This window comes from Pantherophis guttatus, chromosome 15 (assembly GCF_059756535.1).
Source record: "Pantherophis guttatus breed Tessera chromosome 15, ASM5975653v1, whole genome shotgun sequence".
Classification (NCBI taxonomy): Eukaryota; Metazoa; Chordata; class Lepidosauria; order Squamata; family Colubridae; genus Pantherophis; species Pantherophis guttatus.
In genome coordinates this window covers 2,132,501-2,247,500 of record NC_142077.1, presented here as the reverse complement: position 1 = coordinate 2,247,500, position 115,000 = coordinate 2,132,501, and the positions used below count along the sequence as shown (strand labels likewise).

At 46.4% G+C, this 115,000-nt stretch overlaps 4 protein-coding genes across 7 annotated transcripts; 2 read left to right on the top strand and 2 right to left on the bottom strand.

The window, feature by feature from the left end:
• Positions 1-4,027: 4,027 nt before the first annotated feature.
• On the bottom strand, positions 4,028-20,040 carry P3H1 (prolyl 3-hydroxylase 1). The gene is made up of 15 exons (XM_060694206.2): positions 19,516-20,040; positions 17,005-17,157; positions 15,834-16,023; positions 14,238-14,369; positions 12,774-12,913; positions 11,586-11,675; positions 10,238-10,290; positions 9,917-10,038; positions 8,889-9,016; positions 8,385-8,480; positions 7,912-8,062; positions 7,442-7,559; positions 7,062-7,137; positions 6,547-6,687; positions 4,028-5,142 (listed from the first exon to the last, which is right to left on the bottom strand). The coding sequence occupies exons 1-15, from the start codon at positions 19,954-19,956 to the stop codon at positions 5,005-5,007; spliced, it is 2,169 nt and encodes a 722-aa protein (XP_060550189.2). The 5' UTR covers positions 19,957-20,040; the 3' UTR covers positions 4,028-5,004.
• Positions 20,041-21,419: 1,379 nt separating this feature from the next.
• On the top strand, positions 21,420-28,362 carry C15H1orf50 (chromosome 15 C1orf50 homolog). The gene is made up of 4 exons (XM_034408257.3): positions 21,420-21,740; positions 23,461-23,547; positions 24,345-24,476; positions 26,893-28,362. Exons 1-4 carry the CDS (start codon positions 21,579-21,581, stop codon positions 27,076-27,078), a joined length of 567 nt encoding a protein of 188 aa, XP_034264148.3. The 5' UTR covers positions 21,420-21,578; the 3' UTR covers positions 27,079-28,362.
• Positions 28,363-29,852: 1,490 nt separating this feature from the next.
• Positions 29,853-48,798, top strand: CDC42 (cell division cycle 42). 4 transcript variants are annotated; one of them, XM_060694208.2, is made up of 6 exons: positions 29,853-30,023; positions 36,663-36,804; positions 38,612-38,684; positions 39,772-39,881; positions 40,622-40,819; positions 47,242-48,798. In XM_060694208.2, the coding sequence occupies exons 2-6, from the start codon at positions 36,700-36,702 to the stop codon at positions 47,329-47,331; spliced, it is 576 nt and encodes a 191-aa protein (XP_060550191.1). In that variant the 5' UTR covers positions 29,853-30,023; positions 36,663-36,699; the 3' UTR covers positions 47,332-48,798. The 4 variants fall into 4 exon arrangements, with proteins under 4 accessions (XP_060550191.1, XP_060550192.1, XP_060550193.1 ...); XM_060694209.2 differs by having other exon boundaries at positions 29,902-30,023; positions 45,406-47,423; XM_060694210.2 differs by having other exon boundaries at positions 29,938-30,135.
• Positions 48,799-56,578: 7,780 nt separating this feature from the next.
• Positions 56,579-81,575, bottom strand: WNT4 (Wnt family member 4). The gene is made up of 5 exons (XM_060694211.2): positions 81,255-81,575; positions 64,833-65,068; positions 58,489-58,620; positions 57,290-57,432; positions 56,579-57,207 (listed from the first exon to the last, which is right to left on the bottom strand). Exons 1-5 carry the CDS (start codon positions 81,329-81,331, stop codon positions 56,737-56,739), a joined length of 1,059 nt encoding a protein of 352 aa, XP_060550194.1. The 5' UTR covers positions 81,332-81,575; the 3' UTR covers positions 56,579-56,736.
• Between the last annotated feature and the right edge of the window lie 33,425 nt (positions 81,576-115,000).

Below are 115,000 nucleotides of genomic sequence, written 5' to 3'. Positions count from 1 at the left end.
GAGCATTTGGGTGCGCTCGGGAAGCCCCCCTGGGAGAATGGGAGCTGGACTCTTGCCAGGATGGGAGACCACCGGGAGAAGCAGAGGCAGGCGCTGAGCAGTTGGGATGAGCTCGGGAAGACCCCCCGCCCCGGGAGAATGGGAGCTGAGGAGGGTGGGGGGTGAGCGGCAGAGCAGAAAACAGGATGCGTTTGGATGCGCTCGGGAAGCCCCCCTGGGAGAATGGGAGCTGGACTCTTGCCAGGATGGGAGACCACCGAGAGAAGCAGAGGTGGGTGCTGCTGAGCAGCAGCCCGGAAAATGGGACCGTTGGGATGAGCTTGGGAAGTGCCGCCCCCCCCAACTCGGAAGAATGGGAGCTGGCTGAAGTGGGGAAAAGAGGAGCGTTTGGATGCGCTCGGGAAGCCCCCCTGGGAGAATGGGAGCTGAATTGGGTGCTGAGTGGCAGAGCAGAAAAGAGGAGCGTTTGGATGCGCTCCGGAAGCCCCTGGGAATATGGGAACTGGACTCTAGCCAGGATGGGAGACCACCAGGAGAGCCAGAAGCAGCTCGGAAAACAGGATCGTTTGGATGCACTCCGCAAGCCCCCGGGAATATGGGAGCTGAATTCTAGCCAGCATGGGAGACCACCCGGAGAGCCAGAGGTGTGCTCTCTGTGTGTGTACATGCAGTTCAACTCCTATTGTGTATATACACACACATATATATATGCGTGTGTACAATATCATACCTTAACTATACTATCATTAATACAATATTATAAATATATAATATATACTTAAGTTAGTTTTGCCATTCTGGCCTGTTCTCCAAATTTTGAGCCTTTATTTCTTGGATTGTTTGAGCAAAATGTCTTCTTGAAACCCAAAGACGCCATTTTCTTTTTTTGGACATAAAAATTGCCGAAATTGTGATTTCATCAATTCCCAGATTTTTCTCTGCACAATCCGTCTTTCCGCTTCTACGAAGCGCCTGGGTTCCTCTGAACAAACCCCCTCCCCAAGAATTGGGGGTCCAGGCTTAGGGTTAGGGTTCGCTCCCTTCTTTCTGTGGCTATCCACCACGATCCCCCCCACAAACCTGTGTTTGTTGTCTCGCAAACCAAAACAAACCACGATTGCAAGAACGAAACTTTTTCCCAACCAGGTTGGGGAAAAAATGTCACCAATCCAACGCGAAAAATATAGAATTGCACTCTGCCTGGGATGGTTGGTGGACAAAGGCATTCCTGGCCGGCACGGCCCTCCGTGTGCGCTCACATACACACACACACACACACAAAATACACATACACAAACACCCCTTCGAATTTTTTTTTTTTCGGCTTTGCTGCCAGAAAAAAAACCTGAGCTGCATGCTAATCGGGTTAACCTTTGCATTTTGGAAAGCAAGGCCAGCTTTGTGTCCGAAAATTGTGGGGGCTGCTTGCCATTTCGCCTGGAATCCGAGTGGGTTGCGTTTTTGTCAACAAAAAAGGCATTGACACACAACAGGCTGCCCGTGTGCTGCGAGAAATGTGTGTAACTTTTGCCGTTTTTTGTTTTAAAAAAAGATGGTTCGTGATTCTCCAAGAAAACCAAGTTTAAATCACGACAAGTGTCAATACAGGGCAATACGGGTAGACGTTGACTTGTAAGTTCGTTTAGTGTCCGCTCGAAGTTACGACGGCACTGAAAAAGGGAATTGGGACCATGTTTCAAATTTACGACCGGGGCGGCAATTTCCCCATGATCAAAATTCGGATGCTTGGATGCTGGTTCGTAATTACGACGGACGCAGCGTCCCAGGATCAAAATTCAGACGTTTGGCCACTGGTTCATAATTACGATGGACGCAGCGTCCCGGGGAGTCACACCGATCCCCCTTTGGCGACCTTCTGCTGATTCGCTTAACAACCGTGTTAGTAATTTTAACAACGGTTCGCTTAACAAGAAAAGTCATGAAATGAGGTCCAAACTCCCTTGAGAAACGTCTCACTTAGCGGCATCAATTTTGGGCTCTCCATTGTGGTCGTTAAGTTGAGGACTAGCTGTCGAAGCCGTCGTTCGCAACGGTCCTCCATAGCTAATGAATGATTATTAATCGATGCTGCAAATCCCTGAACATCTGGAGTATTTTTTGTTTTGTTTTTCTGGTGTTTTCAGTTGTAATGAAAGTACAAAAAAAATTACATTTTTCAGATAGGGACAAACTTCCAACGAATGGAAACATTTGCAAAAAAAGAGACTCTCAAAAAGGGAATTGAGACACTAATAACGTCCTTCTCCAATGGAACAATTATTGGACGTTATACAGGTAGTCCTCGACTTACGACAGTTCATTTAGTGACTGTTCAAAGACTTCACTTAGCGACTGTTCAACGGCAGTGGAAAAAGGGACCGTTTTTCACTTATGACCGTTGCCGTATCCCCGTGGTTGCGTGAACAAAATCCGGACGCTTGGCAACTGACTCGAAGTTATGACGGTCGCAGTGTCCCGAGGGGGTCACATGATCCGCTTTTGCGACCTTCTGAAAAGCAACGTCAATGAGGAAAGCCGGATTCACTTCACGACCGGGTGACTAATTTAAAAAACTCGCGGGGCTTCACTTAACAACGATGGCAAGAAAGGTCATAAAATGGGGAAATGCTCACTTTAACAACTGCCTCGCTTAGCAAGAGAAACCTTTTGGGGGTCCATTTTGGTAAGTCGAGGACTAAAGCCAATTTCAGCTGAACTAACTTAACCAAAGCAACGTTTCACTTAACAACCGGAGCAAGAGAACTAAAATGGGCCAAAACTCACCTCACGAATGTTTCACTTAGCAACATAAATTTGGGGCTCAATTGTGCGTGGAAATTGACAGGGAGTCCTCGACTTACGACCCATTCATTTAGCGGCCATTCGAAGTTACAGCCAGGCTGGGGGGAAAAAACGGCCATCCTCGTCCTTACGACCGTTTCAGGGGTCGGTCGCCGTTGGCAACTCCTCCCTCAACAAAGTCAATAGAGGAAGGCGGATTCATTTAACGACCAGGCGACGTCTTTCACAATGGTGGCGATCCGCTTAAGGACCGTGCCAAAGGGACTTGACGCCGGTGTATGAAGTGGGGCGAATGTGTAGGCCAGGAACGGACAGTCTCCAAGGGCCGCCCCAGCAACGCTGCCCTGCAGTAGTCTAGAGGGCTGTGAATTCCTTTGGGATTCTGGGAACTGTCACCCCCCCTACCCCCACCCCCCCAAGAGAGAGGTGGCCGTAACTGAGAAGCAGCTGACCCGTTAACGAGCCAATTAAGGTGAAATCGGGAGGCGATGAACGTGAGTTGATTGCTAATGAGAACGGTTAAATATTTCCAACTCGGGGAACGGTGTCAATGGTGCACAGCGAAGAAGGAATTTGTCGTTTTGGGTTTTTGTATTTCGAGAGGTGCGTTACCGCTTTTTTCTCCCCTCCCCTCTGCAGCTGGGGCAAACGCATGCACTAACCAGCTTTCCCTAATCCCGGTTTGTGTGGGGGGGGGGGAAAAAAAAAACAAGCCGGCATAGACAGGCTGAATTCTAAACCACGGTTTGCTAAGAGGCATTGAAGTTGTGAATGCTCTAACACTGGAAGTTTTTAAGGAAGATGTTGGATAACCATTCTATTCTATATTCTATATTCTTTTTTCTATCCTATTTTATCCAATAAAGATTGGGACTTTCCTGCCTGTTTTTTTCCTAGAGAAAATTAGATTTTTCTCTCCCCCCTTCTTTCTGCCTCGTTTCGCTCGCTCCTTTGCAAGAAAAAGCTTTCTGTCTGGTTCAATAAATTTTAAAAAGCACAATTGTTTCGCTTTTTCTTTTCTTTCTTTGTGGGTCTGTTTTCCAGGCCTAGAAATAAAACCGGCTTTTATTTTCTCAAGCATTCCAATCTTTTGATGAAGCCCACGCCTTAAATATACCTTGTCTTCCTTCCTTTAATTAAATTTTTCTTCCCTCTCCAGCCTCAAAATCGTCCGGCTTTCGGCCTCGCACACGTTACAGAATTCAAAGCAAGCCACTCACAAAGACAGGTTTGCAAAAATTGTATTTGTAAAAGCAGTCCCCGAATTACGACCCCCGCCGAGCATTTCCGTGGCTAAGCGAGACATTGGTGAAGGGAGAGTTGCGTCCCGTTTTACAGCCGTTCCCTGCCGCCGTTGTTTAAGTGAATCGGTTAGCACAGGGATGTCCTCGATTTTATGACCACAATCGAGCCCAAAATATCTGTGGTTAAGTGAGACATTTGTGAAGTGAGTTTTGTCCCGTTTTACGACCTTCCCTGCCGCCATTGTTTAAGTGAATTGCGGCAGTTAAATCAGTTAGCGCAGGTAAGTCCTCGATTTTATGACCACAATCGAGCCCAAAGTATCTTGAGACATCGGTAAGTGGATTTTGCCTCATTTTACAACATTTCTTGCCATCGTTGTTAAGTGAATCATTAGTCACATGGTTGTTAAGTGAATCCGGCTTCCTCCTTGACTTTGCTCGTCAGAAGGTCGTAAAAAAAGGGGGGGTTTACCTGACCCCGGGACAGCTGCGACCGTCATAAATACGAGTCAGTTTCCCATTGATTTTGATCCCGTGACCGCGGGGATGTTACAACGGTCGTAAGTCTGAAAAACTGTCCCTTTTTTCCAGCACCGTCGTAACTTTGAATGGTCACTAAACAAACTATCGTAAGTCGGGGACTATCGGTGATGAAGCCACGTAACAGCCTGCCTCCTGAAGTTGCGAGTTCTCCATCGCTGGAATTTTTCAAGAAAAAGATTTATCCGATGCAGTATGAAGCTGGGCGGGTTGGACTAGAGGACCTCTGAGGTCCCTTCCAACCCGATGAATTATCCAGTCATTCAAGAAACGGGAGAAAAAGGGTGAACCCCGATATCTCCTGCTTGTATTTTATAGTCACTGTTTCTAGTCCGTTTTCCGTCTTGCTCCACAAACCGATCCGTACCCCCAAATTATTACGAATTATTTCATAATCCTGTTTGAGCCAGATGTGGCTCTATAGTTCGTCTTTCTTTTCGGAAGTGTCTTGGGGGGGCTTTTCGGGTTCTTCGGGGTTCGGTCCCATTTCGGGGAGCAATTGGGTTTCTTCGGTTTTGAAAAGCATCCGAATCAGGTCATCGGCTTGGATTCTTTCCTGAGGGAAAAAGAGGGAATGAAAGAGAGAAAATGGGGCGTCCATTTTAATTAAATACAGCCTGAGGGGGGTCATTTTACAACCCGTGGACTTCAACTCCCAGAATTCCTCTGCCGGCATCCATTTTGACAGCCCCTGCGAGGTAGGCCAGGCCGAGAACCACGGAAGGCCGGGTTGACAGAAATGTTTATAAAAGTCAAATAAACTCTAAATAAATAAACTTTATAATAAACTTATAAAAGTCAAATCAACTAAATTCGTTGATGCCACTAAAGCCTAGGGCCATAAAAAAAAAAAAAAACTGAGGAGAATTTTTTTTACCTGTGGGCCATTTTGTTCTTTTTTCATTTGAAAAATCATTTTATTCAATATTTATGAAGAAACTAAAAGCCAACCCAAAGAAAAGGAACAAATGAAATAAATGAGGGAAAAAAGAAAGGCAAGAAGAAACAGAAAGGGAAAAAAAGGGGCTTTTTGGGGGGAGGGGGAGCCTTGAGCAGATTTTTGGGGTGCAGGGAGAGTCGGGGACACTGAGGACTAGCTACTTGTGACCTTCCAATAAAGAGAGGGGGAAAAAAGGTAAAGAAGAAATAGAAAAGAAAAAAAAAGGTGGGGTTTTTTTTGGAGCAAAGTTTGGGGGTGCATGGGAAGGAGGGGGGAGGAACATTGAGGACTAGTTACATGGGACCCTTCCAATGAAGACAGCAAAAAGAAAGAAAAGAAAAGAAAAGAAAAGAAAAGAAAAAAGAAAGAAAGAAAGAAAGAAAGGGGAAATATGTGGGGTTTTTTTTGCAGCCCTGAGCAAATTTTCGAAGGGCAGGCAGACATTGAGGACTAGCTACTTGAGGACTAGCTACTAACCCTAACCCTCCAATAAAGAGAGTGGGGGAAAGGTAAAGAAGAAATAGAAAAGAAAAAAACATGGGGGGGGGGGGGGTTGGAGCAAAGTTTGAGAGTGCATAGGAAGGAGGAACCAGGAACATTGAGGACTAGTTACATGGGACCCTCCCAATGAAGACAGCAAAAAAAGAAGAAAGTAAGTAAAAAATAAATAGAAAGGAAAAAAAAGTGGGGTGTTTTTTTTTTTTTTGCAGCCCTGAGCAAATTTTTGAAGAGCAGGCAGAGGAAGTTCCAAGAGACATTGAGGACTAGATCCTTGAGCTCACTTTTTTCTACAGAGGTGAATGCGTGAACTAAATATTTTTTTTAAAAAAATGTCTCTTTCAATAGTTAAAAAAAAAAAATCTCTTTTTCCTGAGCTTCACACAGCACGAAACCCGCTTCCAGTCTCCTCTGGAGCTTTCATTCCCCAAAATAAATAAATAAATAAAATCCCAATTTTGAGATGGCGGCCATTTTGACTCTTTTGGCCCGCCTCTGGGTCCGAGGAGGTGCAGCACTCACCCGTTCGCTATGGCGGGGGTCCAGGGTAAACCACAAGGCGATGGCGCATCGCTGGCCCTTCGTGACGGCTTTGACGCCGTGGGGGTTTTCCGATCCGGCCGAGAAGCCCACCGCCCGGCCGCACTGGGGCTTCACCTCTGCCTGGAGAGCAAATTGGGGTGAGGAGGGGAGAGACCCCCCCCAAAACCATTTAGTATATAATCTCCCCTTCCCAAAATCCATCAAAGCGGCCTCGGGGCTTTCTCCCAACCGATGTCAGCCTTGCGCTAAATTTCTGTGGTTAAGGAAGACGTTTGTTCTCGTTTTACGACTCTTCTTGCCGCCGTCGTTAAGCGAATCCTTGCATTTTTTTAAAAAAAATCATCGGGGTCCTTTTTTTTTCAATGCCGTGGTAACTTCGAACGGTCACTAAATGAACTCTTTGTAAGTGGAGGACTAAAAGCCGGATGCAAATAATAAATTAAAATTTATTGGCTACGCCCCATAACTAGAAATTGAGAAATTGAGAGACTTACTGTGACGGTCGTGGCATCCATCTCGGTAAAATAAAACTCCCCACCTTCGAAATCTTCGTTTAAATAAAGGATGGCGCTACAAAGCAATAAATAACTTTTATTTACTAGGAGATTAAACCCCGAGGAACAAAAAAATAATAATAATAATCTGATTTTTTCCTTGGCTTAAGCAACCGGATCCTAAAAGGAGGAGCTTCCAAATCTTTCTGGGAAAAATCAGGTTGTTTTAATTGAGATGGTGAAAATGGACAGTGAGGAACAACAATGTAAATGGATGAAAAAGATGCTAGTCCTCAATGTTCAAGGCAGATTAAATTGATCGTGTCTTGGCTTTCTGCAGTAGGGGAAGACGGCACCTTCAGACGCCCAGCCAAACTCACCTGTAATCCCGAAAGGTGTACGCCGGGGGCTCCTTGACACACACCATGGCCTCGGCGTTGAGAATGCAGTTGTCGACGTGCACGGGGTGGCTGGGATCCATTCGGTCCCCCTGTTTATCTAGGAGAGAGAGAGGGGCAGATCCCTTTTGATCTCCTCCCCCCAGTTCAATTTGGTCTTCCCTTCCCCAAGTCGGGGCATCCTGGGAGTTACAAATCCCACCCACCCAACTGGAGGAAGTCCAAATTAAACCCTGTTGGGTTAAAAAACAAAACAGAACCTGAAAACGCAGCAAGTTTCTAGTCCTCATGGCGAGCTTGGAATTCTGAGATGAGCGAGGAAAAAACTTGTGGGGGGGATTCTTAACCCCTTTCTACTCTCTCTCAGCCTCAACCTGCCGGCCTTTGTGTCTTCCAGGTTTAAAATCAATGGTCTCCACACCCCCATGCCCCCCCGTTGTCCACCTGCTTACCTGCAATGGCCGTCCGGCACACCAGGTGAGAATAGGAGAAATGCAGAGGGACGTCGAGGCGGAAATAAGACTCCATCACGTGGCGGACTTTCTCCGTGGCGTTGTAGTACAGGTACGCGCTCGGCATGGGGACTCGGCCTTCCTGCCCCAGCTGCGGGCGAGACCCACACGGAGGAGAAGAAACCCACGGTCACCCCCAAATTCGAGACCACGATCTCCCACCGTTCGACGACGAAGGGGTTTTAGAAATCAATTTAAAAAACCACTGAGAATATATATATATATTTTAAAAAAAGAAGCTGCCTTCCACGAGCTTTGGATTTGTCTTTCGAAAGGCTAGTCCTCATGAAGTCTCCAGCTTTGGACAAAGGGGTTGGTCTAGAAGACCTCGACGGACCCTCCCAGCGTTTCTTTGATTCCGCAGCTTCCCAAATCCCAGATCTTTTGCTCTTTTTTGGGGGGCAGGTGTTTACCTTGAGGGCTTTCAGGACAGTCACCCCTAAAAAAGTCTCGCTTGGTGTGTGGGGTGAGGTTTGGCCCCTATAACCGTCCCCTGCGGAAGCCGCTGCCTGCAATTCAAAGAGGATTAAATTAAAATAAGGACACCGATCAAATTCGTTCCGGTTTCTTGGCATGATTGAGAAAAGTTCTAATATTTAACTTAAAAAGTTAAAGTTCTAATATTTCACCGCTAATCGTATTTTTATGATTTGGCTCTTGGTGCAGGGAAGAGAAGGCAAATGCTGCCATCTAGTGGTCGAAACAAACTGCCATAGGTTGTATGGGGAAGTCAGTCCTCAAACATACGACGGCAATTGAGCCCAGAAACTTAAGACATTTGCTAACTGAGGGTTTTTTTGGTCCCTCACTCGCTCACCGAACCACGAAACGTGGTTTCCCGAAGCAAAGTGGGAGCTCTACACAATTTATTAGTGTAATCTGGGCAGGTATCACAAAGCCCATGTTGCTTTACTCACATTTGTTAGGGTTTGCAAAGTCCGGCACTCTTCTTCGGATAGGACTCCGTCTACCACCACGCGCTGAGACCCATTCAGGGTTTTGGAGTTCATGGTAACCCTGAGCCCATCGTACAACAACGGGCCCCCTGCAGATTGGCGGGAAAGAAATCCTCGCGTTACGACGGGTTCACTTAGCGACACATTCCGAAGTGACAACGGCCCTGAAAAAAAGGGACTGAGGAACGTTTTTTCCGCACGTACGACTGTCGACGCCTCCCCCCCCCTCCACGGTTGTGTGAAAGAAATTCCCGACAGTTGGCAATTGGTTCACACTTATGACCGTTGTGGTGTGATTCCCCATTTTTGTGACCTTCCGACAGATTCGCTTCAACGACCGTGTTGCTAAACTTAAAAGTCAATGGGGGGAAGCCGGGTTTGCTTAAAGGAGCGTGGCAAAAGAGATCGTGCAATCAGGCCCGAATCGCTTAGCAACCGACAATGGGAGTCCCAGTCTTGATGATGGTCGTAGCTCGAGGATTAGCGGTCTGCCTTCCAGTGGCTTTTTTTGGATTTAGCAGGAAGGCTTCGGCATCTCCTTACCTGAATAATAATCTGGTTCTACCATTAATCGTTCGAAATAACAATAGCCCTGAAAAAATGGGACTTAGGATCATTTTCCACACTTACGACCGTTGCAGGATCCCCGTGGCCACGGGATCAAAATTCAGGACGCTTGGCAACCGATTCATATTTATGACGGTTGCAGTCACGCTATCCCCTTTGGCGACCAAAAGTCAAGGGGAAAAACAGATTTACTTAATAACCATGGGACTAACTTAACAACTGCTGTGCTTCACTCTACAACCGGGGGAAGAAACGTCGTAAAAAAGGGGCAGGATTCCTTGAACCGCTGTCTCGCTCAGCAGCGGGAATTTGGGGCTCAACGCTGGTCATAAGTCAAGAACTAGCTGCATTTCCCTGATTTTTTTTTTCCCCACCTTCGTGCGTCTTCCGAGACATTCAGATCCCAATTTTTGAGAGCTCACCTTCCCGTACGAATTTATTCATGTCGGAAGATTCTTTGGTCTTCTCCTCCACCAGATTCTCGATCTCCTTCATGAGATTACCGATCTCCTCTGAGATCCGGGCGGCCGTCTCACGTTCAACCCTGCAGAGACGCAGAAGGCAGGATCGTCATTCTGCGAGGGAGGGATTTTTTTCCCCCTGCAATTCAGGTATATATATTTTTTCCTGCAATTCCAAAGAAATTTATTCTGTCCGACTCGTTTCTATTTTAGCTACGTTATTTGCTGTGATTTTTAATCCTGGATTAGTCCTCGATTTATAGCGATTCCTTTATGTCTTACTTTTGTTTTTCCTGAAGCCTCTTGGGAATCACGTCTTCCGGAGTCCACGTGTCCTTCAAAACAAGAGAAGGACGGTAAAAAAAAAAAATAGCCACACCATTCTGGTCCAATGTTCCTCAACTATGACAGCTTTAAAGATGGGTGGACTTCAATTCCCAGAATTCCCCAGCTAGCATACTTTAAGTTGGATGGACTTCAATTCCCAGAATCCCCCAGCCAGCAGGCTTTAAGATGCATGGACTTCAATTCCCAGAATTCCCCAGCTAGCATACTTTAAGTTGGGTGTACTTCATTTCCCAGAATCCCCCAGCCAGCAGGCTTTAAGACGCTTCAATGGATTTTAAATTTTGATATGGATTTTAAATTGATACATTTTAAACTATGGGCCAAATTTAATTATTTTAAATCTATTTTTAATCGCACTTTATGTATAAATGTTTTATTTTGGCTGTTCACCGCCCTGAGTCCGAAAGGAGAAGGGCGGTATAGAAATTTGAATAATAAATAAATAAATAAATAAATAAATAAATAAATAAATAAATAAATTCCCAGAATTCCCCAGCTAGCATACTTTAAGTTGGGTGGACTTCAATTCCCAGAATCCCCCAGCCAGCAGGCTTTAAGATATATGGACTTCAAGTCCCAGAATTCCCCAACCAGCATGCTTTAAGATATATGGACTTCAATTCCCAGAATTCCCCAGCTAGCATGCTTTAAGTTGGGTGGACTTAAATTCCCAGACTCCCCCAGCCAGCAGGCTTTAAGATATATGGACTTCAAGTCCCAGAATTCCCCAACCAGCATGCTTTAAGATATATGGACTTCAATTCCCAGAATTCCCCAACCAGCATGCTTTAAGATATATGGACTTCAAGTCCCAGAATTCCCCAACCAGCATGCTTTAAGATATATGGACTTCAATTCCCAGAATTCCCCAGCTAGCATGCTTTAAGTTGGGTGGACTTAAATTCCCAGACTCCCCCAGCCAGCAGGCTTTAAGATATATGGACTTCAAGTCCCAGAATTCCCCAACCAGCATGCTTTAAGATATATGGACTTCAAGTCCCGGAATTCCCCAACCAGCAGGCTTTAAGATATATGGACTTCAATTCCCAGAATCCCCCAGCCAGCATGCAATGCTGGGACCCGTCTTAAAGCCTAAATTTGAACCTTAGCATTTTCTCAAAATTGTTCTGCTTTGCTTTGAATTTCAAGTTCAACCTTGTGGGTCTTAAGCCACTATCAAAAATTACTATTTCAGGGCACAGCACAACAACACAAACACAATCACAAAGAAATGCACACAACCCTCTTAAATCCGTCTATCCTATTTTCAGATTTTGCTTACCGGGTCGATGAAAGGAATGCCAAAGGTGTCATAGGCAAAATAGAGCAATTCCTTCTCTAAAAGACTCCGCCGGTGATACATCTGGACTTTCTACAGCGGGGGGAAAAATGCAAGAAAAATGCTCAAAATTCGAGAAACGAGATCAGATCAATTCATTTACCTAACGGGATGTCCAAAACGGTGATTTTTTTTTTTTTTTAACAACCTTGGCCCCTTTAAGACATCTGGACTTCAATTCCCAGAATGCTTTGCTGGCTGGGGAATTCTGGGAGTTGGAAGTCCAGACGTGTTAAAGGGGCCAAAGTTGAAAAACACTAGTCCAGAATGTCGCACAAAACTTGGTGGAGCTTTAAAAAAAAAACAAACACACACACACACACACACACAGAATCATCTCAAATCTTTTGATTCGGCAGGCTTTGCAAGGCTCTAGCCCTCATCGTCAGTTATGTTGCTGGCTACATTGAGAACTCAAGTTATATAAATTCCTCTTCCGACCGCAAGTTATAAAGGGGACCTGGCAAGGGGACGGAATGAGGCTTGCTGTCATAATTTTATAGCATAAAATAAATGATATAATAATATTGTTTTTTTTTTTTATATCAAGCTACGGAGATTCAGAGTTTGGCTTATTCTGGACAATAGGTTTAGGGCCTATTTCTGTTTGGAGAAAAGTACATTTTTTTTTTCCCAAGTACATTTGGATTTCAGCGGGCTGGACTAAATGATCTCCAGGGTCCCTTCCGACCTTACCATCCTATGCCTCAATCTGGATTCCTGCCCTGAGCACAGGGCTGGATTAAATAATCTCCCAACAAGGTTCCCTCTAATCTTATCTTCTTCTAGAACCCAACACTTCAATTTGATATCCCTGCCCCTGGGCACAGGGGCTGGACTAGATGGTCTCCCAGGTTCCCGTCCCCCCCCACCAACCTTATCATCCTATGCTTCAGTTTGGATTCTTCTCCTCCTCCTCAACACGGGGGCTGGTCTAGATGATCTCTGGGTACCCTTTCCACATTTTACACGAAAAAGTAACGGCGTATTTCGGGGCCCGCCGAGACCCGTGGCCAGATCTCTCTTCCAATGTGTGTGTGTGGGGGGGACCCTCTTCCTCCTGCTAAGACCCCCCCCTTTTTTTCAAGTCTGGGGGTGGGTAAGTGAGTGGGTAGTGGGGAGAAATCTTGCCTCTCGGGGCCTGATGCGCTCGGCCAGGTTCTCCCCCAACATGGCCGCGTAATAAGCCTCGTTCTGCTTCATCACGTTGTCGTTCGGGAAAAAGAGCAGATAAGTTTTCGCGCATTCGACCGCCTTCCCGTAGTGGCCACCTGTGACGGGATGGAAGGAGAGACTGGAAATATATCGAAATAACCACGATAATCATCAGAACTGCCCTATATACGCAGCTCTCAGGTCCTCGGTTAGGAGACGAAAAGCTTTTAACCTCCCCAGGAGGTGAATCGAAAGGAAGATTAAATATATAATAACGACATAATAATATATATATATATATTCAGATGTTAAGATTCATTTAACGACTTGGGGCAAGAAAGGTTTTAAAATGGGGCAAAAGTCACTGGACAACTGTCTCGCTTAGTGACAGAAATTTCGGGCTCAACTGTGGTCATAAATAGAAATAGAAGGGAAGGGAAGGGAAGGGAATAGAGTAGAGTAGAGTAGAATAGAATAGAATAGAATAGAATAGAATAGAATAGAATAGAATAGAATAGAATAGAATAGAAGATAGGATAGGATAGGATAGGATAGGATAGGATAGGATATAGAATAGAATAGAATATAGGATAGGATAGGATAGGATAGGATAGGATATAGAATAGAATAGAATAGAATAGAATAGAATAGAATAGAGGATAGGATAGGACAGGACAGGACAGGACAGGACAGGACAGGACAGGACAGGACAGAACAGAACAGAACAGAACAGAACAGAACAGAATAGAATAGAAGATAGGATAGGATAGGATAGGATAGGATAGGATAGGATATAGAATAGAATAGAATAGAATATAGGATAGGATAGGATAGGATAGGATATAGAATAGAATAGAATAGAATAGAATAGAATAGAATAGAATAGAATAGAATAGAATAGAGGATAGGATAGGATAGGATAGGATAGGACAGGACAGGACAGGACAGGACAGGACAGGACAGGACAGGACAGGACAGGACAGGACAGGACAGGACAGAACAGAACAGAATTGAATTGAATAGAGGATAGGATAGGATAGGAAATAGAACAGAACAGAACAGAACAGAACAGAACAGAACAGAACAGAACAGAACAGAATAGAATAGAATAGAACAGAACAGAATAGAATAGGAGAAAATAGGAATAGAATAGGATAGAAAATAGAACAGAATAGAACAGAACAGAACAGAACAGAACAGAACAGAACAGAACAGAACAGAATAGAATAGAATCAAGGACTGTCTATATTCTTGTTTCTCCAGCAACTCTGGAGATCATCCCAAATATTTCATTGAAATGACCTCTGCGGGAAAGAAACCAACATATCCCGAAAGTCAGTTTAAAGGCAGCCAACTTCCCCGAGAGCCCCCTGGAAGACAAAGCGGGGTGCAATTAACGGGATCCCCTCCCTCCCTCCCTCCCTCCCCAGCCCCACGTACTGTTGTAATAAGCGAACTGCAGGTAGTTGAAATGAGACGGAAGGAAATCTTCGTTGGGTTTCTCCTGCCCGGCTTCCTGCGCCAACTCGGTCACGCATCCTTGCTTGCAGCTCAGCACTTGGGTGTAATGATCTGCCCCCCAAGAAGATCCGAGAAAAAGAGGGATTATTCACAGGAAGCCATAGCGATCGAGGGTTCGGGCATCGTTCGAAGACAGAGGAGCGTTTTCCCGACTTTAAGACGGGTGGACTTCAACTCCCAGAATTCCCCAGCCAGCATTGGTGGACTTTGACTTCCTGGAATCCCAAGTGAGGCTATTTGGACTTCACTTCCCAGAATTCCCCAGCCAGCAGCACGTGTCAACTTCAGTTCCCAGAATTCCCGAGCTAGCACACATTGGATTTCGACTCCCAGAATTCCCCAGCCAGCATCTCTGGATTTCAACTTCCTGAAATGCCTATTTTGACTTCAACTCCCAGAATTCCCCAGCCAGCAGCACATGTCAACTTCAACTCCCAGAATTCCCTAGCTAGCACCTATGGATTTTGACTCCCAGAATTCCCGAGCTAGCACACATTGGATTTCGACTCCCAGAATTCCCCAGCCAGCATGTCTGGATTTCAATTTCCTGAAATGCCTATTTTGACTTCAACTCCCAGAATTCCCTAGCTAGCACATAATGGATTTCGACTCCCAGAATTCCCAGCCCGTATGTCTGGATTTCAACTTCCTGGAACCCCAGGTATTTTGACTTCACTTCCCAGAATTCCCCAGCCAGCAGCACGTGTGAACTTCAACTCCCAGAATTCCCTAGCTAGCACATAATGGATTTCGACTCCCAGAATTCCCCAGCCAGCATGTCTGGATTTCAACTTCCTGGAATCCCAAGTATTTTGACTTCAGTTCCCAGAATAACTTCAACTCCCAGAATCCCCCAGACCAGCATGGCTGAACTTCAAGCCCCAGAATTCCCTAGCTAGCACATACAGGTAATTCCTTGACGTACAACAGTTGGTTTGGTGAGCAAATTTCTCACTTAGCAACGTAAATGCTCCGCTTAATTGTGGTCGTACGTCGAGGACTAGCTGTATGGACTTCAGCTCCCAGAATTCCCTAGCCAACAATCTATGGGTTTCATTTTCTGGTTGACTTCCAATGTCATTTCTCCTTTTTTTATGGATTTTGGAGGTTTCATATGCTGCCCAGAATCCAGAATCCGCTCGTAATCAATTTAAATGAATAAATTAAATCCCAGAATTCCTTAGTCACAAGTCCTCAACTCCCAGAATTCCCCAGCGGCGTATACCTCTCCTCACCCTTTCCATACGAGGCCCTGTTTTCATTTCCAGTTAGAAAAGCATCTTTGTTTTCAAATATTAAAACACCAAGACCAGGAAAGACTTCTAATGGAATGAGCTAAAGAGAACCTCCCTATCCAGGAGCAGAATATCTGAAAACCAGTTTTTCTAAACCTTTGCGGGCTGGACCGAGTCAGGCAATCCCAGATACATTGTCTTCTTCTCCCACCGGGGGTCCCACGGCTTCCCGCCGAGCCTTATGGGATTTGTTGTCCCCACTCTTTCCAAAGCAACTCACCGATAAACGCTTCATAGAAATCGGCGTTGTAGTCGAGGTAGTTGTAACCATCGTGGTTGTACGGCTCTTCGCAGAGGGCCCGGCACTTGATGTCAGCTGCCCAGTACTCTTCCAGCGCCTTCTCCAGGTGCAAAATGGCTGCCTGAGGATTCTCCTCCGTGTAGTAACTCACACCCAGGTGGAAATCTTGCTAGAGAGAGAGAGAATCGGAGAAGACAGCATTAAACTCCAGAAAGCAAAACCGAATCATCTTAGCATCTCCAACTATTAATTATAAGTAGTCCTGGACTTACGTCCATCGTCGAGACCGTCGCTAGGCAGTACGGTTGTTAAGAGAGCCACTCCTTCTTGCCATAGTCGTTAAGCAAATTCAGCTATATTTATCAGATTGCAAATGGTGATCATTTAATCTCCGGGATATTGCGACCGTCGCAAACACAGGAAGCCTTCAATTTACAACTGCAGCTGAGGCCAACATTTATGTTGTTAAGCGAGACATTTGTTAGGTGAGTTTTGGCTTTTTTGGGGGGGCCACCGTTGTTAAGTGAATCACGTCAGTCGTTAAGTAAGCAACACGATGTCGTCCTGGGGGGTCACGCAATCCGCTTTTGAGACCTTCCAACAACCAAAGTCAACAGGGAAGCCCGATTCACTTAACAACCAGTGATTCGCTTAACGGCTGTGGCGAGGAAGGTCGTAAAACGGATCAACGCTCACTTAACGACTGTCTCGCCTAGCAACAGACATTTCGGGCTCAACGGTGGTCGTGACAACCGTCTTTGCGCTTCCGAAACATAACATACATGTATACATATGTGCATGTTTATATGTCTGTGTGCGTATCTATTATACGGTGCACATATTTATAAGTTGCAAAACAACGCAAAATCGCTTAGGTGAGATGGGCGGTGTTGCAGCAATTTAATAAATGTTATTAAATACAATAAAACATTTGATTCGAGGTCACAAAAGGCTTAAATTGGATAAAGGCAGGCCTTTTTTGATTTTCTTTCTTGCTTTTTTAAGTTTCTCGTTTATTTTATCATTTTGCACATTCTTTTTCTCTCTTTGGCTGCAGTTGCTTTAATTTAAGCAATTACTTTAATTTAAAAAAAGAGAGAGATTAAAAAAAAAAAAACCGGTATATTAAATTGTGACGCTTCCTCCTTACCATGTGGGGCTTAGCCTCCAAATCGACAAAATCGGAATCTTTGACTCCAACCATCATCTGATAATAAGCCAGGTTTTGCCGCATCTCGGCGTGGTCCGGATTGGCCGAGAAGAAGGTTTGGGCAGCTGCCACTGCCTTGTTCAGCTTGTTCACCTGAAGAAGAAGAAAAATTCAGATTTTTGGGGGAGGCCCACCCCAAAAACGTAGCCCTGGCATCTTTGGAAAAAGTGCCACTGCATTTGGATTAAATTAGAGAGCGAGAAAGAGAGAGAGAAAGAGAGAAGGAGGGAGAGAGTGAGAAAGAGAGAAAGAAAAAAAGAGGGAGGGAGAGAGAAAGGGAAAGTGGGAGGGAGAGAAAGAAAGAGAAAGAGAGAGTGAGAAAGAAAGAGAGAGAAAGAAACAAAGGGAGAGAGGGAGGGAGAAAAGGAGAGAGAACAGAAATGAAAGAAAAGGAAGACAAGAGAAAGTTGAGGAAGGAATAAGGGGGAGAGAAGAAGGGAAGGTAGAGAGAAGAATAGAAAATGGAAAAAGGAGAGAGTGAGAAAAAAGGAATGAATGACCACAAAGAAAAGAAAAGAGGAAGCTGAAGAAGGGATGAGGGGGAGTGGAGGAGAAGGGAAGGTAGAGAAGGATAGAAAATGGAAAGAGAGGGGGAAAAGAGAAAAGAAAGAAAAGAAGTCTTCTGGAGACTCTCCTGAGTCTTCGGAGAGGGGCGGCATATAAATTGAATTAATTAAATTAAAGAAAAGAGAGAGGAGGAAGGGATGAGGGGGAGAGGAGGAAACTGGAAGGTAGAGGAGGATAGAAAATGGAAAAAAGGAGGATAGAAAGTGAGTGAGAAAAAAAACGGAATGAATGACCGGAAAGGAAAGAGGAAGCTGAAGAAGGGATAAGGGGGAGAGGAAGAGACTGGAAAGTAGAGAAGGATAGGAAACGGAAAGAGAGAGAAAGAAAAAAAAAAGGAAAGGAAGAAATGAAAAGAGGAAGCTGAAGAAGGGATAAGGAGGTGACCGGAAGATAGAGGAGAGAAGGAGAGAAAACGGAAAAAGGAAGAGAAAAAGAGAGCGGGGGGGGGGGGGAAAGAAACAAAAAAGAGAAAGTGGAAAAAAAGGAAGAGGAGGGGGGAGCCTGATCTGAAAACTTTCCATTTTCCACTTTGGGCATCGACAGCGCCCCCTCCCCAAAATCAGCCAAGGCCCAGAAAGCGGGGGGAAGGCCCAACAATCCCCCCACCACCAGAGAAACTCGAGCCCACTCCCCACATCTTCCACCCTTCTTTAATCTCCCCCCCACTTCACATCCCAGCATCTTCGCTAAAAGCCATGCACGACACCCAGGGGGAAAGTGGGGGCAAAGCCCCCCGCCCCATATTTCTTTTCCACCCCGCGCTCCTCTCTTCCGAGCGGGCCAAGGCAGGCAGGCGGCGCCGAGACCCCGCGGAGAGAAGGCGCAAGCAGACGTGGCACACGGAGGGGGGGGGGAGGAGAGCTGAGCGGGCGGGGCTCCGACGACCCCCCCACCCCTCTAAAGTTCCCCCTTCCCCCCTTTTTTCCCCGATGGCGTGCTAGGGATGGCGAGCAAGCCCCTTCCCCAATTTTGATGGGCACCGCGGTAAAGAGGGAGGAAAGAGGCAAAAGATGCCAGGGGGGCAGCAGAAGGCGGTGCCAAGTGAGGGGAGGGGGCACATTGGAGGGGGGGAAGCCTCCCCAGCCCCCCCCCACCCAAATTCCCCCCCCTCCTTCCCCGATTGCAATTTGAATGGCGGGGGGAGCACAGCAGTAGAAGAAAGAGAGGGAGGGAAGAGGAAAAAACATGCCAAGGTGCCCACTTTGGTGCCAACCGAGGGGGGCATCTTAGGGGTGGGCGAACCCCCAAATTTCCCCCCCTTCCCCGATTGTTATTTGGATGCCAAGGGGGCACAACAGTAGAGGAAAAAGACGTGGGGAGGGGAGAGGGAAACCATGGCAAGGGGGCAGACGGCGGTGCCAACCGAGGAAAGGGGGCACTTTGGGGGGGCAGAGAGACCCTCCCCAGCCCACCCACTCCCCCAAATTTCCCCCCCCTTCCCCGATTGCGATTTGGATGCCAAGGGGGCACAACAGTAGAGGAAAGAGACGCGAGGAGGGGAGAGGGAAACCTTGCCAAGGGTGCCAACCGAGGTGGGGCACATTGGGGGGGGAGAGAGACCCTACCCAATCCATCCACCCCCCCCAAATTTCCCCCCTCCCCATTCCCCGATTGCGGTAAGAGGAAAGAGGCGCGGGGAGGGAAGAGGGAAAAAGATGCCAAGGGGGCAGCAGAAGGCGGTGCCAACCGAGGAGGAGGGGGCACATTGCGGGGGGTAGAGAGACCCTCCCCAGCTCACCCACCTCCCCAAATTCCCCCCCACCCATTTCCCCGATTGCGGCTTGGATGGCCCAGCAGTAGAGGAAAAAAAGGCGCAAAGGATGCTCAGGTGCCCACTTTGGTGCCATCCAAGGGGGGGGGGCGATCCTCAACTCGCCCACCCACCTTGAAATAGGCCACTTGGAGGTAGTTGTAAGGGCTGCGCTTGCGGAACTCCAGCTCCACCTCCTCGCCCAGCTGGTAGCGAGACGGGCCGGCCGGCAGGCAGCGGCGCAGGCAGGCTGCGCGGCGCAGGAGCTGCTGGAAGAAGCGCAGGTCGCCCAACGGGCGGGCATGCTCCTGCGCGGGATCCTGGGCCGTGTGGTTGGCCGCGCAGCCCGAGCGGCAGCCGGCCAGGCGTTCCCGGTGCGCGGCCCTTGCCCGCAGCGCCCGCTCCATCTGTAGGATCACGCCGGGCCAGTCCTCGCGGTTGTACGCCTCCACCCCGGCCGCTAGCAACTCGTCGGCCGGACGGAGCTGCTCCGATGACGCCGACCCCGGCGGGCGCGATCCATCGGCGGGGCTCAGGATCGCGCGCAGGAGCAGCGCAAGCAGCAAACGCAGCATCTTCGCAGATGAGAATGCCCGGGCTGGCAGGCTGGAACCCCGCCCCACTAAAGGCCACGCCCATTCTCCGGCCACGCCCCCTCTCGCTCTGAGCACCACGTGGCGAGGGGAACCTCCGCTCTCTCTCTCTCTCTCTCTCACGGGTGGACTACAATTCCCAGAATTCCACAGGCAGCCATGCTGGCATGGGGGGATTCTGGGAGTTGTAGTCCACCCGTCTTAAAGGGGCTGCAATGTTTTAAAACTTGGTGGGAGGATCCTAATCGAGTTTTCTCTATCTTAAGTCTGCTCAACACTGTCTAACTAGTTACTAAGTCTGCATTATTAAATATTAATAAATCTTCTCATCGTTCCTATCACCCATCTCCTCCCGCTTACGACTGCGTGACTGTAACCTTATTGCTGGGACCCTTACGATTTATATTGACCGTTTCCTAATATGATTTGATTGCTGATTTGTATCCTACGACTATCATTAAGTGTTGTACCTTAGGATTCTTGACGAACGTATCTTTTCTTTTATGTACAATAGGATAGAATAGTGGATAGAATAGAATAGAATAATAAAATATAGAAAGAAGTGTAGAGTAGAGTAGAGTAGAGTAGAGTAGAATAGAATAGAATAGAATAGAATAGAATAATGGAAAATAGGAATAGAATAGAATAATAAAATATAGAAAGAAGAGAAGTGTAGAATAGAATAGAATAGAATAATAAAATATAGAAAGAAGTGTAGAGTAGAATAGAATAGAATAGAATAGGAAGTAGAGTGGACAGAATAGAATAGAATAGAATAATGGAAAATAGCAATAGAATAGAATAGAATAGAATAGAATAGAATAATGGAAAATAGGAATGGAATAGAATAGAATAGAATAGAATAATAAAATATAGAAAGAAGAGAAGTGTAGAGTAGAATAGAATAGAATAGGAAGTAGAGTGAATAGAATAGAATAGAATAGAACAGAGAAGAGAGTAGAAGAGAAGAGAAGAGGAAAGAAAGAGAAAGAGAATGAGGAGGAGAGACTAAGAAGAGTAGAGTAGAGCAGAATAATAGAATAGAATAGAACAGAATAGAATAGAATTCTTTATTGATCAAGTGTGATTGGACACACAAGGAATTTATAGGATATAATAGAAGAACAGAGTTGGAAGGGACCTTGGAGGTCTTCTAGTCCAACCCCCCAAGGATAACTGTCTGTTTAATTTTCCTATATTTAATATATTTAGCTTTCACGTTTTTTTGTTTTTTTTTGCTGATAACTCCTTTAAATACATTCTTAGACCTTACAAAAAGTTTTACATTTAACACACTGGGATGCTTTTCATGCCAAGAGTCTCCCTATTCTCCCTTTATACTAACTCTATTCTTCGTCTACCTCTACCCCTTTATTATCTCTATACTCTCGCTATGACGCATGCGCTCTCGCCTCGCCTTTTCTCCCTCACCTCATTGGGCCAGATGCCCCGCGGGCTCCTCCTCCTCCCAGAACGCATCTCTTTGCTCATCCGTCCAATGAAAAGCCGCCTCCCATCCTTCCGCCCCGCCCTCTAACCGACACGCGAGGGCAGGCCCTCCAATAGGAAAGTCGAGTGGGCGTGGCCTATGCCGCCCTCCCAGCATGGCGGCCAGAGAAGGGGGGGATTTCGCCGCCGTTCCGGTTCCTCCGCCGGTGAGCTCGGCGTTGGTCGGGCGGGGGGTTCCCGAGGGTCTCCAGCTGACCCCCGCGGCTCGAAAGTCGCAGCCGTCGGACCTGGTGGCTTTAGCCGAGCAAGTGGTGAAGGTGAGCGAGAGTGCCTCTGGGCATGTGCAGAGTGCCAAGGGATCTCAGCCCCCGGGTGTGTCCAGAATGACCCCAAGGGGCACCTAGCCTCTTAGGAACAAGGAATTCCAACGATAGGAGTCTATTATTTGGGGTTAATGAAGAAAAAAAAATCCTAATTTTACGAATATAATATAGGAGAGCCCCCCCCGGGTGCTGGGTTGCCGTTTTACATGTTAGGTTTTGTATTTATATATTAGTTGTTTGCATCATCATTATCATTATTATTATTTTATTCATTAAACATGAAACTCAACCGGACATTTAAAAATGCATCACAACTATCATTGTTTGGCCCTGATGGTTGATACGGGTTGTTGTCAGCATCCCAGGTATTAACCAAGTACATCATCATCATCATCATCATCATTATTATCTTCATTAAACATGAAACTCAGTCAACTGAACATTCAAAAATGCATCACAAATACCATTGACTGGTGCTAATGGTTGATACAGGTTGCTGCCAGCGTCCTAGGTCTCAACCAAGTACCTTAAGATGATGATATTATTATTATTATTATTATTATTATTATTATTATTATTATTATTTACTTTATTCATTAAACATGAAACTCAAGTCAACTGGACATTCAAGAAATGCATCACAAATACCATTGACTGGTGCTGATGGTGGTTGTAACAGTAACAGAGTTGGAAGGGACCTTGGAGGTCATCTAGTCCAACCCTCTGCTCACGCAGGAGACCCTCTACTAGGGATTCGAACCGCCGAACTGCCGATTCACAGTCTGGGGGGCTGGTAAATATAAGTCCTAACCAAGGACCTAAGAGTTGTTAAGGTAACGTCTGAATAGGTATCTAGGGAGTTCCTAGTAATGTGGTCTTTTGCTTATTAGGTATCTAGGGAGTTCCTAGTAAGGTGGTTTTTTGCTTATTATTATTATTATTATTAGTAGTAGTAGTAGTAGTAGTAGTAGTAGTAGTAGTAGTATGTATAGTCAAGGCGATGGTTTTCCCAGTTGCAATGGATGGCTGTGAAAGTTGGACCATAAGGAAGGCTGAGGGCCAAAGAATGGAGGCCTTTGAACTCTGGTGCTGGAGAAGACTCCTGCGAGATCCCTTGGACCGCAAGGCCATCCAACCGGTCAGTCCTAGAGGAGATCAACCCTGACTGCTTTTTAGAAGGCCAGATCCTGAGGATGAAACTCAAATCCTTTGGCCACCAGGAAGGAGAAGAGACGAATGCTGGAAACGATGGAGGGCAAAAGAAGAAGGAGACGGCAGAGAAGGAGGTGGCCGGATGGAGTCACCGAAGCAGTCGGCGTGAGCTTCAATGGACTCCAGAGGATGGTAGAGGACAGGAAGGCCTGGAGGAATGTGGTCCATGGGGTCGCGATGGGTCGGACACGACTTCGCATCTAACAACAACAACAATTAGTAGTATTTGTATTGTTATTGATTTAATCTTCAATTCGATTCACAGTCTGGGACTTAACAGTTTAAGTCCTAACCAAGGACCTACGAGCTGTTCAGGTAACGTCTGAGTATATAGGCATTATATTATTATTAAAGATTTAATCTTCAATTCGATTCACAGTCTGGGATTGGTTAAAAGCAATAGGAAGTCCTAACCAAGAACCTAAGAACTGTTGTTGTCATTAATTTATTTTGTATGCCATCCCGAGTTGCTGTTTCAGAAGCCGGCTTTTTGTCTCCCCAGGCGGATGAGTTTGTCCGAGCGAACGCCTGCAACCGGTTAACCGTCATTGCAGAACAAATCCGATATTTGCAAGAACAAGCCAGGAAGGTAATAGTGGGCACGACCCCAAAGCAGAATTATCAAGATCTTTTTTTTTTTTTTTTAAATCCTGGGGAAATTCTGGGACTTGAAGTCCATCGGTTGGGAAACATTCTTGTAATTCCACGCGCGGTCTCCATAATTTAATTTTAACGGAAGGACCAAACAAAGGCTTAGGAGAACAGAAGGGGTTTGATCTCCGCTATATGGTTGAGTTTCAACTATTCACTTAGTGACTGTCTGAAGTTACAAGGACACTGAAAAAAAAAAGACTTTAGCATGACAGCAAAAAATATCCGATGGACAGTGGATTCACTGAATGACAGTTGCAAAAAAAGTTTTTAAAATAAGGTGACCTGCTTAACAACTGGCATGACTTAAAGCCATCATTCTGGGCTCAATTGCAGTCACAAGTCGAGGACTGCCTGTATACTGGTCTTTAGACTGTGACCATAAAGATTTGATTCGGTTTGGTTGATTTGGGGGGAGGGGGGATTATACCCTATGGAAGGAAGTCTGCAGGATCAAGAGAGGATCAAATAAACATAATCGAAATTTCACTGCCGTTATGAATCGGTTGCACAGCGTCTGCATTTTGACCACTTGACAGTGGGGGATGCGTCAATGGTCATAAGTGTGAAAAAAGGCCCTAACTCATTTTTTTCCAAGTGCCGTTATGACTTTGGTCACTAAATGAATCGTCATGATTCAAGGACCGCCAGTAACCCAAGATTATAAATTGATATTTCATTGGGACTCGGGTCTATTTTTATGCAGCAAGTATGTCCTTGTTTTCTAACTTGTAGGTTCTGGAGGACGCTAAAAGAGACGCCGACCTTCACCACGTGGCCTGTAATTTTGTGAAGAAACCTGGAAATACTTATTACCTGTACAGGAGGGAAAGCGGCCAGCGTTATTTCTCCTTGCTTTCCCCAAAGGTATTTGTAACCTGAAAAAAACGGGGGTGATAAACCCAATGTCAACTCGCAAAGCATCCCTGGCCTGCTCTCGAGTTGCCATAGGCGAGGGGGATGGGAAACCAACAAAGTAGCACGGCAGCCAAAAACAGAAGCACATTCCAGACAGATCTCTCTCAAGGCTGTCTCCCAGGGTTACCCACAGCGGTGGGAGGGGAGTGATCTCTACAACCCGCGAAATTGCTCCATTGGCGAATGTGATTGATGACAGACCCTGGGGGGAGTGGGGAAACGGAGCAATTTCACGGGTTGTAGAGATCACTCCCCTCCAGCTTCTTTGGGTAACCCTGGGAGACAGCCTTGAGAGAGATATGTCTGGAATGTGCTTTTGTTTTTGGCTGCCGTGCTGCTTCGCCGTTTTCTCATCCCCCTTGCCTATGGCAACTTGAGAGCAGGCCAGGGATGCTTTGCGAGATGACACCGTGGTCACTTGATCAACTGACTCGCATTTATGACGGTTGCAGTGTCCCGGTTTAAGGTAATCCTCTTTTCCCACTTGACGAGCAAAAGCTGGGTTCACTTAACAACCGTGTTACTGCGGTGATTCGCTTAACACGTGTGGCGAGAAAAAGTCGTAAAATGGGGCAAACTCCCTTGAATTTCAATCATGTGACCGTGGGGATGCTACGACGGTCATAAGCGTGAGAAAAATCAAGTCAATTTTTTTTCAGTGCTGTTCTAACTTTGAACACTCATTCAACAAACGGTTGCAAGTCAGGAATTACCTGTATAAGAAAAGGAAGGGGGGGAAAAAAGCTACATTTAGAAGAACAGGAACTATATACTTAAGACAGTCTGAAAAAAAGGAAGAGAAAAGAGACAATTGATATGCAGAAAAGAGAAATTACTGCCTCTTAGGCAGAACAAAAGTTCTTCCTATAAACACAGAATTCTGTGCCTGGAACAGAAATAATTAGTTCATATTTACTATACTATCATATTACAATGAACAGTGAAAGATTTAATCGTTTCTTCTGAATAAATGACAGATGAAATAGAATACTTCCCGGTCTTTTCTTACGAGTAAAATTAAAAATTTCTTCCTCCTTGTTGTTTATTTTTTTCCCAGGCCTTAGGATAAAGTGAATAGCAGTTCTGTGGTTAATTACATTTTAAAGCTCATTTCTTGCATTTGTGTCTCTGTGTGTGTTTTTAATCGTAGTGTAGGCTGTGTCCCCCCAGCGACATAGAATTGGGTGGTCTTATAAATGTCTTAAATAAATAAATAGCAGTGGTGTAAATACTCTTCCGTTTATAACAGTCGATGGCAGTGAGATTTAGACTTACGTTTATTGATCCCTGGAATAAACGGATTGTGTTATTTTTGAGCCAACGAACCCAATTTCACTGCAGAGTACACAAATCCTCTTCAGAAAAAAAAAAGAACTAAAAGCAAATTTATTTTATACGCTTCTAACTTTTAACAGCTGCAGCGATCCGCTTAACAACGCAAAGGTGGCGAGAAAAACGGGCAAAACTCTCTTTAACTGTCTGGTTGGGCAAGGAAAATGTTGGGGTCCATCGTGTTTGTAAGAAACGGACCCCCAAAATTGTCACAAACCTGTATCCTTGAGCTGTCTACGGTCTACTGCTCCTTCAAAAACCAACTTTGACATCCGTCAAGGGTGACCAGACAAGACTATAGCTTGTCCAAGCTTTGTCAGAAACCTCTCAGCACCTGGTTATGTTTTCCCAGGGGTTCACAACTGTTGTGGCCTGCCAGCGGATCTGGCAGCAGATTCGGACAGTGAGGAGGTTGGGGAGGAACATGGGCCAGTCCTGGAGCCTGGGGAGGGCTCTGATGAGGGCTCTGCGTCAGAGGCAGAGAGGGGGCCAGGGCCGTATGACAGGTATCAGCTGCCTTCGGAGTCAGACATCAGTGAGGCAGAGGAACAACTGGAGCCTTTTCCCAGTGTGTGCATGCGCAGAGCTGCTAGGAAAAGGGAACAGCTAAAGAACAAGGGGCGACTCAGGAGTAAAGCCACAGGTGGACGATGAATGGCCCCTCCCAGAGGGAATAAAAGAAGAGCAAAAGGAGAGTGGAGTTTGCAGGAGACAATTAGTTCATTCCTGCATTCTTGCCAATGAAAGATATCGGCCTGGCCACTCTCCAAGCCTGATAAAGGTCGGTAATTGTGAACTATCTTGAAAGACTGTGGGAGAGGAAAGACTTTGCTGGAGAGGAATTCACTGTAAATTAAATAAAAGGGGTTTATCGGGATGAGGACTCTGCTTCGTGCCTGGGGAAGCCTAGATCAGAACAATGGCTATCTTTCAGTCCCATTCCTTTTTCCTGGAGAATTGAGAAAAGCGGGCTTCGCACACTGTTCTTTTCGAGGGACGCTGCTTAACGCGCTCCTTTCTCCCTTCCATCTAGGAGTGGGGAGCTAACTGCCCCAGCGAGTTCCTCGCTGCCTACAGACTGCAACACGACCTCTCCTGGACCCCTTCGGACGAGGCGGAGAAACGGGACACCGAACTCAACGTCTTGGAGAAGCTGCTGGACCAACAAGCCGTTTTGGCCCCTTGCAGCGAGCCCAATTTTCGCGGCCTTACGATGTGACGGCGGTTTTGTTTCTTTCCCCCGCCACGAAATTAAGGAGACGCCCGGTTCTCCTCTTCGCAAACCGTTCTCTCTCCTGGCTGCTTTTGAAAAATGAAAGGAGGGGGGGGCAGAACGACTGGAGAACAACTTCCTCTTTGATACCCATTTGGAAACTTTTTGCTGATTTTTTTTTTTTTTAAATCGGGCGGATTCCAGTTTTCCATCTTTGCGGTTTTAGCCGTTTAGCGATCGGACGGCGGCCCGAGAAAGTCATTTTAGCCTCATTCCGTGTCACCTCCTGCAAGGGACAGTCCAAATTAAGGCAGCCTCTCCTTTTTTCCCCCCAAGCTGGGAATCCTCTTGCTCTTCAGCAGAGAAGGTACGAAGAGGTGGCAGGAGCCTTGGAGGTCATCTAGTCCCACCCCGTTCCCAGGGATAAGATCCACCACGACAAATGTGACTGAACTCCATGGGATAACAACGCACCATTAATTATATGTTTTGCCTTCCCAATGGAGAAGATTTATTTATTTATAGAATGAAAATTTCCTCCCCGCCTCATTTTCTCAATAACTCTGTGAGGTAGTTTGGACTGAAAGAAAACCAGAGTTCTTTTTTTTTTAAATCAGAAGAAGGAGATTTAACTAATAGTTTTATTTAGCTGGGAGTTCCATGACATTGAAGATAAAATTCTCTACCTACAACAGATTTATGAAGAATGTTTAACACGGGGAATTTTGAGTGTCCGGTATGAGGCAACAGTTCTTGGTCCTAACAGTTTGGATATTTAAATTTTTTTTTTAAGAACCTAAAAATGAACAGAAACTAGTTGAAACAGAACAAAGAAAGAAGAAAAGAGAAGGGAAAAAGTAAACACAAACATGCATCGAGAAACAATAAAGAAACGCAAAGAAATTTCCGATTACAGCAAACATAATTACAAAATGATCTTGCTTCAGGATTACAAAAAAGGCTCCCTTTTCCCCCATTTTATTCCCCCTAATCATCAAAACCAGGAGTGTTGTCTTTTTTTTTTTTCTCGTTTCATGCAAAATGAAATGATTTTGGGCCTGTCCCCTATCTCTCTCCACCTACCAGAGCGGTTGTCGTCGTGGGGAAAATAGGAGGAGGAGGAGGAAGGACGGCCAGATACGTTCGCTGCCTTGAATTATTTATAACAATAATGGAATTAAAAAAAGCCTAATAAAAATAAAAATGTCACAACTTTTGAGCATCCCTAATGTCTGGAAATTGAAAGTGGAAAAATTGGACACACCCTATAAATAAATAAATGTGTCTGTATATGTATATGTGTAATTTATATGTATGTATGTATGTGTATATATATATATATATGTATATATATGTATGTGTGTATATATGTATATGTATATATAGGGACGCGGTGGCTAAGACACTGAGCTTCTCGATTGAAAGGTCGGCAGTTCAGCGGTTCGAATCCCGAGTGCCGTGTAACGGGGTGAGCTCCCGTTACTTGTCCCAGCTTCTGCCAACCTAGCAGTTTGAAAGCAGGTAAAAACAAATGCAAGTAGAAAAATAGGGACTACCTTTGGTGGGAAGGGAACAGCGTTCCGTGCGCCTTTGGTGTTGAGTCATGCCGGCCACATGACCACGGAGACGTCTTCGGACAGCGCTGGCTCTTCGGCTTTGAAACGGAGATGAGCACCGCCCCCTAGAGCCGGGAACGACTAGCACATAGGCGCGAGGGGAACCTTTACCTTTATCATCTATCTATCCATCCATCCATCTATCTTATCTATCTTATCCCTCCCTCCCTCTATCCATCTATCTATCATCTATCTAATCTCTATCTATACCGGTATGTATGTATATAGTATATAATATATAATACCGTTTCCCCCAAAATAAGACATTTCCCTGATAATAAGCCCAATCGGGCTTTTGAGCGCATGGCAATAAGGCCAAGCGCTTATTTCAGGGTTCAAAAAAATATAAGATGGGGTCTTATTTTCAGGGAAACACGGTATATACCCAGAGCCCTGTATGTATGTATGCCAGCCTTTGTGTATCATACATGTGAATATATATATATATATATATATATATGTATATATGTATATATGTATATATGTATATATGTGTATATATATATATATATATATATGTATGTATGTATATGTATATGTATATGTATATGTATATATGTATATATATATGTATACATATATGCAGGTATATGTACATATATGTATGCATGTGTGTATATATGTATACATAGAAATAAAACTATTATCTGTGTGTATACATACACATGCATATTTATCATCCATCTATATATACCCGCACCCCATATATATATGTATATGTATATATGTATATGTATATATGTGTATATATATGTATATGTATGTATGTGTGTGTGTGTATATATATATATATATATATATATATATATATATATATATATATATATAAGACATGTATATATGTAAGAAGACATGTATGTATATGTGTGTATGTGTATATATGTGTGTGTGTATGTATGTATGTATGTATGTATATAGTGGCATCCATGTATATACACTATCTCGTATGTATACATGCAGGCACATATCTGTCCATAAAACATGGATAGCCACACAGGCATACATGCAGATACACTACTAGCCTATGTGTACATATAGACACACAGAAAACAGCCTATGTGCGTGCTCGTGCGCATGCGTGTACACATACGGGCCTCTCCCGCCTCCGTCTGCTTAAGCCAGAGAGCAGAGCTGGGGGGGGGCGGAAGGCGGGGCCTCCTCATTGGGCGGGGCCTCCCCTCCCGAGCGTCCCCCTCCCTCTCCCCCCCGCGACGTCGCCCTCAAAACCCCGCCTCTGCAGGGACGCGGTGACGTCAGCGCGCCCGCCCGCCCTTGCTGCCCAGGCGAGGAGACCCCGCAGCGAGCTGCCAACGCCCGGCGGAGCAGCGCTGTGAGGTAAAAAAAAGGCAACGGCAACGGCGGGATTTCTCGGCCCGGTCGGCGGCGGCGGAGGGAGGGAAGGAAGGAAGGAAGGAAAGAAAAAGAAAAGAGGGCGAAGGCCCCTGCGGTGCGTCTCCGGACTGAGGGGAGGGGAGGAGGGGGGGGTTCGCCCTCCCTCCCTCCCTCCTTCCGTCGCCTCAGCCTTTGTGGGGGAGGGGAGCTCGGCCCTTTCCTGAGGGGGGGGAAGGGGGAAGGGGGGGGGAGGGGCGCGTTTACCGGAAGGGGGAGGGGGGACGCCGGGCTCCTGTCTATGTGGGGGGAGGAAGGGGGAACGGACGGACGGACTACAACGCCCATCCTTCCCCCCCCCGGGGGGGGCCTGGCGGGGGATGATGGGAGCTGGGATACCGCCGCCGGGGAAGCGTTTTTAACACAGCGCGAGCGGATGGGACGGGTGAGGGGGGGCTTTGCTGCCCTTTCCCTTCCCCTCACAGCGGGGCGGCCGGGGAGCATGGGCGTTGGAGTCCCAGGAACGGGGGGGGACCACCTCTGAGTGTGTGTGTGTGTGTGTGTGTCTCCCGAGTGGCCGAGGAGACGCCCTCCAAGCTGGGGTCTGAGGGAGGGAGGGAGGGGGGGTCTGTTTGTCCCGTCCCCTCCCCCCCTTTCCTCCCCTCCCTTCCCTCCCCTCCCTCAACCCGACCGCTCCAGGAAGGGGGCGAAGAGGCCCGGAAGACCATAGAGAGCCGGGCCGCGGGAGGGATCGGCCTCTTCCGGTGTTGGGTGAGGGGAGGATAAAAAAAAGGGGGGGGAGAATAAGGGGAGGGGTCCTCGTCCTCCCAATTGCTTTCCCCAGCGTTGCTGGCGGAGGAAGGGGCAGCTGGGAAGAGAGGTCCTTTCCTTTCCTTCTTCCATTCCTTCTCCTGTATTCCTTCCCTTCCCTCCCATTCTTTCTTTCTTTCCCTCCCTCCCCCTCCCTCTCTCCATTGCTCCTCCTCCCCATTCCTTCCTTTCTTCTCTCCCTGCCATTCTTCCTCCTCCCCATTCTTTATTTCTTTCCTTTCCTCCTCCTTTCCTTTTTATTTTTCTCCTTCCTTCCCCCTCTTCTTTCCTCGTCTCTTCTCCTTCCCTTCCTTCCTTCCTTCCTCTCCCCTCTTCCTTCCCCTTCTTTCTTTCCTTCCTTCCTCATCTCTTCTCCTTTCCTTCTCCTTTCCTTTTTCTCCCCCTCCTCCTTCCTTCTTCCTTCCTCATCTCCTTTCCTTCCTCTCCCCCTCTTCCTTCTCCTTCCTTCCTTCCTTCCTTCTTCATCTCTTCTCCTTTCCTTCCTCTCCCCCTCTTCCTTCTCCTTCTACATCTCTTCTCCTTTCCTTCCTCTCCCTCTCCCCCTCTTCCTTCTCCTTCCTTCCTTCTTCATCTCTTCTCCTTTCCTTCCTCTCCTCCTCTTCCTTCTCCTTTCCTTCCTCTCCCCCTCTTCCTTCTCCTTCCTTCCTTCCTTCTTCCTTCCTCATCTCATCTCCTTTCCTTCCTCTCCCCTTCTTCCTTCTTCCTTCCTTCCTTCCTTCCTCATCTCTTCTCCTTTCCTTCCTCTCCCTCTTCCTTCTCCTTCCTTCCTCATCTCTTCTCCTTTCCTTCCTCTCCCCCTCTTCCTTCTTCCTTCCTTCCTTCCTCATCTCTTCTCCTTTCCTTCCTCTCCCTCTCTCCCTCTTCCTTCTCCTTCCTTCCTTCCTTCTTCCTTCCTCATCTCTTCTCCTTTCCTTCCTCTCCCCCTCTTCCTTCCTCTCCCACCTCCCCTCCCTCCCTCCCTTCTTTCTTTCCTTCCTCCCTCCCTGTCTCCTTCCTTTTCCAATTTTCTGAGATTCTATGATTTTAATTCGCCTTAAAACAATTAAGGCTAGCTGAGGAGTTCTGGGAGTTGAAGTCCAGAAGAAGACCTCCAAGGTCCCTTCCAGACGGAAAACTGGCCACCAATGCTTGGAAAGATGGGGCTGGTTGAGGATGTTTAGGAAAGGGGGCAGGTTGGGGGATTTCACCCATTTCTGCTGGGCTGCACCCTGGGGCCACAGGCAACTCACCTCAAAGTCTCCCCATTAAAATCTCAACAGGTTTAAACATGCACAAAGTGCTGGGAATCTGGTTCAGGAATCTCTTGCATTGACTGAGAATGTTAGTCATGAGGGTTTTTTGCACTGGGGCAATTAATTAAAACTCCAATTAATTTAGACTGGAAATAGCCTGACCAGTACAGTACTGTAGGTATGTTGTAGATACCCAAAATGTAATGCCCTACCTCAGCGGTCTCTCTAAACTTGGCAATTTTAAGACTTATGGACTTCAACTCCCAGCCAGTCATGCAGCCAAATCCACATGTCTTAAAAGTTGCTAAGTTTGGAGACCCCCAGGTCTGATGGGAGATCCCTGACTGGTACTTTTGACATATTTTCTTTTTATCTGGATGGCAGTGGGCAAAATGGCAGCATTTGAGTTACTGGTGGGAAGTTTTGCTCCTTTTCCCCATGCAAATTTACCTCTGGGAGATCTCACTACTGTAAAGGAGGCTTCTGCAGCTTTTGAACCCCAGTGTCTCAAGGATGGGTGTGTAGCGTTGAATTTCATAGGTTAAGAAAGGCAGGATTATAACATGTCATCACTAACTTGAATATCTTGCATGATATTTTCCAAGATCAGAAGTAAAGGGATTATAAAAGCTAGTTAGACCATCTCTGATTTAAATAGCACTATATGCTACATTAGGGAAGATTTTCCCCCCCATTTTAATCCAATAGAATTTGTTTTCTTGGTCTAGGATAAAGAATAACTAATGTCTTTAATTTAGACATAATTCAGCATAAATACAGATTATACAGTTATATATCAGTAACTGGTATTTAAGCAAGCAGTTATGGGAATCATAAAAGTGGATTCTCTTATATAATGATATAGTGAGTGTTGAATCAGAGCATTTTTTAAACAATTAGTTTTTCTACATATTCCAATGGAGATTGGCTCACCTGTAATGTGGAAATGATAGTCCTTTAATGATTGCTTAGATGTATATAATATTTGTAGAGAGCAGTCTCCTTGGTACTCTTTGTGAATGAACTCAGTATATAATATGTCTCATAATACTCTGTCTGATACTTTGTTTAGGTCAATATTTTGCATTTACATTTTATTTTCAATCTAAAATTGTGTCCCCTGAGTAATACTTGGGAATTTGGACATTCTGAAAAAAGTTATTGTGGAAGCTTGCCTTGTCTTGAGTTAAACTACTATTCTTTGTAGATTGAATTTGAAGAAGTTCTCTGTATAACATAAAGTTTTAAGTCTTGTTTTTAAGCTGCAAAGTTCTGCTAATGTAGAAAAAAACCTGTGAATTAGGAAGTCCCCATTTTGTAGGCCATTTGTTCTGGGAATGCAGAAGAATCTCCCCATTTCAGGATGATAAGAAAGAGTTTCTGTGTTCCTTGACATACGAAGCACTCCAGATGTGCTACACCACCCGTGCTTAGGTTTTATTACCTATCCAGATGGATGGGGTGGGGTGGGGTGAGGTGGGCTGGGCTGAATTGGGTGAAGGAAAAAGATAGGGAGAGGTTTCGAAGGTAAGCCTGGCCTGAGATGGCATTGGGAGCCCTTCATGTTATCTTGGCTGATTTGAATGCTGACCTCAGATAGGCGAAGGAGCTGGTGGCCTTGAGTGCCTGCAGAGTTTCTGCTTGTCTGTCCCAGCCCATTTTTTGCCTGGTTGTGAGACAGACAGGAGAGCCTATATAATAACTTGAGGGATTGCAAATCGACTTTTGTTTGTGGTTGCTTACGCTTTAAAATTTCCTTTTTGCATGCGCTTGCACAGAAAGCTGGAAAATTTCTGGCCATCGGTTTGTGTTGGAAGATCAGTTGATTAGTCCTCGGTCATCATATTCCTTTGTGTTGATTGGTCTCTGATTGGTCATTTTGACAATGCCACTTAGGTATTCCCCGTGTTTTGGAAAAATGTGTTCAAACATGTCATAATTTCAGGGGTTGTTAAACTTCTGTTCAGAATATGCAGTAAATAGTTCTTCAGTCCCAGCATAAATGCCAAGAAATGGATAGCAATAATTAAATTTGCTAATCTTATGGTATTTGGCAGTTACTGGGATTGTACATATGCTAAGAATTAGCTATCACTTCATACCGGATGTAGGATGTCCAATCTCTACCATATTGTATGTTATATATATGTATGTATGTATGTATGTATGTATTGTATGTTTGTGGAGAAAGCAGCCTTATAATTTCAAGATTAGCTTCCTTAAAGTGGCTTTTGTAATTGACTGATGGGATATTTGTCAATGCTGACAATGTTCCAGTGGTCCTCCAGATGTTTTCAGATTGCACCCAAGGCACCTATTACTCTTGGTACTATCTTTGCTTTCTTTTGCCACAGTTGTTCTTCTGTTTGCAGATATTTATTATTTTATGACTTTCTCCAGTTCTTCCTCTTCTATTCTTCTGTCTCCAGACATTGTCCACAATCCAGATATATATTTTTTTGTCTTTCTTATCAATGGTTGTTACATCTGGGGTGTTATGGAGCAGGTGGGTTGTCTAGAGCACCGGTCACCCACTGGTGGTCCGTGAGAAAATTTTGGTGGTCCACAGAAAAATTATTTGCATGTTTTTATATTGTACTAAATCAGGGGTCCTCAAACTACGGCCTCTGGGCCAGATACGTGCAATGAACATTTGTGTTGCTGCAGTGAGTCTCACCCTTCAGGGTCTTTTTGTGTGGGTCGGAGGGGGGCAGAAATTCCAGCTCAGGGTCTGCTTCGGCCACCTGGTGTGGGGCTTTGGGCGAAGGGCCGGAGGGCCTCGTTCCAGTGGGACTGCATCATGGCCTGGGACTGGCTGACCATCTCAGCCTGCTGAGCCTCAAGGCACCAATACCTGGCCTTGCACTCCCGCAGGTCTTCCCTCTGCTTGGAAAGCCTATGCATGTAGTCCTCAGTGAGGTGCTTCTGCTGAGCCTCCTTCTCAGCTAGATCCAATTTGAACTGAGCTGATTTGCCAGCTCTTTCTCATGGTGGCTGCTTAGCTCCAACAGGGCTAAGGGCTTGCTGTTGGGGCCCTAAGAAGCCCAGGCAGGCAGGCGAGGAGTGGCTGCGAGGGGAAGGGTGAGTAGAGGTGTCCCTCGACGTGAGTGACATCAAATTGGCCACGCCTACCCAGTCACATGACCACCTAGCCATGCCCAGCCAGCCGGTCAGTAGGCAGATCATATTAGTGGTCCGCGGGATTTAAAATTAGGAATTTAGTGGTCCCTGTAGTCCGAAAGGTTGGTGTGGTGCAGTATAAGTTACTCATTTTTATTTAGACTCTTGGGAAAAAACATTTTCCATTTTAGTGAAATGTAACAAATGTGAGTGAAAAATAATCAGAAGTGTATAAAATAGATGTTGTACCTCAGTGGAGAGTAAAGTTTGTGTACGAACACACAGACCAGGTTTACTGTGGCTGCATAACAGGCCTTCTGCAGAAGAAAACAATTATATATTCTCCGGAGAGGTTTCTTGATGAGACTCTAATAAGTCTTAACAAGCTTTTATTATGGTTATTATTTACTCCAATTCCCTAAAACCCTACATCAACAGTCCCCGGTACTTTTGCAGCTCTGCTTCCTTCTTGGCTGGCCCCTTGATGTTGAGAGAAACATGAAAAGAAAGCAAAGTTCAGTGATACAGAGGAACACTCCCACTAATAGGAGGGGCTGTTACTTGGTATAAATCTCTGCTGTAAAAATAATTCAGCTCTACATTTAGATGATGAACTAGCGAACTTCTAAGAACTGAGTTTCTTAGAAAGGTTGCTATTGAGGGAATAGGACCATGCACATGTATGAACGTTGAAGATTTCATCAGAAAAATAAGAAAACTGCTTTTGATTTTCACAACCACCCCAAAAAACTGGAATGACCTGTAGCAGAATTCAAAATTGCCCAAGGATTTTAGTGTTGGTAGATTTCAGCACCTTGAAAATGCATGTTCTCTGGTGTGATGCACAAATGATAGAAATAAGCTGGGATGCGATTGTTACCTCCGAGTGCCTACTTGCAAAACAGGAAGGAAAGTTCTTGTGGTTAAAACCAAATTTCTAACTTTGGCATGAAGTTTAGTGCCAGTATGAATAATAAAAGTTTTACATTGTGCTGCACGACGTGTAATGTTAATGTAAGGCCTTAAGTTGCACGACGCAACCTCTTGTTTCATATTCCTGCTTTATAGAAAAACCTGTACAGGATGTGTTATGCAAATGCTGGCATTTTCTGTTTGGGGGAAGAAAGAGCTTCAGCTTCTTAGTCATGGCCTTTTCACCAATGTTTCTACCACCCAGGATCCCTTGAGAACAGCAAATTTTTGGTGGGATTTCCTGGAACCTTCCTTTTAGGGAACATAACTGAAGTATAATTCAGAATCCTATAATCAGATAGATTATTTGGGGAAAATTGGTTTTAATTTCCCCTTCTTGCTCCCATTCTCTTTGATCTGCTTTTTGGGGGTTCTACTTACTATAGCTGAATTTCTTGAGAGGCCTATACAGAAAGTGCAATAACAATGATAACACGTTTTCTATCCTTCACATAATTAATTACCTGACTTCCTGTTTTTATTTTTCCAGATTAATTTTGGAGCTGATATAGCAACAAATTTGAACTATGCAGACAATTAAGTGTGTGGTTGTGGGAGATGGCGCTGTTGGTAAAACATGTCTTCTAATTTCTTATACAACAAATAAATTTCCCTCTGAATATGTACCAACGGTGAGTAAAAGGTGATACTTTCTCTCCCCCCCCTTTTCTTGTACAAAGTTAAAGAACAGAGAATGATGGTGCTGCTAATTAGACCTATATATATGAAATAAAACCTGTGCATGTGTTCAAAAGTGACAGTGTGATGCAACAACAGCATTTTAGTTTAAGGGCTGTTTTTTGGACTTTTTGCTTTGGGAATTGTTCGAACATTATACATTGGTGTGATAATGCAAGCTTGTGCCATCTGCCAAGCTTTCAGAAAATAAATGCCCACTGTCGAACTGCTTTATGATGAGATCAAGAAGTTATCCTGAATACAGGAAGTGAAAACTTTAGGCTGAACTTCATAGGACCAGCCCATAAATTCACCCTATGCACTGAACAGCTGAGGTGTCACAGTGGTGGTTAGTAGAAACAATGGCTAGCAGGTCTGGCAAAGCATGTGAAGGAGGTGCTTAGCAACACGGATGAGTGAGCATTAAAGGAGCCACATTCTTTTCAAGGCTTGGGTGTCTGCATTTGCACACCTAGACAATGGATTAACTGAGACTGCCAGAGGAGAATAGCCTTCAGCATATACCTGTGCAAGCAACTGGTGACAGCTTTGGTATCCTCAAGTTGGTTGTCTTCTTGCAGACATTTCATTACCAAACTAGGTAACATCATCAGTGCACCCCACAGTTCAGCCCTGAGCTACAAATATTCTCTCAGTGGGGACATCTTGCTAAATAAAATTTCAGGCCTTCCAAAGGTGGCTTAGTGCTTCCAACGGGGCTTACTTTGCTCACGCTGACATGCTTAACAAAACTTTTTAAAGTGTTTCCCCTGATTCAAATACTTAGCGGTAGTATTTAAACCTTGCTCAACCACTACTGGACACAAACTTCAGATGAATTAGATTAATAAATGGGGGCCATTTGTACTTTTTCAAATCAGCGCCCCTTCAAGATCATATGTAAATCCTGAACTCCTTTACATAAACAAAGGTAAATTAATAACTGTTTGCAGTACTTTTAACCAGCATTAATATATCTGGGTTAAACAACAGCGAAAAGGTGTGTTTATAGGCAATGATGCATCCTATGTTGTGTTTTATCGTTTTGTAATTGTTTCTAATTTCTAAATGCACCACAAAATCCTCCTCCCCCCCAAAAAAATAATAAGAATAGCTGGTGTACATATGTGAATACTAACCTTAGTACATGTCCATCTTCTTAGTTTTATAATACTGATTCAATTCAATTTTTATTCCTGCCTTTTTTTCTACGCAACTCACGGCAGTGAACATACCTAATACTCCTGCCTCCCAGTTTTCCCCACAACCACCACCTTGTGAAGTGGGTTGGGCAGAGCGAGTGAGTGAGTGACTGGTTTTCAGGCCTAAGGAAAACATAGCATTCAAGTTTCTTGGTGTTTAAACCAGCATATTCCAAGTATGTTTCGCTGCTTGGAAGATTATTTAAATCAAGATACTTAAATCTATAACAACCTTGTATTTTAAAATGCCTGCTTAGGTTCAAATGTCAGCCTGCTGGTTTCTCTTAAAAAAGAGAAGCCTTTGATTTGTAGGCGGGGAGACTTTAAAATATTGTAATTACACGTAGACTTAATTGTTTGGTTAAACATAATAGTTCTGAGTAGGGCAACTATATTAGACTGTTACTGAAACCCCCTACTGACGGCTGAGCTTGTTCTGCTGGTTTCTTACAGGTTCATATTTCTACATAAATAGTTGATTTAAGTCCCAGGTATGCTTTATATTTGGGAGATGAATGATCGATGCTGAAAGTTGTTTCTTGTCTTTTTAACTCTGCAGGTGTTCGATAACTATGCTGTAACAGTGATGATTGGCGGGGAGCCATACACCTTAGGCCTGTTCGATACTGCAGGTAAACTGCCTTTTTAACTCTGTCCATCCTTTGAGGAAGAAGGTGAAGAGGGGGGGGTTGTAGTTGCTGTAGCACAACTTGACTGTTGATAAAACTTCAATGTATAAGTATGCCGAAAACCAGAGCAATATTATATCTGCCCAAAGCAATGTAATGTAAAGAACATTACATTTCCACTTCCATTTCTTCCTTCCGCAGAGACAAGGGGAATTTCTTGAACATCCACACAAGTCCCTTTCCACCCCCTTTCCCCTTCTGTTTGTTGATTAATTTGGAAGCCTCTGTAGCAGAGGGAAGGAATAAAATGTTCCTTGGTGGATATAGCTCTTGCTTTTCTCCTTCATCCTGTATATGTTTCTCCTGTATGGTGTAGGGTCTCCTGCTTGGGTGGAGGGGGGTTTGGACTAGATGACCTCCAAGGTCCCTTCCAACTCTTCTGTTATTCTGTTATTATTATTCGGTATCCTCTTCCTTCCAGCCTTCGTATTCTATCAATGCACTTGAGTGAATCTGCCAGAATTTCTTGGTTTGGGAAATGACACACGGGATGGACTTACAGCTGTCATTTCCTGCTTTGCATATCTCAGATGGAAAGGAAATTTTTTTAGGTACAGCTTCCTCAGAAGCAAGAACCGCTTCGTGATCTGCAATATCACATTTATTTTATCAAGCGTGGCCTCGATCTTTTCCCGCAGAAAGTGGAGAATGACAGTTATCGGTGTCCGGCCTTGGAGTAAGGCTTGGGCTTTTCTCCTCACGGGTGTCAGTTTTGTTCCAGAAGTTCTCCAGCCAGCATAGCTGGCTGGAGAATTCTGGGAGTTGAAGTCCACAAGTCTTAAAGCGGCCAAGTTTGAAGACCTCTGGACTAACTTAACAACCGCAGTGATTACCTTAACAACTGTGGCCGGGAAGGTGATAAAACGGGGCAAAACTCACTTAACACGTTTCTTCTCCCTTAGCAAGGCTCAATTGTGGTCGTAAGTCGAGGACAACCCTGTATATACCTGTGTGAAATGTTCTTGCGCCCTTTCCTCCATCCCGAGACCAAGTTTCTAACATCAGTCTCTCTTATTTATTTTTTTCCCAGGACAGGAAGATTATGACCGATTACGGCCCCTCAGCTACCCACAGACAGATGTGTTTCTGGTCTGCTTCTCGGTGGTCTCGCCCTCTTCGTTTGAAAACGTTAAGGAAAAGGTGAGGGCCTTCGGGCTGCACCCATGGCCGATGCTTTTAATCTGGGGGGGGGGGTCCTTGGTGCTCTCTGAGCCTTGGTTGACATTCTTGCAGACGCTTCATTAACCAAACTAGGTAATACCATCAGACTGATAACCATAGCACTAGCAACATCCCTTAGACTTATATACTGCTTCATAGTGCTTTACAGCCCTCTCTAAGCGGTTTACAGACTCAGCATATCGCCCGGCAACAATCTGGGTCCTCATTTTACCGACTTCAGAAGGATGGAAGGCTGAGTCGACCTTGAGCCAGTCAGGATTGAACTGCTGGCAGTGGGAAGGGTTAGCCTGCAATCCTGCATTCTAACCACTGCACCATCATGTCAGAATAGAATAGGGAATAGAATAGAATAATAGAATAGAATAACAGAATAGAGAAGAATAGACTATGGAATGGAATGGAATAGAATACAGAATAGAATGGAATGGAATGGAATGGAGAGTAGAGAAAATAGAAAAGAAAAGAAAAAAGAATAGAATAGAATAGAATAGAATAGAATAGAATAGAATAGAATAGAATAGAGAATAGCAATAGCCCTTACACTTATATACTACTTCGGGGTGGGGGGGAGGTGCTCATGATATTAAACTAGTTTGACCATGAAACGCCTCACGGTAAGAGCCCAGGGTCGCTTCGTGCGGTGATTTTTTCTTTTTCTTTTAATAACCTGACCGCTGGTCACGTTTTTCTCTCTCCAGTGGGTCCCCGAAATCACTCACCATTGTCCGAAGACTCCCTTCCTGCTCGTCGGGACCCAGATTGACCTCCGAGACGACCCCTCGACGATTGAGAAGCTCGCCAAGAATAAGCAGAAGCCCATCACTCCCGAAGCCGCGGAGAAACTGGCGCGGGACTTGAAAGCTGTCAAATACGTGGAATGCTCTGCGCTCACACAAGTAAGGCCCCTCCCCCTGTTTAAATCGATGTGCGCGGGCTGTTGTTAGCGGAAGGGGAGGGGGGAATCTTCAGAGAGTGATGGGGGCTCCGGCAGGTAAGTTCCTCTTCGGTTCGGTCTGTAGCTGTCTCCAGAAATTCTCAACGTAGAAAATGCCGCGAATCTCTTGGAACAGTTTTGCACGAGGTGCTAAAAAAAACCCAACGAATTGGATGGCGTAAAGCAAACGAAGACGGCGTCACCATTAATTAACCATCACGGCACTCCAAAGAGCAAATCCCAACCCTTCGCATTTAATTTCCCATTGATTTGAAACCCTTAATTGCACACGGAGCCGTGTCGCAATATCCTTTGTATGATAAATCGGATAATTGCAAAAGGCAGCAGGAGGAGGAGGAGGAGGAGGAGCCGGTCGAAACGAGCGAGTTAGGCTTGTTGGGCGACTCAGAATCTCTGTCGGGCTCACCCTGAAAAGTTCTTTTTTTTTTTAACTCGGATGTTACGATTTTTTGCGGTCTGTGGATGCAGATAGAAAGACATTTTTAATGGATGATGTTTATATAGAGTTTGTTGCCTGATAATGGTGCTTAGGGATGATAATGGTGATTAGGGATAGCTCGGGGCAGGGAGGGAGATGATGGCATTGTGTGGCAAACGAATTTGATGGTTTGGCAGAAAGGAGCTAAATTACCCGAGTTTCAAAGTGTGTCTCTTTTACAAAATGCAGCATCAGAACTGCGAGATGTTGTCAGATATTGAGCACCTCCCGGGAGTTATGGAAGAGCCAAAGGATTGTATTAATACACAGTTTTTTGTGTTTTTTTTTAATATAAAATTTTTTTTAAACAAAGAGTAAAAACATTGGACATAGTGTGACCATCCCGGTCTTATATGTTATTTTTAACATAACAATTATAATTACTATTTAACATACGTTATTATTTTGTTCTTATATGCATATCCCTTGTCCTCATTTACATATTTGTCTTAAATATTTTCCAGCATCCATATTTTACAAGCCCTAATTCTTTTTTGTTCCAACTCCTTTTCTCCTTTCCAACCATTGGTACACTTTGTTCCAAATTTTATAGTATTCTACACAGTTATTAATATTAGGTATTAATACACAGTTTTGAATGACAGCCCTCGGAGTTCTCCCCCAGCGTCAAAAGGGGTGGGAGGGTGGGGAGTAAATTACAGCTAGTCCTCGACATACGACCTCAGTTGAGTTCCAGACTTCTGTGGTTAGGTGAATTTTGCCCCATTTAACGAACTTTCTTGCCACCGTTCTTAAGTGAATCACTGCAGTTATTAAGTTAGTCACACGGTCGTGCATTGACTCTGCTTGTCAGAAGGGGGTCGCATGAATCATAAATATGAGTTGCCAAGCATCTGAATTTTGATCACATGTCCATGGGGATGCCCTAACAGTCATAAGTGTGAAAAACGGTCCTAAGTCACTTTTAAGTGAGCTGTTGTAAGTTGAGGACTACCGGTAACTGAAATCTTACCTGAACCGCATTAAAGTGTCAGGGAGGGAAAGTTTTGGAAGTATTTTTTTTCCCAAGGGGGATGGAGATAGGAAATGTTTCTCCCCTCCTTAAAACAATATTTTTGAGGGCGAGGTTGGCATTCTGGAGTGCAAAGCTTTAAACAAACAACAGAAATCGAGGTTCATACAGAGAAACTTAATTCTTGCCCTTGGTTTGGAAGGGAAAGCCTTAGCAAATGTGGTTAGCTTTTTAAAAAAGTTGTTATTGTTTTAATGAACATAAGAGGAAATAAAAAAGAAGAACATAAAACCAAACAGAAGTAAAAAAAAACAAAACCTGAGGCATGTTTGATACAAGAAGTAATTCAGTCTAGTTTTAAAATAAACTTCCAATTGTCTATTCTTCCTTCATGTCAAGTGTTGTGGCAAATTCTAATGCCATTCAACTATCCCTGCTTGTTTTCTTAAAGATAGGATCGCTTAAAAAAAAATGCCATGAATTAAATACTATTATTAATCTGTAGAATGCTTCTGCATAAAAAGGTAGATTAAAATAAATAAATGGGTATGAAGTGGGAGATGTTTAGAACTAATTATGTGTAACACCAATGAGACTGTTCAGATTTTTAATCTCCTATATAAAAAAAACTCGCTACAGGAAAAGCACTTCTAGTTTGTAGCACTCAATTTATTCTGAAACTATGCAAAGATTTGTCATAACGTCGAGATGCCGATATTAAAATGTAGCACAGTGTCAATTATAAACAATTTAGAACCAATTGCAATGCTTCTAATAGGGGATACACACACACATTGTTTCTGTAATGGAAGACCCAGTCTTATTTTTGGGGAAACACGTGTGTGTGTTTCCCCAAAAATAAGACTGGGTCTTCTATTACAGAAACAATTTCTTCTGTAATCTTAGTTCTAAGGAGAAATTTCCTGACAATTAGAACAATCAGTTGCCTCCAGAAGTTGTGAATGCTCCAACACTGGAAATTTTTAAGAAGATGTTGGATAACCATCTGTCTGAAGTGGTGTAGGGTATCCTGCCTAAGCAGTGGGTTGGACTAGAAGACCTTCAAGGTCCCTTCCAACTCTGTTATTCTAGATTTCTATTTCTATACTTTGCTCCAAAAGATGCAATAAGGCTTATTTTCTGGTTAGGTCCTATTTTGGGGGGAAATACGGTACTAAATGCATCCATCTGGCTGACAATCTTAATGGGGGCTTATTTTGGGGGGTAGGACTTACATTACAAGCATCCTGAAAAATCATCCTAGGACTTATTTTCTGGCTGGGTCTTATTTTCGGGGGAAACGAGAGAGAGAGATATGAATAGATAAATGATGATAGATATATAGAGAGATAAATGAATAGATAAATGATGATAGATAGATAGATAGATAGATAGATAGATAGATAGATAGATAGATAGATAGATATAGAAATATCTTGTACGTAAACAGGAAACCTGATTCAATTGCTTGTTTCATGTCAGATGAGCTTCCTGGGAGAAATTGGTTAGTCCTGAAACCCAAAATTTTCGTATATATTTTTCCTGACACACCTAGCCTTTTGGAGAGCGTTTCCATAAATACAGGCACACACACCTGAGCTATATTTGAAAGTTTTTTGTGGAGACCGTTGCACTAGGGAAGAGAAAAGCTTTATGAATAATACAGTTCATAGAAAATCCTCAGCTTGTGCTGGTAGATAATTTCGTTATCTCTCAGTAGATTTAAGACAGGTTCAGTTTTGTGCCAAGGGTTCCACTTGGCTACGGTGCTGGTGCTGGTTTCTTTTCTTAGAAAACAATCTGTTGCTGCAGATCAGGACTTCGCGTGCTGATGTGACTATTGCAGACAGATGGAGGGCATTTTATCTGCAATTTCCCCCCCCCTCCTGTCTGCCTTATCGCTTGGAGCTGACCGAGAATCCCACAGGTTAAATTTCTCGTGCTGGAACTGCCCAAGCTGCCATAGTTTTCCCTCCCCCCCCCTCAAAAAATGGGGAGGGAGCTGTCTAAACACGAATGTAATTCGTTTCCTGTTGGAAGTATTAACAGGTTTCTTGGTAGCAAATCCACGTCCAGTTGCATGGGAACAGCTGCTGGAAAGTTGATGCCTTTCTCTAATTTTACTCTGCCTGTGGCAGGCTGAAATATTAAAACCAGTAGGGCAGATTATTTATTCATCCGTCGTATTTGTGTAGCCTCCCATCTCATGAGAAGCTAACTCTGGAGGGGCGGGTGTGGGCTGAGAGTACTAAGCGAAGAATTGGAAACGGCCACCCTTTGACGGTCGGTTCATCCTCTCCAGAGAATTTTGCTAACCAATCTGCGTGGCAAATGTGGGTTAACTGCTTTCTCTTTTTCACGCTTTGTAGTCAAAAACCTGGTTAGTTTCTACCGAGGGCACAGAGCTGGCCGGTTGTAACTCTGGTTAAGAAACCATCATGTGGTTTGCAGAGCAATGCTCCTCGTATCATAAGTGCTTGTGAGTCGAATGGGCCTGGATATTCGGAGCCTCCTCCTACACACCAAAAAATCAGGTTGTTTTCTCCCCCTCTGTGAATGTGCGAAGACATCCGATGTCACGTTTAAATAAAGACCTTATCATCATTATCATCTTTTAACGACCCCATAATCCCTTGCGGAGTGGAGTTTGGCCAACCGAACAGAGCTAGCAGAGTGTTGAATGGCCGGATGCCCTTCTTCTCGCCAGTGCGGAGTTTTGTTCGGCAGATCGATTTCTCATTGTGCCCAGAGAGAGAGAGAGAAATATCTGCCTCTCCCTAGGATCGAACTCACAAGCCCCCTCTAGGCCACCACACCCACTCCTTAAGTAAAGACTTTTTATTTATACGAAAACTGGTGTTCAGGTAGAACCTTTTCGCTCCGCTTGCCTCTCCTTTCCTCCTCCAAAGATCTACTTTGTGCCAAAAGTAAATCTGCTTTCACCGAACACCTTTGTTTCCTGAATGCTCTTTTGTACCTGCTTGTGTGTGTGTGTGTGTGTGTGTGTGTGTGTCTATCTCTCTCTAACCCTCTAACCAGGCTGCTATCTTTTTCTCCTCCCCCTCTGTCTTTATAGAGAGGTCTGAAGAATGTATTTGATGAGGCTATCCTAGCTGCTCTCGAACCCCCGGAAACTCAACCCAAGCGGAAATGCTGTATATTCTAAACTGTTTCCTCTTTTTTTTTTTTTTTCTTCTTCTTTTCCTTTCCTCCTTTTCTTGTCGCTGCTTCTTCTCTCTCCTCGCTGTAGAAAGTTGGCTGGAAAACAACTACACCGCCAACACCCACCACCAATAAAACAAACCCTGAACGAAAGAAGCCGTCTCTCTTTACTCAATGTCTTTAGAGCAAACTCTGTATTAGCTTTTGAGGGTCGGGAAGGGATTAGAAACTGCTTTTTTAAAAAAATAAATAAATCGGGCCGCGGCTGCGGGAAACGTGAAAGTAGAACCCGTTAAAATGTGTTTTAGGGTTGCTGGCTCTTTTAATAGCTATATGAGTAGGTTGCTCAAGGGATGCCGTGGTAGTTTTGCTTAGAATAACAATAATAATAATAAAAACCGGGGAGGAATAATTGAATGAGAAATTGGTAGGATTTTTATATCTGAATGAAAAGGACTGTACAATCTTATTTCTCTTCCTCCCTCCCTCCCTCCCTTCTTCCTCTCCTATTCTCTTTTCTCTCTCAAATTGTATTTGCATGATGATTGTATCTGACATGCTGATCTGCAAGTAATACTAAAATGGTTTTTCTCTTTCTCTCTCTCTCTCTCTTTCTCTCTGTGCAGTGGGTTTTTGCTATACTTTTTGGCTGTTTGTGGTGTCGTGCAGTGTTTGTTGGGGTTCTGAGGGGTGTGTGTGGATGTTTTGGGGCACGGGCTCCTCCTGACGATGGCCGACATCTGTTTTCTGGTGACATTGGTGATAAAAATCACTTTTGATTCCTTCTTAAAGCTTGCACTGTAAACATGTAAAAGCTGTTTTAAAAAAAGAAAAAAGGGGGAAGGAAAAAAAAATATATATACTTTTTTTTTTTTGACCTCTGTTGTCCAAAGGGGAAGGAAACGGATCTCCAATTGTAGTACCCTGAACATTTCAAAATTAAAAAAAAACGAGCTGTTTGTATACATTGCCTGATGAAGCATTATTCCGGTTTGCTTTCATTTGCTTCAGTTTTTTAACATCTTAGCGCTCCAACCTTGTTTTGTTTTCTCATACGCTGGACCGGTTTTGATTACCACCTCACTATTTCTCTGAATCCTCCTTTGCTGCTTCAGTAAACCGGTGCGATCAAGGCGCCGGAGCAAACTTTGCGGGAAATATAAAAGCCCTTATTTCTGGGCTTGCTTCTGATCTAACCTGGTTGAGAACTTTTCCCTGGAACTCCTCAAAACTTTTCTCCTTCCTTTTTCAAACCCCGGAGGTGTATAAACAAACACACATTGCTTCTCAAATGTGAAGTGTGATATCAGAACACACTTGCTTTTATTCCTCCATACACTCCCTGTACAATCGGCGAGTGTCAGCTTCACGCTCTCTCTCTCTCTTTTTCTCTCTCTTTCTCTCTCTCTCCAAGATTTCCAAACTTGGGGGTCCTAACTAAGGCCTACTTTTCTTGCCTTTTTTAAGCCTTCAGGGGCCGCTTTTGCATTTTGCTGCTTTCCCAATAACGCCAGCTGCGTCCCAGGCCATTAAATCCATAGATCACCCTTGCTAGGAATATTGCTTCACAGCAACCGAGTCCCCCGTTTTCCTCACGAACTCGGCTTTTAATTTTGTCTTTGTTGGTTTCTTTAATTTTCTTTCTTTTTTTTTCAATTTAATTTAATTTTTAAAATAAAACTTATTTAAATTATGCTTTGGATAACCCAGACAAATGAGACCTCCCCTGTTCTCTTTGCCCCTTTTTCAGAAAGGCCTAAAGAATGTATTTGACGAAGCAATATTGGCCGCCCTGGAGCCCCCGGAACCGAAGAAGGGCCGCAGGTGTGCGCTGCTATGAACGTCCGGTCTCTTCGCGGCCCCTCCTGCCAAGCCTGGTGTTGATGTCATACTAAAAGCAATGTTGAAATCAAAACTAAAGATTTTCCAATATTTTCATTTTTTTTTTTTTTGCAATAATGACAAAAAAACCAACGCCGTGCGCCCCATTTTTTTCCCATCACTCGCTCCCCGTCTCGAGAGGCAAACTATGCCTTTCTTCCTCCCAGTGCCCTTACAGTTAGACTAATTCTTTTTTTTTTTTTAAATATAGAGTAAGGTATCCCGACCCCGATTAGTAACTAGGGGTTGTTGTTTTTTTTTGGTTTGTTTGTTTACTGTTAAAATTTTGTTTGTTTGTTTTCGAGATTCAGGCATGCTTAATGTTTTTTTTGGGGGGGGGTGTCCCTCCCCTAAACAGACTAATTCTCAAGTCTCTAGCCTCCCAAGACCCATCCTGCTAGGCTGGCCGTGACTTTCGGAGTCTTGTGTATTATTTTGCAGCCAGCGAAAGGGGTGTGTGGGTGAGCAGGTTTCGATCCTTGGAGGCAGTGGGGGCAGCTTCCGCAAACGAGAGAGACCGTCCCAAAACTGGGGTGCTCCTTTTGAAGGGAGGTGTCAGCTCACCCTCCCAGAAGCTGCATCTCCTCTGAAGTTGCCTTTGGTTCTCTCGTTTTTTTTCTCCCCCCCCCCCTCCGTTCTTCCTCCAGGCAGGTCGGGGAAACCTCGGCCCTCCCCTGCCAAAAACTCAACAAGTTAGCCCCCACATCGTTGGGGAGGGGCTGTCCCTTTGGCCAAAAGCTTTTTTTTCTCTCTCTCTGTGCGCGTTGGAGTGTGTTTTGGGGAAAAATCCCACCTATTTTTTGCCAATTGCTGACGTTTTTGGGGTGTGTTAGTCTTTTTCTTTTTTTTGGTTAAATTTCAAGGGGAACCCTCCCCCCCAAAACCTGTCAACATATAGGAGGTATTTAAAAGAAAGAGAAAAGAGCCTCTTTTTTTTTGTTTTTTAAAGGCCACTGGGGGTCTCCTTCACTCCCCATTTCCCCTTTCCCCCTCCTCTTGGTAAGCAGCAATATTAGGCATACATTCAAAGTTCCCTCTGCCCCCCCAGCTGCCTTCGGATGTTTGAGACTTGGAGCCTAAGGAACTCACGGTGGGTTTTTCATCGAAAGGAGACCCAGAGGAGAAGGTATTTTCGGCAGGGTGTGGCGAGGGCTGGTTAAGACGGTGCGATCAAACCAGGCGCCACCCTCGGCCTCCCGGTGGGTGAGGAGGATCTCTTTTAACCCCACTGTTCAATGGGGATCTTCCCAAAGTATACTCTGGCTTGAATAACTTCAAATCTACCCAGATTCTAATTTCTTGTAGACTCGTTAGTGTTGGAACTGATGGCTATTATTATTCCCCCCCCCTCTCCATGTCTGAGTTCTTTGTATATGCATTTTTTTTTCTCTCTCCAGATGTATTAAACATAAAAGTATCTTCACAAGCCCGGCTAAGCATAATTTCTTCTTCCTAACCCTTTTCCTTCACTGGCACCCCAAGTGGGGTTTTTTTTTTTTCTTTGCGCCTTTAAAATAAGCCCAATATCTATTTAAAAATTGTCTTCGGCTGCAAGGGACTCCGGATTTTTCCCCTCCCTCCCCTCTTGGTTCCTTCAGATCTCTGATTCCCTCTCTGCTGACTGGGGGTGGGTGGGCTTCTTAGCTCCGTTGTCACGTTGTGCAAGCGATTGTGTGTGCGGTCACCACAGTGCTGAAGGACCCCCCCCCTAATGTGATGTGAACCCTAACTTTGGAAACATTGGGACTTTTCCAAAGAAGGAATTCCCCCCTCCCCATGAATCCCCAATTCCTGGTTTAAAGGCATTAAACCCCAAAAAATGGACATGATAGCTTTCCTTTGCAAAACACACAAGGTGTGTGATTCCCGTTGTTGGGTCACTGACAACACAACCTCCATTCCAGGTTGATGCCAGGTGCCGACATTGACTTCCGTTTTCTTGGGCAGCGTTGAGAAAGTGGTTTGCTTTGCTTTTCTCTTATTTTGGTTTCTCCCCCCCTCCCCCCCAAATTGGCTTTGCTTGTCAGAAAGTCTCAAAAGGGGGAATCGCTTGAGCCCAGGACGCTGCGACCGTCATAAATACGAGTCAGCTTGCCAACCGTCCGAATGCGGGATGCTGCAACGGCCATTAGGGTGAAAAAATGATCCCAAAGTATCTCTCTCTTTTCCCCCCATCCCCGCCCCCAGTGCCGTTGTTAACTTCGGTCACTAAATGAACGGTTCTAAATTGAGGATTACCTGTACGAAGAGAGATTGCACACAGGCACACGGTGAAAAAGTGCTCCTGATGTACCCACTTCCTCATTTTGTTCAGAAGGCAAGATTGGCCAACTGCTTCCTTTACACAAGCTGTGCTTTTTCGCTTTTTTTTTTAAAAAAAAGTAACTTCCTTTTCTCTAGCTCAGTTTTATTTTCTTTTATTTTATTTTTTGAAAAGTCGGAACCTGGATGGCAAAGCTGCACTTTTGAAAAAGAATCACTAGGTGGCGAAGCAGAGTTGACTTAGCCAGTTCATTCTCCATTCCACACCGACCCCCCCACTCACCCGTCACCCCCCGCCTTCCCCCCCCCAAAAAAAATTATGTTGTGGACTATGTAATTTCAGGGGAGGTCCGGCTGCATCTACTGTAGAAACCTCCGACTCTCGTAGTTTATATTTCCAGCATCTTTCCGTAACGGTGCTGGCTGCGTCCCCAGGACCGGCTGCCAAGTTGTTTACATCCGTGCTCTAAACGCATCAACAAGAGGTTTTGTGGAAAGACCCACGACAGCTGGGCCCTGGTGTGCGGGGAACCAGATTCTGCCAAGGGGAAATTCACTGGTGGTGGTGGGGTGGGTAAGGCTGCTGTTCTCGCAGAATGCCGTGTGGCCCTTGAGATGATAGGGGCCCCATCTATCCATCCATCCCTCCATCCATCCTTCCTATATCTTCTATATCTACTATCATCCCCATCTATCATCTACCTGTCTCTTGTCAACTATGCATCATCTGTATCTATCAGTCAATGTATCTGTCCTCTATTATCTGTCTGTCTACCCCCATCTATTTTCCTTCTGTCTGTCCCCATCTATTCCTTCCTTTTCTATCTCATCTATATCTATTCATCCACCCAACCCACCTACCTGTTCATTTTCCTTCCTTCCTTATCTATCTATCCATCCATCCACCTACCTATTCATTTTCCTTCCTTCCTTCCTTCCTTCTCTATCATCTATCCATCCATCCACCCACCCACCCACCTATCCATTTTCCTTTCTTCCTTCTCTGTCTATCCATCCATCCCCATCTATCCATTTCTTCCTTCTTTCCTTCTCTATCCACTTCTCCTTCCTTTCTTCCTTCTCTATCCATCCATCCACCTATTCATTTTCCTTCCTTCCTTCCTCATCTATCCATCCATCCATCCACCCACCCATCCATCCATTTTATCTATCCATCCATCCCCATCTATCCATTTCTCCTTCCTTCCTTCCTTCCTTCCTTCCTCTGTCCATCCCTCCATCCCCTATAAGCCCTTATAAACAGAAGAACCACCGACACTGACATGCCCTAAACTCTGCTGAAAACTTTACCCAGCTTGGATATAACGAAACGTTCGGAGACCAACCCACAAACCCGGAGAAGGAGCCTCCACCCTACACCTTTTGAGGCTACAGATAATTGGCCACCATTGCAAAAACGAACGCTTTTGTTCTGCGTCGCCAAACCCGGAGGAAAAACCCCCGGGCACCCTTCAGATTCCCTAAGATGTACCCATTCTACAGAGGGCAACTTTCCCCCTCGGTGGATTTGCCTCTCCTTGACCCGGAGAGAGTCTTTTGACGCTTTTCGCCAGTGATTTACACCCAAGGTGTTTAAATAGGCGCCCTTGGAAGGAGAAAAGAGAGTCTCGCTTGTGCTTGCAAACAAACCTTCCTTCGTTTTATTTATTTACACTTCTGCCTCTGAAATGCCTCCTTTTGAGACGCAGGGCATTCTTGGCTGTTGATTTCTCCCTGTCCTAACTTCTTCCGTGGCTCCTTCCTCCTCCTCCTCCTGTTGTTTCAGCTGTAGGAAGGGAAGCAGAACTGACCACGTGGGCTGTGAGCTTCTGGCCACGCCGGAGATGCCGTTTTGCGGGATATTTTATATCTCCTTCCACACAGCGTTGCTTGGAATCGGACCATGCTTTGCTCTGCCCTCTCCCGAATTTGGATGGAGGGGGGGGGGAGTTTCTCAACCGCATAGAAAAGATGCCCCTTCTCCTCATTTCTTCTTTCTTGACCCCTCTGGACTTCCCAACACAACGAGTCCTTCTGTCCGATCGGCTCCCGGCTCTTCACCTGACGAAGCCCTCCCTGTTATTTATATTGCTTTTGGCAAGGTGACGCTGCCTGGAGATGCCGAGTGGGAAACACGGTGTTTATTTTGGACCGGACGGCGGGAGGGAAAATGAGTTGAACCCCCCCTGCCTGCTAAGACCGAGAAAAAAACACCTGTACACCTTCCTCTGGGATTGGAATCGAGCCCAAGAGCAAGAGCCGCCCTTAAGACTTATATACCGCTTCAGGGTGCTTTTACAGCCCCCTCTAAAGCAGTTTACACAGAGTCGGCCTCTTGGGTCCTCCTTTTAACCAACACGGAACGCTGAGTCAACCTTGAGCCCCGGTCAGGATCGAACTCCGGGCTCTAGGCAGAGTTGACAAAATTGCAAAATACTGCATTCTAACCACTGCGCCACCATGGCAGGATAGGATACAGAATAGAATAGAGCTGTGATGGTGAACCTACGGCACGCATGTCAAGAGGCGGCACGCAGACCCCTCTCCGTGGACACGCGTGCCGTCGCCAGCTGGTTTTCGTGGGTGCCTGGAAACAACCCGAAAAATGGCCTGTTTTTGGGGCCGTTTTCCGGAGCACTGGCGCCCGTGAAAACCAGCTGGCACATGCCTTTTTTGGGGTTGTTTTTCAGGCCACTTTTGGGTCCAAAACGGCTGGAAAACAGGCATGCACCAGCTGGTCTTCGCGGGCGCTGAAGCGCCAGAAAAACGACCAAAAAGCAGGCTGTTTTCAGGCCAAAAATGGCCTATTTTTTGGCTGTTTTGGGGGCCGTTTTTCAGTGCTCCAGCGCCAGCGAAGACCAGTTGACACATGCCTGTTTTTTGGCCTGAAAATAGTTTGGAAAAAAGGTGAAAAAAATATGCATGCGCCAGGTGGTTTTCATGGGCGCCAGAGTGCCAGAAAATGCCCAAAAGACGGGGCATTTTTGGGGGCACATGCATTCCGGTTTGGGCACTCGGTGCTGAAAAGGTTTGCCATCACTGGAATAGAGGATAGAATAGAATAAGAAAGACTGGAATGGAATAAAATTGGAATGGAATAGAATATGGAATGGAATAGAATATATATAATAGAATATATAGAATATTGAATGGAATAGAAGATAGGATAGGATAGAAATAGAATATGGAAAGAGAACAGAGGACTGGAATAGAATAGAACATGGAAATAGAATATAGAACAGAACGCAGAAAATACGCAGAATAGAACCGAAACAGAATGCAGAAGTTGTAAATGCTCCAACACTGGAGGCTTTTAAGAAGAGATTGGACAGCCATTGGTCTGGAGGTCTCCTGCTCCAGAGCAGGGGGTTGGACTAGAAGACCTCCAAGGTCCCTTCCGACTCTCCCCCCCTCCCCCGGAGGCCCTTCCAGGAGTCCAGCATCATCTTCCTGCCCCCGTCTTCTGATCTTCTGCTTCTTCCCCGGCTGGAAGGAGCCTTAAGCGGGCTCAAAAGAGCTATGTGCATTTTTTCCCCCCATTTTTAATTTATATTTTCCCCTCTGGGTGTCTCTTTTTTTTTTTCCTCTCCATGTTTTGCCAACATTCGCAGCCTTGTGCGTTGCTCGTAAGGGGAAGTTTCCCTCCTTCACCCCGAAATCAAAGATAGCGCCCTCCGCCCTTTCAAGATGTCTTGCTTTTCCACCAGGACTTTTTTCACAGCTCCATGGAAGGGCCGCCAGAACCGAGCGAAACACACACAGCCCCCCAAAAAAAACCACACTGGAGGCTTTTAGCGTTTTGTGTTTTCACGGTGAACCCCCAAAGACAAGACAGACACAACATGTTTTGTCCTGCTCTTCCATTGTTGCCCGTTGCTATTCTCGCCAGCAGCCAAAAATAGCGGTGGATTTATCGTCCCCATTTAAAGCCCGCTGATCTGGTTGCCCTCCCAAAGATCCTGAGGCAATGAATTCCACAGGTTAACCAATGAGACTCTTGGTTTAAAAAAACAAAACAAAAAACCTCCTTTGCTTTGGCTGGGATCTCGTGGTATTAAATCCCTGGGAGTTTATAGAAAGCTGGTAGTCTTGTGCTTCATTTTATAACTTTTTTTTTTCTTTCTCTACCCCTCCTTCCTTCCCTCTACCCCATTCTTTCTTTCCTTTTTTTCTCTCCCCTTCCCTTCCTTACTTTCCTATACTTTTTTTTCTCTCCCCTCCTTCCTTCCTTCTCTACCCCATTCTTTCTTCTTTCTCTTCCCTTCTCGTCCTTCCTTCCCTTTTCTTCTTTCTTTCTCCCCCTTTTTTCTTTTTTTCCCCTTTTTTTCTCTCCCCTCCTTCCCTCTTTCTTTCTCTCCTTCTTTTTCCTCTCCCCTTCCCTTCCTTCCCTATACTTTTTTCTTTTTCTCCCCTCCTTCCTTCCTTCTTTCTCTACCCCATTCTCTTCCCTTCTCGTCCTTCCTTCCTTCCATTTTTCTTCTTTCTCCCTTTTTCTCTCCCTTTCTTCTCCCTTTTTTCTCTCCCCTCCTTCCCTCCTTCTTTCTCTACCCCATTTTTTTTCTCTTCCCTTCTCGTCCTTCCTTTCTTCCCTTTTTTTCTTCTTTCTCTTTTTCTCTCCCCCTTTTTTCTCTCCCTTCTCCCTTTTTTCTCTTCCCTCCTTCTTTCTCTACCCCATTCTTTCTTTTCTTCTTTCTTTTTCTTTCTCCCCCTTTCTTTTTTTTTTCTCTCTCTCTCCCTTCCTTTCTCCGCTTTTATTTTTGACTTTTAACGCTCCTCCCATTCTTAACCTCCGATTAGAGCTTTCTCCATGATTTCAATTCACAGCCACAGGGAATTAAAAACAAGACACGCCACTTTAAAAAAATAAAAAATTTGAGTCAAGACTATGGACCTACTGCAACCAGTTGCACAGTATATATATATATATTTTAAACGCTGGAGAAAAAAAAAAAAGATTCAAACACGAGGGCCAAACGACCACGTGTGGCTTGGAAAAACAGAGATCCGAGATCTCGCCCCGATCCAACATCCAAAGTCTCTCTCCGTGTGTATGTGTGTAATAACTGTGTTGCAAAGGAAACATACAAGGGAAGTGGTCAAATCTGGCTTGCTCTCTTCCTCCTCAGCCAATGGAGAAACTCAGCACAGTGACAGCTAAAAGCACATTTTGCAAAAATAAAAATAAAAATAAAAAAAACCCAGAGCAATCCGAAACTGTGGCTTTTTCCACAACAGCCCGTGAGCAATTAGAGCTCAGGATTGCGTAGTGGCTAGTTTTGGCTGTGATACTTGTCGCTGAAACGTTTAAAAGGGCAGCCCCTGCCTCCCCCCAGCCCAAAATTTCTTTCTCCATTGAGTGTTGGCAATAGCAGAGAGACCCAATGAGAGGCAGAGCCATGGGGCAAAAGATAGGGGTAACCCCTCTCCCCGGCACGCAGCTCAGCCTCCACGGTTGAGTGGCCAAAAAAAGGCTCCAGCTGGACCTCATCTCCAGCATCTTCCTGTGGACCCCCCCTCCCATCACTCCCACGTCCCATGAAGGCTGTGGCAAGAAAACCGGCAGCCTCGGATGCTGCCCCCCTCCCTGCCTGCCTGCCCCCTAACCTCTCCCCTCCCGTGGGGCCCTCCGAGGAGGAAAAACCCACCATAATAAAAAAGCCAACGATTATGAACGTCGGTGGTCTCAAACGTGAAGAAGGGACGTATCTCTCGTCTAACGAAAGAGAAGGATTAAAGGGGGGGGTGGGCTTGACGTGATAAGCAGCGTCCCAATATTGGAGGGGCTGCCCCGAAGAAGAGAGGGGCGACCTGTTCTCCAAAGCACCAGAAGGCCCGGACAAAGAGCAACGGATGGGAACTTAACGGAGGAGAGAAGCAACCTGGAAATGAAGAGAAATTTCCTGACGGGGAGAACAATTCACCAATGGAACAGCTTGCCACCAGAAGTTGTGGGCGCTCCATTACTGGAGGTTTTGAAGAAGAGACGAGACAACCATTTGTGGATAGGATAGGAATAGAATAGAATAGAATAGAATAGAATAGAATAGAATAGAATAGAATAGAATAGAATAGAATAGAATAGAATAGAATAGAATAAGGAATGGAATGGAATGGAATAGGAGAGAATAGAATAGAATAGAGAATAGGAGAGGATAGAAAAGAATAGGGAATAAAAATGAACTAGAATAGAATAGAAATAGAATAGAAAAAAGAAAAGAAAAAATGGAATAGAAATAGAATAGAATAGGAGAGAATAGAATAGGAGAGAATGGAATGGAATCGAATAAGAGAAGGAATGGAATGGGAGAATAGAATAGAATAAAATAGAATAGAGAATAAAAATGGACTAGAATAGAATAGAAATAGAAATAGAATAAAAAAGAAAAAGAAGGAAAAATGGAATAGAAATAGAATAGAATAACAGAGTTGGAAGGGACTTTGGAGGTCTTCTAGTCCAACCCCCTGCTCAGGCAGGAAACCCTATAAAGGTAGTCCTTGACTTGCAACCATTCCTTTAGTGACCGTTACAACGGCATTGCAAAAAGTGACGCGGGACTGTTGCTTCACACTTACAACCTTTGCAGCATTCCCCGCGGCGACGTGACTAAAATTCAGCCTCTTGGCCACCGACTCGTATTTTGGACGGTTGCGGCGTTCCCTTGGGGGGGGGAGTGTGGTGTCAGGCTATTCCCCACTTTTGGGTGGTCTTCAGACGAGCCACGTCAAGTGAAGGATCCGGCTTCCCCTTAACCCCACTGCCGTGATTCGTTTAATGACGGTAGCAGAGAAGCTCATAAAACGGGGCCCAACGAAAGGTCTCCCTCAAGGAAAGAAACCCGGGGAGGGGGGGGCGGGTTCCGTCGTCAAAAGACGAGCCTGCGTACGGTAACGATTCCCCTCTCCTACCCACCCCCTCCGCTCTCCAAATTACAATCGCGATCGGAAACTTTTAAATATTTTTCTTTTTTTGTTTTTTTAAAAAAAAAAAGATAAATCAGTTTGTGAATCAGTTCGGGGGGGGGGATCCCGAGAAAACTTATTTCCCACGAGGTCCTTCGCCCTGGCTGGCCTTCCCCCCCCCTTCCCCCCCCCCCCGGGCAAGTCACCGACACGTGTGCACTTCCACCACTCGGTGGCACTGTTTACACTTCACAAAACAGCACCAGTGGAATTTGCAACTGCACCTCTCCACCACGTCCACTTCCTCCGTGTGGAAGCCCCGGCCGCAGCACATCAGCTCGCAGCCGTCGATGGCCTTGGACGTCTTGTTGCAAGACCTCCCGTGGGTACCCAGCACGCCGTTCCGGAGATCGTGGTCGCAAAAATCAGGGCTGGGCTCCAGGTACACCAAGTCCTCGTCCGTGTGCGGCTTGAACTGGGAGTTCTTAGGGACTAGCACCTTGGTGGAGGAGCCGACCTTGCGCTGTTCCACCTCGGTGGCCCCGTCGAACTTCTCCTTCAGCACGTTGCCCACTTTGCGGAAAGGGGGCATGGCTTTCCAGCACGTCTTGACCTCGCACGAGCCCGACACGCCGTGGCACTTGCATTCCACCCTCATGTGGTTCAGGATGGCCTGGGAAAAAAAGCCAATACACAAAAGCTATCTTTTAAGAAGTCATTGCCGGAAGGATAACCAAGCCCATGGTGCTGTTTACCTTCCGCCCGGCTTCGTTATTATGGAGGTTCATGAGGGCTCGGTTGGAAGAGGCCCCTTTGCTCCTCTCTCGGACGTCCACGAAGGACTGGGAGAAAGCCACGCCGTAAGCGATGTTGTCGGAGCAGCCTGACCACTGGAAGCCTGGAAGGAGAGCGAAAGAGAAAGGGGGGAAAAAAAAAGAAAGGAATATTCCTATCGGTAGAAGAGAATATTTGCAGCTCAGGGTTGAAATTGAGGGGTCCTTGGTTCTCTCTGAGGTTGGGTTTTTTTTTCCTGCAGATGTTTCATGACCCAACTAGGGAACATCATCAGTGCTAGAAGGGAGTGGGGTTTGCAGAGAGAAAGGAGGAGGAGGGGGAGGAGGAAAGGGGAAGGAAGAGGAGGAGGGAGAGAGGAGGAGGAGGAGGAGAAGGAAAGGGGAAGGAGGAGGAGGAGGGAGAGAGGAGGAGGAGGAGGAAGAGGAAAGGGGAGGGAGGAGGAGGAGGGAGAGAGAGGAGGAGGAGGAGAAGGAAAGGGGAAGAAGGAGGAGGACTGGGGGTCCTTGGTGCTCTTATGAGCTTGGTTGTTTTCTTTAAGACATCTCATGACCCAAATAGGAAACATCATCAGTGCTAGAAGGGAGTTTGAGTTGAGAGAGAGAGAAAGAGAGAAAGAGAGAAAGAGAGGGAGGAAAGGGGAAGGAGGAGGGCTTGTGGGGTCCTTGGTGCTGTCTGAGCTTAGTGGTTTTCTTTCTTTTAATTTTTTTCCCTTTCCCCCTTTTTAAAACGTTAATTTTAATTCGTTCTTTTAACTTATTGGGGTGTTTTTAAATCTGTCTTCGGCCAAATTGTTTTAATTCGGTTTTATTCAGTTTTAAATTCTGTATTTGTGTGTTTTTATCCTGTGGCTGTTCACCGCCCTGAGTCCTTCTCAGGGAGTAGGGCGGTATACAAATCAAACCAAACTAAACTAAGACATCTCATGACCCAAGTAGGGAACATCATCAGTGCTAGAAGGAAGGGGGTTTGAGGAGGAAGGAAAAGAAAGAAGGAAGGGGAAGGGGCGAAGGAGGAGGTTTGCGGGGTCCTTGGCTCTCTCTGAGCTTGGAGGTTTCCTTCCAGACGTTTCATGACCCAACTAGGGAACCTCATCAGTGCTGGAAGAGAGGGAGGGTTTGGAAAGGGGAGGAGGATGAGGAGGAGAAGTGGAGATGCTTACCTTGAGGGCTGACTCCCTGGACCGTGTGATCGCAACCGCATTTCTCCAGCTCTCCGCTGCTGCACGCCCTGGTCACGGCGAAGGCGACGCCAGCGGAGGAGATGGCGTAGACGAAGGCCGCTTCTCGTGTCCCTGGCAGAGCCCCCCAACCCCAAAAAAAGAAAGAGACCCCCATGATATACATTGTGCTCGTACCTTCTGCTAGATCAGAAAACTGGTTTTTCTCAAGGGGGGTCGGTGGGGAGAATGCAGCCCATTCTAGAAAAAAAGAGCTGGAAGGGACCTGGGAGGTCATCTAGTCCAACCCCCCGCTCTGCTTAGGCAGGAAACCCCACACCCCTTCAGACAAAGGGTTATCTATCTTCTTATCTCCGTCCCCGTTTGAACCGCTGCCAAGAAACTTCAGGCAAAAAAATGAAAACTTTTCAAAAACTAAATACGATGGTCAAGTTAGCAGTCCTCATGAGGGAAAAAACCAAACAAACCTCAAAGTATCTATATCATTGGAAGTCCTTTACGCACTTCTTGCAAGAGATGGAGAGGGGAAAGGGGGGGGGGGAAAGAAAGACAAATTTTTGATATGGATTTGATGAGTCTTAAAAAATTTTTTAAAGGCGGGAAATAGAATATTTATTTCCCCTTTTCTTTGGGAGGGAAAAACGGATAATTTTATTTACAGTCTCAAACTTAAGAATTGAAAGTCAGAGCTCTTTATATCCTCAGAAGCAGTCGGAAATCAGTTTTTTTTTTGGCGCAGTCCTCGAGTTACGACCACAATGGAGCCCCACATTTCTGCCGCTAAGCGAGACACTTGTTCAGTGAGCTTTGTCCCATTCTACAACCTTTTTTATTTATTTTTTTTGGGGCCACAACGGTTAAGCGAATCGATGCAGCGGTTCAGTTAGTAACCCGGTCATTAAATGAATCTGACTTCCCCCGTTGACTTTGCTTGTCAGGAGGTCGCAAAAGGGGGAATCCCACGACCCCCACCCCCACCCCCCAGATTCTGCCACCGTCATAAATACGAGTTGGTTGCCAAGCCTCTGAATTTTGATCACGCGGGGAATGCTGCAGTGGTCGTAAGTGTGAGAATCCATCGTAAGTCACTATTTCCATTTCCGTTGTAACTTTGAGTGGTCACAAAGCAAACTGCCGTAAGCCAAGGACGGCCTGTGTATCTGTATGTATGTATCTGTGGGTGTGTATGGAAGGAAGGAAGGAAGAAAGAAAAAGAGAAAGAGAAAGAAAGAGAAAGCTGCCCTGAGTCTCCGGAGAAAGGCGGCATATAAATTGAACTAATTAAATTAAATTAAATTAAAAGAGAAAAAGAGAGAGAAGGAGAAAGAGAAAGAAAAAGAAGAAAAGAAAGACATGTTTCTTTCTTTTTCTTTCTCCCTCCCTCCCTTTTTCCTTCCTTCCCTCCCTTTTCCTTTTCTTTCTTTCCTTTCTTTCTTTCTCTCTCCTTCCTTCCTTTTCTCTCTTTCCTTTCTTCCTTCTTTCTCCCCTTCCTTCCTTCCTTTCTCTCTCCTTTCCTTTCTTTCTCTCTTCTTCCTTCCTTCTTTTTCTCCCTCGCTCTCTCCTTCCTTCCTTCCTTCCTTCCTTTCTCTTTCTTTCTTTCTTTCTTTCTTTCTTTCTTTCTTTCTTTCTTTCTTTCTTTCTTTCTTTCTTTCTTCTTCCTTTCCTTCCTTCTTTCTCTTTCGACTCTTAATGTCATTTTTTTTTTTTATGTGCCTGCTTTGGAAAAATAAAATTATTTGGAAAAAAAAAAACAACCCTAAACTTTCACGACAGACACCGGATTAAAATTTTGTCCTTCTCCCATCCGGTGGCTAAACGGAAGGCATCGTGACCTCCTCGTTTGAAAGACTCTTCGTCTTACTACACACTTTATTTGTTCAAAACCTCTCCGTGTGTGTGTGTGTCTGTGTGTTTTTTTTAAAAAAAACTCTTGGTCCCAAAAAAAGGATGCCTAGATGTGGTCGGCAGCCTGGCATGAATGGGAGCAGTTTGGGAGTGGGGGGGGGAGGGGTTAGTCAAACAGAAACGTGTCTCTTAGGGTCAAACTCGTGGCCAGGGGGTGGTGGGTCCGGCCAAACACCACACCCCCCCCCCCCAACAGTTCCCTCGGCTGTAATTCTGCGGACGTCGCTAAAAGAGGAGGAAGAACCCAACGGAACTGGACAGGAGCCTCTTCTCTCCTTGGGACATGAACTCTGTTGCCTCCAAGCTCTTGGGGAGGAAAAAAAAAAACCCCCGATGGCAACCACACTAAAAGTTCTCCAGATGTTCTCCAGCTTTTTGTTGGGAAGACGTCATCCGCTGCCTCCCTCCTCCTTCCGTCCTTACGACGATTGCAACGGGGGTTAAACTGTGGAAGGGGCAAACGCTGGGAACACCCTCGAGGAAAAGTGGGTTTGGCCCACCCCTATAGCAGCAAGCTACTCCATCCCACCCCTCAAATCTCCTCTCTTACCCAACTTGGGCAAGAAGAAAACCCCCAAAAGGACACATAAAGACTGGGTGAAACCAAGCTTAAGAGCAGTAATTGTGAGAAGGATCTTGGAGTCTTAGTGGACCACCAGTTAAATATGAGCCAAAAAAAAAAGCCAATGCAATCCTAAATTGCATTAACAGAAGGATACAATGAAGATCGAGGGAGGTCCTAATACCGCTCTATAAAGCCCTTAGTAAGGCCACACCTAGAGTCCTGCATCCAGTTTTGGCCACCACACTATAAAAAAAGAGGTGGAGACTCTAGAAAAAGTGCAGAGAAGAGCAACCAAGAGGATGAGGGGACTGGAGGCTCAAAGATACGACGAACGGTTGCAGGAACTGGGCACGGCTAGTCTAGTGAAGAGAAGGACCAGGGGAGACAGGAGAGCATCTTCCAATATTGGAGGGGCTGCCCCAGAGAGGAGGAAGGGGGTCAAGCTATTCTCCAAATCAAAAGGAAGGAAGGAGGGAGGGAGGGAGGGAAGGAAGGAAGGAAGGAAGGAAAGAAAGAAAGAAAAAAGGAAAGAGGAAGGAAGGTGGAAGGGAGCGAAAGAAAGAAAGACAGATAGAAAAAGAAAGAAAGACAGACAGACAGATAGACAGACATCTGAATGAACCATAGATGGACAGAAGACATGGCTAGTCTAGTGAAGAGAAGGACCAGGGGAGACAGAAGAGCATCTTCCAATATTGGAGGGGCTGCCCCAGAGAGGAGGAAGGGGGTCAAGCTATTTTCCAAAGCAAAAGGAAGGAGGGAGGGAGGGAGGGAGGGAGGGAAGGAAGGAAGGAAGGAAGGAAGGAAAGAAAAAAGGAAAGAGGAAGGAAGGTGGAAGGGAGGGAAAGAAAGAAAGACAGACAGAAAAAGAAAGAAAGAAAGAAAGAAAGAAAGAAAGAAAGAAAGACATCTGAATGAACCATTGATGGCTAGTCTAGTGAAGAGAAGGACCAGGGGAGACAGGAGAGCATCTTCCAATATTGGAGGGGCTGCCCCAGAGAGGAGGAAGGGGGTCAAGCTATTCTCCAAAGCAAAAGGAAGGAAGGAAGGAGGGAGGGAAGGAAGGAAGGAAGGAAAGAGGAAGGAAGGTGGAAGGGAAGGAAAGAAAGAAAGACAGAAAAAGAAAGAAAGAAAGGAAAGAAAGAAAAAGAAAGAAAGACAGACAGACAGACAGACATCTGAATGAACCATCGATGGACAGAAGACATGGCTAGTCTAGGGAAGAGAAGGACCAGGGGAGACAGGAGAGCATCTTCCAATATTTATGGGGCTGCCCCAGAGAGGAGGAAGGGGGTCAAGCTATTTTCCAAGGCCAGACAAAGAATCATGGATGGAGACTGACCACGGAGAGATTCAACCCGGAAATGAGGAATTTTCTGACCGCGAGAACCATCAACCGATGGAACAGAAGTTGCCTTCAGAAGTTATGGGAGCTTCATCCCTGGAGGCCTTCAAGAGACTGGATTGCCCTCTTGTCAAAAATGATATAGGGCCTCCTTCTCAGGTGGACTAGATGACCTCCAAGGTCCCTTCCGATTCCGTTCATCTCCTACCCTGGGAGAAACGGACCGCAACGATTCGTCCTTCAAGCCCATTTCCCCCACTCCCTCTGGAGAAGCCGAAGTGCCCTTCTAAAGAGAGAGGGAGGTCTGTTTCCCCCCCCCACCGCCCAGCCACTCCCTCGCGATGCCAGCGGGCGGGTGGGTCAAGCCGAAGGAGAGGGAACATTGGTTTCAGCGGGTTCTGCCATTAAACCTTGCGACATGACATCCCGTTCCTGCCAAGGGCGGTTGGGACGGCCCCATGACAGAGGCTTCTGTCTCGCTGCCCTTCGCTTCAACTCCCTCGCCCATCCTCCCCCCCCTCCTCCTCCTCCTCCAAATGCAGGACAGAGATGACCCCCCCTTTGGGAGAGAGGAGAGGTTTGGAAAAAAAGAAAAAAAAAGAATTCCAAACTTGGGCACTTTTGGCTCCGGGCAGGATTTCCAATCTGGAGAAGCCAGATTGCACGACCTTTTGAATTAATTGTGGTTAATGACAGGCTAAAAAAAACGGAGCCGGTTTTGCTCTGCGGCCGCACGCCCGAAAAAGAGAGACCGAGAGCTTCATTCCTTGGTATTTTTGGTATTTCCAGGGCACAGATCTCCAGGCAGCGTCCCCCCCTCCCTCCCTCCCTCCTTCTCTCCCCTCCCTGAAGACAAGCAAGAGAAAGTTAAATAAGAAGCTAAAGTGGCGGGGGGGGGGGGGCTTTGAAAAGGATGAGGGCTCGCTTCCTTGGTTAAAACGGCAGGGCAGATTTAATTCCAGCCATCAACAAATGCAGAAGAAGCTGCAATCTTTTGGGGAGAAGACTTTCTACCCAATCTCGCCCCTTTTCCTGACTTTCGTTCCCCCCTCTGCTGCAAATTCCCTGAAAATCTGTCCGTAAGGTGCAGCTGCGAAGAAACTCCCTTGCCAAGACAAAACAAAACAAAACAAAAGTATTTGAACATTAGAAGCAGGGGCGATAAAAAGGAATTTATGTCTCCATCATGTTTGGCAGCTCTGGGCCAAAACTCTTGTTTTATTGCCGGCTCTGGTGAAGCGACTAGGAAGGCTGAATTATTAAATGAAAGCTGTGCAGAGGAGGAAGAGGAGAAGGAAGGAAGGAAGGAAGGAAGGAAGGAGAAGGAGGGTTGGAAGACAGAGGAGAAGGGGGAGAAGGTAAGGATGGAGGAAGAAAAGGGAGAAGGGTTGGAAGAGGAGAAGGTGGAGAAGGAGAGGATGGAGAAAAAGGAGTGATGGAGGAGGAGGAAGGAAGGAGAGTTGGAAGATAGGATAAGATGAGGATGGAGGAAGAAGGGAGAAGGAGGGTTGGAAAAGGAGAAGGTGGAGGAGAGGATGGAGAAGAGGGAGTGATGGAGGAGGAGGAGGAGGAGGAGGAGGAGGAAGAGAAGGAAGGAGGAGGGTTGGAAGAGGAGACGGTGGAGGAGAGGATGGTGAAGGAGTGATGAAGGAGAAGGAAGGAAGAAGAGTTGGAAGACAGGATAAGATGAGGATGGAGGAAGAAGGGAGAAGGAGGGTTGGAAGAGGAGAAGGTGGAGGAGAGGATGGAGAAGAGGGAGTGATGGAGGAGGACAAGGAAGGAAGGAGGAGAGATGGAGTCGGAGGGTTGGAAGACAGAGGAGGAGGAGGAAGAGAAGGAAGGAGGAGGGTTGGAAGAGGAGATGGTGGAGGATGGAGAAAAAGGAGTGATGGAGGAGAAGTAAGGAAGGAGAGCTGGAAGACAGGAGAAGGTGAGGATGGAGGAAGAAAAGGTAAAAGGAGGGTTGGAAGAGGAGAAGATGGAGGATGGAGAAAAAGGAGTGATGGAGGAGAAGGAAGGAAGGAAGGAGAGTTGGAAGACAGGATACAGCGAGGATGGAGGAAGAAGAGAAGGAGGGTTGGAAGAGGAGAAGGTGGAGGAGAGGATGGAGAAGAAGGAGTGATGAAGGAGAAAAGGAAGAAGGAGAGTTGGAAGAGGAGAAGATGGATGAGGAAGAGAAGAAGAAAGGAGGAGGCCTGGAAGACAGGAGAGGATGGAGAAGAAGGAGTGATGGAGTAGAAGGAAAGGAGAGATTTAGAAGGACAGGAGAAGATGGAGGAGAAGGAAGAAGAAGGAGGGTTGGAAGACACAGAAGATGATGATGGAATGATGGAGGAGAAGAAGAAGAACTGAGAGCTGTAATAGCTAGTGTTCCTCAACCACGGTGACTTCAAAACGCATGGACTCACAGCATTCCCCACACGGTCAAAAGCCCCCTCCTCTGCCTCCCTCCCTCCCTCCCCACCAACCTCCCCCACCCCCGCCCCTCCCAGGCCGGGGACCCCACCATACCTTGCGTGACCACCTTGCCAAATACCGGCAGGCTCTCCAAGGTGGAGCAGTTCCACCGGCGGTTACGGAACTGGAACTGGCACTCCTCGATGGCCAGCTGGGCTCCCCGGCGCACGGCGTCCATGACCTCCAGGTTCCTCTTGCACATCTGGACTTGGCGCTGGATGAGGCCCTTCAGCTTCTCGCAGGTCTCCTCCTCGGAGATGCTGCCCACCGAAGAGAGCTTGGCCAAGTACCTGCGAGGGAAGAGGAGACAACCGGTCGGAAACATCACTTGGGTATCCCGAGGTGAAAAGGAGGCCGTTGGGGGAGTCTCCAGGCAGAAGGACCCCAACCAGAGGGAGCTGACCTCATCCTCTGCTTCATAAACCCAAAGACCCTGGCGTGGCAATTGCCAAGAGGTGCCCCCGCCGTTGCTGAAGATTTGGGGAGAAAAGGCCGAACAACATCGTTGGAAGGGACCTTGGAGGTTTTCTAGTCCACCCCGCTGCTCAAAACGGAGAACCCTAGAGCATTTCAGACAAATTTACTGTCCAGTTCCTTCTTGAAAACCTCCAAGAGCCTTGGTGGTGCAGCGGACTAAAGCGCTGTTAAGTAACACCAGCTGCCTGCAATTACTGCGAGTTCGAATCTCACCAGGCTCAAGGTTGACTCAGCCTTCCATCCTTCCGAGGTAGGTAAAATGAGGACCCGGATTGTGGGGGCAATAAGATGACTTTGTATAAAAAAGAACACCGCTTAAGGGGTCCCAAAAAGCCCTACTAAGCAGGTATATACAAAAGTATGAAGGCTATTGCTTAACGCATTGTAAGCCGCCCTGAGTCTCCGGAGAAAGGACGGCATATAAATCGAACTCATAAATAAATAAACAATAAATAAATAAGGATGGAGCACCCACAACTTCTGAAGGGAAGCTGTTCCATTCATCCATCCATCCATCCGCTGTCTGTCATGCATCTCATCTATCTCAGAATCATAGAATCCTAGGGCTGGAAGGGTCCTCAGAGGCCATCTAATCCAACCCCCTGTTCAGGCAGAAGACTGTACCACTATAACATTTATTTTTTAATTTTTTAATTTGATTTATATGCCGCTCTTCTCCGGAGACTCAGGGCGGCTTACAATGTGCTCAGCAATAGCCTTCGTACTTTTTGTATATTTATACAAAGTCAGCTTATTGCCCCCACAAACTGGGTCCTCAATTTACCTCCCTTAGAAAGGATGGAAGGCTGAGTCAACCTTGGCCTTGGAGAGATTCGAACCAGCAGTAATTGCAGGCAGCTGTTCTTAATAACAGGGTGTATTAGACCACTGTACTACCAAAGCTCTTGGTACCATTTATCCATCCATTCCATTCCATCCATCCATTCCTTCCTCTCTGCCTCCCTCCCTCTGTCATGAATCCTATATCCATCCATCCATCCATCCATCCATCCATCCATCCATCCGCCTGTCTGTCATGCATCTCATCTATCTCAGAATCATAGAATTTTAGGGCTCCCATCTCTGTTATTCTATATTCTATTCTATGCTGCTTAACCTGGACATATCCAGCCTGTTCCCACATAAACCCCTCGTTTCAGGGTGCTGGTCTCCTCTCCACCCCCCCCTCTCCCCAGGATAAGCCCCCTCCCCAAACCTGTCCTGCAGCCTGTGGGCTTCCCCAGCTCCCAACAGCTGTCCTTTGTCTGGGAGACGGATGGGGCTGGCCCTGTCACGTCTTGAGGAGGCTCACTGTATCCCAGGGCCGTTCGGGGAGAAGCCAAAGCCGTAGAGATCGGGCCAAAATCAGCAGGAGGAGGACAGCGGCTGCCAGGAACCTCCCTCGGCCTGGGCAGCCGTTGTGATCACCAGAGGCTCCCTCGAAACCACTTCCCTCCCGAAGGCCAGGATGAGATGCTTGTATTTTTTATTATTTTTTTTTCCCTCCCCGCTCCTGGCTGCTCCCCGCTGCCTCCTTCTGCACGGGACTCAGTCCGGCTGCAGCTGCAGAGGATGAGAGGCTGCTGGGGACCAGCACACCGGGTTGAAACTCCCAGAGTCACGGAATCGCCAGGCGGGAAGGGACGGAGAATAATTAACGGAGTCGGAAAGGGACCTCGGAGGTCTTCTAGTCCAGCCCTCTGCTCGAGCAGGAGACCCTAGACCTGTGGCACGCGGAGCCATATCGGTGGGCACGCGAGCTCAGCTCTGGCGTGCATGCGCACGCCGGCCAGCTGATTTTCGGGCCTTTTGGGCCTACCAGAAGTCAGGAAAAAGGCTGTTTCCGGCCTCCGGAAGGCCTCCGGTGCGGGTGGGGAAGGCCATCTTCATCCTCCCCAGCCTCCTAGAAAGGCTCTGGAGCCTGGGGAGAGTGAAAAACGGGCCGTCCATGAGACCGGAAGTTGGCAAACAGGCCTTTTCTGGCCTCCGGAGGGCCTTCAGTGGAGCGGGGAAGGCGGTTTTCATCCTCCCCAGCCTCCTAGAAAGGCTCTGGTGCCTGGGGAGGGCTAAAAACGGTCCTACCTTGCCATCACATGCCAGAAGTCGGGGGAGTGCAAAGGGGGGGGGTTGCGTGCGCATGTGTGGGGGGTGGGTCGCATAGAATTGTGGGTGTGGGCACACGCAGGAACCGGAAGGGACCTCGGAGGTCTTCTAGTCCAACCCCCTGCTCAAAAGCAGGAGACCCTAGACCATTTCAATCAATCAATCAATCAATCAGAACAGAGGTGGAAGGGACCTCGGAGGTCTTCTAGTCCAACCCTATCCGTTGTCATGCACCCTTCGCGAGGGACGACCAGATGGCCCACAGGACAGGAGCGTTGGGGGGGGAGAAGGGGGGAGGCTGCCATTTTGGCCGCGCCAGCGGTCAAAACCTCCGGGAGAGTTCCCACATATTTTTTTTTCTTTCTTTCTTTCTTTCTTTCTTTCTTTCTTTCTTTCTTTCTTTCTTTCTTTCTTTCTTTCTTTCTTTCTCTTTCTTCTTTCTTTCCAGCCGATGGAAGCATCAAAGGAGAGAGGCAGAGGCCCGTCTGCAGAACTCCTCCTTTCAAATCCTTCCAAACAGATGCTCCCGATAAAAAAAGAGCTTTTCCCCCAAACAAAATTCTTATTACTGTTGGTTGGGGAGGATCAAAATGAAGATTAACGTGTTGTTTCAACGATAAAGGAAGGCCCGCTGCTGTCCTCCAGGCTCGAGAGGGAGGAGGGGGAGGAAGAAGGAAAAAGGAAAAAAAGGGGAAAAAAAAGAAGAAGAAAAAAAACCAACTTTCCCAGATGTCCTCCTCTTGCGGCTCAGCAGAGGTTCGTGAAAAAAAAGGGCCACCCACTCCCGTTTCCAAGCCATCCTGTTTAAGAAATCACAGGAGGTTTTTTTTTTAAAGAAGAGACTGGACAGTCCCTTGTCTGAAATGGTCTAGGGTCTCTCCTGCTTGAGCAGGGGGTTGGACTAGAAGACCTCCAGGGTCCCTTCCCACTCTGTCATTCTTAAGACTCCTATGGCCTCACCCCTGAGCTTCAACCCTGAGCTTCAGATACCTTCTTCTAGTCATTCTGCTCCTTCTTCGCCCATCTCCTGCCTTTTACGTATGGGTCAAAGGTGACTGGTAGTAGGGAAGTTTGCTAACCAGCTGCCAATTCAATAAATACTTCACGTAGGTAGCAGCAGGTAGATAAAGAGGTGGAAGTAGAAGTAGAACTAGATTTGAGAGAGAGAGAGAGAGAGTGTGTTTCTGTGCGAGTGTGTGTGTGTATGAGTGTGTGTGAGTGTGTAAGAGAGTGAGTGTGAGCATGTGAAAGTGTAAGTGTGTGTGTAAGAGTGTGAGTGTGAGTGCATGTGAAAGAGTGTGTAAGAGTGTGAGTGAGTGTGTGTAAAAGTGAGTGTATGAGTGTGAGTGTGAGCATGTGAAAGTGCATGAGTGTGAGAGTGTATGTGTGACTGTGAGAGAGTGAGTGTGTGCATGAGTGAGAGTGTGTAAGAGTGAGTGTGAGCATGTGAAAGAGTGAGTGAGTGTGAGAGCGTATGTGTGACTGTGACTGGTGTGTGTGTGTTTGAGTGTGTGTGAGAGTGAGTGTGTGCATGTGAGTGTGAGTGTGAGTGTGTAAGAGTGTATGAGTGTGAGCATGTGAAAGTGTGTGTGAGTGTGAGAGTGTGTATGTGTGATTGTGTGACTGTGTGTGTTTGAATGTGTGTGTGAGTGTGTGTGAGAGTGAGTGTGTGCATGTGAAAGAGCGTGTGAGTGTGTGTATGTGTGACTGTGATTGTGTGTTTGAGTGTGTGTGTAAGGGAGTGTGAGTGTATGAGTGTGAAGAGTGAGCATGTGAAAGTGTGTGTGAATGTGAGAGTGTGTATGTGTGTGTGTGTGACTGTGTGTGTGTGTGTGTTTGAGTGTGAGAGCGAGAGAGCAAGAGAGAGAGGGAGAGAGAGAGAGAGAGCGAGAGAGAGAAGGAGGAGGAGGCAACACCTGCCTGGAATTCAGGGAAGGCAATCTGCAAGGACCTGCCAGTCCCAACACGCCTGCTGAGTTTTCCAGCCCTTTTAACATTATGACAGATTCTCTTTCCTTTTTTCTTTTTTCAAAAAAAAGACTCCCAACACCTCTTGACAAAAGAAAGGAAAGAAAACCAGCCGTTTCACCTGGGCGGGATCAACCCCGGGAGAATTTCCCAGCTGTAGGAAAAGGCCGGCTGGTGGGCATCATAACCCCTGGCTCCCCCCCAAAAATAGAGAGGGTATCAAGATGTTATTTGTTGCAGGGGACCGATGCCCACAGAGGTCTTCTAGTCCAACCCCCTGCTCAATTAAGAGACCCTGTACCATTCCGGACAAATGGCTGCCCAGCCTCTTCTTAAAAACTTCTGGGACCGAGTTGTTCCACCCTGATTCAATTGTGAGAAAATTCCTCTTTCATTCCAGGTTGCTTCTCTCCTCCATGAGTTTCCACCCGTTGCTTCCTCTCCTGCCTTCCGGGGCTTTGGAGAATAGGTTGCCCTCCCCCCCCCCGCCTCCTCTTTGGGGCAGCCCCTCAAATACTGGAACCCTGCTATCATCTCCCCACACCCCCTTTTAATCCTTCTTTTCACTAGACTAGACATACCTAGTTCCCCTCAACTATTCCTTGTATAATTTAAGCCGCCGGATCTCTTGACTATCTCAGCTGCTTTTCTCTGCACTCTTTCTAGGGTCTCCAGATCCTTTTTTTGCACGCTTGAAACAGGAATAGAATAGAATAGAATAGAATAGAATAGAATAGAATAGAATAGAATAGAATAGAATAGAATAGAATAGAATAGAATAGAAAACATGGAATGGAATGGAATAATTTAGAATAGAATAAGGAAAGAATAGAATGGAATAAGGAATGGAATAAGGAATGGAATGGAATGGAATAGAATAGAAGAATAGAATAGAATAGAATAGAATAGAATAGAATAGAATAGAATAGAATAGAATAGAATAGAATATTGCTGAGCACATTGTAAGCCGCCCTGAGTCTTCGGAGAAGGGCGGCATATAAATCAAATTAAAAAAAAAAAAAAAATAGAATAGAAATAGAGAATGGAATGGAATGGAATAGAATAGAATAGAATAGAATAGAATAGGAATGCAGGATAGGATAGGATAGAATTGAATTGAATTGAACAACAACAGTACAAAGAATAGAACAGCAACATAAAATACATAATGATAGGATAGGATAGAATAGAATAAGGAAAGGATAGAATAGAATAGAATATCAGAATAAAATATATAAGGATAGGATAGAATTGAATTGAACAGAACAGAACAACAGAACAGAACAAAGAATAGAATACATAATAGGATAGGATAGGATAACGAAAGAATAGAATAGAATAGAATAGAATAGAATAGAATAGAATAGAATAGAATAGAATAGAATAGAATAGAATAACGAGTCGGAAGGGACCTTGGAGGTCTTCTAGTCCAACCCCCTGCTCGGGCAGGAAACCCTGTATCCCTCCCCCCCCCCTATGCTTACAAACCCATTCTCGGTCTGTAAGCCCGTCCCCCGGCTCCCTTCCACCAAATATCCTGCCTTCTTTCCTCCTGGGGAGTTGGAGGCCGCCGAGATGGCACCACAATCACAAACTTGGGTAGGAGGTCAAGCCGAGCCTTGGCCGCAGTTCCCAGGGCCCAAAAAGCGGTTTGAATGCCGGGCCCTGGTCCAACCTCAGCCCCCCCCCCGGTGTGGGAGGGGGGATTGTTCTCCGCCTCCCATAGCCGTCTTTTTAACCATCAGGCTCCATCCATCACACAAATTGTGTAGCTGGTTTCTCACACAGGGTGACTTTTTTTTTTAACCGAGCGACACCCCCCCACCCCACCCTAAGGGGCTGCTTAGGACCCTCTTCGGACCCCCGTGAAAAGATTTACCCAGCGTAAATCTTTATCCCAAGTTACTACAACTCGGATCGCAGGATGTTTCCCCCCCCCCTCGATACGCTCGGATTACTCATTTACAAATCCCAGCCAGAAAGATGGACAAAAAAAATCTCTTTTTTTTTCCTTTTCTTTTTGGCTCTGGGGTCTTTCTCTCCTACCCTTGGCCTCAACTCAAGAGACAATCGGGAAAGGACAGAAAACCCAAGTCCTTGACTTTACAACTAGCGACCGTTTCAAAGTTACAACGGCACTGGGGGAAGAAGAAAAAAAAAAGGAAGTGATTTAGGATCATTTTTCACACTTACGACTTTTGGGGGCATCCAAATTCAGATCCTTGGCAACCCCGACTCATTATTTACGCTACGGTTGCGGCGTCCCCCGGGGGGGTGTCCCGCGTTCCCCCCCCCTTTTGCGAGATTCGCTTAACAACCGGTGTTAATAACTTCACGAGCTGCAGGGGTTCGCTTAACAACGGCGGCACAAGGAAAGTCGTAAAATGGGGCGGAACTTGCTTCACAAATGTCTCACTTGATTACGTATCATGTTGTTGTTATTATTATTATTGTATTTTTACCAGCAGACACGGGAAGAGGACAAACGAATAGGCTTATAATGTTCAGCCGTTTTAACATACTATCATTTTAAGATTGGAGAATTTATATTAAAAGTGAATGATGTTGTAAAATTTGAAGGTTGGCAGCCCAGAGATATTTCAACCCAGACGACACACAGTTGAAGGAAAGATGGAAGGTTTGCATTTTGAAAAAAAAAATAAATAAATAAAAAACTTTTAAAAAGAAACAAGCGTCTCACTTTAGCGGCGTAAATTTGGGGCTCCATTGCAGTCGTAAATTGAGAACTACCTGCATTATTTAGTCTAAGCTACCGGGGTCCCTTCTCATGTTTCCTTCTCCTTTCACTTTAGAAAGAGTTCTTATGGATGGCTTGACCACTAAATTTTCCAGTGGGGCGTGCAAAAAATATTTTGGATTTGAAAAGATACAAAAATCCGCCAGGAATGCCCCGTTTGGGACTCGAACGACCCGTTAGCAAGCCTTAAAAACTCCTGAATTCTAACAACTTTCCGTTTTGGCTCCAACCTGCATATATAGAATAGAATAGAATAGAATAGAATAGAATAGAATAGAATAGAATAGAATAGAATAGAATAGAATAGAATAGAATAGAATAGAATAGAATATTGGAATGATAGCATAGAACAGAATGGAAGGGAAGGGAAGGGAATAGGAGAGGAGAGGAGAGAAGAAGAGGAAAGGAGAGGAGAAGAGAAGAATATAATAGTATAGAAGAATAGAGTAGAGTAGAGTAGAATAGAATAGAATAGAATAAAATAGAATAAAATAGAATATTGGAATGAATAGCATAGCATAGAATGGAAGGGAAGGGAAGAGGAGAGGAGAGGAGAGGAGAGAAGAAGAGAGGAGAGGAGAGAAGAAGAGGAGAGGAGAGGAGAAGAGAAGAATATAATAGTATAGAAGAATTAGAGTAGAGTAGAGTAGAGTAGAATAGAATAGAATAGGAATAGAGAATGGAATGGAATGGAATGGAATGGAATGGAATGGAATGGAATGGAATGGAATGGAATAGAATAGAATAGAATAGAATAGAATAGAATAGAATAGAATAGAATAGAATAGAATAGAATAGAATAGAATAGAATAGAACAGAACAGAACAGAACAGAACAGAACAGAACAACAGAGTTGGAAGGGACCTTGGAGGTCTTCTAGTCCAACCCCCTGCTTAGGCAGGAAACCCTACACCACTTCAGACAAATGGTTATCCAACCTCTTCTTAAAAACTTCTAGTGTTGGAGCATTCGCAACTTCTGGAGGCAAGTTGTCCCATGGATTAATTGTTCTAACTGTGATTTATTGAATATGATTTATTCCCACCGATACACCTGAGGAAATGATGAGAAAAAAATGTTAAGAAATCTCGCTCCAGAATGACAATCCATTGCTGGAGATGGGGTGCTATCTAAGGCAGTTTTTTTCAAGTTTTTGGCCACTTGGGACGATGGGTGGACTTCAACTCCCAGAATTCCCCAGCCATCTGGCTGGGGAATTCTGGGAGCTTAAGTCCACCCATCGTCCCAAGTGGCCAAAACTTGAAAAAAACTGTACCTTCCTTTCTTCTCCATTCTCAATCCTGCTCCTCAAACCGTCATCTTATTCCTTCTTAGTTTTTGTTGTTGTTGTTTTTTCTTGGTCACTAAGTTGCTTTAAACGTCAAAAAGAGAAAATAAAACTAGATACAATTATTTTAGTTCCTTCTTAGTCACTGAATCCTAAACAAACTCAACTTTGACTTCTACAAAGTCCCTCGGACTTTGGTGATTTTGACTGGAAAAAAAAAAAGAAGAAGAAGAAGAAAAAGGGCATTTCCCCAAATTACTATCCAGCAATCTCTTTCCTCTAAAGACTGTTTTTAGCATTCAAGAAATGGAAAGGGACCTCGGGAGGTCTTCTAGTCCAACCCCCTGCCTAAAGGGAGGAGTGCTTATACCATCCCGGTCAAACGGTTGTCCAATCTTTTCTTGAAAACCTCCAAGCGATGATGTACTTACAATAAAGTTGCAGGGCATCCTCAATTTACAACCCCAAAATTTTACGTCGTTGAGTGAGACGTTTGCGAAGGGAGTTTTGCCCCGTTTTACGACTTTACCTTGCCACGTTTGTTAAGCGAAATCACTGCAGCTGTTAAGTTAGTCCCCTGGTTGTTAAGTAGGTCGCAAAAGCAGAGCACGGGGACACACCGCCACCGTCACAAATACGAGTCAGTGGCCAAGCGTCGGAATTTTAATCACACGACCCTGGGGATGGCGGCAACGGTCGTAAATACGAGTCGGTGGCCAAGCGTCCAAATTTTTGATCACCTGACCCTGGGGAAACGCTACAACGGTCGTAAGCGTGAAACAGCGCTTTTTTTTTTCCTCCAGGGCCGTTGTAACTTTGAACGGTCTCTAAACAAACTGTCGTAAGTAACTTTTCATATTTTTGTGTATATTTGTTGATTTTAACAGTTGCTTGGTCTTGTTGTTGTTGTGAGCTGCCCTGAGTCCTTGGAGATAGGGTGGCATACAAATGTAATAAATAAATAAATAAATAAATAAATAAATAAATAAATAAATAAATAAATAAAGAAAGAAAGAAAGAAAGAAAGAAAGAAAGAAAGAAAGAAAGAAGAGCATCGCCTGTAGTTTTTTTATTATTATTACTATTTTATTTTATTTTATATTATTTTATTATTTTTTATTATTTTATTATTTTATTATTTTATTATTTTATTATTTTATTTTATTTTATTTTATTTTATTTTATTTTATTATTTTATTAAAAATGCAGCTGCGGTTAATATGCAACACGGGCTGCAGAAAGTTTTCCTGGCTGTTTTTGATTTTATTTTGATTTTATTTTTATTTTTTTGCAAAGTTGCAAAGGACATGAGTCCCGACAAGCTAGCCGTGGGGAGGGAGGGGAGGGAAAGAGAAAGAGAGAGAGAGAGAGAGAGAAATACACATATACACCAAACACTGTCTTGTGTTATTGTGAAACACTTTGGGAGAGCTTAACCGCTAATCCGGGCAGGTTTTCTGTTTAAAAGTATATATATATATATATTTTCATCTTCCATCAACTGCCTAAAGGAGAAAAGAACACATTCGTCACCAGGGTAAAAAAAAACTGGGTGGAACAGCTCCCACACCTGGGCACACAGGCCCGACAACACACTCACACTGCCACGGAACCCCCCCCCCAGCAGATGCAAGCTGGGTAGTGACACATAATCCCCCCTCCCCCAAAAAAGTCAAGATTTCTCCCCCCACCCACCCACTTTCCAAAAAGAAAAAAAAAAAGAAAATTCTACAGGACAAGACAAGAGCCCAGAGAGTGGAACTGCTCCAAGGATTTAATATCTCTTGGAAAAAAATAATAATAATCTCCATTTTCTTCAAAATCCCCCCCCCCACCCGGCATTTTCTCATCTCGAGGTCAAAAGAACCAAAATGGGGACTGGGGGGGTAGCGGGGAATGCAACCGTCCCTATACGGGTAAATCTACCAATGCTGACCCCCGACACCCCCCCCCGTCGCTGAAAATCTCGTTTGTCCAACTTCCGAAACCCCTGGCATCTCGAGGAGCAACCGGAAAAACGGCGAGACCGGGCCTGAGACCTCAAAAACCACCGAGAGTTGGAAGAAATCGCGTTCGGCCCAGTTCAAATCCCACAATCGCAATGGGAGGATTGTGGTTCCGCCAAAGCAGCTGGATTTACACAACATGCAACAAGAAGGGGGGTGAGTGGGAACCACTTCTGTTTATTCATTATCGCTTTTTCTCTAAGGCAGGGGTCTCCAAAGTTGGCCACTTTAAGATTTGTGAACTTCCAACTCCCAGAATTAAGACTTACGGACTTCCAGAATTAAGACTTGTGGATTTCAACTCTCGGAATTAAGACTTGTGGACTTCCAATTTCCAGAATTAAGACTTGTGAACTTCCAATTCCCAGAATTAAGATTTATGGATTTCAACTTCCAGAATTAAGACTTGTGAACTTCCAATTCTCAAAATTAAGACTTGTGGACGTCCAACTTCCAGAATTAAGACTAATGGATTTCAACTCCCAGAATTAAGATTTATGGATTTCAACTCCCAGAATTAAGATTTATGGATTTCAACTTCCAGAATTAAGATTTATGGATTTCAACTTCCAGAATTAAGATTTATGGATTTCAACTTCCAGAATTAAGACTTGTGAACGTCCAACTTCCAGAATTAAGACTTGTGGACGTCCAACTTCCAGAATTAAGACTAATGGATTTCAACTCCCAGAATTAAGATTTATGAATTTCAACTCCCAGAATTAAGACTAATGGATTTCAACTCCCAGAATTAAGATTTATGAATTTCAACTCCCAGAATTAAGATTTATGGATTTCAACTCCCAGAATTAAGACTTGTGGACTTCCACTCCCAGAATTCTGCTGGCTGGGGAATTCTGGGAATTGAAGTCCAGACGTCTTAAAGCAGATAAGTTTGGAAACCCCTGCTCTAAAGAATTCAGGTCCAATTTTTTTTAAAAAATGGGGTCCATGTATTTTATTCCAAGGATAATCCTGTCGGAACCCTCAATGTGCTTTAGCACTCAGCCTGTTGGGCGTTATCTGCCTTTATGTCTTGCCCCCCGCCAAAAAAACCCCCACTAATAAACCAACGACCTCTCTCAGGCCCAGAGTGCTTCACAGGGACTAGGACCTTGAGGCTACTTTGAAATTTGCAGCTTCGACCACAGATTCCTGGTTAAGCCAGCGATGCGGTTTATTCTCAAATGCGTTGTCCGGAGGGAATGCAGAGAGACAGCCAATAAGACCATACTAGAGCCCACCCACCCACCCCAGAAAATTCCCGCGTCCCCCCACCCCAGATGTTTTAAGGTGCCAGGCGTTTACTGCAAAAGACCAGGAAGAATTTCCACACAACGCTCAACAACGGTTCCAACGGCTCGCCTCAATTTCCCCTGAACCAGTTCCCAGCTCCGCATCCGGGTCACGATTTAAGATGCAAATATTTACCTCCCTTTTTATGATAGTTGTTAATCGTGCTCGTTGCCGGAGGAAGGAAGGGGGAAAAAAAATCAAGGCGGGTTACAAATTGGGCCGGCGCCAAAATGGAGGCGACGAAGGTTGGGGAATGGGTGGGTGGGTGGGTGGGAGCCCACCTTATCCGCGGCAGCAAAAGTGGCCCGTTGTGGACGAGGGCCCACGATGCCCACTCCCGCCGCGGGGGATTTTTATCGGTAGCTTTGCAACGTACGAGTTTGGCTTTCGGGATTAAAACCCAAGACAATTTCCGCGGTTAAAGTGAGACATTTGCTAAGCGAGGTTTGGCTTCGTTTTACGACCTTTCTCGCCCCGGTTGTTAAGTGAATCAAGTCAAGTCACACGGTGGTTCAGCGTTGACTCGGCTCATCAGAAGGTCGCGAAAGGGGACTGTGTGACACCCTCCCCCCCGGGGGACACCACGACTGTCGTAACTGTGAGTCAGTGGTCAGAACGTTAAGTCACGTGACTGTCGGGACGCTGCAACGGTCGTTAAGTATGAACCACGGTCCTACGTCAGTTTTTTTCAGAGTCATTGTAACTTTGAACGGACACTAAACGGAACTGTTGTTAAGTCAAGGACTATCTGTAGATCAAAACCCACTTCAATAGTAACCAGCAGCAATTTATAATCCCTGCCCAAAGAGATCTTCACAACTTCTAGTTCTCTGTCCTGTTTAAAGCAATAAGTTGCATTTCCCCCCTCAAATGTCTTATTATTTCAGTCTTGCAAAGAGACCAAAAAGAAGAGAAGGTCCGTGCCTTCTTCTTTCCTTTTCTCCTTTAATATTTCTTTTCTTTTCCCTCCGGCTCTTCTTAGTGTTCCATTACTTTTTATTCATTTCTCTTTGAATTTTATACTTTGAAAAACATATATATATATACCAAATTTATATTTCGCTGATAAAGAAAAAAAGGGAGACTAATAATATTTCAAGCTACTTAGCTCTCATCAGCTAGCCAAGTTTGAATCCGAGTAAGGGTATGGCTAGCTGATGAGAGGTAAATAACTTGAAATAGATCTATACTAGTCTCCCTTTATTACTTTATCAGCGAAATATAAATTTGATATATATATATATATATATATATATATATATATATATATATCTTCTTTCTTTACTAATATACCTGGAACTCGTATTTTTAGAATAGTTTGTAATATATATATATATATTTATATATATAATAATTCTGCAATCCGCCCAGCTTCCTACTCAGATAGATAGATAGAAAGATAGAAGAAGAGAGAGAGAAGATAGACAGATATGAAGATAGGAGATAGAAGATAGATAGATAGATATGAAGAAGAGAGACAGAAGAAGAGAGACAGAAGAAGATAGATGGATGATAGATAGATAGATAGATAGATAGATAGATAGATAGATAGATAGAAGACGACAGAGAAGGAAGGAAGGAAGATATTTTAGTACTTGGGAACTTAAGGGAGCACAAAATGAGGATGCAGCCAGGCTGGGAGAATTATGATCTGTTTATTGTGCATAAAATATCCAGAAAAAATGGATGTCCAGAGCAGGTGGGCCCCAAACTTTTCCAACCCAAGGCCTCCGTTTTACCGGTCTCGGGGGCTTTGCAAAAATCACCCTTAGCATCCTGATCTCCAGTTCTCGGTTCAGTCGTGAGAAGGAAAAAAGAAAGAAACAAAAAAGTGTGTGTGTGTGGGGAGAAATAATAAATAAATGGAAATAAACTCACACATTTTTTTTTTTTACAAAACCGTCCCTTCGGTTGGCTTGAAAGAAAAGAGGCTGGTCATTTCAAGCCTCTTATCGTGCGGGGAATGATAACTCGCTAAAAGTGGGTTTATTGTTTACCCAGAATAAAAGGTTTGCCCAGGAAAGCTGGATTACAAACCTTTAAACGGGCGAACGGAGGAGATAAGTTGGATCAACATTCGAATCGTGGCAGTAACCTGGAAACTAACATTTATTCCCCCAGCCTGGCTGCATCCTGGTTTTGTGCTCCCTTAAGTTTCCATATACCAAAATATCTTCCTTCCTTCCTTCACTCTGTCTCCTTCTATCTATCTATCTATCTATCTATCTATCTATCTATCTATCTATCATCTAATCTATCTAGCTTTTTATTTATCTTTCTGTGTATATGTCTCTTTTAATATTTCTGTCTTTCTGTCTGTCTGCCTATCTATCTATCTATCTATCTATCTATCTATCTATCTATCATCTAATCTATCTAGCTTTTTATTTATCTTTCTGTGTATATGTCTCTTTTAATATTTCTGTCTTTCTGTCTGTCTGTCTGTCTGCCTATCTATCTATCTATCTATCTATCTATCTATCATCTCTCTCTCTGTCTCTCGTCTATATCATCTATCTATCTATCATCTCTGTGTCTCTATCGTCTATATCTATCTATCTATCTATCTATCTATCTATCTATCTATCTATCATCTCTCTCTGTCTCTCTTTGTCTATCGTCTATATCATCTATCTATCATCTCTCTTTGTCTCTCTATCGTCTATATCATTATCTATCTATCTATCTATCCATATCTATCTATCTATCTATCTATCTATCTATCTATCTATCTATCTATCTATCATCTCTCTGTCTCTCTGTCTATTGTCTATATCATCTATTATCTATTTATCTATCATCTCTCTCTGTGTCTCTCTCTGTCTATATCATCTATCATCTATCTATCTATCATCTCTCTGTCTCTCTCTCTGTCTATATCATCTATCATCTATCTATCTATCATCTCTCTCTCTGTCTCTCTCTCTATTGTCTATATCATCTATCTATCTATCTATCATCTCTCTGTCTCTCTCTCTGTCTATCGTCTATATCATCTATCTATCTATCTATCTATCTATCTATCTATCTATCTATCTATCTATCATCTACCTACCTACCATCAATTTCTCATCTATCTCATTGTCTGTCTATTCACAACAGTGCTGCTAGGTAGGCCAGCCCAGTTCCCAGTCTCCCAAATCCCCCTAGAAAACCCAAGCAAAGCTTTGGACCGAGGGCCGAATTTTTTTTATTCTTCTTCTTTTTTTTTTTGCTTTATTTGTAACATTTATCGGCCGGCCCGCCTGCCTTACCTCGAGGTAACTCCGGGAGGCTTCCCACGCTCAAAGATGCAAACTACATAAACTTAAAACAACAAAAACTCCCTTTTTACCACCCTGGCTGTCACCCCGTCTTTCGGCGTAAGAAAATGTGAAAAGACTCCAGCGCAATTCAACATCCCCAACGTCGCGGGGACACAGAAGAGCCCCCGGTCCGTTCGGGTCTCCCCCCCCCCCGCTGAATGCATATCTCTCCGTGGCCCCCCTCCCCAAAATTGAATGCACCGCCTTCCTGCCTTTCAGGACAGCCGGCAAGCCAAGGACCTCTGAGCTTACAAAGAACGCTGGTGCAACCGGTCCTCTGAGCGTGCACAGAGTCCTGCTACAACCGCTCCCAGCCGGCCCTCTGAGGGTGCACACAGCGCTGCTGCAGCCGGTCCTCTGAACATGCCCAAAGCGCTAACGTAGCCGGTCCTCTGAGCATGAACAGAGCGCCCGTGTAGCCAGTCCTCCGAGCATGCACAGATCGCTAGGGCAGCCGCTCCTCCGACCATGTACAGAGCGCCGCTGCAGCCAGGCCTCTGAACATGCACAGAGCGCCGGTGCAACCAATCCTTTGAGCGTGCACCGATCGCCGGTGCTCTCCGAGCATGGACAGAGCGCTAGTGCAGCCGGTCCTCCCAACATGCACAGAGCGCCGGTCCAGCCGGTCCTCCGAGCATGAACGGTGCAGCCTGTCCTCTGAGCATGCACAGAGCGCCGGTGCAGCCTCTCCTCCGAGCATCCACAGAGTCGGTGCAGCAGGTCCTCTGAACATGCACAGAGCGCCGGTACAACCAATCCTCCGAGCGTGCACGGATCGCCGGTCCTCCGAGTATGCACAGAGAGTCGGTGTAGCCAGTCCTCTGAACATGCACAGAGCGCCGGTGCAACCAAGCCTCTGAGCGTGCAAGGATCGCCGGTGCAGTCGCTCCTCCGAGCATGCACAGAGAACTGGTGCAGCCGGTCCTCCGAGCATGCACAGAGCGCCGGTGCGGCCGCTCCTCCTAGCATGCACGGTGCAGCCGTTCCTCCGAGGATACACAGAGCGCCGGTGCAACCCGTCCTCCGAGCGTGCACGGTGCGGCCGCTCCTCTGAGCATGCACAGAGCGCCGGTGGCAGCCGGCCCTCTGCGCGTACACAGAGCGCCGGAGGCGATCTCCCCTCCTTTCCCCTCCCCTGCCTGCTTTTCCTCTCCCCTCCCCAGCCCCCCCAACCTCACCCCCGTGTCGGATCCGCGCGGGCGGCCAGGTAAGGCGAGCCGTGGCCGGCGCACCTGCCCTCTCCCTCCCTCCCTCCCTCCCTCCCTCCCTACTCACAGCCAGTTGCTGGCGTTGGCCGAGGAGGCGGCGAGGATGAGCAGCGGCAGCGAGCGCAGGAGGCAGCGCGGGCTCATCCTGCAGCGGGGCTGGCGGGCTGCGGAGGAAGGAAGCCCGGCCCGGCCCGGCCCTCCGCCCGGGGAGCCTCAGGTGCCGCCGCCGCCGCCGCCCGCTCGGCCAGCCGGCCGGGGCAGCAGCACCAGCAGCAACCGCAGCGGCGGCGGCAGGAGCGGAGCCGGACTGTCAGCGCGGCCGGGCGCTCCCCGGGATGCGAGCGGCCGGGCGGGCGGACGGGAGGGGCGCGGCCCCAGGGGGCGGCTCTCGGGGCGGGACGGGGACACCCCCGAGGCGGAGCGCCTCGCCCCACCGCCCCGGACGCCCACACGCGCCGACCAGCCCGGCCACGACGCGCCTCTGGCCGCAGGCTCGGGCAGAAGCCAGCTGGAAGGGCTCTCCGAGGTCTTCTAGACTGACCCCCTGCTCGAGGGGGAGACCCTCCGCCCCTCCAGACGGATCTATGGGGAATTGAAGGGCGCAAGGCGTATAAAGTTGCCAGGTTGAGAGGTCCCTAAAAAACAGTTGGAAGGGGTCTCTGAGGTCTTCTAGACTGATCCCCTGCTGGAGCTGGAGACCCTCCACCTTTCCAGACAGATGGCTGAGGAAATCTGGGAACTAAAGTCCAGACGGATCTATGGGGAATTGAAGGGCACAAGGCGTATAAAGTTGCCAGGTCGGGAGGTCCCTCAATAGAGTTGGAAGGGGTCTCCGAGGTCTTCTAGACTGACCCCCTGCTGGAGCTGGAGACCCTCCACCTTTCCAGACAGATGGCTGAGGAAATCTGGGAACTAAAGTCCAGACGGATCTATGGGGAATTGAAGGGCACAAGGCGTATAAAGTTGCCAGGTCGGGAGGTCCCTCAATAGAGTTGGAAGGGGTCTCCGAGGTCTTCTAGACTGACCCCCTGCTCGAGGGGGAGACCCTCCGCCCTTCCAGACAGATGGCTGAGGAAATCTGGGAACTAAAGTCCAGACGGATCGATGGGGAATTGAAGGGCACAAGGCGTATAAAGTTGCCAGGTTGGGAGGTCCCTCAATACAGTTGGAAGGGGTCTCCGAGGTCTTCTAGACTGACCCCCTGCTGGAGCTGGAGACCCTCCGCCCTTCCAGACAGATGGCTGAGGAAATCTGGGAACTAAAGTCCAGACGGATCTATGGGGAATTGAAGGGCACAAGGCGTAGAGTTGCCAGGTTGGGAGGTCCCTCAATACAGTTGGAAGGGGTCTCCGAGGTCTTCTAGACTGACCCCCTGCTCGAGAGGGAGACCCTCCGCCCCTCCAGATGGATCTATGGGGAATTGAAGGGCGCAAGGCGTATTTAAGTTGCCAGGTTGGGAGGTCCCTCAATACAGTTGGAAGGGGTCTCCGAGGTCTTCTAGACTGACCCCCTGCTCGAGCGGGAGACCCTCCGCCCTTCCAGACAGATGGCTGAGGAAATCTGGGAACTAAAGTCCAGACGGATCTATGGGGAATTGAAGGGCGCAAGGCGTATAAAGTTGCCAGGTTGGGAGATCCCTCAATAGAGTTGGAAGGGGTCTCCGAGGTCTTCTAGACTGACCCCCTGCTCGAGAGGGAGACCCTCCGCCCTTCCACACAGATGGCTGAGGAAATCTGGGAACTAAAGTCCAGACAGATCTATGGGGAATTGAAGGGCAGAAGGCATAAAGTTGCCAAGCTGGGAGGTCCCTCAATACAGTTGGAAGGGGTCTCCGAGGTCTTCTAGACTGACCCCCCCTACTCGAGCGGGAGACCCTCCGCCCTTCCAGACGGATCTATGGGGAATTGAAAGGCGCAAGGCGTATAAAGTTGCCAGGTTGGGAGACCCCTGTAGTTGAACATGGACTCCTAGGCTTGGAGGGGGTCTCCGAGGTCTTCTAGACTGACCCCCTGCTGGAGCTGGAGACCCTCCGCCCTTCCAGACAGATGGCTGAGAGGAAATCTGGGAACTAAAGTCCAGACGGATCTACCCATCCCAACCTGGCATTAAGTTGCCAGGTTGGGACGTCCCTTAATAGAGTTGGAAGGGGTCTCCGAGGTCTTCTAGACTGACCCCCTGCTCGAGCGGGAGATTCCTCCGCCTTCCATGGGGAATTGAAAGGCACAAGGCGTATAAAGTTGCCGGGTTGGGAGTTCCCCTGTAGTTGAACATAGACTCCTAGGCTTGGAGGGGGTCTCCGAGGTCTTGTAGACTGACCCCCTGCTCGAGTAGGAGACCCTCCGCCCTTCCAGCTTCTATTCTAGAATCCGAATAGTTCCTCAACCTCTTTTTATTTTTGATATTGCGGTGACCAAAACTGGGCCTTAAAAGTCGCCCATCTTCCAGTGGCTTGTGAAACTCTCTTCTGATAGGAATAAATAATATTGCGCTAAGTTGTAAAGGCGACTTACGTGCCATGAGAATTATATATATATATATAAAAAAAGCCAGCTCTGGCTTGGCTTTGAGAAAAGGGTGAGTAATGGCAAGGAGACGCAGGCGTGGCTCCAGAATTAACGGGGAGACACCTATAAGCCGGGCAGAGCCGAAAAGCCCAACGAGAGAGACTCGAACCGCAGACAGGCCTTGACCTGCTCTTGCCTTTCTCTTTCTCCGGCATTTGTCCTCACCGCGACGGCTCCCTGCGCCGGTTGAAATCCCCAGGCAGGAGTAAAGCCGGAGTTGCGTCTGAGACCGAAAAGCTGGCCTGCCTCGCCCAGAAAGGAGAATTGTGGTTCAGCTGCAGTGGGTTGCCTTTTGTAATAGCTGCTGAAAAGGCTTCTACCCTTCCCTTCCCTTCCCCTCCTCTTCTTCCTTTCCTTTCCTTTCCTTTCCTTTCCTTTCCTTTCTCTCTCCCTTTCCTTTCCTTTCCTTTCCTTTCCTTCCTTCCTTCCTCCCTCCCTTCCTTCTTTCCACCCTTCTTTCCTTTCCTTCCCTTCCTCCCTCCTTTCCTTCCTTCCCTTCCACTCCTCTTCCTTCCCTCACCTTCCTTCCTTCTTCCTCCTCTTCCTTCCTTCCGTTCCTCCCTCCCTTCTTTCCTTCCTTCCTTCCCTTCCCCTCCTCTTCCTCCCTTCCTTTCCTTTCCTTTCCTTTCCTATCCTATCCTATCCTACCCTTTCCTTTCCATTCTCTTCCTTTCCTTTCCTTTCTTTCCCTCTTCATCCTTTCCTTCCCTTCCCTCTTCTTCCTTTCCTTTCCCTTCCCCTCCTCTTCTTTCCTTTCCCTTCCTTTCCTTCCCTTCCCTTCCATTCCCTTCTCTCTCCCTCTCCTCCCTCCCTCCCTTCTTTCCTTCCTTTCCATTCCCTTCCATTCCCTGCCCTTCGATCTCCCTCTCCTTCCTCCCTCCCTCCCTCCCTTCTTTCCTTCCTTTCCATTCCCTTCATTTCCCTTCCCTTCTCTCTCCCTATCCTTTCTTCCTCCCTTCTTTCCTTCCTTTCCATTCTCTTCCCTTCCCTTCTCTCTCCCTCTCCTTCCTCCCTTCTTTCCTTCCTTTCCCTTCCCTTTTCTCTCCCTCTCCTTCCTCCCTCCCTCCCTCCCTTCTTTCCTTCCTTTCCCTTCCCTTCTCTCCCTCCCTCCCTCCCTTCTTTCCTTCCTTTCCATTCCCTTCCTTTCCCTTTCCTTCTCTCTCCCTCTCCTCTCTTCCTCCCTTCCTCCCTTCTTTCCTTCCTTTCCATTCTCTTCCCTTCCCTTCCCTCTCCCTCTCCTTCCTCCCTTCTTTCCTTCCTTTCCATTCCCTTCTCCATCCCTCCCTCTCCTCCCTCCTTCCCTTCCCTTCCTATCCCCAGGATGATCCTTGTGTGTCTCTCTCTTCCACACCCCCCCCACCCTCCTTGCCTCCCACCCCCCCTTCATTCATCCCTCCCACCCCTATCATTCTATTTTCTATTATAACCTGGGGGGGGGAAAGTCCCTTAAGAGACCTTCTCTTGGTCCCTTCCAGCTCTATTCTGATCGATTGGATACGGGGCAACCCGGGAGTCCATTTCCATGGCCCTCTCTCAACTTTTGCATCATATAATATTTAAAAAAAGAGATTTAAGGCTCTAGAAAAAGTGCAGAGAAAAGCATCAAAAGATGATCAAAGGCCCTATGAAGAACAGCTGCAAGATTTGGGTTTGGCCAGTCTATAAAGAAAAGGAGGAGTAGATGGGATATAGGATAGCAGTCTTCCAGTATTTGAGGGGCTGCCCCAAAGAAGGGGGGGGGTTTCCACCTATTCTCCAAAGCCCCGGAAGGCAGGACAAGAAGCAACGGATGGAAACTCATCCAGGAGAGAAGCAACTTAGAACCAAGGAGAAATTTTCTAACCGTGAAGACAATTAACCAGCGGAACAACTTGCCACCAGAAGTTGTGAATGCTCCAACGCTGGAAGCTTTTTTTTTTTTTTATTGCAAAAGTTTTACAATTACATTTTCACCCCATTTTCCCCCCCCCAACCCACCCCACACTCCCCACCCTAACCCCCCCAAACGCCCCCTAACCCTCCCCCCCTGACTTCCACAGAGTATAATCCCGTCAAAATCCCCTTTTTATAAAACGTGAACCCCTCAAACCCCCTTATAATTTTCTATCTTCACAAAATTCATACATTTCTATTTTTATATAATACTTTCAATGAAAAGCTATTGGATACTTCCTAATTTGAGATTTGTTCTGCACATAATCTATCCATTTTTTTCCCACTCCCATTCATAAGTCTCTTGTGAGCGATCTTTCAAATATGCTGAAATCTTCGCCATCTCCGCAAAACTGGCCATCTTCAAAGTCCATTCTTCGATAGTGGGCAAAGCTTCATTTTTCCAATATTTACCTATCAATAATCTCGCTGCTGTTATACTGGAAGTTTTTTTTTTAAAGGAGAGATCAGGCAACCCATTTGTCTGGAAGGTTGGACTAGAAGACCTCCGAGGCTCCCTCCAGCTCTGCCTTTCCGTATGAAAGTGCCTCTTGCTTGAGTCGGGGTTGGACTAGAAGACCTCCAGGGTCCCTTCCGACTCTTATTATTCTGGATTCTGTCTCTTCTTTGCCTCCCCCTCTGGATTCTCTCCAGAGCTATTCTGGGACCCTTCCCTAACGCCAATGTGTTTATGAACCCAATAAACAACGGCGGCCTTAATCCCGGCAGCAGACGGGACCGAGATTAAGCCGGGTTGCAAAAGTTCTTGCCGGCGTGCGTGTGGCTTGTGTTTTTCGAACACGAGTAATTGGTTTATTCCTGAGGTAACTATATAAATAGCGAAAGGGGAAACGCTTCCTGTTCCAAAGCAAATAATGGAACTGCCAGCCGGTTGGCATCTGGCCACCGAACGGCAAAAAGGACAGCCACGCATCAGGGTGCAGCTATGTGCAGCCACCGGGCCTCCTCCTCCTCCTCGCGAGAGCCGTCAGGCCGGCTGAAATAACTTGGCCCTTTCCCTGGAACTCCCTTCTCAAATGGGGGGGGGGGCTTTCAATCAGAAGAGAGCCGGAAGGGACCTTAGAGGTCTTCTAGTCCAACCCCCCTGCTCAATCAGGAGACCCTAGGCCGTTTCAACCAACCATACAATCAGAATAGCCTTGGAAGGGACCTTAGAGGTCTTCTAGTCCAACCCCCCTGCTCAATCAGGAGACCCTAGGCCGTTTCAACCAACCAATCAGTCAGAATAGCCTTGGAAGGGACCTTGGAGGTCTTCTAGTCCAACCCCCCTGCTCAATCAGGAGACCCTAGGCCGTTTCATATCAACCAATCAGTCAGAATAGCCTTGGAAGGGACCTTAGAGGTCTTCTAGTCCAACCCCCCTGCTCAATCAGGAGACCCTAGGCCGTTTCAACCAACCAATCAGTCAGAATAGCCTTGGAAGGGACCTTAGAGGTCTTCTAGTCCAACCCCCCTGCTCAATCAGGAGACCCTAGGCCGTTTCAACCAACCAATCAGTCAGAATAGCCTTGGAAGGGACCTTAGAGGTCTTCTAGTCCAACCCCCCTGCTCAATCGGGAGACCCTAGGCCGTTTCAATCAACCAATCAGTCAGAATAGCCTTGGAAGGGACCTTAGAGGTCTTCTAGTCCAACCCCCCTGCTCAATCAGGAGACCCTAGGCCGTTTCAACCAACCATACAATCAGAATAGCCTTGGAAGGGACCTTGGAGGTCTTCTAGTCCAACCCCCCTGCTCAATCAGGAGACCCTAGGCCGTTTCAATCAACCAATCAGTCAGAATAGCCTTGGAAGGGACCTTAGAGGTCTTCTAGTCCAACCCCCCTGCTCAATCAGGAGACCCTAGGCCGTTTCAACCAACCAATCAGTCAGAATAGCCTTGGAAGGGACCTTGGAGGTCTTCTAGTCCAACCCCCCTGCTCAATCAGGAGACCCTAGGCCGTTTCAACCAACCATACAATCAGAATAGCCTTGGAAGGGACCTTAGAGGTCTTCTAGTCCAACCCCCCTGCTCAATCAGGAGACCCTAGGCCATTTCATATCAACCAATCAGTCAGAATAGCCTTGGAAGGGACCTTAGAGGTCTTCTAGTCCAACCCCCCTGCTCAATCAGGAGACCCTAGGCCATTTCATATCAACCAATCAGTCAGAATAGCCTTGGAAGGGACCTTAGAGGTCTTCTAGTCCAACCCCCTGCTCGGGCAGGAGGACCATTTCAGAGGTGGCTGTCCAGTCTTTTCTTAAAAAACCTTAAACCTTAAAAGTCTTAAAAACCTCCAGTGATGAAGCACCCCACGACTTCTGGTGGCAAGGAGTTCCACTGGTTCATTGTCCTCAACGGTCAGGAAATTCTTCCTTAGTTCTAGGTTGCTTCTCTGCTTGGTGAGTTTCCATCCGTTGCTTCTTGTCCTGTCCTCAGGTGCTTTGGAGAATAGCTTGACTCCCTCTTCTTTGGGGGCAGCCCCTGAGATATCGGAAGACTGCTCTCATGTCCCCCCCTAGTCCTTCTTTTCATTAAACTAGACACCCCCAATTCCAGCAACCGTTCTTCATATGTTTTATCCTCCTGTCCACTAATCATCTTTGTCGCTCTTCTCTACGCAGGGGGTCAGACTAGAAGACCTCCAAGGTCCCTTCCGACTCCGTGATTCTGTTTCCATCACCCCCCCCTCTCCTCCTCCTGCAAGAGACCAGGATGCTCCCCATTCCCCCTTCCCCAAATTTTTCATTAACTCCAATTCCCACCCACCCACCCCTCGTCACATTTTTCATTAACCCCTGATCCTCCCCTCCCCAAATTCTTTTTTTCATAAACTCCAGTAGAGTCGCTCAGTTTTTTTTTTCCCTCCCCCCCCCCCCGAAAGCTAGATTGGTTTTGGAATTAATGATTTTTTTTTTTTCTTCTCTTGCTGACCAAGCTGGGAAGTCTTCAACCCTCATCAACAATCATTAACCGGGGCACGGAAAGATTTGGGCTGCGCCCGGCTTCGTAAACTCACATTTTTTCCCCCCTGCTTTCTTCCTTCCTTCCATGTCCCGTCGGCTTTTAATATCTTGAAAAGGTCTGTTCGCTCTGGATTTTTTTTTTCCTGCTTTTCCCGCCCCCCAGAAATGCAAAACGATGCCCGTAATATCTATCTGGCTCGTAGCACTAGGACCGATTCTTATTTTATTCATATTTATATTCTTATTTTTTTTATTTATTTACGCCTTTTTCCTCTGTACAGTTTTTAACTTCTACGACTGTAACTCACCCAGGGTGAGATAGGCGGCGAATAATTTTTACCGAGGAATAAATTCTACAGACAAAAATAACACTCAAGGCAGGGTAGCCCTCGACGTACGGCAGGAATGGAGCCCCAGATGTCGGTTGTTAAGTGAGACATTTGTTAAACGAGCCTTGCCCCATTTTACGAATTTTCTCGCTGCGTTTGCTAAGCGAATTCCCCGCCGTTGTGAAATTAGCAACACCGTTGTTAAGTGAATCTTGACTTCACGGGGGGGGGGGGGAATCACATGACCCCAGTGCAACTGTCATAAGTACATGCCAGTTGCCAAGCTTTTGAATTTTGATCACGTGACACCGGGGAATGCCGCAACGGTCGTAATTGTGAAAAACGTAAATTTTTCATCGGTCGCTTTTTTTTCAGTGTCCTAACCACAAACGCTCACGAAACAAATGATTGTAAATCAAGGATCGTCTCTATAATGATTTACCAGCAATATTATTTAAAATGATCACCGACACTAACCAAATCTCCGCGTTTCTCGTTTTTAAACATCGCCAAAGGTTTTCCCCCTCTTCATTTCTGGGAAATCTGTGCACCTCCCTGAAATCTTTTTCTCGTAAAAAAAGTTTAGCAGAAAGGTTCGAATCTATCTTGAAGCTTCAAATTGTCTTTTTTTTGTTGTTTTAGTTTTTTTTAATGTACAATTCCAGCCTAGCCTACCCAATTTTGTTTTGTAAGCATTTTTCTTCTCTTAACACAACACACTTTTGTTTAGTCTTTCCGAGAACACAGAGATCCTTGGGCCGACTTTTACCCCCAAATACCAATTTTTAAACGTTTTGCACGTTGCAGGATTGTGCATTTAGGACGATTAATCAGACTTCCCACGATGCAGGACCGTTTGCATCCAGTGCAGGCAAAATATTTCTTTAAAGAAGGAAAATGCATACATTCCTCTTTTTTTCCCCCCCGTATATATATTTTTTTCCTTTTCTTTGCCTCGTCGGGCGCCTCTCCTCAACTCCGACTTAGCCGAGACGATTTTCCGAGGAAATTTCTGAATTGAACAATGTTTTTTTTTTTTTCTGTTTGCATTATTTGCTGAACTAGTTAAAAAAAAAAAGGATAAGTAAAACCGAAGAAGTAAAATAAAAAAATCGGCAAATGTTTTGTGCTGGGAACGGTGAAAATGTCGTATTGATTTTTAAAAATTGATTATTTATTTATTTATTTATTGGTTCGATTTATATGCTGCCCTTTTCCGGAGACTCAGGGCGGCTTACAATGCGTTAAGCAATATGTAGAATTATGTAGAATAGAATGGAGAAGAGAAGAGAAGAGAAGAAAAAATAGAAGAAAAAAAGGAGAGAAGAGGAGAAAAGAGAATAGAAGATAGAATGGAATGGAATGGAATGGAATGGAATAGAATAGAATAGAATAGAATAGAATAGAATAGAATAGAATAGAATAGAATAGACAGAGTTTGAAGGGACCTTGGAGGTCATCTAGTCCAGCCCCCTGCTTAGGCAGGAAACCCTTTGCCATTTGTCTGGAAATGTATATATATATATATATTCTCTTGATTTTTATTCTGCTGAAACTGCCTAGACTCATGCTGGCCAATTCCTAGTTAGTCAATTGCTCACGCTGGTTAATTGCATCTTAATCCATTGACACGTTAAAAGTCGATTTGCACGTTGGACCATCGCACATTTAAGTTAATTTCATTTTTAACACCGTCTGGAGTTTCTGGCGAGAAATAGGCATGGGGGTTTCGGCGCCGAGGGCAGGGCCCCGATTCCCACGTTAAAAGGCCACGCTGCCGTAACCAGATTCCTGCCCCCGAGAAGGTGAACTGGACTAGATGACCTCCAAAGTCCCTTCTGGGATGCTACGCCTTCGTTCTAGATCTGTCTGCGCATTCAGTTACACGAAAGAGAGCCAAGGACTGAGTTACACAAACACCTCCTCCGTCCCTCGTTGGTTTCACCGGGCATCGCGGTTTCCCTGTTCCGTAAACCGTGGTTTGCAAACCATCGCGTAGCCAGCTTCGCACAACAACATGGACTTCCTTCCCACCAAAAGTGTGAACGCAGCTGTATGTTTTCAACCCAAGTTGCTCCGTCCCTTAATGCTCGCTGTCGTTTTGAGCCTCTCTCGGTTTTTTTTGACTCTGCGGGAGAAACGGAAAAAGAAGACCAAAGCAAATATATTTCTGCCGAAAACAAGCAAGCAAAACAACTTTTCGCACAGACGCAGGCACCCCTGCGGGGCTGGCTGTTGATGTCAGACAAATTGCAAACACAACACATTTTGCTAGCTCGGATCCCGCTCTGTTGTCCCGTCCACCCCCCCCCCCACGACTCCCCACCTCCGTGGGTTGGGCCACGGGCCACGCTCGGATTTCTGCAGGGAAACGTCCCCCGCCAGCTGAAAAATTCGACCTTGGTGGGATCCGCCATTTGTGCCTAACTCCCCTTTTTTCCCCCCCAAGTGCCATTGTATCCTTGAAGGGTCATTAAATGAACTGTCGTAAGTCGAGGATTACTTAGAATGTGGGTGTATAGACACAGTTTTGTATTTACTTCTTTTGTCGTGGTCATGTACTGTATATTGGAGGAGGTGGTGATCCCTCTGAGAGTGTATGCCACGAAATTTCATTTTAATGTATGCCGATTAGTACAATGAAGTTATCTATTCTATTCTATTCTATTCTATTCTATTCTATTCTATTCTATTCTATTCTATTCTATTCTATTCTATATTTTTTATTCTATTCCTATTCTATATTTTATATTCTATTTTATATTCTATTCTGTTTTTTATATTCTATTCTTTCTACATTCTATTCTACGTTCTACTCTATTCTATATTTTATATTTTATATTCTATTCTATTTTTATATTCTATTCCCTATTCTGTATTTTATATTCTATTCTATATTTTATATTCTATTCTATTCTTTCTACATTCTATTCTATATTTTATATTCTGTTCTATATTTTACATTCTATTCGATATTTTATATTCTATTTTATATTCTATAATCTGTTCTATATTTTATATTCTATTCTATATTCTCCTCTCTTTTATATTCTATTCTATATTTTATATTCTCTTCTATATGTTATATTCAATTCTATGTTCTATTCTATTCTATATTTTATATTCTCTTCTATATGTTATATTCAATTCTATGTTCTATTCTATTCTATATTTTATATTCTATTCTATATTTTCTATTCTATTTTTTCTACATTCTATTCTATATTTTCTATTCTATATTTTATGTTCTGTTCTATTCTATTCTATTCTATTCTATTCTATTCTATTCTATTCTATTCTATTCTATTCTATTCTATTCTTATTCCTATTCCTATTCCTATTCCTATTCCTATTCCTATTCCTATTCCTATTCCTATTCTATATTTTATATTCAATTTTACATTTTATATTCAATTCTATATTTTATATTCTATTCTAGTTTCGATTCGATTCTGTATACCTATACCTACCTGTATATCATTCTTCAAAAGGCCCGTTGCCGACCACGAAGGGCAGCGGGATTTGCGAGCACCCCGTTACTTGGGAGCAGCACCCTGCGGCGTGCCGCAGGTCGTTCCCCCCCACCCCACAATGCCCAGAGACCCCCGATTCAGGTCCCCATGGGGTCTTTCCAACACAATTCGGAACCCTGTGCCTGGGACCCTCGGGGTGGGGGTGGGGGTGGGAAGCCATGGGAGGGGTGGGGGGGTGTCCCCCCCTCCCTCCCTCCCTCCGGCCTGTCCCGTCTCCTCATCTTCCCTGTCGGATTAACCGGGATCTCTTCTCGCAACTGCAGGGTTGAAAAAGGAACTCGGGAGCTTCCCAGACAACACAACAATAATCTATTTTCGGCCGGGCTGCATAAAACCTTCCCGGCCTGGAAAATGTGACACGCGCCCCCCCCGATTGCCTTTTGTATGGGCTCATCCCCCCCCCCGAAAAACTCTTAATTAACGGCCTGTCCTGTAACGAAGAAGTCCATTAATAAAAAGAATAATTATGCAGAAGGATTAGGCGGGTTTATAGCGGGAGCCGGGGTGGGGGGGAACAGGTGGCGGGTAGAATGTTCGTCCGTCTCGCCGGATGGACGAGCCGAAAGGCCAGTTCCCTCCGTGACTGGCCCAAGGGGATAATCTGACGGACGGACAGACGGACAGATGGGGGGTCCTGTCCTTTGATGCCACACACACACACACACACACAGAGACACACAAACCAACCACGTCTAAGCCGTGCCCTTCCTACGCTGGCTTGACTTTGGGACAATGCAATTGTCGTAACACGATTTCCCCCCCCCTTTTTCTGCAAGAAAGTGCCAACCCCCCCCCCCAACTCCCGGAAGGACTATCTGTAAAGGCAATCCTCGACTTACGACAGTTCGCTTAGTGAACGGTTCGAAGTTTACAACGGCACTGGGAAAAAGGGGCTTTTTTTTTTTTTTTCACACTTAACGACCGTTGCGGCTTTCCCCGTGACTATGTGATTTACATTCAGATGCTCGATGACTGACCCGTACTTTCGATGGTCTCAAATGTCGGGGCAAACCTCACTTCAGGAATGTCTCCCTTTAGCCATCAGAGGGAAATCGGGAGAGTTGGAAGGGAACCTCAGAGGTCATCAAGTCTGACCCCAAGTGTTGGAAAGACACCATGAATTGGGGGTCTCTGCGCCGTTCCTCTGGTGTTTCCCAACCTTGTTAAACTTTCCGACATGGGGGGGGGACTCCAAAATCCCAGAATCCTCCAGCCGGTCACGTGATCAAAATTCAGACGCTTGGCAAGTGACTCGTACTTATGACGGTCTCTTGCGGTTCCCCCGTTGGCGACCTTCCAACCGGCGAAGTCAACGGGGGAAGCCAGGTCCGCTCAACAACTGGGCGACTAACTTATCGACGGCAGGGATTCCTCCTGCCGACGGTTGGATAGAAAAAGTTGTAAAAGCGGGGCCAAAATTCACGGCCGTCTCGCTTAACAACCGGAACCGGCTCCCTTGTAGTCGTAAGTCGAGGACCACTTGTCAATCAGGACGGGAAAACCTCCAATAAGTCACTTAACGAACGTGTCGCTCGGCAACAAAAGAAAGTTTGGCTCCCTTGTGGTCGTAAATCGAGGACCGCCTTATAGATAAGGAGGGGCAAACTTTCCATAAATCGACATTTAACCGACGTCTCGCTTAGCAACTGATATTTTCAGCTCCTTTGGCAGAGGGGGGGGGGAGGCGTCCTAATTCGAAGGCCCACCCGCATCAATAGTCCTCATTCAACGGCTGAGTTTGTGCCGCCAAACTTCGGACTTAACTCGGGTTAAAGGCCTTAAAATTTTAATTTAATTTCGAGAAGGAATCTTTCCCTTTTGCAACCTCTCCGCGGATTCGTACAAGCCGAGATGATCCGGCCTCCTAGTTTCATACAAGCTCAGGAAACGGGTGTGAATTCCGATCCCGGCGTGCCAGTCAGTCCGAAAAAGCCAGCGCCGCGGCAGAAATTTGTAATTCTATCTAGCTGGAATGTAGTATTTCCAGCTTTCGGGCTGCACTTGGGCAAAAAGACAGCGCGAGGATGCTGTATACCTGGGCCTAGCCCCGCCCCCTCCTCTTTCTGGCTCCGCCCACCGAACCCCACCTAGCGCTCTCTCTCTCTCTCTGCCAGCTTGGGAGGATGTGAGACTGAACCTGTTTGTAGGCTCAGTCCCAAGGGTGGGGTCCTGGCTTCTGAATTTAATTTGAATTTAATTCTAGGTTGTTTTTTTTTGGTGGGGGCGGAGAAGAGCTCTCAAACGTTCTCAGGAAGCCGCAGCCGGGCAGTCCTCGACTTACGACCGATTCATTTAGTGACCACGGCAGCGAAGAAAAAGGGACTTCTCGCTGGTTCTCGCGCGTAACGACCGTCTCAGCACCCCCCCCCAGGGTTACGTGATACAAGGAACGAGAGAGAGAGAGAGAAAGAGAAAAAAAAATCACACTCTGGGGAATCCTCAACTTACGACGGTCCATTTAGTGACCGAAGTTACCCCGGCACTGAAGAAAAAGAGACTTTTTCGCCTGTCCTCACGCGTAACGACCGTCTCAGGATGCCCAGGGTTACGTGATCCAAAGAACGGAGAGAAAAAAAAATCATATTCCAGGGAATCCTCGACTTATGATGGTTCATTTAGTGACGGAAGTTACAACGGCACTGAAGAAAAGGGGACTTCTCGCCGGTCCTCGCGCATAACGACCGTCTCAGGACGTGATCCAAAGAACGAAGCGTGGGGGTGAAATCGTCATCCAGGGAGTCCTCAACTTATGACGGTTCACTTAGCAACCATTCAAAGTTAGAACGGGACTGAAAAAAATTTACTTCTGACCGGTCTTCGCGCGTTACAACCGTCTCGGCATCCCCGGGGTCACGTGATCAAAATTTGAGAGCTTCTATTTACGACGGTTGCAAGATCACGTGGTCGCTAAAGGCAACTTGGGGAATGCTGGATGGGGAACCGGCGACGTGCTGGCTGGAGGATTCTGGGATTTGGAGTCCGTCTGCCCGTCCCCCGTCGTAAAGTTTGACAAGGTTGGGAAACACCGGAGGAACGGTGTAGCGAATCCCGCAGTGTGCACGGGGTCAGACTTGATGACCTCTGAGGTCCCTTCCAACTCTCCCGATTTCCCTCCGATCGCTAAGGGAGACATTCCTTAAGGGAGCTCAATTTTTTTTGCTTTGTTTTTTTTTTAATTTTAAATCAGCTTTTGAGAGACCACCGAATAATATTATTATTATTATTCTCATTTTTTATTTTTATTTTATTTTTATTTTTTTGTTTCAAATAAGCTTTTGAGAGACCACCGAACCGGTCGTCGAAATTCCAACGTCTGCCAGCCCTTTTATTATTATTATTATCATTATTATTCTCATTTTTTTATTTTTTATTTTTGTTTTGCAGACAAAATTAAACTCCGCAGCCCAAACTTTTCTCTTTTCTTCCATCCTCCCACAAACTCTGGCCTTGATCTCTTTGCCAAAGGAAGCAACGCAACAGCTGGTTGTCAGCGAGCAGCGATGAGTCAAATGTTGGCGCTGTGTTTGCGTTTGTGCGAACAAGCAATGGCCCCACGGCTAGGAGCAGAGTCGAAGAGAAGCCCGGGGGATCTTGGAAAGGAGAGGGGCCCTGAAGGTCCTCTAGTCCAACCCCGCACGAGCCAGGAGTCTTCATGCCATCCACTTGCTTGTCGAGAACTTCCAACGATTTAAACTGACTTTGATTGTTCTCAAAGTCAGGAAATTTCCTCTTTATTTCTGGGTTGGGGCTTCTGCCCCATCGTTTCTTATCCTGCCCTCGGATGCTTTTCGGAGCCCTTCTTCTTATGGGGCAGCCCTTCAAGGATTGGAAGACGGGGAGGAAGGAAGGACGAAAAGGGAGGAAGGAAGGGATGGAGGGATGGAGGAAGGAAGGAAGGAAGAAGTGGGAGGGAGGGAGGAAGGAAGGAAGAAGAAAGGGAAGGAAGGGTATGGAAGAAGAAAAGGAAGAGGGGAAGGGAGGGCCAAAATTATGGGCTCATCTCAGACAAACTAGGATTATAAACTCATCTCAGACAAACCAGGATTATGGGCTTATCTCAGATCAGCCAGGATTATGGGCTCATCTCGCACAAATCAGGATTATGTGTTTATCTGGGACCAGCCAGGATTATGGGCTCATCTTGGACTAACCAAAATTATGGGCTTATCTCGGACTAGCCAAAATTATGGGCTCGTCTCAGACCAGCCAGGATTATGGGTTCATCCCAGACAAACCAGGATTATGGACTCATCTCGGACTAGCCAAAATTATGGGCTCATCTCAAACTAGCCAAAATTATGGGCTCGTCTCAGACAAACCAGGATTATGGGCTCATCTCAGATCAGCCAGGATTATGGACTCATCTCGGACTAGCCAAAATTATGGGCTCATCTCGGACTAGCCAAAATTATGAGCTCATCTCAGACAAACCAGGATTATGTGTTTATCTGGGACCAGCCAGTATTATGGGCTCATCTCGGACAAATCAGGATTATGTGTTTATCTGGGACCAGCCAGGATTATGGGCTCATCCAGCTCCATCCCTCTGGTCCTCTTCTGGTCTTCAAAGGGCCTCCCAGCCTTTCCCCCCCCCAACCCTTCCTAGCGGGAGACCCTTCCTCCCCACGGAGTCGAGTCTTCTTCTGGAATGCGAAGGCCGAGAAGAGCTTTTCAAGTTCAGCCAAAAATCACAGTCGGTTGAGGTCAACCTCGGACGAAGAAATACTGCGGCCAAAGGTCCCCTCCCTCCGGTCGCAGATGACTTTGAGGGAGCATCAAAGGGACCGGCCGGCCAGCGGTGGGAGGGGGGGGGCACCAAGGCCAGGGAGCCAAACCCCACCCCTCCTCCTCAACTCAAAACAACCCCCAGACAGATGGCAGTCCGGCCTGGCCTGGCCTAGAAGCCCCCCCCCCCATCCCATCTCCTTCCTCGTCCCGCTTTCCACCATCCGACGTTCTCCAAAGGCCCAAAGAAGGCAGGAGAAGGAGCAACGGATGGAAACTCACCCAGGAGAGAGAAGCAACCTGGAATTAAGGAGAAACTTCCTGATAGCGACTGACAATTAGCCTGTGGAACGGCTGGCCACCAGAAATTGTGGGTGCTCCATCGCTGGAGGTTTTTAAAGAAGAGATTGGACATTCCGTTTGTCCGGAATGATATATAAGGCCTCGTGCTTGAGCAGGAGGTTGGACTAGAGGACCTCCAAAGTCCCTTTCAGCCCTAGGATTCTATGATTCTGAAATAGATAAGATCCATCACAGGCAGACGGAGGGAGGGAGGGATGGATGGATAGATAGAGATAGATAAGAGATAGATAGATAGATAGATAGATAGATAGATAGATAGATAGATAGATATGGATGGACAGATAGATAGATAGATAGATAGATAGATAGATAGATAGATAGATAGATATGGATGGATGGATGGACAGATAGAGAGAGAGAGAGAGAGAGATGGATGGACAGAGAGATAGATAGATAGATATGGATGGATGGATGGATGGACAGATAGAGAGAGAGAGAGATGGATGGACAGATAGAGATAGATGATAGATAAATAGATAGATAGATAGATAGATAGATAGAGATGGATGGACAGATAGAGATAGATAGATAAGAGATAGATAGATAGATAAGAGATGGATGGATGGACAGACAGATAGATAATAGATAGATAGATAGAGGTGAGATAGATAGATAGATAGATAGATAGATAGATAGATAGATAGATAGATAGATAGATAGATATGGATGGACAGACAGATAGATAATAGATAGATAGATAAAGGTGAGATAGATAGATAGATAGATAGATAGATAGATAGATAGATAGATAGATATGGATGGATAGATAGATAGATAGATAGATAGATAGATAGATAGATAGATAGATATGGATGGATGGACAGATAGAGAGAGAGAGAGAGATGGATGGACAGATATAGATAGATAGATAGATATGGATGGATGGATGGATGGACAGATAGAGAGAGAGAGATGGATGGACAGATAGAGATAGATGATAGATAGATAAATAGATAGATAGATAGATAGATAGATAGATAGATAGATAGAGATGGATGGACAGATAGATAGACATAGATAGATAAGAGATAGATATAGATAAGAGATGGATGGATGGACAGACAGATAGATAATAGATAGATAGATAGAGATGGATGGACAGATAGAGATAGATAGATATGGATGGACAGATAGATAGAGATAGATAAGAGAGATGGATGGATGGACAGACAGAGATAGATAAGAGATAGATAGATAGATAGATAGATAGATAGATAGATAGATAGATATGATGATGGATGGATGGATGAATAGACAGACAGATGAGAGAGAGAGAGAGAGGATACATGACAGAGGGAGGAAGGGAAGGACGAATGGATGGATGGATGGATGGAACAATTGGCCTCCAGAAGTTGTCAATGCTCCAACACTGGAGGTTTTGAAGAAGAGATTGGACAACCCTTTGTCTGAAACGGCATAGGGTTCCCTGCTCGAGCAGCGGGTTGGACTAGAAGACCTCTAGGGTCCCTTCCAACTCGGTTATTCTATGAAGTGGTGGGTGGCCTCCATGCCTCGCGAAGAGAAAGCTTAGGGGTGACATAATAGCAGCACTCCAATATTTGAGGGGCTGCCCCCCAAAAAAGAGGGAGCCAAGCTATTCTCCAAAGCACCTGAGGGCAGGACAAGAAGCGACGGGTGGAAACGAACCAAGGAGAGAAGCAACCTGGAACTAAGGAAAAAAATTTCCTGACAGTGAGGACAATTCATCAGTGGAACTCCTTGCCACCGGAAATTGTGGGTGCTTCATCCCCATTCCCTGACTTGGAAAAGGATCACAATTCGCTAAAATGCAAGGAGCCATCCTGGAAATAATTCAAATTAAATAAAGATGGCTTCCAAAGATTTTGGCCGTTATCCTGAATCTTCTTTTTCGGCCGCTGGGTCGTGCGAACGGGTGGGGTAGGGGGGGCTTCGGCCCTGCAAATTTCCGAGGGAGCAAGGCCCCTCGGGGTGAGCTGGATAAGCTCAGGGGTGCCCACTCCCACACGGGGGGGAGACGTTTGCCAAAAACCAGGCGGCCTCTCAAGAAGCCACGTCTCGGCTGAGTTGCCGACGGGAAACGCTGATCAAAGCGAGGTTTAGCTTTCCATTCGTTATCTCGGGTTTGGTGTGGCTTGTCGGAGAGACTCCAGGAAGCCGAGTTTGGAAACATCGGGGTGGCGGGGGGGGGGGAGTCCAGGAAGGTACATGCAGACTTTTCTGCAAATCGGGGTCACTTGAAGACGGCTGGAACTTCCAGAACTTTCTGATTTGCACATCGGTCCTGCGGAGTAGGCCGGGCTGAAAGAAGGGCTGGCAAGAGACCAGGCCGGGAGTTTTTTTTTCTGGCTTTCTTACAGGTTGGTTTGAGAAGGGGGGGAAAAAAATTTCCATTGCAACCCTGGTTTTGTTTGGCTTCCTCTGTTCTCTCTTTCCCTCCCCTCTCCTTCTTTCCTTCCTTCCTTCCTTCCTTCTTCCATTCCATTCCATTCCATTCTTCTCTCTTCCTTTCTTTTCCTTTCCTTCCTTCCTTCCTTCCTCCCTTCCATTCTATTCCATTCTTCTCCCTTTCCTTTCCTTTCCTTTCCTTTCCTTTCCTTTCCTTTCCTTTCCTTTCCTTTGTTCTTTCCATTCCATTCCATTCTTCTCTCTTTCTTTCCTTTCTTTTCCTTTCCTTCTTTCCATTCCATTCTATTCCATTCTTCTCTCTTCCTTTCCTTTCCTTTTTCCTTTCTTTTCCTTCTTTCCTTCCTCTATTCCATTCCATTCCATTCTTCTCTCTTCCTTTCCTTCCTTCTCCTTCTCCTTTTCCTTCCCTCTTTCCTTCCTTCCTTTTATCTTCCTTCCCTCCCTCCTTTTTATTCCCCCTTTCCCTTTTCCCCTTCCTTTTATCCTTCCCTCTCTTTCCTTCCTTCCCTCTCCCTCTCTCCTTGCCTCTTCTCTGTGCTCCTTTCCTTTCCTTTCCTTTCCTTTCCTTTCCTTTCCTTTCCTTTCCTTTCCTTTCCTTTCCTTTCCTTTCCTTTCCTTTCCTTTCTTTTCTTTCTCCTTCCCTTCCCTCTTCATCCTTCCCTTCCCTTCTTCTATCTTCCTTTCCTTTCCTTTCTATTCTCCTTCCCTTCTCTCTTTCTTCCCTTCCCTCTTCATCCTTCCCTTCTTCTCTCTTCCTTTCCTTTCCTTTCCTTTCCTTTCCTTTCCTTTCCTTTCCTTTCCTTTCCTTCCCTTCCCTTTCCTTCCCTTCCTTTCCCTTCCCTTCCCTTCCCTTCTTTTTTCCCCCTCTCCTCTCCTCACTTAACCTCCATCTCGCTTCACAACAGAAATCTTAAGTTCAATTGCGGCCATAAGTGAAGAGTTACCTGTAACACACCTCTGAAAATTCAGCATTTCCCGCCCCCCACACACACCCTTTTTTTAAAAAAATTGCCTTAAGGTCTCCTCCTCTTGGGCTGGGCTGGGGGTTGGACTAGAAGACCTCCAAAGCCCCCTTCCTGCCCTTTACCTTCCATTTTTTTTTTTAACTTCACCTTTGCAAAAGGGGACGGGGAGGAAATGAAATCATAATAAAAAAAGAACACATTCTGTAGGCAATATTGCATTTTTTGCGGGGGGGGGGGAAGGGGGGAATCCAAGCTTGGCCTTCCTCCAGCCGTGCCCCATCCTCGCTGCCTCCGCCTTACCTGTTCCAGGTGAGTCCCTCCGCAGCCCCCACACCCTGGGCCTCACCCTTTGTATTCCCAGGCCTGCCTTGCCGTGACTTGTTCAGGTGAATGCCGCAAAAAAAAAAAAAAAATTGCTCCAGGTAACATTCCTCAGCCAGAAATATTTGGGTAATGTAGCGACGGATGGAGAACGGAGGGGAGAGCTTGTGTGTTTCTGTTGTGTTGTGTGAGTGTGTGTGTGTGTGTGTGGATTCTCCCTGACTCATGCCGTGCAGGTAGGTTAAGATGCTAAGGAATGCAGCTATGGGGCTTGAATTGACCCCCTCCCCCGGGGGGGAATGTCTGCCCCACGCCAGGCGGTTGAGTGGAGGGTGTGTGTGTGGGGGGGTCTCCCCAGCAAGGAAGGGTCTTTCTCTCTCTCCCTTCCTCTCCCCCTCCCTCCCTTTTCTCTCCTTCCCTTCTTTCTCTGCCTCCCTCGCTCTCTTCTTCCTTCCTTGCCTCCTTCTCTCCTTCCCTCCCTCCCTCTCTTCTTCCTTCCTTCCCTCCCTTCTTCTTTCTTCCTCCCTCCCTCCCTCTTTTCTTCCTTTTCCTTCCCTCCTTCTTCCCTCCCTCCCTCTCTTCTTCCCTCCCTTTTTCTTCCTCCCTCCCTCTCTTCTTCCTTCCCTCCCTTCTTCTTTCTTTCTCCCACCCTCTCTTCTTCCTTTTCCTTCCCTCCTTCTTCCCTCCCTCCCTCTCTTCTTCCCTCCCTTTTTCTTCCTCCCTCCCTCCCTCTTCTTTCTTCCCTCCCTTCTTCTTTCTTCCTCCCTCCCTCTTCTTCCTTCCCTTTCTTCCCTCCCTCCCTTTTTCTTCCTCCCTCTCTTTTTCTTCCTCCCTCCCTCCCTCTTCTTCCTTCCCTCCCTTCTTCTTTCTTCCCCCTCCCTCCCTCTCTTCTTCCTTCCCTCCTTCTTCCCTCTCTCCCTCTCTTCTTCCCTCCCTTTTTCTTCCTTCTTCCCTCCGTCTTCTTCCTTCCCTCCCTTCTTCTTCCTCCCTCCCTCCCTTCTTGCTTCCTTCCCTCCTTCTTCCCTCCCTCCCTCTGTTCTTCCCTCCCTTTTTCTTCCTCCCTCCCTCCCTCTTCTTCCCTCCCTTCTTCTTTCTTCCTCCCTCCCTCTTCTTCCTTCCCTCCTTCTTCCCTCCCTCCCTTTTTCTTCCTCCCTCTTTTTCTTCCTCCCTCCCTCTTCTTCCTTCCCTCCCTTCTTCTTCCTTCCTTCCTTCCTTCCTTCCTTCCTTCCTTCCTTCCTTCCTTCCTTCCTTCTCCTTCCCTCCCTCCCTCCCTCTTTTCTTTCTTCCCTCCCTCTTCTTCCTTCCTTCTTTCCTTCCCTCCCTTGGAGAGCTTTGAAGACCCCCCCCCCCGAAAGGGCGGCCTTGAAGACCGAAAAGCACCGAGTTCCAAGCTTCACCCCCTCCTTCCACCTTGAAAAAAGTTGGAGAGTTCAACACCAGGCATGAATTCTTCTGCAAATTCAGGTGGAGCAGGTTGAAATCCACCCGGTAGAGCTTAAATCGTTGTTTGTTTGTTTGTTTTTTAAATAAAAGTTTTTTATTTTTATCGTGGTGTGAACAGTGTGGGACCAGGGTTACATTTTAGTACAAATAAGTACTAAATTAGTACAAATTAGTTCGATCCTGACTCATGGTTGACTCAGCCTTCCGTCCTTCCTTCCGAGGTCGTTAAAACGAGGACCCGGATTGTTGGGGCAGCGGTGGGGGGGGCATAGGCTGACTCTGTAACCCGCTTAAGAGAGGGCCGTGAAGCCCTGTGAAGCGGTCTATAAGTCTTAAGGGCTAAACGGTGAGAATGCAGGATTGCAGGCTCGCTCCGCCGGCTGCGAGCAGTTCGATCCTGACCGTCTCAAGCTCGACTCGGGTCTTTCCGTCCTTCCTTCCGAGGTCGGTAAAACGAGGACCCCGATGGTAGTTGTTCTGGGCGATACGCCGACTCCGTATCCCGCTTAAAAAAAGAGGGCTGTGAAGCGGTGTATAAGTCTTGCGAATGGCTGCCCATCCGAACTGCAAGCTGCCCATCCCGGAGCTGCCCATCCGAACTGTAAGCCGCTGCCCGTTTTCCCAAGGTGTTTTTTCCGCTGGCGAGCCAAGGAGTCTGGCATCTCCTTAAGCCTGCCGGACGGATAACTTGCCCGGGGGTTGAAATGACAGGAAGCCCGGGCATTTGGAGACACAGCTCTCATTCACCCCATGCCGTAACCGGAGAAGGAGCACGGAGGCCGGCCGGGGATTAGCAAAAGTCATTAGCTTCTCTCCCCCCAACCACCATCACCAACACCGCCCGCCCCCCCCTCAGCTCCCAGAAAGATTGAGGGGTGAGGTCTTCTTTCCGGGGAGGGGGACGGAGGAGGAAAGGGAGGGGGCACCCAGGAGCGACACGAAACGTCAAGGGTCCACAAGGGCCCGAGAAGAAGGCCCCGAAGTCTGCCTTGCTTCTGGTCACCGGACACAAGAGGGGGGGGTGTCCAGGTTTTGGAGGGTGTCTTGTTTTCTCCCCCCCACACCCCAAATTTACCTTGGCCCATCTTCACCCCAGTGGTGTTTTGAAATTGGGTGGATGGGGAAGTTGTCAGTGGCTGGCTTGCTTGCTTCCTTCCTCGTTTCTTTCTTTCTCTCTCACTTTCTTTCTCTCTCACTTTCTTTCTCTCTCTCCCCCTCCCCTCCCTTTTCTCTCCTTCCCTTCCCTTCTTTCTCTGTCTCCTTCTCTCTCCCTCTCTCTCTTCTTCCTTCCTTGCCTCCTTCTCTCCTTCCCTCCCTCCCTTTCTTTCTTCCTCCGTTTCTTCTTCCTTCCTCTTCCCTCTTTCCCTCTCTTCTACCCTCCCTTCTTTTCTTCCTCCCTCCCTCCCTCTCTTCTTCCTTCCTTCTTTCCTTCCTTCTCCTTCCCTCCCTTCCTTATCCTTTCTTCCTTCCTTCCCTCCCTCTTCTTCCTTCCTTCCCTCCCTTCCTTTCTCCTTCCTTCCTTCCCTTCCCCTCCTTCCTTCCTTCCTTCCTTCCTTCCTTCCTTCCTTCCTTCCCTTCCCTTCCCTCCCCTCCCCTCCCCTCCCCTCCCCTCCCCTCCCCTCCCCTCCCTGCCTCCCTTCCTCTCTTCTCCCCTCCCTCCCTTCTTCTTCCTCCCTCCCTCCTTTCCTCCCTCCCTCGGAAAGAAAATCATCAACTATAAATTCATACGAATCTACTTGCTGGATAAAGAGCCTCTTTTAAAAACAGCTATTTTCTTAGCTCCTTGCTTAAATATAGCACTTGTGACCCAAATACGAATCCTTACGTATAAAGTCTAAAGTGTATAATTCTATAAAGTATATAAAGTGAATTTTTTTTAAAAAAAAACCCAGAGTTGGGCTCACAGGACACAGCCACATCCAGGCTATTCCGTCTTTTCCCACATGAAAATTCATATTCTGGTCCTTTCTCTAAAAGTTTGCTGGCACCAGGAGTGAGCCAACGACCTTGGACCAAACTTTCCCCTCTTGCCCGTTTTTTAAAAAAACAAGGCAAGGTGTTTAAAATCCGAGCCGCCCCGAAAATTCTTTAAAAATTCTCTTGGGGGAGGCTGAGCCAGGCGGGCAATTTTTCGTCTGGGAAAGCCAAAATTCCCCCCCCTCCCCGAGAACACAAAAGTGGGCAGCGATTACAGGATGCTCAGCGTTGAAGGTCACAGATTATCATCCAAAGATACGGATGGAGGGAAAAACAAAACAACAACAAATAAAATAAAATAAAATAAATCCTCCATGAGAAACTTCGGAATGATTTCCCACCCTGAATTCTCAGCCTCTGAGTTAAAACAAAACAAAACTCCTGAATTTCATAAAAAAATGAGAAGCTCAATTCGACACTCGTTTCAAGAAGACCAAAGTCGGGGTCAAATTCAAAGCGATTTAATTGGGCTGCCATTTGTCTGAAATGGCACGGGGTTTCCCGCCTGAGTAGGGGGTTGGACTAGAAGACCTCCAAAGTCCCTTCCGACTCTCGTTATACTATAAACCCAGATCAACGAATCCATGGAATGACTTGTCTCTGGAAGTTATGGATGCTCCATCCCTGGAGGTTTTCAAGAAGAGATTGGACAGCCATTTTTAACCAGGATGGCATAAGATCACCTGCCTTGAACAGGAGGTTGGACTAGAAGACTCTCCAAGGTCCCTTCCAATTTTCAGAATGTGTGAACTTCAACTCCCAGAATCCTCACTAGATGGGGAATTCTGGGCGTTGAAGTCCACCCATCTTCAAGGTTGAGAACCTTCTTGCAGGCCTTCAACCATTGATAGTCTCACTTCTGGAACCACCATCGTTGACCACTTGTTGACTTCCGATGATCGAATCTTCCACCCCTCTTCCTATCATGGGTCCAGACCCACCCCAAGGCCTTCTGGGATATCGATAGGCTGGGGAATTCTGGGCGTTGAAGTCCACCCATCTTCAAGGTGGAGAACCTTCTTGCAGGCCTTCAACCATTGATAGTCTCACTTCTGGAACCACCATCGTTGACCACTTGTTGACTTCCGATGCTGGAATCTTCCACCCCTCTTCCTATCATGGGTCCAGACTCACTCCAAAGCCTTCTGGGAGATGGATAGGCCGAGGAATTGTCTGGCTGGGGAATTCTGGGCCTTGAAGTCCATCTGTCTTCAGTTTCAGGGAAACTCTGCTGCAGGCGAACCCCATCCGAGTTGGCCCTATAGGCATTTCGTCTCCTCGTTCATCATGGGCCCAAGATGGCAAATGAAACGGTGGTGGAGAAGAGGGCAGGAAGAAAACAACAGGTGCCCAGAGAGAGCCAAGGCGTCTGCTTCCCAAAATTTTTGCGATTTTGGGAAGCAGACGCGAGATCCAGCGCGGTCCGATGAACGGATGGGCAGGGCTGTCGAATTGACAGATCCAGCTCGGTTGCATTTCCCCCTGGACGACAGGTGAGGGGGTCCCTTCGCACACCACCGTCCCATTCCTTCTCCCGGGAAAGAGAAGCGTGCCAGAGAAACCTGAAGCTGGACGAGAACGAGACGGGATGCTTCTCGTAGCCCGATTCATACCAAGGAATTCCTTTCCGGGAAAAAGCAATGAAAAATTCTCACGGGCTTCTGCCAACTTCGGATGGGAGGGGGGGGGGGCAGGAGCCCAGAATCCCCCCCAGACAGAACCCTTGCATCCTTTTAGGGAACCAAACAACAACAACAAAATAAAAATTGTAGAAATAGTCCTCGTGTTACGACAGCTCGTTTAGTGACCGACGTTTCGACGGCGGGGACCAAAGTGACTTACGCGAAATTGAATTTGGCTCCGGAGGTTTACTCTTCCGAGCGTCAGGGACTCACGCTGGAGCCCATCTTCATTTCGTGAAAGTGACTTAGGACCGCGTTTCACACTTACGACCGTCGCAGCATTTCCCCCGGGGTCACGTGATCAAAATTTAGGGCCGTATTGATGACGGTTGACATGTCCCCCGGCGTAGTGGGATCCCGTTTTGTGAGCTTCTGACGCGCGAAGTCGAGGGGGAAAGCCGGATTCACTGAATGACCTGCAGCGCTCTGGTGGCGAGCGAGGTCGTAAAGTGAGGCGGAACTCGCTCAACGGCCATCTTGCTTAGCGGCAAAGATGGTGGGCTCCGTTGCTAAGCTGTATCTCTTTCTTACCCAGCCTTTGTGTTGCCAGTGGCCACAATCTGTAGTTGGATATTACAAGCCCCGTGTAGGATTTCCTTCCTGTTTCTCCCCTTAATCTCTCCCACCAACCTGAATTAAGGTTACATTGATACTCATCAGTTAATACTTGTATCTGTTTAATCAGAGTCTGGGCAGACTCTGCTAATGCTCCCAGAGACCCTGGGAGAATAATTCTTCCTCCTCCTCCTCCTCCTCCTCCTCCTCCTCCTCCTCCTCCTCCTCCTCCTCCTCCTCCTCCTCCTCCTTCTTCTTCTCCTTCTCCTTCTCCTTCTCCTTCTCCGTCATCATCTTTTCCTTCTCCTTCTCCTTCTCCGTCATCATCTTCTTCTTCTTCTTCTTCTTCTTCTTCTTCTTCTTCTTCTTCTTCTTCTTCTTCTTCTTCTTCTTCTCTTCTCCTCCTCCTCCTCCTCCTCCTCCTCCTCCTCCTCCTCCTCCTCCTCCTCCTTCTTCTTCTTCTTCTTCTTCTTCTTCTTCTTCTTCTTCTTCATCTTCCTTCCTCTTCCTCTTCTCCTTCCTTCTCCTCTTCCTCCTCCTCCTATTATTATTATTATTATTATTATTATTATTATTATTATTATTATTATTATCTCTTTTATCCATTAAACATGAAACTCAGAGATAACAAGAGCAACAATATTAAATATTCAGTTGACTGAGTTTCATGTTTAATAAATAAAAGTTTGTAATAATAATGAATACGGAAGCGTACAATTTATTGATATCGCTGTATCAGGAGGCACCAGAGTCAAAGAAAAAGAACTGGGGAAAAAATCGCAAAATATCGCGACCTGGCAATTATTATTATTATTATTATTATTATTATTATTATTATTATTAGCTAATCTTTGGTGAGATTCACAGCCTTTGAGGCTGGTTAATAGCTCAGCAGCTCGAGTCCTAACCAAGGACCTAGGAACTGTTAAGGTATATTATTATTATTATTATTATTATTATTATTATTATTATTATTATTATTATTCTGCAACAGAGAAGCTCCACTGAGCCAGCTGGGCCCTTCGGTGGAGTAATCCTTGCTTAACATCCAGAGGATGTTAAGATGTCTCGAAGGGGGCCTGCCCCACCCAGTGCCAAATAGGATTAAGGGGCTTAGCTGGGACAGGGAGATGCTTGCGGAAATCCAATCCTTGAGAATATCTGATATCTGATGAGGGCCAGACAAGGAATAATGCATGGAAAGCGGTCAACCTAGAAAACAAGGAAGAAATTTCCTGACGCTGAGAAACAACCCACCGGCGGAACTCCTTGCCACCAGAAGTGGTGGGAGCTTCATCCCACTATCTATCAGAAATGGTGTAGCGGGGGAAGGGGGTGTCTCTTGTTTGGCCAGGGGGTTATAATACTTGGGCAAGGAATATAATACTTTGAAATAGATCTATACTGGTCTCCCTTTATTTCTTTATCGGCAAATATAAATTATTATATACGAGCCTTGGTGGCGCAGCAGACTAAAGCGCTGTTAAGTAGCACCAGCTGCCTGCAATTACTGCAAGTTCAAATCTCACCAGGCTCAAGGTCGACTCAGCCTTCCATCCTTGCGAGGTAGGTAAAATGGGGACCCGGATTGTGGGGGCAATAAGATGACTTTGTATAAATATACAAAAAGTATGAAGGCTATTGCTTAATGCATTGTAAGCCGCCCTGAGTCTCCGGAGAAGGGCGGCATATAAATCGAACCAATCAATCAATCAATAATATATATATATTATTCAATATATATAATTATATATATATGTTTATGTAAGTTTTCACGGGTATATATGTGTGTATAGTTAATATTTCGGGTTTCTTCCCATGTAATTGTGGATATATCCCTAAAAGGGTAGAAGCGACGTTTCGACAGAATCTCATCTGCCATCATCAGGCTTATGTTATATATGATATATATATATCATCCCAATCAAACACCAGTCTTATTTATTTATTTATTTTTGCAAACCTCCAGTGACTATTTGGCCCAGCGCCTGCTCGTTTCCCAGCATGCTATTGGCCAACTCCGACAATACTACAAAGTTCCACCGCGTCGGTACTACAACAAGGCGCATGTTGTAGTGGCTTTGTAGGGACTCCTCGCTCGGCTACTCCCTTCCGCCCACCTTGCAGATTAAGGAGCCATACCCCAAAGCTGACCTTCCTTTTGGGGCTCAAAAGCAACCAAGCGGGTGCCCTCCCCCCCAAACCCCCCCACCCTTGTTTTGGGGGGGAACCCCCCCACTCCCTGGGCTCTTCCTTCCCGTCTGCTATCCGGACAGCAAATCCATCAATCAGGCTGCAATCCACAACACCGCCCCCCCCCAAAAAAGTTGGTCCGCCGGTCAGTTTTTTCAGTTTGCCGGAGCAGCTGGTGAGATTTGACAGCTCGATCACCTCTTGCTGCCCCTGTGTAAAAGAAGACCCTCCCCGGACACCTGATCCACCCCCCCCCACCCACCCATCCACCCCGCCGGAGGAGAGACACGCTGGCAAGGCGGCCAGGCCCGCTAGGTGTCTGCCAAGTATAGGGCTCCGGTTTCCACGGCTGGGACTCTGCAGATGTGGGGGGACGAAAATAGCTCTCCGGCCACCCCTCCTGCGGCCTGTTGAAATTTGGGGGGGGGACGGACGCCTCCTCCTCCTCCCCCCCCCCAATCCTATCATCCCCAAAGGCCTGAATTTGCCCAGCTTACACAATGACACAGAACGTGGTTTGATTTGAAGATATCGCATCGCCGGGAGTGGGAGCAGTGGGGTTTTTATTTTATTTTATTATTAATTATTGTTGGGTTTTATTTATTTATTTATATATATATATTTTCCCCCTCTATGTTGTGTTTTTTATTATGGGGAAAGCCGCTTAGAGTTGCGGGGAGTGAGAAGGCGGCTGCGTAAATGATCTTGAAGGAATAAATAAAATCAAATAAATGGCAGAAGGAATGGAAGGGACTTTGGAGGACTTCTAGTCTGACCTCCGCCCCCCCCCCACTCAAGCGGGAGACCTGCCTAGACCCGATCAGTCAATCAATCGGAATAGAGCGGGAAGGGACCTTGGAGGTCTTGTAGTCCAACTCCCTGCAGAAGGAGGAGGAGGAAGATGGAGGAAGAAGAAGGAAGAGAAGAGGAAGAGGAGGGAGAGGAAAAGGAAGAAGAAAGGAAAAAACAAGGAGGATGAGAAGGATGAGAAGAAGAAAGGGGAGGAGGAGGAGAAGAGGAGGAGGAGGAAGAGAAGTAGGAAGAAGAAAGGGAAGAAGGAAGAGGATTAGAAAGATGAGAAGAAGAAAGGGAAGGAGGAGGAGGAGAAGAGGAGGAGGAGGAAGAGAAGTAGGAAGAAGAAAGGAAAGAAGAAGGAGGATGAGAAGGATGAGAAGAAGAAAGGGAAGGGGAAGAGGAAGAAGAAAGGGAAGGAGGAAGAGAAGAAGAGGAGGAGGAGGAAGAGAAGTAGGAAGAAGAAAGGGAAGGAGGAGGAGGATGAGAAGAAAAGGAAGAGGAAGAGGAAGAAGAAAGGGAAGGAGGAGGAGGATGAGAAGAAAAGGAAGAGGAAGAGGAAGAAGAAAGGGAAGGAGGAGGAGGGGGAGGAGGAAAAGGAGGGAGGAAGAAGAAGAAAGGGAAGGAGGAGAAGAAGAAGAAGAGGAAGAAGAGGAGGAGGAGGAGGAAGAGAGGGAAGGAGAAAAAGAAGAGAGGGAAGAAGAAGAAGGAAGAGGAGAAGGAGAATTATTATTTAGCAAGAAGCATGCAAAGAAATCATCGTTTGGGGGGTGGGTGGGCGGGAAGAGTTCTTGCACAAAGAAAGGCGAAGGTAAAAACGATGCCTTCTTTTCCAACCCATGCAAAAAAAAAAAGAAAAAAAATTGGGTGTGATTTTTGACAGCCAAACACAGCAGGACGGAGAAGAAACACCCCAAAATCTAACAGAGAGAGAGAGAGAGAGAGAGAGAGAGAGAGAGAGAGAGAGAGAGAGAGAGAGAGAGAGAGAGAGAGAGAGAGAGAGAGAAGGAGAGAGTCAAGCCAAAAGGATGACTTGAAGAGCTGAAGAGTTGGAGACAGAGAAGGTGGCGATGGAGCATCTTCCAAAGAGAGAAGGACCGTCTATCCTCCTCACCGTCCCCAAACTCCACCCGGCAGCTGGTTGAGATCCTTTATTCCACGCCCAGCCTTGATTCACCCTGATCCCCAAAGATTTACGAGAGGGCGGAGACCCCCCCTCGGAGTGCCAATTCGCACCCCCCCTGTGCCCTAAAAAAATATTTATATATATTTTTTTAAACGCTGGAGGTGTGGAGAGAAACCAGCAGGAGGAGGAGGCCAAAGTTTTCTCCGCTTATCGGAGGAAGGCAGGGCTGATTTGAAAGGCAGGCCTGCAGGATGGAGACGCTTTAATCAAACCGGATGCCCGAAGGGGCTGGGAAGAGCTGGGAAGGCCGAGGTGTGCCCGTCGGGGGGGGGGGGGGGCAGATCCCGTTCGGATCCGTAGGGTGTGGTGGGCGAGGAAAAAAAATATCTCACTGCAGGCGTTGTGAGAAAAGTTGCCGTGGGAGGCATGCCCAAGCTGGGCCAGACGTCATCCCGCTCGGCACCTTTGACCGAAAGTTCAGGAAACCAGGGGAAAGATGCTTTCCCAAAAAATTCGGCGTTGGCGAAAATACGTACGTGGTTGGAAAAGATGATTAAGCAACATATAGACCTCGAACCAGAAATATCTTTTCTTAGGTATCATACCAGAAAGTGATGATAAAGGGACTATATATTGAATGTTACAAGTGTCGACAGCAGGGAGAATTGGAGAGAGAGAGAGAGAGATATGATAGATAGATAGACAGACAGACAGACAGACAGATAGATAAGATAGGATACATGATGGATGGATGGATGGATGGATGGATGGATGGATGGATGAATAGATAGATAGATGATAGATAGATAGATAGATAGATAGATAGATAGATAGATAGGATACATGATGGATGGATGGATGGATGGAGAGATAGAGAGAGAGTGATCTGAGAGGTGATAGATAGATAGATAGATAGATAGATAGATAGATAGATAGATAGATAGATAGAATACATGATGGATGGATGGATGGATAGATGGATGGATGGATGAATAGAGAGAGAGAGATGATAGATAGAGAGAGATAGAGAGAGATGATAGACACAGAGAGATGATTGATAGGGGATAGGTAAAATGGATGATAGATAGGTAGATTTATAAATAGATAAGATAGATAGATAGATAGATAGATAGATAGATAGATAGATAGATAGATGGATGGATGGATAGATAAGAGATAGATGGATGGATGGATGGATGGATGGATAGATAGATAGATAAGATAGGATACATAATGGATGGATGGGTAGATAGATAGGATACATGATGGATGGATGGATGGATGGATGGATAAATAGAGATGATAGAGAGAAAGAGAGAGAGAGAGAGAGAGATGATTGATAGAGATAGGTAAGATGGATGATAGATAGGTAGATATATAAATAGATAAGATAGATGATAGATAGATAGATAGATAGATAGATAGATAGATAGATAGATAGATGGAGGCACAGAATACTATTTAACCGCGCGATAGGTTTTATCAATGGTTAGAGATTGAAAACGGTTAAGATGTTGAAAAGAAGATGTAAATATCACGGAGCTTGTCGATCAGAAAGGACGGCAGTTCGGCGGTTCGAAGCCCTAGTCCAGGTCTCCTGCGCGAGTGAAGGGGAGGGGGTTGGACTGGATGACCTCTGAGGTCCCTTCCAACACCGTTCCTGTTACCACCCCCTCCCCGCTCCCCATCTCGCCTTGCAATAAAAAAATATGGCATCATAGTTAAAAAACAGGTCACGGCAGAGTTGGGAAGGGGCTTTGGAGGTCCTCTAGTCCAGCCCCCTGTTTCTATACCTTCCTTCCTTCCCTGCCTTCCGTTTAAGGAAGAGGGGAAATCCCAAAAGCGCCGGATATCCAGGCAAGTCCTCGCCTTACGACCACGACCTGAGCTTAATTCGCTCCTTGCCAGCGAAGGACCGGCGGGCACAGCCTGGCACAGGAGGAGGAGGAGGAGGAGGAGGGGGGTGGGGGGGTGGGCTTTGCTGGGTGGGGTTTTCCAAGGCCGGGCCTGGAAGGCCTCTCGCCTGTCGCTTCCCAGGGCGGAGAACGGGACTCGGCTATCAGCTCCGATGAGAGAACAGGCTTCCTGTGCGGGAAAGCTGGCTTTTTTCTTCTTTTAAAGGAGGAGGAGGAGGAGGATGGTTTTAATCGTCTGTGAAAAGGAGATTTCACAGCTCGATTGCATGTGTGTGTGTGTGTGTGTATGAGTGGGGTTTCCTTGGGGGAAGCTCATGAGGAGTGGGCAGTAGAAGAGGCATTGTGGGTGGGATATCAGAATAACGTGACTTTCTTTCTTTCTTTCTTTCTTTCTTTCTTTCTTTCTTTCTTTCTTTCCTTCCTTCTTCTCCCTTCCCTTCCCCTTCCTTCCTTCTTCCCTTCTCCTTTCTTCCTTCTTTCCTTCCTTCCCTTCCTTTCCCCTTCCTTCCTTCCTTCTTTCCTTTCTTCCCTTCCTTTCCCCTTCCTTCCTTCCTTCTTTCCTTCCTTCCTTTTTTCCTTCCCTTCTTCCTTCCTTCTCTTCTCCTTCCTTCCTTCTTCTCTTCCCCTTCCTTCCTTCTTTCCTCCCTTTCCTTTCCTTCCCTTCCCCTTCCTTCCTTCTTCCTTCCTTCTTCCTCCCTTCCTCCCTTCCTTCCTTTCTTCCTTCCCTTCTTCCTTCCTTCCCTTCCCCTTCCTTCCTTCCTTCCTTCCTTCCTTCCTTCCTTCCTTCCTTCCTTCCTTCCTTCCTTCCTTCCTTCTTTCCCTTCTCCTTCCCTCCCTCCCTCCAACTCCATTAATCACTAAATCAATGAAACAATTAACCAGTGGAACAGCTTGCCACCAGAAATCGCTCCATCACTGGAGGTTTTTAAGAAGAGACAGCCATTTGTCTGAAACAGTACAGGGTTTCCTGCTTGAGCAGGGGGTTGGACTAGAAGACCTCTAGGGTCCCTTCCGACACTGTTATTCTGTTCTTTGCCCCCTCAACCCCTCGCCTGGCTTTTTTATCCGTGCATACCCAAGGACCCCCTCCTCCTCCTCCTTCTTGCCAACCCAGGCCAACACGGCCTGTCACGCCAGTGACTCACATGGCAAGGGAGGGGCCGGGAAGAAGGGAAGGGAAGCGGAGAGGAGAGGAGCCCAGGCAACTGGAGCAACGGGCCGCAAACAAACCCTTGTGTGTGTGTATCTGTGTGTGTGTGTCCTCTGCTTTGACAGGGGTGTGTGTGTGTGTGGGTCCGCCTGGGGGGAGCAGGACCACACCTGTTCCGGGCTGTGATTGACAGGGGAAAGGATGGGTTGTTAGCCCCCCCCGGCAAAAGGGCCGGACGGAGGCGAAAGGTTCAGCGAGGAACAGATCCCATCGCTCATCACGCCTTTAAATCCAGCTCCTTCCTGAAAACACCGCCACCCCCCCTGTTTTAGACAGTCCTCGACTTACGACGGTCCGTTTAGTGACCGTTCGAAGCAACCCCGGGGCACCGGATCAAGGGCCTTGAGGACCGTTTTTCCGCACGACCCTGGCAGCCTTCCCCCCCGGGCGTCAAAACGATCCAAATTCCGGACCTTTGGCGACGGAACTCCTTTTTACGACGGTCGCAGTGCGATCCCCGTTTTCTGATAAGCCAAGTCTTCCACGGGGGGGAAAGCCGGAGTCACCGTGTGACTCGCGCTAACGTCCGGGATTCCCTTCGCAGCGGAGGTGGAGCAAGAAACGCCGTAGAACGGGGCGAAACTCAACTCAACAAATGTCGCGATGATCGACGGAAATTTCAGGCTCGGTTGTGGCCGTAGGTTGAGGACTTACCTACCCACCGCGGCTCTTTGCTTTCTTCTGCCTGCCTATTTGTAAAACCTTTATTATTTTGTCATTTTCGGCCGTTCTCTCTCTCTCTTCTGCTCTGCTATCCAGTTTTTCCTTTTTCTTACCAACAGTCTGCTCTTGCTGGCGGTTTGCAATAATAACAATAATACTCATTTTCTGGAGC

Coding starts and splice junctions, on each gene's coding strand:
- P3H1 (XM_060694206.2), bottom strand. CDS start 19,956: ATGCTGCGTTTGCTGCTTGCGCTGCTCCTGCGCGCGATCCTGAGCCCC. Junction 12,914..14,237: donor GCAGTTCGCTTATTACAACA/GTACGTGGGGCT, acceptor ATCCCGTCACAG/GTGGCCACTACGGGAAGGCG. Junction 10,291..11,585: donor GCATTCCTTTCATCGACCCG/GTAAGCAAAATC, acceptor CTTGTTTTGAAG/GACACGTGGACTCCGGAAGA.
- CDC42 (XM_060694208.2), top strand. CDS start 36,700: ATGCAGACAATTAAGTGTGTGGTTGTGGGAGATGGCGCTGTTGGTAAA. Junction 36,805..38,611: donor CCTCTGAATATGTACCAACG/GTGAGTAAAAGG, acceptor TTAACTCTGCAG/GTGTTCGATAACTATGCTGT. Junction 40,820..47,241: donor AATGCTCTGCGCTCACACAA/GTAAGGCCCCTC, acceptor CCCCTTTTTCAG/AAAGGCCTAAAGAATGTATT.
- C15H1orf50 (XM_034408257.3), top strand. CDS start 21,579: ATGGCGGCCAGAGAAGGGGGGGATTTCGCCGCCGTTCCGGTTCCTCCG. Junction 21,741..23,460: donor TAGCCGAGCAAGTGGTGAAG/GTGAGCGAGAGT, acceptor TTGTCTCCCCAG/GCGGATGAGTTTGTCCGAGC. Junction 23,548..24,344: donor TGCAAGAACAAGCCAGGAAG/GTAATAGTGGGC, acceptor TCTAACTTGTAG/GTTCTGGAGGACGCTAAAAG.
- WNT4 (XM_060694211.2), bottom strand. CDS start 81,331: ATGAGCCCGCGCTGCCTCCTGCGCTCGCTGCCGCTGCTCATCCTCGCC. Junction 65,069..81,254: donor GCCAACGCCAGCAACTGGCT/GTGAGTAGGGAG, acceptor CTTCCCTCGCAG/GTACTTGGCCAAGCTCTCTT. Junction 57,433..58,488: donor CCAGGGAGTCAGCCCTCAAG/GTAAGCATCTCC, acceptor CTCTCCTTCCAG/GCTTCCAGTGGTCAGGCTGC.